Consider the following 126,109-nt stretch of genomic DNA (forward strand, 5'->3'; position numbering starts at 1 on the left):
CCGACAAGACAAGACAAGAAAACACCATATGAACTGTGGTACGGGAAATCGCCAGATGTAGAAAAGTTTAGAGTTTTCGGTACTGAATGCTTTGCACACATACCTGCGGAAAAGAGAAGGAAATTGGACAGAAAGGCTAACAAAGGATATTTGGTAGGCTATCTAGATGACGGACGAGGGTATCGAGTGTACGTGCCGACCGTAAGAAATGTAATATTAAGCCGTGACGTAATATTCAAGCCCGAACGAGAAACTGAAAAATTCGTTAAGTTTACCGAAAATTGTCGAGCGCGAAGATGTGGGTGCACAGAGCGATAGAGTATGTACGTATGAAAGTGCAGAGAGTGAAACTAAAAAACAACCTTTTATAACTAGCGAGAATGTGAGACAATTTAGAGATAGAGATAAGAACAAGCGAACCGATTTTTATAGTAACCCAGTAACGTACGTAGCGAAAAAATTACCAGTGGATTTTAACGAAGCGATGAGATCCGAAAAGAAAGATATTATGTGGCTAAAGAAAATATTTCTCGAATGCAAAATAGAGATATTTAAGTATACGCTATGTGTAGATAATACTAGTGTCGTAAAATTAATTAAGAATCCTGAATTCCATCAAAGAAGTAAGCATATTGATATAAGATACCACTTTTTGCGAGATTTATACAATAGAGGCGAAATTGATGTAACATATGTAACAAGCGAAGAGCAACTGGCAGATATATGTACAAAAGCGTTGCCAAAACCAAGATTTGAATATTTAAGACAAAAGTTAGGTTTGAAAAATAAAAAAGATGTTAAGAGGTAATTGCTTATAGAGATGTAGAGTTTTTAGGGAGGGTGTCGAAGTGACTATCACTTCTAATATAAAAAAAAAAAACTCTACATGATCTGTTTAGTCTTCTCGTAGTTTTTTTAGTAATAAATTAATTTGAATGGTAAAGAGAAAGGCAGTTGGCAAATGTATTTGTGAAGACATTGACAAAATCAAGGTTCAGATATTTACGACGAGAGTTAGAAAATATTCAGATATAATTGTTTATTGGGATGTAGTGTTTTAGGGAGGGTGTTGAAGTGGTCACCACTTCTAGGAAAACTCCACATCTGGTCTTTTTAGCTTTCTCAAGCGCTGAAGCCATCGACAGCATATAGACAAAAGAATAGCAGGGAGGCAGACCATAAACAGTAGACAGGCGACGTTGACTTCGGGGTTTTCAGTTATAAAGTAACACTGCTAGCGTGCGGATCTGGACCAGCTCAAATTGTATTCCTGTATTTCATTATTAAGTCAAATATATACTTTGTATCTTACACTTTATCCACGCGTTTTTCTCTCTTTATATACCGAATAACCTCAACAAGGATAAATAAGCTCTCCATAATATCTTGGTAAATATTTTGTTAAAAAATTGTATCATAACCGATTTCACTTCACAAATCAAATTAGTTGATTCCATATCTATTAGTTATTTATAAGTAATTTTGCTGTCATAATAATATAATACTAATACAGAATATCGTCATTATTTATTAACACATAATTATTAATTGTGATACTCTAATTAAATTACAGGATACTTTTGAGTGCTAGTAGAGATACATTAGAATGGCGTTGATTATATTTCTTGAATATATTATTAGTATGGCAATTATTTGATTAATTATTAATATTAATAATTTCTATGAAGAACTAAAAAATTCGACCTAATGTCCAAATTGGACAAATTGTGAATATTAAGAAATAAATAAAAAAAAAAAAATTTTGTGAGTCAATAAATTCTGGACAAAAGCAGAAAAGAAAAACTGTAGATTATGTAGTCGAGAGAAAGACACGATAGAGCGAACATTAATTTTGTAGACACAGCCACGTGGTAGCGCACTTTCAAGGGTGAAAAATAAAAAAATAAGGTTATCTATTTGTAAAATCTAAAATCTAAAATATAGAGTGGGGCGATAATCGTAGTATAACCGGATAGGGAGTTATTCTATGCTAAAAAATAAGAAAAACTTTGGCATAAATTTTTTTTATTTGAGGCTTTGTTTTCGAAAAAGTCAACTTTGAAGTTTTGATAAGTATAAGGTTTGATAAGTATATTTGGCTAATTTCGGACTGAACAAGAGTATGCAGTCAACAGGTCTTTTAACTCCATTTTGAAAAAAAGTAAAAAAAATGTAGAATAATATGTTTTCATAAGATGCTTTATTTTCGAGAAAAATAAACTTCAAAATGCATTACGCGTTTACTAGATTAGTACATAACTGAATTTTATTTTGTTGAAAACAAATAATAACCATCTATGGATCTTTTACTTATACTTAGTCGATACTCAGCCAAGTTAAAGTATACTTGACAAATTTTCAAACTCGATTTTCTCGAAAATAAAGCATTATATAAAAAAATTTTATTCTAGACATCCACGTAAAATTGTCCCCGATTGTGCTATTAGTATCGCCCCTTTCTATATAGAATACAAAATATAAAATATGAAATATAAAATATGAAATGCAAAAAGTGTAAAGTATAAAATGTAAAATATAAATTATAAATTATAAAACAAAAAATATTGAATTTAAAAAGTTTCCCTAATTAAAAAATATTGTAATACAAAATATTTCATCACTTTAACGTATTTAGATAATCTTCTAAAAGAGCGGAACATCTGCACGGAAGTTCTCGAAGTTTGGATGAGAACAAATCAAAAATCCTGTGTAATTCGAGCTCCTATGCAGGATGTCTAGATCCGTTTACAGGACCAAGTTGGGTTACGCTTCATTGTGGTGTACTCTTACAAAAAACGAACACCACGATGCAGTATAGTAATATACTCATACTCATTGTCAGTACAAAAAAGGAGATTCATCCTACAGCCGCACTCTTGAAATTTTGGGAGGCTTCTTCCGTCCGCACGTGAACTCCTTAGTAAGAAAATGGAAGCCTTTCGTGACGACTAAAGCGTCTTATAAATTATTTTTTATGCGATGCTTCTTGATCCAGAAAAATCGTTATATTTGAAATCGAAATGAAATCAGTATGTCCGTGATTTTCTCTTTCGGATCAAATAATGTAAAGTGAGAATGAAGGAAGTATTATGGATTTTTTTTATTTATTTCTTTTTATTCATGTTGAGGTTATTCGGTATACAAAGAGAGAAAAACGCGTGGATAAAGTGTAAGATACAAAGTATATATTTGACTTAATAATGAAATACAGGAATACAATTTGAGCTAGTCCAGATCCGCACGCTAGCAGTGTTACTTTATGACTGAAAACCCCGAAGCCAACGTCGCCTGTCTACTGTTTATGGTCTGCCTCCCTGTTATTCTTTTGTCTATGTGCTGTCGATGGCTTTAGCGCTTGAGAAAGCTAAAAAGACCAGATGTGGAGCTTTCCTAGAAGTGGTGACCACTTCAACAATCCTCAAACTGTATACATATGTAAATGTAGTCTGTAGTCTGTAGCTGTAGTCGTAAATGAAATAGAAAAGATTTTCCATAAAATATAATTTAATGAATTGAAACTTATAATATAATTTATTCAAGCAATAGTTATTCGATATAATATAAATTATTCAGGCAATAGTTATTTGTCCAATTTGGACATTTAGTAGAATTTTTTAACAGTTACATTTACATGATGGTGGTTACCCCCAGCAGGGTACCACCCTCGCGTTTGCTAGGTTATATCCTTTGTGAGGTCTGCTGGGTGTTTCCTTTTCGGTCTTCTTTCCATATTTGAGGTGCTGATCGTTTCCGCAGCTAGCCGGTTTGGGTGTGTTGCTATTCTTTCCTTGTATCTTTCCGCATAACTGCTAATTGCTTCCTTGACCGTTGGTATTCCCAGATCCCTCTGTATCATTTGTAACGTACCATGGGGCGTTTACTATCGTTCTGTGGCGGCACTCGACAAGCCAAATATCACCACTCGACACTTACTAGTGTCGGACGACGACAGCGCAGTGGTTAGCGCCTGAGCTTTCGACACAGTCTGGATCCCAGGGCTTATTTATAAAATGATTAAAAAGAACTTTCCAGAATACCTAATTAAAATAGTGTGGGACATGATAACAAATAAAACATTCTTAATGACCGACGGTTCACACACATCAAGCAAAGAATTCCCCATAGAAAACGGTCTGCAACAAAGAACAGTAAATTCCCCGCTATTTTTCAGTATCTACAATAGCGACTTACTAAATCTCTTTAATCTCAACACATCCACCCATAAACGCTCCATAGCCTTCGCAGATGATCTAATCATCTACGTAACAGGCCGCAAAACCAAAACGATAAGAACAGAACTGCAAGAACTCTTTAACAAAATTAGCGATTACTATTACATATGGAAACTAAAAATCAATGGAAGTAAATGCGAAACCATACTATTTAGGCCCAAGACAAGTAAAATCGGCTCAATAGAAAGGGAACACTGTAAAAAATTCCAACTAAAAGAAAAAGCAAACGAAGGGGATCTCATACCACACAAAAACTGCGTAAAATATCTAGGAGTAAATATAGATGATAAACTAAACTACAAGCAACACATCGAAATTCAACTCTCCAAAGCCAGCAAAGCATTCTGGAAAACGAAAAGATTGTTCTACTCCAGACATCTCAATACCAAAGTAAAAATCCTGTGCTATCAAACGCTAATTAAACCTATTATAACCTACTGCTGCCCAATCTGGTACAACATACTAGCTTCACTAATGAAAAAAATTCGAATATTCGAAAGAAAATGCATCCGAGCTTCCCTGAGTATTTACAGATCAAAACACAGCGGATACAAAAAATACGTAAAAAGTAAAAAAATATACGACTTAGTCAACATCCACCGCATCGATTGTCACATCTTAAAACTAACAAGAAACCACTTCGCGCAAGCTGCGAAGATAAAAGAAAATAGCTTAATCTTCGGTTACTTATTTCCAAACGATGCATATTATAAAAATACATATAAAAAGAAAGATAGGGATTAAATCAATATTCTGCGAGGAAAACTTAGATGGACGGTGCAGACACTAGGCGGAGATACAACATGTCCCCCCCCCCCCCAAAAGACATAGAAGACAAGCACAGAAAAAACATAAAAAGATATTGGTGGATACCGAAACCATAATAAAACCAACAAGATAAAGAGCCACAGAACGGCGTGTCAAATCTATCACCGTATAAAATTGTAAATATGTAAATACTGTAAATATGTAAATAAATATTGTAATAATTCCACAGGACACCACTGCCTTCCCCTCCCAGTCCACCCTCTCTCATCTCTTCCCAAATAGACTAACGAACTGTAATGTTTTTGCGACCAAGTTTTCAAGACAAGAATTTTTTTTTTTTTTTTTTTTTTTTTTTTTTATTTATTTATTAAAATTCACAATTTGTCCAATTTGGACATTTGGTGGAATTTTTTAACGGTTAAATTAGCATGTTGGTGGCTACCCCCAGCGGGGTACCATCCTCGTGTTTCTTAGGTTGTGTCCTTTATAAGGTCTGCTGGGTGCTTCCTTTTTAGTCTTCTGTCCATATTTGTGATTTTGTATGTTTCCGCAGCTAGCCGGTTTATGTGTGTTGCTATTCTTAATTTGTATTTCTCGGAGTATCTGTTGATTTCTTCCTTGACCGTTGGCATTCCCAGGTCCCTTCGTATATCTTCGTTTCTGACGTACCAAGGTCCGTTTACTATTGTCCTGAGGATTTTAGCCTGTATTACCTCTATTTTGTTTATATGGCTCATTGCTGCCGTCCCCCATAGTGGTATTCCGTACGTCCAGATTGGTTTTATGATCGTTTTATATATTTTTAACTTGTTTTCTGTGCTTAGTTTGGATTTTCGGCTTGTTAGCCAATGCATTTGTCTTCTTGTTTTCTGTATTTTTTCTACTATTGATTTGATGTGTAGTTTCCAGGTGAGTTTTTGATCTAAGTGGAGTCCTAGGTATTTGACATGCTTTGTTTGCGTTATATGCGTGCCGTTCAATAGGATGTTTGGTGGTGTCTTTTTCCGTAGCGTGAATGTAATATGGTTGCATTTATTGGGGTTTGCTTTTATTTGTTTTTCTTGTAGCCAATTTTCTATTTTTACGATGTGTTCTTGTAGTATTTTGACTGCCGTTTCTGGGTTAGTATGCCTGACTAGTATAGCTGTGTCGTCCGCGAATGTCAATACTGTGCTGTTGGTAGTTGTTGGTATGTTCGCCGTGTATAATGTGTATAGTATTGGGCCTAGGACGCTTCCTTGTGGTACCCCGGCCTTGATGTCTTTAACTTGAGAATGTGTGTCCTTGATTTTTATTACGAAGGTTCTGCAGCTTAGGTAGGATTTTATTAAGTGGTGTATTTGCTCCGGGAATTGTTCCCTAATTGTTTGTAGTAGACTTTCATGGTTAATTTTATCGAATGCTTTCTCTATGTCTATGAAGAGGGCTGTGCAGTATTCCTTGTTTTCTAGTGCTACTATTATTTCGTTTATAAGCCTGTGCATTTGCTCTATCGTGGAGTGTTTGTTTCTGAAACCAAATTGGTGATCCGGTATTAGTTTTTTTGTCTCTATTATTGGTTTTATGCGGTCGTATATTATCTTTTCCAGTATTTTGGAAAATACTGGAAGCAGTGATATTGGTCTGTAAGATGCAGTTTGGTGCGGGTCTTTGCCTGGTTTATGTAACATTTTGATCTGTGCTAATTTCCATGGTTTGGGGAAGTATTGAATTCTTAGAATTGCGTTGAATATTACTGTTATTAGTCTTATTGCTTTTGGCGGAAGGTTTTTTAAGATTTTACCATTAATTAGGTCGATTCCTGGCGCTTTGTTGTTTTTTGTTTTATCAATTATGTTTCTAATTTCTTGTGCCGATGTTTTAGGTATGGTGTATTCCTTGTCGGCTGTGGTAGCAGTGGTTTGTGGATCCTCCTCCGTATGACTTTTGAGGTTGCTGTTGTTGGTAATGTGTGGTGTGAATGTGTTGTAGAGGTGGTTGGAGAATTCTTCAGCTTGTTCTTCGTTGCTTCTTGCCCATGTGTTATCTGCTTTTCTGATTGCCGGGACGGGTATTATTGGCTTCCTTATTTTTTTCGTGGCTTTCCATAGTGAATAGTTGGTGTTCTCGTGTGTGGAGAGTGTCCCTATGAACTTTGAGAATTCGTTATCGTTGTGCTCCTTTATTTTGTTTTTTATTTCCTTTGCAAGTTTGTTTAAGTGTTTTTTGTTTTCTCGGGTTCTGTATTTTTGCCATTTTGCTTTTGCTTTTCTTTTTTCTTTGATTTTGTCGAGTATTTCTTGCGGGATTGTTATTGTTTGTCTGCTGGTTGGTTCGGGAGTAGTGGTTGTCCTTGCTGCTTCCTGAATAGTTGCTGTCAATGTTGCTACTGCCTGTTCTATGTGTTCAGGAGTTTTTAACGGGATGTTGCAGTTTATTTTGCTTTCTATTATTTCTTTGAAAGTTTGCCAATTGGTGGTTTTATTGCATAGTGTTTCTGGTTTGCTATAGTGAATTGGTTTGTTTCCGTATTCAATTATTATGGGTGTATGATCGGAGCTGAGCTCGAGGTTGGGTGTTATTTTTAGTTTATTTGTGTTTAGTCCCCTTGTAACTGCAAAGTCCAGAAGATCTGGTTTTTTGTTCAGGTCAGTCGGCCAATGTGTCGGTGTTCCTGTGGATAATATATTGAGGTTATTATTTCTAATGTATTTTTCTAGTGTTCTACCTCGAGGTGTAATGTTTCTTGATCCCCAGAGCGTGTGCTTTGAGTTGTAGTCTCCCGCTGCGATGTACTCAAGACAAGAATGGAAAGAAAAAAAAAACAATATCGTACATAAGCACCGCTCTACAGCGACTTAAATTTAAGTTACAAGTGTAAACCTAAAAAAAAAATGTAATATTGCATGGCTATGTCGTGCCGTCGCGTATCGGTACTTTTGCCTGAACCACCTCACAACCGAATTCATCGTTTATAATGGAAAATACAAATATGTAATACACAAAAACTAATAAATATAAATAAAAAAAAAAGTGGTTAGCGCCCTAGGTTACGAATGTTCGGAACCCGGGTTCGAATCCCGGAGTCCGATTTTTCTTCTACACAACTAAATTAGAAGGAAAATCAGCAGTACTCCAGCAACAACATCTACAGCTCCTAGCGACAATTACTCCGGACGAGGACCAGCGATTACGGACGATCATCACGGACTATACCACCTTAGTTCTAAGAATTTTAGCTTGCATTATCTGTATTTTGTTTATATGGCACATTGCTGCTGTCCCCCATAGTGGTATTCCGTACGTCCAGATTGGTTCTCTGATCGTTTTGTATATTTTTAATTTATTTTCTATGCTTAATTTGAATTTTCGACTTGTTAGCCAATGCATTTGTCTCCTTGCGGTCTGTACTTTGTCTGATGGTATCTGTTTTCGCAGTGCGAATGTAATATGGTTGCATTTATTGGGGTTTGCTTTTATTTGTTTTTCTTGTAGCCACTTTTCTATTTTTGTGATATGTTCTTGTAGTAATTTGACTGCCTTTTCTGGGTTCGTATGCCTGACTAGTATAACTGTATCGTCCGCGAATGTCAGTACTGTGCTATTGGTAGTTGTTGGTATGTTCGCCGTGTATAATGTGTATAGTATTGAGCCTAGGACGCTTCCTTGTTGTACCCCTGCCTTGATGTCTTTAACTTCAGAATATGTGTCCTTGGTTTTTATTACGAAGGTTCTGCTGCTTAGGTAGGATTTTATTAATTAGTGTATTAGCTCCGGGAATTGTTTCCTAATTGTTTGTAGTAGGCATTCATGGTTTATTTTGTCAAATGCTTTCTCTATATCCATAAAGAGGGTTGTGCAGTATTCCTTGTTTTCTAATGCTATTATTATTTCGTTGATAACCCTGTGCATTTGCTCTATCGTGGAGTGTTTGTTTCTAAATCCAAATTGGTGTTCCGGTATTAGTTGTTTTATCTCTATTATTGTTTTCATCCGGTAATATATTATTTTTTCCAATATTTTGGAGAATACTGGAAGCAGTGATATTGGTCTGTAAGATGCAGTTTGGTGCGGGTCTTTGCCTGGTTTATGTAACATTTTGATCTGTGCTAATTTCCATGGTTTGAGGACGTATTGAATTCTTAGAATTGCATTGAATATTATTGTCATTAGTCTTATTACTTTTGGCGGAAGGTTTTTCAAGATTTTACCATTGATTAGGTCGATTCCTGGCGCTTTGTTGTTTTTTGTTTTATCAATTATGTTTCTAATTTCTTGTGCTGATGTTTTAGGTATGGTGTATTCCTTGTCGGTTGTGGTAATAGTGGTTTGTGGATCCTCCTCCGTATGACTTTTGAGGTTGCTGTTGTTGATGATGTGTGGTGTGAATGTGTTGCAGAGGTGGTTGGAGAATTCTTCAGCTTGTTCTTCGTTGCTTCTTGCCCATGTGTTATCTGCTTTTCTGATTGCCGGGACGGGTATTATTGGCTTCCTTATTTTTTTCGTGGCTTTCCATAGTGAATAGTTGGTGTTCTCGTGTGTGGAGAGTGTCCCTATGAACTTTGCGAATTCGTTATCGTTGTGCTCCTTTATTTTGTTTTTTATTTCCTTTGCAAGTTTGTTTAAGTGTTTTTTGTTTTCTCGGGTTCTGTATTTTTGCCATTTTGCTTTTGCTTTTCTTTTTTCTTTGATTTTGTCGAGTATTTCTTGCGGGATTGTTATTGTTTGTCTGCTGGTTGATTCGGGTGTAGTGGTTGTCCTTGCTGCTTCTTGAATAGTTGCTGTCAATGTTGCTACTGCCTGTTCTATGTGTTCAGGAGTTTTTAACGGGATGTTGCAGTTTATTTTGCTTTCTATTATTTCTTTGAAAGTTTGCCATTTGGTGGTTTTATTGCATAGTGTTTCTGGTTTGCTATAGTGTATTGGTTTGTTTCTGTATTCAATTATTATGGGTGTATGATCGGAGCTGAGCTCGAGGTTGGGTGTTATTTTTAGTTTATTTGTGTTTAGTCCCCTTGTAACTGCAAAGCCCAGAAGATCTGGTTTTTTGTTCAGGTCAGTCGGCCAATGTGTCGGTGTTCCTGTGGATAATATATTGAGGTTATTATTTCTAATGTATTTTTCCAGTGTTCTGCCTCGAGGTGTAATGTTTCTTGACCCCCAAAGCGTGTGCTTTGAGTTGTAGTCTCCCGCTGCGATGTACTTGTCCCCTAGGTCCTGGAAGTATTCTTCCCACATTTGTGTTGTTATTTTGTGTCGCGGAGGCACATATACTGTTGACAACTGGAAGTAGTTGCTGCTAGTTTGAACTGTAACAGTGGTTGCTTGTAAATATTCTTTGTTAACTTGGCTGTGTAGATAATGTTTGATATCGTTTCTGACTATCACTGCTGTCCCTCCGTGAGCTTTTCCTGAGGGGTGTTTGGTATCATATATGGTGTAATATGGTATTTTCAAGTAGCTTTTTGTAGTGAAGTGTGTTTCTGAGACGAGTAGTATGTCTATATTGTTATTGTATATGAATGTTTTAATTTCGAGGGCCCGTTGTTGTAGGCCGTTTGAGTTCCAGGCTGCTATTTTTAGAATGTCCGTTTTTATTTTTTGCTTAGCACGTTTGTAATTAGTTGTAGCATGACTGTGATTTGTTGGGTTTGCTGTTTGAGTACTGCGTTTTGTTCGCTTATCATTCTGGTTAGCATTTCGGTGTTCTTTATGGATTGTTTGAGCAGTTCTTTGATTTCTGCAGTGTCATTGTTACTATTGCTGTGGTATTGGTTGTGTGTAGGTGTTGATTGGCTGGTTACTTGAGCATAGCTTAGACCACCAATGGTGTTGGTGCTGATAGGTTTGGTGTTTGTTGCTTTCTCTGTACTTGGAATTATTTCAGGATTTGTGCTGTCCTGTTGGGCTTGTGTGTTAGTGATTGTCCTGCTTCGTAGGGGCGTGAACAGTTTACGTTGTAATTGTTTTCTTACTTCACATCCTTTATAGCTGGCTGGGTGGTTTCCGTTACAGTTACAGCATCTAACTTCTTCTATTTTTCCTGTGCATGGGCAGTGTATTGTTAAATGACTTTTTGCACATTTAACATATGCCGGGCTTCTGTTACAATAATTTTTTGTGTGGTCGTATTGTTGGCACCGCATGCATTGCGGTATATCTTTTTTGTAGCGTGGTGGTTCCACTGTTACTATTGTGTTTAGAATTTTTTGATTTCATAAATTTCCTTGTTATTGGTTCTGAGTTCAAGTTCTATTAAGAATAATGGTAGCGGTTCCTTCGTATCGTATCTTGTTGTATTGTTTATTGCTCTTGTTTGATGGCCAATTGTTGCTAATTCATCACTTAATTTTTTTGTGTTGATTTTTGGAAGCAAACCTCTTGTAACTATTTTGTAGTTCCTTTCCGCTTTGAGCTGATACGTGTGGTATATAGCATTTTTTTCCTTTAATACTTTTATCACTTTCCTATAAATTTCTGGGGCGTTTGTTTGAATTTTTACTTGTTCTAATTTTGTTTGTTTTATTGTGTAATTATCCTTCCCGACTATATTGTTTAGTAGATTAATAAGCGGGTCTATTATTTGGACCTCAACAAATATTGGTGGTGGTTTTGCAATGTGAGTTGAATTAGTTGTGGTTTCACTTGTCGGGTCAGCGTCTATTTCTTCCATTAGTGAGCTGAAGGAGTTTCTTAATGGTAATTCTTGCAGCCATCGCTGCTTTTCTGTATCTAGTTTTCCTGCGGCACTTGTGCCTGGAGTTATTTTACGTTTTTTGTTGGAAGATACCATCTTCCAGCTTTCATCCTGGTGGGTTAGTTCGCTGTTGATTTTATTCTCCTCATTATTTTGTGATGCTTCCATTTCTATTTCATTTATAGCTGAGCACTCCTGATCTTCATTTAGTGGTTGTCTTAGATTTGTTGTATTTGTAGCTCTGTTTATGAAATAATATGTTTCACCTTTGATTGTTATTTTTATTGGTGGAATTTGCTGTTGCATTTTCCACCATTTGACGATGGGCGTTGTCGTTAGTCACTCTATTTTCACCGATTGACGCACTTTCACTGAAGCACTGTTTCACACGTTCGTTTAGTTCGGCTGCTCGGGCAGAACTTCCTCTATTCTAATTTAGTCCTATTTCTTGTAGGGTTCTTTCTATAGTTCATTATATTAGCTTTATTTCCTTTTGAAATAGTGGGCCAATTATACTTGTTTCACAATTCTTTGGCAATCTTTCGTCCGCTCATATTGTATTTATTAAATTTGTGTTCCTTGTCAAAATCTTTCCACGATCATACAACCACACCTCACTTTTCAGCTGATACCATCTAAACTGTTACCCATGTGATTATGTATATGGGTAATATATATATATATGGTAACGGTATATGTATATGGGTAACTGTTACCCATGTAATTATCAATAATTAAAAAAGGAAATCGAAAATGCAATTTTCTTATTCTTGATTTGCATCTTATTTTAGCTTCAAGAATCATTCTTTAAATTTTGTGACGCCTGTAGCCGAACACTTTATATATGAAAATTCTTTAGAACATTCTGCGTCGAAAAGTGTCGAGGTACAATATTAATTCGTGAGACATTTTCAATTTGAATTTTCCTTTTCCTGTACCGTACTTTTATACGTACACCGCTATCAGTAAGATATAAATGCATAATCGGTTCTCTGAAAATTTCATAGCTATACTAAATATTTATTACTGAATAGTACATGATTTTGTAATCTTTTCCTTAATTTTTATTATTTGTTATTATTTCCTTAAATTTTTCTTAATCTTTTGTAATTTTATCAATTTCAATGTAATTATATATGTATGTAAAAAATGATATAATGCTAGTAGGTTTGGTAACGGTATGATTGTTACAATATTGTTTGATGCTCCGTCAATCTATGTTTACGCAGTCACGATTCGTCACTCACTAGTCTCGTTACAATCGTTCTCTTTTAATACGTTGACAACACTCCTTGACAACTTTGACAACACTCCTCGACAACTTTGACAACACACACCTGATATCTCCCAGGGAATCTGTCCACGATACTACACTATACTACATTCCTACATGTATGAGATACATAATTGAGATGATACATATCATTTCCTACCAAATAACTAAATCTCACTGAATTACATCTGTTGTATTCGAAAGACACACAAAAGAACAACGTGAAGTCTTTGTCGGTAAAGCTCGTAGCATGATCGTTAAGACAGTTATTTTTGAGATGGATTTTCAATCCTTTAAGGAAGGGGAAATCATAAATAGCACACTCTAAAATTCTAATCTATTTCGCACGCGATGATCAATTTCCATGATCAAATCAATCTCTATAATCTCGATAAACAATGGCGAGTTACAAACTTAGGATTTCTGGAGAGTAATGGGAAGATACATATAACGGTACAAGTTACTGAAGTCTGGGAATCTGGACGAATATTAGACAGCGTGCTAACCGTACCAGGAGAAAGGGCATCACGTGCTCATGGAAGGGAGGGAGCGATACTCAAATCGAATTGTCATCAGATAGAATTCAGCAAGCATCAATTCATTTAATTACGAATACCCAAATCTATGTAAAATTATTAATTCTTACTTGTGTCAGATACATATTAAACTATTTATTGTTATCACTTTCACATTGTTATCACATTACTCGTCGTTGATTCTGCGTGTGAAACGAGCATCCACAGAAAGTTTCTTTCAATGTTCAAAATTACTTCGTTCACAGTTCAACAACATTGTTAATTTTTGTTGTAAAATGTTGCTGCATTGTACCTGAATATCCATAAGCTCCAAACAATTCTACAAGATGCAAATAAACTGGAATTTGGATTTTCGACACTATAATACAATTTTTGTTGTTACCGTCGATTTTATACATGTAAATAAAGTTGTTAATGTGTGCGGTATGAGACATATAAGATCTATAACGAATCTTCTTACCAGGCGGCCTCTTTTTTATTGAATTTTTCCATTTGCGAAGCTGATATCTCCATTATTTTCTCACATTTCTAAACAAAATAAACACTAATTGAGACTTTGAGGGATGAAGTAACATAATATAGTGAAAAATCCTACAGAGCTTATTCGTTCCATACCGCTAAAAATGGAACAATGCTTGTCTTTGTCAACTCATTGTGAAAAAAATGAAATCTTGCCTATTCTTATTTAAATCACTTTCAATAAACATCGTATACTTCATTATGTTGTAATATAAAGTTATAAATCTATCAAATATTAAAGTGCAATACGAAATGTATGTGTGGAATGAGTATCATAATTCCTTATTACCAAATATGAAAATACAATACGGTCATTCCATCAAATTTGCTATGGAATACTGTTGCTGCGTACCACAAAATAGAAAAGTCTATCATTTATCCCATATCGCTAAATAGGGAAGCTCTTAAAAAAAGCCCTTAATTTTGATTATTCGAAGAAAAACTAAAGAAGCATAGCGTATTATAATCACCTATGATCACAGAATATTACAAACTGTTCGAATTTTTACATACACGGTTATTATGCTGACTGTAACTCAGCGTTGACAGTATCGCACGACGTTCGTCTGTGTATTCTCATATACAACGATGTACCTATTTCTACAACGCCTATTTCTTCTACGCTTGACGCACAGCGTGTGACATCAACCACATCGTTAATCTACACCAGAGATAAGACATCGACCCCCGACCTTCAGACTCTTTTGCATATCATAACCTGCACCAAGCCCTACAACATCCCCAAACCAAAATGCATATAAGCCGAGACTTCAGCCAGCTGGAGCAGTTCTTGTTCCACCTTTCTCTGATGCAGTATCATTCTACCTCTGTAAAATCATTGTAATCACAAAATTTATAGTTTGAGAAAAGGAAAGTTAAGGGTTATTGGGTTACGGTTTAACCTTCTTTCTTTATAATCTAAGTCTCAAGTTTACGTAACAAGCGCATCGTTCCAACGCTCGTATGGTCTCAGTCAAAATCAATTTAAGCTGAGCTACTCAAAACTGCTACAGTTTTTGATACAGATCCTTTATATGTGTTGCAGAAAGCAATGTTTAACACAACAAAGCAGCCATCCGTGCTTCCCAAAGAAGTCTCTTCTCTAAAAATCAATAAATTTAAGCGAATTGAAATCGACCCTACACTCGAAAAGTTAATGAATTCGTCTTCAGAAATACTATCAAATAATTTGAAGAGAATAAATTTCCGTTTAAGAAAAGAAACTTGACATGAATATCTCGGAAAATAATGATATAAAGAAAATTCCTTAGAAAATAATGGGCCATAATAATGGGTAATAATATTAATATAAATAATTAATATTATACTAACGAAGAAATTCTACCATAACATTACGCATATGTTTGGTTGCTAATATTTGACTGAAACCAAAAATTTAATGATTTTATGTATTGTTGCGTGTTGTTGTATGTTCATGTATATATATGTCGGAGATCACAGAACATCGGGGCCTTTCTTTTGGAATTTTTGGGAAGATCCCCAATACTTTAGTCTAGACTATTTATTATAGCTGTACTTAAATGATAAGACTTAGAAATAGTTGTTATGATTCAATGTTTGCCCGAGATTTGTGACGGGCTTGGGGTCGAGGTGACACAACTAGTCGCCGAACGTAGCCACGGTCATGGAATGAACATTTTTACCTAACAGAGAAGTGCCAGTATTGTGGCACACACGTTGTATTAACAATCAAACCTAGGGCAGGAGCAATGTTAGCTGTACGCGGGTCTGCCTAGCAACGGCGGCTGGAATTTTGTTGATATCCCCGGGCAATATGCAACGAATAAACGCTATCGTAAGGAGGGGAAAATTCCCATCAGTCTATTATTCTTGCGATCGTCTTGGAGAATTTTACACGTCGTCTTTACGTCCATTATTATACCGAGCGTCACAGCAAACGTTACCTTGCGCTTCAAAATATATTCTACGTTTAACAAAGAGTTACCCCGTTGACCGTGGATTTGTTATTGAACCTAAGAACATTATCACTAACATCTCGAGTGTTTAATCACCACGGTTATTTGTCAAACTTTGTAAAAATCAATATTTATATGCGTAAATATAATCTCTATTGTACAATAATGATGGCTAGTCCGAATGAAGATTTGTTATACGCCCACGAATCTAACGCTTAACCCGACATCAGAAGTGGGATCAGTGCCGGTTATAACAATGCAAGAGCATATGACTATCATGCGCGAGTTAATTCAGACGCCAGTGCAAAAACCGAGTGCGAAACCTAAAAATTTATCGCTACTGCATTTTAACCCTGAAATCGCGGGCTCCGACTCAGCTGCATGGTGTCAGTTGTCAATCTGATTATAGAGGAAAATCCTTTACAGGACAGCGCCCCGAAGGAAACTATAATTTCAATAACGAGCGTCGAGTCGACTTCTGCGTAGTCGCAGCTTCAACTGGTACATTAAGTCATCTAGTCGAGTGAGTCGTTTCCATTTTACTTCGATTCTGAAGCGGAGTGTTCGTTGATTAAAGAATTTCAGGATTACTATCCAGCTAAACAAATTAAGCTCCACTTAATAGCAACCGGTGCTAGTAGAGCTAATGGGCAGGTAGGACGTATCATGGGTACGCTGAAAAATATGTTTACAACAGTAGAAACGACCGGGCGGTCATGGCAAGACCCACCATCAATCGTGTGACTAAATCGTGTCCGTTAGAATTACTACTTAGTGAAACAGCAAGACCCTACGGTTTATTGCTACCCGACAATATTGAAGAAAGAGAAATAGATATCTCAATCTCTAGATTGATACACTTGCAAAATGTAATTACGTTCTTTCCTTTTCATGTTATTTTTGGATAAATTCAATTTTGGAGTCATTATATAACTAGATGTAAGGTAAAATCAGAAAAACTTAATAGTTTATAAAATTAAATATTTCATTTTTTTAAAACTTGTAATAAATATTTAAATGTTTCACTGTTACATTATGAATATTTGTTATACCATTTTCTACATTTTCCATTACATCGCTTTATTATCCAGCACTTGCATTGAATCAATTATTATTTTTATTTTGGATCATTTTGTCACTGTATTTTCTAACATCGCTCTTAGACTTCATCATAATACTCATGTTGCCTCACATTATTTTACATTTGAACATACATATTATTCAATTTATAACCATACAATGACAACTAAATTATTCAATGGTAAATGTTAAAAACTTGTGTAAAATGCGTAAAATGCACCTCTGCAATGTTTTACTACTCAAACCACAGTAACTATGTCAAACAATGAAATATGTTGTAATATACAATATTGAGCTTTCCATTTATAGCGCTTTTCATAAGAATTAGTATAGATATATTTGTTACTTGAAAAATGATTGAATTTCAATTTGCCGGTGTATCGATTTATGTACATGCCTAGTTAACTAACTTTGCCATGAACTACGTGCAGTTAAAAATAGCAAAAGTCGCAGTTTGTCACAACTTTTGGCCTATAACTGTAATAAATCTAATACCATTTCATATCTTCTGGTGCCTGTTACTTGTTTCTGCAACAAGCGGTTTCGATAAAATTTTTTAGCATGATTGACATAAATCTACATATTTTTCGAATGCAGTATCAAAACATATCTTTTTATTTCTTCGCGATTTCAATCAATTGCAATTTTTTCAAAATTTTCTACGTTATCTAATAAACTAAATCTTACTAACTTCTAAAAAAAAATCAAGTTGCTGAGCCGTATCTGTTTTAAAATGTGTTCGAATATTAAAGTGAGTAACTGTATACAATTGTACAGTCTATCGAATGTTCAAGAAAAAACTCTTTACTTGATCTTTTGAAAAATTTCATAGATGTATAACCTACTTGAGAATGTTTATATTCATGAACTGAACAGGTCGTTCGAAATTAAGAAATTAAATAGACTTGTCACATTCTTCTTGTATCTGTATTCTTCAAATGTAAATCTTCCATTACTTACTTAGGTACGTTATAGCCATTTAGGAAAAATGTCAAAATGATTGAAATCATAAACGTTCATATCAAAATTTCATAGAATATGTTTAACTTTATGTACGTTTGTTAATTGATTGTTTAACTGTTTGCTTCTTCATCTAAATGTGAGATTCGTTACATATATAGCTTTTATATAACGATTCGTATATCACGAACACCTGCAGGTGGCAGGGAAGATTTTAATCAATTAGGAACACGGGTCTGAATCAATTACCCACCTCCTGCTGATCGGGAGTATTGAATGCTTGCTAACTATACTACAGCTCTTGTTATTGCTTTTCCAATGATTGTCTAATGAACTCTTTTATTCTTACTTAACATTATATAATTCTTAATAAATAAAAAGCTTAAAGTATGTCGATATAAAAAATAGATAATCTTCACGTAGCATGAAAATATAAAAGTGTTTATATTAAAATTTTTAATTTTTATTATATTAAGATAAATATGTATATATAATAATCTTTTATTACAACAAAAAATATTTTATTTTATTTATTCCTTTTTTGTTTAAATGAAGGCAAATTAAAGTTTTCTTATTGAGAATTTTCTGTGTGAATTGTTACGAAAACTACTATTAAATTATTTATAGGTTCAATAAAATGCATTCCATAAAAAAATAGTTAATACGAAAAGTCAGAAACACATGCATGAAGTTTTTTTCGTACACAGACTTCGACGTAGATATGTCATCAGGGAAGATCGCGATGATGTTTCAAGAGTTGTAAAACTTCCCACTGGGAATGATTCATTTATATCCTTTAGTAGATCTTATAGATTGTCTGAGGGTAAATGACATTTCAAGAAAATGTTGATAATACTTGTTTTCGTGGTCAGAATATCTTTATTTAATTTTTAATGGATTGAAATAACCAAGCAGTGAAATAATACATAAAAGTTGTGTAAACACAACATGTTCAAAAAATATAAACAATGTAACTTACACATTATTTTGCCAAGATACGGATATGTATACGGATGCAGATTTTCGGTACTTTAGAATCATATTTATAACACGTACATAATAGTATTATGTATACTATTATGTATATATTATGTATATATATAAATATGTAAAATTACATTTACAAAAAGTAAATTTGATCAAAAAAATATTAAATACATAATTCTTTAAAACTGTATACATATAACCATGATATAAAAATACTTTTAATAATCCATATACTAGATACAATAAATTTTTCTTAAAGAGAGATAATTTTGAATACTTTTTGCATCCTTAATGAAAAAGTTTGATTAAATATTGAGTGACGAAGTAAAATTGTCTATTTTATGATGTTCACCTGAAATTTAAAAAAATAGAAAAATATGCATTTATCTAAGATAAATCATTTCATATATCTTAAATAAATTGAGAGTTACATAATAGAAATACCAAATATTAAAGAATACTTGTCAAAAATTTTATTGTCAGCGATAATTTACCTGGTAACGCATTTTTCAGTTTCTGTAGTTTATTTGTATTCTCTTTTGAAATTATGTTGGTTTTCATCAAACAATTTCCTTTAACGAATATGTAAAACACTTATCCCATATTTGTTTATATTTGTGTGCACATATTCGTATTGTATTGCCAATAAATTACGAAAACAATATTTGATTCAGTTCGAATAAAATTGTAACGGTTGTCAGATTCAAAATTTTTATTAATTTAATTCTGCCTAACACTAAGGAAACAATTTTGATACTAGTCTATTATTAAAATAAAATGTGCATGGTAAATTAACTCGAATATCGTACATTTCACAACGATATTATCCACGGAAAGAGTTTGTTTGTAATTTTTATAACAGAAGATCTTTATTCCATACATAAAAAGAAATAAAGGAATTAATTATAAAGAATGGGACAATCCTAAAAGCTGGTATAAAAATGTGATTTAAATAATAATCACAAATATGAAAAAATGTTCCATAATTTGGGATACTAGAATATCAAATTAATAAAGAATTCATGAAACTATATAGTAAAAATAAATTTTATCTTTTTTGTATGTAGAGTATGCCAAGTTAAAAAAGACAAACTTCATCAATATGTTCTATGTTTAGAAATGAGAAGAGACCTTATATAAACTTAGGCCCATAAACACTTCATAAAAAAAACTATAATAAAGATACGAAACCTAAAGTCAATAAACGAATATTATTATGTAAAATAGATTGATCAAAGAACATACATTGTTTGGTTTGCGAAATCGCTATATTTTACACTCCACTTTCATTTGTAGGGAACAGTAAAAATGATTCTATCGTGTTTGTATTATAGCAGAGAAATTTTAAAATTCAGGATACTGTCCAATTCCATATTATTCCATCTTATTTAATCAATTCCATATTATTAAAGCTCACTTTTTATTAATTTGAGATTAAATACATGTTTATTACTCTCTTGAATATTTTAAAGATATTGATTGTCACAATATTAGTTACGATTCTGTTTTTTCAAGATTTCAGAGATGTATTATTTAATTTTAAGATGTTCAGATCTTTCAATCTAGTTCAATCTTAAAGCACTAGGAATTTTCTCTCACAAACCTACAGTAGTCACAAAAAATATTAACATGCCATTGTATTTATTATAACATTTAGATACCATTTAGTTAAATTCAAGTATATTAAATTTCGTATCATTTAATAGCACTTTCATAAACTGCAAAAATTTGATACTATGAAATAAAATATAGAATCTGATAAAGAAAAAGTCGTTTCGTTGAAAAATGAGAGTACGTGACAATATATTTTGCAGTCACTGCATAGAATTTGGTTTTAGAAAACTCAATTTTTCACTGATTCTTTTTATCATCTATGATCTTTCATTCAAATAAAAGAAATTCACGTTCAGACAAGTAAATTCAACCTTAACAGGACTTCATTTGATCGGTCACTAACTAAAATTTCGTTGAAGTAAGTGGAGTTACACTATATGGTGAATGTATATACTGAATTTACAAGGATTGGTATTTTCTAAACTCAGTGAAACAACCGGTATGGAAGTGTACTTGCCTCGATCAATCAAAGCGACATTATCTCAAACATGATGCCATTTATTTGACGAACGTGTGCATGTTGCCATGATCTGTTTACACTTTCAGTAATGTCCGGTGAAATATGCACGATCTATTAACCCTGCATAAACACCGTGGACAACTGTTATGTGTATAGAAAAAAATAAATATGCGGATTGTTGTTACGCTCTAATTCCTCTAGAATTATCTCGTAAATCATGCTTTATGACCAATGAGCGTGTTTCGTTCTTCCCTATTTAGTCTGATCAAATTAGCTTTTTACGCAACATTAAACGGAATCTGAAATTTTCTTGCGTGAACTCATAGAAATCATGTTTTGAAACAAATCCTACATGTTTGCTATTCAAGATTTCCTTCGCGGATTTTGTAAACAATTTCCCAAGTTATTTGAAACAGGTTTTTTCATATAACAACGAACCTAATAATCGAATCGCAAAAAATTTAGAATAAAAATTATAGATGTTAAAAATATTTATCAAATGATGCATCATACAATAAGATTGGTTAATTCACTAGGCTGGAAATGATCAAAAAGCATCTAAAATCACACTATTTTCAATTCTCAATTATTCATGTAAAATTTAGTATATAAAGTTGAAACTTTGTAAAAATGTAGTTTTTGTCATTCTTAAAAAGTGTCGAAAACTTCATCTCCGAATATTTATTAGTTTTTGCAGAAAAAGCTACTTAACAACTAAAAAGACGTTTCCGTAAAACATAATTTCTGCAATTTTCAGTAATCGTATAGCATTGATGTCGGGTATTTCTTCTATTCTTATTATTATTTTATTATTTGCGTAGAACGCAAAACTAATTGATTTTGTAATTGTAGTTTTAAAAAATGACATCAAAAATTATACATGATTTAATCTTTTATAGGTCCACTAATACTGATAAAACATGTTTATAATAGAAAAAATATAAGTAAATAGATAGATAAGATCATGAATAAAATAGATACAAGTGCATAAGAATATAACATTTATCATTAATATATATATTAAAAATGTAAAAATTATTGGGATTGAATAATACAGACAGGAATAAGTGCATAATTACAATAACAATTCTTAAAAGTCTTTAGTTATTTAATAATACTACAACAATTATGTTTTTCATATATGTTCGTTATAATTTTTATTCATAATTTAATAATTTATAATTATAATAATTTATTATTATTAATATATATTAATAATTATAATAATTCATAATTATAATAATTTAATAATAATTATAATTTAATAATTTAATTCATGTTCGTTATAATTTTTATATAGAGGCAATGGTTATGATTAATAATAAATTAATGACGAAAGTAAAATATTGAATGTAAACAAAGGAAAATTTCTTTTCTGGAATTAATTCATTTTTAAATTATGCTAGATTCGAGAGATTCATCAAATGTTTGAGACCCTAGGCTCAAAAGGATGTAGCAGGTAAGATTATTTGTGTCAAGAAGGGAAAACTGACGAAGATTATTTTTCAGTCCAAAAAGCTATTAGATTTATTTTAAGTGGATTGTAATATGTAAACTGAACGTGTTTACTATGAAATGTTTCTGACTTTCTAGTTTGAAAGTGAATTTGAGTAAGTACGTATGTCTGAATAAATAGTAACAAATCGTCCGAGAAAAATATTTGATGACATTTCGGACGAGACATGTTGATGGAAATAAGACGCGCCGGGAAGGTTATCTAAATATTTCCGAATTCGTAAGGGCTATATAATATGAGTAGTAATTCTCCTTCTGCAAGTGATCACTTCCGCATTATAGGCGTGGGGGTGTACAATGCGACCCGTGAGCGGGATGTACGAGAACTTCACGGGTGTTACCCATCGATCGTTGTAAGCAATAAAACATTATGAAGTGTTGTGATTCGACGAATACATACTGGAATAGAAAGCTAAAAACAAGAAAAGTCCTATGTCCTTGACCATTACAGGCAACTGTTAATTTCTTAAGCGATAGAATAAGTGTTCAATGACTTCATAAAATTATTGTTGCTAAGAGAGTCAAAATTTCGTGGACTTCTAGATATAAACGTATAAAAGTATAAAAATATAAATGTATAGTAATAATAATATAAACACGTAAAGATATAAGTGGATAAGGAGATAAAAACATCTAGAACATAAAAAGAATCTAGAACATGAACGTAAGAAAAAATTCTGTCTTAGTGTATAAAATTTCGGTGTATATCGGACAACCTAATACAATATAACGCGAAGAGTATTAGTGCGGTATAATGCATGTGAATTTGTAAATATCTACATGAACTCTCCTATAGCTATATCAAACAACGTCTCATTTCGACTGTTAGTTATTAAAATAATGAACGTCAATCCATTTTGAATGCGCCAGATCAATTCTTAGGGATCCTCGTATGGATTTCTGCGATTGGGTCATATCTCGCGGACATCCCTCGGTTTTATTAATTATTTACTGGCCCATTTTTTAATTAGTATGATTTATGATATAACTTTTTTGTTACCATTTATTTCAACTATATTTCCGTATACCTTTTAGTTCTTAATCTTGAAAATTAAGACTGTAGTGACCTTTCCTAGAAAAAAGTTATCTCGTCTCCCAATTGGTGTGAAAGAAGACAGTTTTTAAAATTCATGGAAAAATATTAGCTTCATTATGATCCATGTGTAAATTCAAAACGATCAAAATTGCAGAAGTTATTCCTTTTATCTATGACAAAAAATGATACATAGTATCTGGCGTCATTTTTGAATAATTAAAAATTACAAAATCGATTAGTTTCGAGTCGTATATGATAGTGCAACTATTCAATAATAGAAAAAACACTCGACAGAGAATATACAACTTTCAAAAATTATAGAAATTAAGTTCTACAGGAACGTCTTTTAGTTGCTAAATAGCTTCTTGTAAAAACTAACAACTATTTGAAGATGAAATTTTGTACACTTTTTCAGAATAACAAAAGCTACATTTTCACAAAGTTTCAATTTTATATAATCAATTTTACGTGCATAATTGACAATTGAAAATAGTATCGATTTTTGATGGCTCCTAATTTATTTACGGCTCAAGAAATTAATTATTCTTAACGTGTGACATCTTATTCAATAGATGTTTCATATCTACTATTTTTATTGGAAATTTTTTGCGATTCGATTATTAAATTCATTATATGCAAAAAATCTGTTTCCGACAAATTTGGAGAGCGTTTGCAAAGCCCGTGCAAGAAATCCTAAGTAACAAAGATATAAGATTTCCGAACACGACTTTTATAAGTTCACGTAAGAACATTTCAAATACCATTTAATGTTGAATTTGACTTTTTCTTGGGCTAATTTGACTAGACTAATTTGGTACAGACTGCAATAGGAACAGTGGGCCCATAATCGTTGATATGATATGTGTATACTTCGGGAATGATTAAAATGATGAATTTTATCTGTTTTATATGCATTATTTCTCCGAATGAAGATCATAAGATAATTCGATAAATTTTCACTTATTACAGAGAAATAGTTTTAAAACACAGTACGTTATCAACTAATCTCATATTACCAAAAATGACTTTATATTTGGTTTTGAAGCTAGGCATGTATCTTTTAATTTTCTTAAAGATTTAAAAAATATTGCTCATTATAACATAGCAATATTGTAAAGAATAAAATATTAGAAATGTTATAGTGTTACTCGTTACCGTCAATTCAAGAGGTCAGCAAAGGTATTTTATAGCGCTACAATTACAATTTATTAGCAGGTGCACAGACGAGCTTGAAAAGAACTCAAGGAGACCTTGGGTTATCATTTTCGAGGAGGCACCTGATGCGCGATCACGGGGCTTCCAAGATGAAGTCACTTGCGGATTCAAAAAAGCCAAATAGTTGGTTTGCTAATCACAGCAACATTTACAACATTACCCCTCGAGTCCCTTGTTCACGTTTCGGCCTATCTGTTAAACCCAGAAGATCTAGCGGCGCTCGTAGTTCGTCCTTCGTAGGATTTGGTCATTACGTCGGATGATATGCCGTTGGACGAGACGTGTTTCAAAACCGCTTGATCTGATCTGATGACTCCACGTACAAGATAGTGATAAATATCGATGTGCTTCGTCCGTGCATGGAACACGAGGTTGCACCCTTGCACGTTGGAGTTATCGTTGCACAGTTTAACAGATTGTCATTCAAGTCACGCCGCAATTCACCTCGGATCAGTCTTACCTCGATCTTCAGGGATGTCGATACCAAATTTCAGTATTGCATTCCAAACTGTTGGAAAACATCCTTAATATATGTTCTCCCATGTCCGTTCATGAAAATTCTCTTATTATTTCTGGTGAAGTTTATTTCGAGACATAGCTTTATCTCCTCAAGGTCACTTATTTTGAAGAAATTTACTAGCCTCTGCCGAGCAGCTGCATTAGATTCGTGCCACATAATCAAGATGTCATTCATATAGATGACGATGACTATTAGCTGCTTCACTTGGCCTTTCTGATAAACGCAGTGTGACGATCCTAGGTTACGACCCTATTTCACCCTATTCAGAACGTAGAAGGCCTTTTTCATGCGGCAGACCATGTTGTGGCTGTAATCTCGTCCAGCATGATCCCTAGCAATAATTGTACTTTGCCCTTCGTTATGTTCGACGATGTATTGGAGGACTTCCTTCATCCGATCTGGTACCTCTATGTAGACCTCCTCATCGAGCTTGCCATTGAAATACTCTGTCGCTTGTTCACATAGCCGGATTCGCAGCGAATGCGATAGTTCATCTTATAGAGTTCAGACGCGCAACCAGAGCGTAAGTCTTGTGGAAGTCCTTTCTGCGCTGAGATTTCTCCAATGCTGCGAATATTCCTTAGCAACGACTTGTGGTACATTTGCTATAGAACACGAAACGACTCCTGATGACTGTCCTCTTTATGGTTCTAGCGACCATGTCCTATGTTTCTTTAATGAGAGTTGTATTTTCGAGCTATCGCGGGGAGACATGGTCGCGAGAATACGCGTCAACGGGAGTCGTAAATTCCCGTTACGATTATTCTCGCGACCGCGTCTCCCCGTGATAGCTCGAAAATACATGGTCCTTCGAGCCGGATTACGTGCCATTAAAAAAGTGCACTGACCAGTGGCTATACAGTGTCACGTGAAATCCACATTCCAACACCTTAGTCAACTGACCAAAGGAACACCTCCTTCGTTCAGCATCTACACGAGCCCACGCCGCACTGTAGCAAGTAACAACCGATTCCCAGATCAACGTCCATTTGATTAAGGTAAGATCGTTCCTACTATTAAAATCAAATATGGCTCACGCTGAATCGATCAGCACATTGCGGCGGAGACGAAACGCCTTAGTCAGCCGATTTGCAAACATGAAGCGTCAACTCAACGAATATGAAGAGTCTGGACGCATAAATAAAAACTTTTTGACATCTTGCCGCAAATCGTTCGACGAGAACTGGGGGAAGATAAGCGCGATTCAAGACGAGTTAGAAGTGTTAGATGAGGGGGAAATTGCTCGTACAGCCTCTTTATCGCAAGAGCATCAGGAGATTGACATACGGCTCCTAGATCTCTTTGACTAAATACCAGCAACAACCCCCTCGACAACAAAAACACGCGATTCATGCGTGAAACCAGAGCCGACACCAATCACTTTACCAGAGATCCGCTTGCCTCAGTTCGACGGTGCCCTCGAGAATTGGACCTATTTCTATGACACGTTCTCATCCACAGTGGACCGCAATGAAAATTTAACAAAGGTCCAAAAATTCCAACACGAGTCGACGCATCAATTCGAAACTGTCCAACTCGAGATAGAATTATTAGACTCGGAAGAACAAACGCGCGATCTCGAAATCAAAGAGCAGTATGAGGATATATACGATCGGCTAAGACGTAACCAACGTATCGCACGACAAGCTCCGTCACCGAGACCGACAAACAGTGAATCAGCCGCCGGTATCAAATCGCCACGAAATGCCTTGAATCAGCCAACCCCTCACGATCCCCTGGACCGGAAGGAACTGAATCCCATCCAGGACAACAAGGATCAAACTCTGCCGACGGAAACCATCGCATCCACTCAAACGGCGATCCCGTCGCATAACACGCGGAGCTCATCGCGTGACACTCATAACGTGTCACCCACACGCGATTTGACGACAACCACGTTCCCATCGTCAGCATTGCAACCATCTGATTAAACTCCACAAAACGTCTCGAATCACTCGAACGCTCCAGATCTGCAAGACCGGAAGGAACTGAATCACGTCCAGGACAAAAACGGTTATACTCCGCCGACGGAGAACACCACTTTACATGTTACATCTGACATGGACATCATATCGGAGAGTCTTTCTCCGGGACTTAACGTGAAGAATTCTCCATCGCCATGGCCGCGAGTAGCCACGCGAGTGACCCAAATCGAGATAATCTCCACGTTATTACCACTATGACTAATCATTTAATTGTCGGTAGTTTCCAGAACGCGCCAGCTGATCTCAACACTTGTCCACTAAGCCCACAGATCATTACGTCGGGCAAATCTCTGATTTTGTCTTTTGCGGATTGTTGAACCACGCCGGTACAACCATCAGGCATCAGCGAGAAGGCGCAATCCAGATGGATCAACAGGGGCAGCCTTCTCCCTCAATCAACCTCCTTCACGCTTCCACAGCCGAAACGAGAACGAGGATGTCCAAATGACATGCAATACTTTCACGGGTCTGATGTTGCGGAAATACCATACAAGGAAGGCGAAACCTTCTCAAAGTCTTACCACTAAACAATCTACAACACGTGGGACAAGATAACTCAATTCGGGCAGATCATCGGGGGAAGCTCAGTCCCCCAATCAAACACAAAACCCTGCGACGTGTTTGAACCTATACCATGCAACACCGGAGTTTCATTCAACGATACCTCTTGGGGCGAACTATTCAAAGGCACCTCGTGCGCCGAGGTGTTCCACGATACTTCATGGGCCAAGCTGTTTCACGACACTTGCTGGATCGTGAACTTCAACGAGCCCTCCACGCACTGGGAACCAGATTCCAGAACAGACAAATACCCTCAGCGCACCCGCCTTTCGGCCGTATCATCGAATCCACCCTAGCGACGACGGCCTCATTAAGACGAACCAGATACCACCCACATACAGAATTTTGATCGGTGCCCTCTCAACGGGGGAGAATGTTACGTCGCATGAAAAGGTCCGCGCGACGTCATTCATTGTCTGACCGTTGAGGCCCAAGCATCATTATAGAAACCCTCAATAAACCTAAGGCCCCACCATAAACCGAGTCTTATTAGTTGGCAGGAAGCTTTAATCCTGCAAGTATTTTTGGTTCATTACTGGTACTTAAAAGGTCCTTCGGTCTATTATACATTCTGCCAAATTACGGAGAAAGGAAGTAGTTACCTAATGGGAAAAATGAAATAATTGCCTAACTGAAAGCTGGTTTTTCCCATAAATAATGTCGCCCATGAATCACGTTGGTAAGAGGCTTCTTCCTCCCATCTTCCTTCCCAACATCGGACATAACCAATCGACATCGCGGATGATTGCCCTCACTTTCCTAACTAAAAAGCAACAAATAAGCGTAATCAACAAATCCGCGTTCTTTGTTCAAAGGGCACATCCATACCGAGCTTTCCTCCGTAATCACAGCAAACCGAGCTTCAGAGTCCCTATAGCTCTCACAGTTCCTACATCTCTCAGAGTTCCTTCGGCTCTCACAATACCTACATGTCCGAGAGTTCCTTCGGCTCTCACGGTGCCTAGAGTTCCTACAGTTCCCTCATCTCTCATACTGTTCCTATTGCTCCGACTGCCTCTACTCCTACTGCTTCTATGCTGTCAGGAGAGTCACTATATTGGTTCTCATAACCAATGAACAGTCAAGGTCAACATATATACGGATTCTCTCATCTAAGAATAATCCTTCTCTTCGTTACCTGTATCTTAATTAATGGCGTTACTACTTTGTGTGATTATATAAAGTGTTGGAAATACGTAATTTATAATTCTGTGAATCCACAGTGTTATACTAACTGAATCATCCCTATTATCCTAACCGAAATCAGGGGATCGAACTATTCGTGGTGTCGATTATTATAATCGAAACGGGAATTTACGACTCCCGTTGACGCGTATTCTCGCGACCGCGTCTCCCCGCGATAGCTCGAAAATACAAGAGTACATCTTTTGAAACTTTACGGCACTCAACGTTTGGCGATTCGCAAAGAATTGTGTTACAGAATAAAGATTATTCTCTCACGTCGCGGTAAGCACAACACTACCATCTCGGTTAATGACCTCAGACCTTTCCCGGGTAGAAGGGCATTGCGTTTTTTGTTGGTAATCCTACTTATCGAAATAAGATTCAGTCGAAAATCGGAAAATATTGATTGTCCGGGAGATGAAACTCTTATCTATTTTCATCAACATTCGTGATGGCCGACACGATGCCTCTTCCCATTATTTTTGCATGGGCACTGTTAAAAAGATTCAATACTCTCAGGATGTAATCCGTGATCAGGCCTTGAAACAATTTGACGTTATTGCACATGTGCAATGTACACCCATTGTCAGAACACCAAACGTTACTTTTCACATTATCATTGTAATACGAAACATTGTTTACCAACACGTCCGAAAATGCAAATAAACTTAAATTATCGGTGTCACTGGCGAACAGTCATTTCTGGTTTCTTACTCCTTGACAATCCTTCACAAGATGTCCGAAAATACCGCAACTGAAACACTTCACATTAAAATCATTTTTCGCGATATCAATTTTTCCAGGTCCGATCCTCTTTTTCCGCGACAATTCTTGCGATGATGTGCTTTTCTACGTTTCTATTTTGCTATCATCATCACATTTTATTCCACGTTTAAGTTCATTTCGCTCTACGTATCGAATTCTTCCACAATTTTAATTTGCAACGTTTCAAGAGATGACAATGCGTCATGGACAGACATGGCACAATGAAAGCTTTCAAAGCTGTAGGATACGCTACGCAACCGCATGATCACCACGATCGTACACACGCGTCTGTTTTTAATGTTGGGAGTTCTACTTTACAAATTAGCCACCATAAAACTTTGTGATTGTGAAGTTAAGATTTCGTATTTAACGTCATCCTTGGGTAAAAGCATTGAAAGAAAAGAATAGAAATTAAACACTGAGCTTACTTAATGACAAAACTACTTTTCATAATTGTTCACTATTTATTTACAGTATATACATATGCAGTATTTTATTTGGTACAGCAAAATGCTGTTTAGATGAATATTAATTTTGGATCATTATTAAACATATATTTCTATTTTCAACAGAAAAGTTTAATGATATTACAATTTCCAAATCAAATATGTACACATGTATTTAATACTTTTATATTTCACGCGTATATTGGAAAGCAACTTTATTTTTAGTTTTTCTATTCATTAGAAAATTGTTTAATTATTAATACTCTCTATGATATATGTAAATAATATCATGTCCAGAATATTATTCACAACTGAAACTTTTCAATATTATTAAATTTTTTATTGAAAAATCAAAGTTATAATATAATTTTAAAGTTTACAAAGGTTTTTAATAAAAATGAAAAAAGTATTTATATTATATGATATTTATTAGACATTAGTTAGGCACAAAATAATAATAATATAATCATAATAATCATATATCTAAGACGAAATATTGTCTCTATTATTATTATTGTGGTACTGTTTTTTGCTTTCATCTCTTTTCCTACTCGGCCCGTGAGTCGAATACGCGACCGCATTAAGGAGAGAGAGAAAAAGACAGAGACAACCGAGTCGGGGCTATTTTTACACGATGACGTCATACAATGAATTCTAACTTTTCGACTAAAGCGGTTTACTGGGGACTAATCGAGCAACAGTGTCCGATCATTAAAAGCCTTACCATCACCGTGGGAATTTCCAGACTTGTATATACGACAATGCCACCAATAGTATCTTGATTGATCTTGATTTTCAGTTGCGCTAACTTATCCATCACGTCGAAGAAACGTCGAAAACGTTCGCCACACACCATAACCATTTTGCATTTTCAACAACTCCAGATGATTCAAAAGCACGACCTTTCACATTGGCCCTTTTTACTGATGGATGTTCTTTAATTTTAATCAAATCTCTCTTACAGTCTCATATCTCTTTATCTGCTTAATTTCCAACGGACTAATAATGAGCACAAAATTCAAATATGCTCTCAAATCGTTCTCGATTTATCTTGCCACACCTTGCACCGATGCTGCACTACCCTGCATAAATTCCCGCTTGGAAATCCTGCCGCTCACGTACCAAGGAGCTGCCGCTCCATTCATCCGTCTTTGTTAAAACCGCACGCATTTAAAATTCCACGTGTTATACTTTTCTTTATCGAGAACTTCGAACCTCATTCCCATTCATTTCTGCGACGCAACGAGGAACTTCCTGATTCAAGGATTGCATTTATAATTAAAAAAAATTGTAACTTGCATTAGATAACACGCGTTTTAGAAATTTTTTATTTTTTGAGATTACCATGTGCCTCGGCCAATAACCTATTCGACACGACGTGCGTGGCCGCAATAAACAGACTGAACAAGCCCATACCTATTAACAAAAAACTAACGGTTTAGTCGCCAATCACAGAGATTTCTAACATTTATTCCTCTAGTAGCCGAATTTATCATTCTTCCTTAGTGTTTATTATTTTTTTTACTAATTCTGTAATTCAGTCTTCTCTATTCTCTAGTCCAGACATTCTATAAAAAGCTCGTTATTTTAATTTGATAACTTAAATTTGTAATATATTGGATTATTATCGTAAATTTTAAATTCATTTTTCTTCGATTTTTTCGAATACACGGGTAATAAATCAGCATAGATTTCTTTTTTGGTTACTTACATACAATATTGTAAAAATATACATATACATAACATATTTGTAATACGGTTGATAGATAACAAAAATAAAAGACCCAGTGATTTGAAATTTATTAAAATACAAAATTTGTTAACTAATTATGTACTGTTACCTGAGCATTATAAGATAAACCGAAGAAGAATATATATTTTCAAGTTGCAAGAATATTGGGACATATCAATTTACATTATCAAACTAAGGTAACGAGTTCTTTTACAGAAGTATGATCATTCCTGGAATGAATTGTATCGTAGAATTAATAAAAAAGTACCTCGCAGTAGCAAAGAAAATATCTCCTGTCTTCCACTGTCAATAATACATTGACGTTTAACCTACACATAACAAATTTTTAACAGTTTTTCCTGTCTTATATATGTAAAACCAAAAAATCGAAACAAACCAAAAATATAAACTTTGTTTCCATAGATTTCAAGTAGATTAAGGGGCACTGTTTAAGAACAAGAAACGTTAAACCGTTCTATCCTTAGAAGGTTTCGGCAGTAAGAACCTTATCACAGTTTTTGCCTCGTTTCTTATGGCCCGATCGTTTCGTTTGTTTTTCTAACATTTGGAAATCGACAGCTTCGTTCAGCAGTTTCCGACATTGTTGACGCCGGTACCGTGGCCCGATTGGCAAACAACGGCCATAGCTCTTCGACAAATCATCACCTTATTATAGCGAACATCGGTGAGCGACCATTGTTTACGGTTCCACGTCTGTCGTTGACTTTTTTTGTATCTTAATCTTTCAAACTGTTTAGACCTGTAGCGGCACATGAGTAGAGGACAATTCAAATCATATTGTTGTGTTGTCTCGGAGTATCAAGATCGTTAGGATACACGTAATGTAATAATAAATAAACTCCGGGCAAAACAATGTCGCCGCTATGTGAAACCGTCAAACAAAGACGAATTTGAATTTTCTGACTCTCCTCCGACCAGTATAAATAAACAAACGCAATAAAAAAGAATTCAGTTATCAAGCAGTTATCAACCAGTTATCTAACAGTTATATAACAGTTATCGAACAGTTATCGACTAGTATCTATCGAATATTTATCAACGATCTTATTTTGCGACTTATACGCTGTACGAACGTCTCTGCGAATGTTGTCTTTATACTAATTGTATTTTCGAGCTATCGCGGGGAGACGCGGTCGCTAGAATACGCGTCAACGGGAGTCGTAAATTTCCGTTACGATTGTAATAATCGGCACCACGAATAGTTCGATCTCCTTATTTCGGTTAGGATAATAGGGGTGGTTGTTGTAGTATAACACTGTGATTCACAGAGTTATAAAAATATATATTTCCAACACTTTATACAATCACACAAAGTAGTAACGCCGTCGATTAAGATACAGGTAGCGAAGAAAAGGATTATTCGTAGATGAGAGAATCCATGTATATGTTAACTTTGACTGTTCGTTGGTTATGAGAACCAATACAGTGACTCTCCTGATGACGTAGAAGCAGTAGAAGTAGGAGCAGTCGGAACAGTAGGAACAGCCGGAAGTGTAGGAACTCTGAGAGTTGTAGGAATTCTAGGTACCGTGAGAGCTGTAGGAGCTGTCGGATTTCTGAGAGCTGTAAGAGCCGAAGGAACTCTCGGAACTGTAGGCACTGTGAGAGTCGAAGGAACTCTGAAGTTCGTTCTGATTTGATTGCGGAAAAAAGCTCGGTATGGGTGTCCCATTTAAACCAAGAACGCCGATTCGTTGCTCACATTTTTAGTTAGGAAAATGAGAGTAATGATGTGCGATGCCGATTGGTTATGAACGCTGTTGGGAATGAAAATGGGAGGAAGAAGCCTCCTACCATTCATTGGCGACATTGTTTATGGGAAAAACCAGCTTTTCCGTTAGGCAACTATTTCGTTTTTCCCATTAGGTAACTACTTCCTTTCTCCGTAATTTGGAAGAATGTACAATAGACCTAAGGACTTTTTAAGTACCAGTTATAAACCGAAAATACTTGCAGAATTAAAGGTTTCTGTAAGCTAATAAACTCGGTTTATAGTGGGGCCTTAGGTTTATTGAGGATTTCTCAAACGGTGTTTGGGCCTTGACGGTCACACAATGCAGGACGTCGCGCGGACCTTTTCACACGACGTAACACTAATTTATTTACTTATTTTAAATATATTCGACGGTTTTAACAACGAGCAATCTCGTTTAATAAACCTCACGATCAAGCATCCTCTACACAAGTCCTTTACAGACCTCTGCGTGTTCTGGAAGATTCAAAGGAACCAATGGAAGAAGGGCACGCAGGCATATAAACTGGAGAGCCACGCTTGGCTCGTGTCAATTAATCACTTAATCATCGAAAGCTTGGAAAATTCAGAAGAATACCAAGTACGTGCGTCGCCTTTGTCTACGCGTTGTCGACTCCAATTTAACAATCGGCACGGTGAGTCGCGCTCGCCTCACCACTGCTTTTCGTATCACATTCCGCACTCGGTTCATGTACGGTCCCCGTCGCGATTTCGCGTCACGGTTTAATCCGTTTCAAGTACGTGCTCGTGCTTGACCTGAACTCATGGCCGCGCCCTGCTTATCGTAATCATAAGTCTAAACCAAGTTTCGTACCGTGTATCATACCTTTGTTAAGTTTTTGTTTAAATAAAATCTAATATTGTTACAGCATGCGTCGCGATTATTCTTCGTTTAGACTAAATTCTTTTCTTAGCATATCGTTGATGCCCCAGTGATATCTAACGAGCAACATAACTAGCGCTAAGAAGGAAGCCTCATAAATAAAGAAAGGAAGACAAGTATCACACTATACCACACCATTTACAGAAAGCTATAAATGTTCGTAGACGCATCAAGCTACATTTATTTAGAATTTAAGTTAAACATATTAATTATTTATTTTGTATGTTTGTATTGCATTGTGAGATATCGTTTATGCCTTGAAAAGCAACTTAATGCAATCAAGTCTCTTTAAAGCTTAAACGTGTTATGTGATTACCGGCGATCAAAATGAAGTTATGTTTGCGTAAACGTGGTTATCGCGAAGAGGTCCTCTTGAATCGTGGGCACAACCATGAGCGTATCATCGAACGATATTCCGAAGTTGCTTTTGGCGGATTAGGTTACTTTGTTTACTTATTTTTCTGGTTGAACTATTTGCTTTATTCATCGCGTGATGCGGAAGATGATACCCTTCGAGCAGTGAATCACAATCATCCTTCGTCATGTGCTCTAGCTGTTCCTTTAATGACAGCCTAATAATGTATCGGGCAGTCCTGGCCTTCCTATGTGTGTTCAAGCGGTAATGTTCTCCGTAAACGCATTCTTCAGTGGAATGTATTGCATGCGAAGTTCTCTCTTCGATATCTCAAAACTTACTTAATTGTAATTGTAAGTCGCCTAGCGTCACGTGACAGAGTGGTTGTAGGAGGAGTTCACGAAAACATTTCTCGGCCCAGAATCTAATCTAACAGCGGTTTGGTGCGCGGGTCTGTTATTTGAATCCAATTCACACATGCCAAATGTCAAAATATTTGTACGTCGAGTATTCCGTCAACTGTTACAAGTTTATGACATTTCGTTTCAACTAATTGCACGTCCCGAAGAATTTTTAAAGCACTGTAATTCATGGATACCATCAGCACACACAATGCGATATCGGAAACTAGTGAGAATGTCACGTATTGTGTGAAATTGGTTATTCGCGATCGTATACGTGTTTAGGTAAAACGATTCCCAATAAAGAACATATTAAATTATGCAAAATAGTATTTAAATAATTTTATGTAAAATAAAAAATTCATTAAAAACCATTAATCGATTTGAAATAGTGGACTAGTGAATTAATTACTCAGTTATGTATTTAGTTATAAATTTAAGTTTAAATTCAAGGCCTTTTATAATACAGGGTGTTTGGTAAATACAAGGTGTAGGTATACAATTTAAGTGGTAATTCTTGAAGCTAAAATGAGATGAAACTTAAGAATAAAAAGGTTCCGTGTTCGGCTTTATCTTTTAGTTATTGACAATTAAAAATTAGCTAAAATATCCCTGTACGCCAATAAACCTCCTTACATGAACGAAAGGAGGCCAGCCTAAACAGCGGAGTGCACAGGGATCCTCAAATCGAACGATACATCGACAGCAGATTACCTCGTATATGTTATGGAGAAGAAGATTATGACATTCGAAAATGTAACTCGTTATGGTGACTCATTAAAATTCATAACAGTATATCGAAAACCGCCTCTATTTTCGAGAGAAATTAATTAAATTTTAGAGAAAATTAACTTATTAGAGAAGTTTCCTCTAATCCTTTGTTTCGATAAATAAGTAATAAATAATAGCACATATAAACAATATTTATATAAATTTCATACACGCACCGCGATCGTCCCGTCTGGGGTTATTCGCAGAAAAATCGCATATCCATCAAGTATTCTTGAGATGCTACTAAATGTGGCCGAGAACTGCCTTGTGTGAACCACATTTAACCAAATTTACTGATCACTGCATATTGCAATGTTCACATACATACACATGAAATGAAAGTGAGAAAAACTAAAAGAAAATTTAAAAAAAGTGTTTAATCGAGGGATTAATAAACGTATCGTTTTATAGAGTAATGTGTAATAATACAAATTAATGTACAACCAAATGAAAAATTATATTTACTGCGTTGAATAGCTCCTTTAAGATTTTGCTTTTATTGCTGAAATGCTACTATCCTTGCAAGGCAGTTCTAAGCATTTTTAAACACATTTGGTGAATAGCCTGTTCGTTTTCACAATAGACATACCCAACTATGCCTTAAAAAGGAACCACTCAGGTATCATGACTGGCTAATTTCGAGAAAATTATACAAAGAAAATGGAAGCGTTAGCAAACATCATCGTAATTTTTTTTCTGTATGAACTTTTCATTACTACCTTGTTACGTAATATGTTTTAGTGATTTTAGAAATTTAATAAGAAGATGAAATAGTTCTGGAAGGACAGAATCATTTCAGCGGCCAAACAGAAACATTGCGAGAATTGTATAAATATAAACTTGGAGTTAATTGTAGATTTAGTAGCTTTAAGTTATTCAGTTGTAGACTTTTTTGGGCTTTTTCTATTTTTAGTTCTTTTAACTTTTTTATTTCCTTCATTTTGTTATTTTTTGTTACTTTTAAATCGTTTTTTATTTAATTTCAACGCGAGAAAATAAAATAATCTTGTTTGCAAGAAAATAAAGGCTATATTGAACATTTATTGTAATATAAAACGATTACTATTTTCGTTACACTTTTTCTAAGAACAGTCTGGACATTCGCGGTGCGTGTGTGATCTTTGTTCTTGTTGTGCGTGTATGAAATTTGTACAAACATTGTTTATATGTACTATTATTTATTACTTATTTATGGAGACAAATGATTAGGGGAAATGTTAATCTTCTCTAAAATTTAATTAATCCTCTCGAAAATAGAAGCGGTTTTCGATATACTGTTATGGATTGTAATGAATAAGCGTAACGAGTTACATTTTCGAACGTCATAATCTTTTTCCCTACGACTTATACAAGGTAAGCTGCTGCCCACGTATCGTTCGATTTGAGGATCCGTGTGCTTAAATTCACCTACTTTCGTTCTTGTAAGGATGTTTGTTCGCGTACAGGGACATTTCCGCCAATTTTTAATTGTAAATAACTGGAAAAAACAAAAACGAAAACGCGATTATTTTATTCTTAATTTTCATCTTAAGTTAGCTTCAAGAATCACCCCTTAAATTTTTTACACCTGTAGCCGAACACCCTATATAATAATGACTTACAGTTAGCAAGAATAATTAACATCTTAAAACTTCTGCACATTGGCAACTTTAAGTTAATTTATACTCTTTTTATCCAAAGTTATAAACTTACCAAATATTGAATATATTTTATAGTGCATCATCTTTACTTTGGTATAACATTTTAAGCATATTACAGACAAGACGATAAAATAAAGTCTACAAGTTCTTTCCTTAAAAATATTTACATCTCTTATATCTTCAATTTGATTTTATTCATATATGCGTAAATATTATGGTTGTTTATTTTTACTATGTGTTCACAAACAATGTACACTAAAGATTCTTTTACCGTTTTGAACTAGAACTACATTAATTTTGTTTCTATGTTTATTAAAAAATTGAAAATAAGATGTACGTGATTCTCAGGATAGTCTTGTAATATACATAAACATCAATTGATTAAGGATATTCCTGATCAGTGTTATATACTTTTATATAATAATATTCAATCGTATAATTTCAAACACTTATTCTTAGATATAACATAAACGAAAAGGTCATAATGGATAAGTTAAGATGGTCAAAATTTCCAGGAAATTTCAATTTTTTGCATTCATAACTACTCATGACTCAACCCAATATAATTGTGTTTTCAACTCATGAATAACGAATCTTGTAACAGCACCTGATTCATCAAATATTTTCAACGTATGAAACAAACTACATGTACAGTAAAATTCTATTTATTTGGATTTATCTATTGCAACGAAATTTTAGTTAGTGCTTAATTATCCAATTTCTTGTCAATTGAATACATATATTTAAATGTGAGTTCCTGTTAGTTGAATAAAATATCGTATACGAAAATTAGGGAGATACAAATTAGAGAATTAGAAGAATTATACAAATTAAAGATTAGAAAAATAGAAGAATATTAAATTAATATACATTTCAGTTATATGATGAATTTGAGTATTTTGATGTTGATGTACCTGTTGGATTTCGGTGTGGAAATCATGTTCCTATCATGTTTCATTCTTATACTAAATTTTTAGTTAAGACATTTATCACATTATTTAAAAAATGGATCATTGGCCTTTGCAAACAATTCAACAATATTATACAAATACTTCCGTTCATGTAGTCGCCAAAACTAAACAGAATGGTTTTCATGTAATAAAGCTTCTAAAAAAATGTCTCTGTATATAAGACACATTACGAACAAAGAAATACATACAAGTGCTGCTCTATTTTCTATAATTGGAACCATTTACAGTAGCTTATGAAAAGATTTGAATACCTATGAATTAATTGCCTGAAATTAATGCAAAAATGTACATAGCAAGTACAAGATATTTATTGCAAACAAATGCTCCGTAGAAATGACAAATGTATTTAATGGTTAATCATCCAGTAGTGTAATAAGCCTTAATATTTTATTTTAATAATTCATGGGATCATCTTTAGTAGAGAAAGTACAATATATTTAGAATATAACTTTGTTTAAGACGAATAAAAAACTATAGCAGAAGATGGTAACAAATAAAATTGCGTAATTTTAATAAACTTTAAAAACCTATAAAAACTAATAAACTTTTATATTTCAAATTCTTAGTAATAGTGAAAAACAAAAAGTATTTGAAGCTTTGGTCTAATTGAAAAATGACATAAAGTAATGATCTTGTTACGACATAAATAATTTGGACTAGAGGTATTCCAATTTACTTTCACTGCATAAAATTTAAGAACAAGTAAATAAATAAAATTATTTTCTTTTACGATCTAATCACATACAATAATCATAGCATAAAAACTATCATTTTATTATAAATATCAATTGCATGTCTTAAAACTTACTAGCAGTAGTTACAGTGTAATATAATTCCACAGTCGTAACAAACATATTCACAATCTATCCACATTTCTCATATGCTTTTTTTATTTTATCAATTTTTTATTAAATTGATAAAATAAATTACATCAATTTACTTTAAAGAAAACCAAAGAAGCTTTTATATAACACACGTGATATTTTTGTAAATTTTTCGTCTAATAAGAGTTTAAATATCTTTGTGCATACCTACTATATCCGAACAAGAACTCCTGTTATTATATATTTGTACATAAAGAATAAATATATATATTTATTCACATATAATAGTATATTTATACATATTTATACATATTTTAATACATATTTGTATGTATCATGCCACTATATATTTCTATAAATTTTATGTGATAAATATTTAAATCTCTTCGTAAGTCATTATATTTGAACGCAAACTATTCCATGGTATTATTATGGTATTATTTGACTGTAGATAATTTCAAAGAATCAGCGAATTCTCGGTATACGAACTGTTCATTCCCGATCAGTTCAGATAAATAGAATATTATTGTTTCGTAGATGAATCATAAGATGCACGACATCTCGTTCATGTATCCGATGGACAACGACTGTACGGTTTCGTGTGATCCGAAGGACCGTATGCAGGTGGAAGGATGTGAGGTTAAGGTGATTCAGCGATCGACGAGTAATCGATCGGGCCGAGCAGGAAGCGTGGATGGCAAGGAGAGAGGACCGAGGAAGTTACGAAGCTGGAATGCGCACCAGTCCGCGACAGTCTCGCGCAAACCATCGAGTTGAGCGGCAGGTTCTCGACGCGTCGTCGGTTTCTCCTGGTCTACCTTTATGATCGTCATTAATTGGCATACCTCGTCGGAAACTAATGTTCAAAGTTTTGTCGCGCTGAACGCTGTTTCGTGTGATATTAGGTCGTGTGTATTCGTTTCTCTCGTGTATCCATTTTAACTTTCAATTAGTTTCGATCACTGCGGAGTAATTTCACGTGATTTACAGGCTCTTCAGTAATCTAGGCATCATTCTGTTTACTGTTCATGGTAAGTAAATTTTTAAATGAAATACTGTGTGTCAGTTATTGTAAATCTATAATCTAGAATGTAAGATAACCGTGATTTGTGGATTTAATATAAGGTAGATAAATAATAGTATATAAAAATAATATATGGTATATTTTTAGTTGTGTGAAGCTTTTGTCGTGCAAATATTTTTATGGATATTGTGAACTATCTGGTTTAGTTTAAATAGAAAATTCTTCTTGTTACTGAAGCGAGTTAAAGTAAATTAAGTTGTAAAAGTTAAGAATCCTTTCACGAACAAACATTATTTGAGGAATTTGTCCTCATGACAAATCATTATATCATGAGACAAAATTTTTTTGTTTGAATTATATCGATTTATTTGTTGGAATTAAGTGAAAATTATGTGAATCGTTTTGTGTTTAGGTGATAGTACTTGAATGTAATTTTATTTGGGAAAAAGTGTTCTTTAAGACCTTTCCTAAATGAAATTCTACATTACAATTTAAAATATAATTTGAAATAGAAATGTTGTGTACAAGCATTATAGACAAAAATAGAAAAAATATAATTTTGAAATGTAATTTAAAATTTTAATCATCTTTTCTACTCGATAGTCCCCCAATCTATATGGATAAATGTTTGACCATTATTTAATAATTATTTAGGACATTTCTAAACAGCATAAAATGTCATACTAATAACATTACAAGTGAACATTTTGAATTAATCGTATAATCGTTATTGCGACATTTGAAACGGTATAGAATTCTTGTTAAGATTTCGTACATAGTAATTGACATATAGGCATTTGCTGGTGTGTTTGGTATGAAAAAGCATTATGGCAGCCTATGTTTGTATCTGCGTGAATAAGCCCAATTGTTACTATCATAGTTGTGATATAACTTATCAATATTGTAAGAAAAATGAAAGCAACGAAATAATTGCATTATTAAAATTGGGCTCTTTTTACTATATACGGTGTATTATGTGTATTTGTATATTCACTACACATATAAACGTGGTGTTTTGTGTACCTTTGATTCCTTAATATCTCAGTTACTTTTGCTGATAGCACACCCTAAAAATTTAATGTTCTTACTGTCTGTGCAGAATAAATATATTTATTTTCGATATTCAAAGATTTGTATTATATGCTGCAATTTATTACTATAAAAAGTAGGAATGTAGAAGAGATCCTGTAACTTAAATATATTTCAAAAAGACTGAAACTCAATGCAACAAAATGCATGCTTTGCAAATTTCTTTCTGCTAAATTAAATTATCAATGTGCTTAAGTCAACCATTATTGTACATCCTGAATTTGTTATTCCCATTTATCGTGTTATTTTATCAAGTTCTCAGTACGGGTTGTGGGGAACCCTTAATCATGGGTGAAATAGGAAGAATTCTAACATTAAAGAAATAAGATATTCTGCTTTAAACATAATGATAAATAATTGACAAATAATTCAAAATTCACTCCAATACTCAGAAGGAAGTAATAAAAAAAAAAGTATAAATTAACTAGGAGCAATAAACCGGCATTATAAACGTGCCAATTTAAGAAAAGCATCAAATTCTGTTTCAACAATAAGGTAAACTGTCATACACGTGATTATATATATATATTATTATTATATATTTTTTTATTTATTTATAATATATATATATTTACTATATATATTATATATACTATATATATTATAAATGTTATATATATATATATATAGTAGCGTAACGTGTTGTACATTATATACATGCATATATATACATGTATGTGCTACTATAAATGTATGTATATAATATGCAACACGTTACGTAACAATTCCTACTTTCGAATCAAGAGAAGTGTAAAAGGAAACCACCCTCAATCATCACACACAAACAAACTCATTTTTAATTGTATACACTTTGCACCAGAACACATTGATGGAAAACAGGATAGAATAATTTTTTAAATATTTTAATATATGCCTATATTTTTTAAATATATTTTTTTACTTTTGTAATACACTGTATTATACATCGAAAATTATTGAGCATCAAAATTGGATGCATTTATTACGTAAACTTGTGCTACTTTTTTGTCGCGGAGTGTACAAAAGACAAATCAGGACAAAGCTGTTTGGTTTAAAATGATGAACATCGAGATTCGTGAATTTTCCCACAAAATCATTATTTTTAAAGTTTTCAACGGTTTTCTTTTAAACAGAAATACATATTTTTTTATACACCAATCGATCCGCTTTTTTAGTTTCAAAAGTATTACGGTACTTTTTTGCATCCTAAAATACATAGTTTAGAAGATATTTTAACTTTAATCTTTACTGTTCTGATGTATAAAAAAAGGACAATATAAATGAAGAATATTGTCTTGCGCCTTCCCTTATCTTTCATACGATAAGTTTTACAAAATTAAAGTTGAAATACCTTTAAACTACTCGTTTTCAGGTACAGGTATCTCAATACTAATGAACTTCATCCTGACATAATCTTTTGATCAATAAAAATAACTAATATTTTTGTAATATCTTCGAAAAAAGTTCCTGAAAATTTTATTTATTCTGTTATTTTTTCGGAATTTTTCATATATTTAGTTATAATAAAAGCAAAATATACTTTTCGTCTATACTGCATAATTTATTAAGTAAAAGTAATACCTACAAAGTTTTTCTTTAATTTTTATTAAATATATTTAAAGAGAAAATAATGCAGTTTGTTAGACTGATTCTGTTCTTTTTTATTTAAAAAAATACAATAATTTTATACAATATTCATTATGCTTTTATAATCATTATATTAAATATTTTCGCGTATAGTTTAAAAGTATGGTTTTTGTAATTTATCTTAATAAATATTCAATATTAATAACATTAAATTTTACTTTAACGATATCATAATAATGAAATAATATTATTCAACAAGTACTTTTACTAAATTGCTTAATTTCTCTTTGTATTGAAATATGTATATCATTTGAAGGTTACCCCATTAATACCACATACATAACAAAGGAAACCCAAAGTATAGTATGTTTATCATTATATTATTTAATGACACTGTAATCAATGTTAGATGTTAAGAAAATCTAAAAATATTAACAAGAAACTGTAAACATTGGAAACAGTAAACCAAAATTGGGATAGAATTTTTGCCCTTATTATTAATTTTAAACATTTCAGAAAAGTACATGTAATAATATACATATAATAAAATATAATTCATGAAAAACATTTTGATAACTAATTTCCTCGTATATACTATCATTCAATTTTTTGTTAATTTATTTCGTTGCCTTATATTGCTTGATGCCCATGTATTGAAATTCATGTATTATAATATGCTATACTTAACTGCACTATAATATATATTTAATAATTAAATGAAACAATTAAGTGAAACATTTATGAACAATTTTTGTATATCATATCTTTCTTTTAGTTGTCAAAGCATTTAACCGTACTGCCTGTAGTCAATTTATTATTAGTCAAAATTAATTTTAATCGAATATTACTTATTGTAATTAACAATTTATTAACCTCATTCTTTATTTTGATTGTTCATTATGATGTTATATTTCTCCATTGTTTTCTACTAATATACTACAATAAGATAATTTTTAAGTCTTTTAATTCTATAATATTTACATTCATTATATATATTATATATAGTTACCACCATTAATATTCGCACACACTTTAAAACAGAATAACTTTTTTGTGATAGATCCAAGCGACTTAACCTTTTTTTAGAAGCCAGATTGATCAATTTATTCCATGACGTATAAAAAAAGTTTGAAACAATTGCAATTGATCGAAATCGCGAAAAAGAAAGTAGAGGGCGCTTTTTACAACTTTTTGTCTAGGCCTGTAATAAAAAGTTAAGCAACACATTTTGAAGATTTGTGTCAGTTATATACATATATGCTGAAAATTGTATCAAAATTGTTTGATGTGGAAACAAGCGATATGCATTCAAAATTATAGAAATCTTTACAGTTTATATCTTTACATTCTTTATTTTATTACAGTTATAGCCTGATAGTCGTGAAAAAATGCAGTTTTCACTATTCTGAATCGTTTATAATCTGTAACAGCTATACATTAACTGATTTCGATAAAATTTTCATCAATCTCTACAATATGTTGTTTAAGCTTTTGTTATAAACTGAAATAAAAGAGTTGTAGAAAATGACTTTTTCTTTTTTTTGTTCACAATTTCAACCAGTTACATTTGTTTCAACATTTTTCTAACCTAATTAATCCTTTTAACTTCTCAAAAGGAAAAAGAATAGAGAGAAATTAAGTCGCCTGATGCAATTTTAAAAAGATTATTTTGTTTTAAAAGATTTCCGAATATTAATAGGAGTAACTATACATATATTATGATATTTCTTTTACGATTAATGTTAGTTTATCGGTATCACATCGCGTGAAAGTTACAATTTGTCGCAAAAATGTTCAGAAACCTATATAATTTTAGCTATTTTAAATAAATATACATATAAATGAAGAGAAGAGAGATATATTATGTTATGCAGGAATATATTTACAACGAAGATAACAAGAATGCAAAAATTCTTTATTTATTACATATAGTTGTTTAAATAATATTAGAGTAATGGAAGAATAACTCTTTATTATGTCACCAAAATATTTTGATGAAAATATTTGAACATAATAATAATATATGTCGGGTTTTCGTTAGAAATTTTAGGCGTGTAATAATTAATAAGTATAACGAAAGCTATTGACAATGTTCTTGGGTTCAATAACGAATCCACGGTTAACGGGAAAACTCTTTGTACAAAAGAATACATTTTGTAGCACGCAGACACGTTAACTCAGACGTTGGGTTACTTTCAGACTGACTGCCTAGACGATATCAGTAAACTCTCCAAGGTGATTGCCAAAATAAAAGACAGATACGGTCACATTTGTCAATTACATATTGATCGAGAATATCAACAAAATTCCAAGCACCGTTACTAGGCAATCCTGCGTGAAACCGACATTGCTCCTGGTCGGGGCTTGATTGTTAATACAGCGTGTCCCTCAATATCGATACTTCTGTTAGATAAAACGTTCATCCCGTGACCGTGGCTACGTTCGGCGACCAGTTATGTCACTTCGAGCCCAAATATTGAGGATCTTTCCAAAGAAAAGCCCGATGTCCCTACATCTCCGACATATATTGATATACGTATGTATACATCATGCAATCACTATACCATAAAATATTATTCCATAATTCCATACATTACATGTATTGTATATTCCATACGTTACATGTATTGTAACTGAAGTCCAAGGATTTACGCTTTTAAAGTAGCAATATTATAACGCAAGTATCTATATATATTTTTAAATGATACGATTGAATAATGCAACCTCGATCAACAAAATCCAAATAGCAGACTGTTCAGTAATAATGGTAGAATAAATAGTTCACACAACAGAGTTTTATCATAACAGTGATTGTATGAAGTCGTAATTGCTTACATTGACCGAATCAATCGATATTCCCATAAATTGATCTCACAGAAGTTGCAGTTGCTATTAACTGATCCGTTAGCAATAAGAGGCGACGGTGACGGCCAATTAGAAAGACTTTTCCGTCCGTTTAAAGGCAACTCGCGTTTCCTTGACGTGTTTATTCTGAACGTGAAATTACTTTTAATGATCGCTTGCCTTCACCCTGTTTACGCCGGAGAGGAAGTTTCTCCGGGACAATGCTCCAATGACAGCCTTCGTGTATTTCGTCACAGATGCTAATTACAGTGTGTACATATAGGTAGGTCTGAAGGATGGAACGCCGCGCCGCGCCGGTGAGGATGACAAAACGTGTGACTGAATTCTTGAATAAATAGGTTGAAATCAATATTATTCACGAACAAATGACACGTTTCTTCGATGACAAACAACGAATGTTTCAACGTCCTGAATTTTTAAAAATTTAGTACAAAAGTTTATATACAATACTATGCAGAAGTTTTAGCCATTTATTAACTGGTAGTGTATCTGTGGTTTGTTTCTATTAATATTAAGTATTACTTTATGTTACTTTATATCGGATGTTCCTAAAAAGTATTTAATTAAGAAATTACTAGTAATTTACTTAATAAGTATTAATTACCTAGGAATAATTAATATTACATATCAAAAGTTTTAGGTCATGTATCAGACGGAAATGTTCTGTTTTTATAACTGAATATTAAGATAAATGATGGTTATTTATATTTGTTGTTGCTTTTTAAATACTTAATTCAAACATTATTGATAGTTTGCTAAGAAAATTATTATTATAAAAAGTTGGTTTAAGTAAAACAGTTATGATACCGGTTTCGGTTCTTGACAAAGTTAAAAGAACCGAAAACGTGTTATAACTGTTCTGAATGTAACGGTTCTCGCGCATATCAATTTCAGTTCTTGAAGATCGATATTATATCGGTTCCATATCGACTCTATAACTATTATTTTTCGGCTCTGTATTGGTTACGGTGCAGTATTGTATAATCTATAATACGTACATACATGATATGTGTATTCTTACATGTATCAATTTGATTTCGATTCTTACTAATCTTCACTCTTATTCGTTTTGGGAAAATGTTAATACATATGTATTAAATATTAGAAGTATTAGTACTTTCAAAATTAAATTGTAATATAATGATAACCATCTACTATTTATTATTTTAGAATTAGTGATAGGATAGTATTAAAATTCTAAATTCCTGCTATGTTTTCTATGAAGAGTCAAATAAAACGGATGTTGGTAATTATTTAGTAGTTATGTTGAAGAAAGCAACATTTTGAACAACTACTTCCTCACTAGAAGAGGAATATACTATTTCCCCAGGTTTTTGCCTTACGGCGGTCGGACAAATAACATGTAACCTCTTTTCTCTCTAAGCCTTTTTTCAATTTACAACTAATCGCACGCGACTTACAGTCGTGTGATTAGAAAATCCATTATCGTATATAGCACAATTCCCATTCGCACTACCGCGATGACAAAGTCAAGGCGCGACTCACCGCGACAGTGGTCGCGCGCAACTACAAAGTATATGGAGTATATCGTGCTGTACTCGCGTGCAGAACAGTCGCGCGCGGCTGAATGTCGTTTTGCTGCTAGAATGTGAGGAGTCCTCATTGAGGACATTTTAATATGAAGCTAATAAGAAAATGAAGCTGACCTTTGTTCGGCGTCGCGCGCGACACCAAAGTTTCTGACATGCGTCGTAAATCTCGTGTCACTTGAATCTCTGTGAATGTGTTGTGAGAATTGTTCAGAAATTGTACAAAGGTCAACCTTATTCTTTTTAATAGAACCGCATATTTTTTAAGACGTCAGTCAATCTGTCATGGAATTCCTTACAAAAGATTAGTATCCTATTTATGTCAAAAAACTATTAATATTGAAAAAAATGTTTGATATTAAAATATTCGGATGGAATTTGTGGGACTAGTCGCAAGGGACCTGAACCCAACTCTTTGTATTCATATGAATGAAGATTGAGCGAAGCGGCTACGCTTGTCGTTGTATCAAAAATAGATATAGATAGATATGAGCAGGATTAACTGTAGTAATACCGACGATTATTTGCGGATATCTCGGAAACTAAGAGAATCTCGGAGTAACATGTATAGGAAGAAAATCTTCAAAATGTTGATTTCTGCAACATATTTGAAAAGCATCGAAATCGAGAACGCGATGGCTTTAAATTCCGATATCTCTAAGCTCTATTACAGTGACAAAGCTATACCGAAATAGATGAGTACCGAAACCGAAATCGATATATATACAGGATATAAAAGATAAAGATTCAGAAAAAAGCTAGTGAAGAGATGATCTTAACATTGAAATTCAGGATTCTACGCAACGTATTCTACGCATCACAAGAAACAAAATTCTGAAAGAAACCATGAGGCGTAATGACACTTCCTCTAAAAAAAAAAGTAAATGTTAAAGTTTCAGCTGATTTAAATTCTTTACATTGGCTTTATTGACAGTGTTTACATTTTGCAGTGACGTGCAAAAAAAGTAGCATCTATTGATACAGGTTAAAACCCCAAATCTATCATTATGTATTGCACATATTCATTTTTTGTCTTTTTCTTTTTCTTTTTCTCGCTCAAGGTTATCCCCCAAATTATGTGTAATTCTTCACTTTCAATAATAAAAACGACGTTTAATTCGATGTATTCCACTCCGGTTTCTTTTCCGCCAATGATGACTCCGATAGGTATTCGGAATCGTAGTTAAGTAAAACACAATAACATATCAAAAATCTGTTTGATTTTACAAATATTTATTTTCTATCGTAGGCAATAGAAAGTATACTCAACTTGGCATTACTATCGAACAAATCGAACTGAACTATGAAGAATGTATCTTATTCCACAAAGAGGGAAGTTCAGTGATCTAAAGATTGATGTGACCCATGAGTAGCGAATCTGTATTCACATTATTTCACTTATTAGGAACAAATGTAAATATAGGCACAAATATATATATATTTGTTCAAATTATATATATATCATATATATATAATTGTATATATAATTATATATATACAAATATATATATATACAAATATATATATATACAAATATATATATATATACAAATATATATAAGTTTATTTGAGAATCATTAAAATTTTACCATGTTTTTCTGAGAGAAGGGGTAATCTCCGATATTCTAGATTTCTATTCCTCGTAATGAGTAGAATGCGTTGCAATAATCAAGGTCAATGTTGTTTCCACAGCAACTTTTTTTTCAAATTTCCACCAATCCGAAAGTGTACAATGTAGAATAACGCTACGATCCTTTTTATACTTACTTTCTTTATACTTCGTACATAGTACCGAAAGCCGAAATAAATTTTTGGGATGGAAATTTATTTTATTTGCATATCGTTCAAAAATAATTGCGAAAATAATTAATGATATATTAATTACAAGACTCCACTACAATGAAATTACAAATAATTAAAATTTCTAATTTATAGAAGTAAATTTTTTAATTTCAATCTTAAGATACTTAATACCATACTTGTAATATGTATTTAATACATATCAATATTTTCGCAAAATCAATAAATGAATCAATAAGAACCGAAATCGAACCGGTATTAGAATGCTGATATGTACTGTATGACCTTATAAAACTGAGCCGTAAATGATGCAGAACCGAAAAATGACAGTTACATAACCGATATGAAATTTACGTAATATTGGTACCAAAGAATCGAAAACAAAACCGATATGAGCGAGAACCCTTATATCCATAAAAGTTATAATATTTGTTCGGTTCTCATAATTATTTCAATCAGAACCGATATATCTACATATGTATAATGGTTTGAGACAGTCATTTTTGTAACCGTTGAAATGATTAATATTTTGTATAATCTGCTTTTATTCAGTTGACATCAAAAGCCTTCTGAAGGATCCTATTAAATAATGTTTCAATAAACTTATTATATATGTGTTATCCCTTTATTAGTGATTCAAGTAATTTATTCATAATGTGAATTTCCTTTCTTCTCATTTCACGTTCTATAATAAATCATAAATAAATATGTTTAATTAGGAGTTTATTTATTGTCTAACAAAATTTTGAACCAAATAAAACTACAAACACATAACACCATAAAGGGAATGTTTAAATATTCATATCTAGTGTATAGATGTATAACATCACATGAAAATATTCTCTAGAAATATAGATTAGTTGCCATTATGAGGTCATTATTGTAAATGCCTTAAGACTTTTGGATAATACTGTCAAATAGTTTTTAAATATTTTAAAGGAAGAAAAATTAATTATATCATAAAATATTGAACTACTAATAATACTCGAGAATATTCCGATTGTTGGCATAACTCTGTGTTCTATATCTAAAATAAATACAGATAAAACAACAAAGATGCAGTATATTGAAATATAGTATATAGATGTCAGAAAACAAAAAGCTTTTGCCTTAAAATAAATCGTTATTCAAATATTAAAAGAAATGTTGAAAGAGGATGCGAATTTTCGTATTTCGAAAATATTAGAGCATTTTATAAATTAATGTTAAAAAACTAAACTGGCAATTTTTTTATAAAGGTTTAATATTTTATTCGATACCCCTTGTGTTTACCCTCAAAAAGAGATGTTTTAAGTAGTTTAATATGTAGAAAATTATTTTTTGTTAGTAATCAATGCTGTATGTTATTCTTCTGTTAAACGAATTTGTCATTCTCCTTTAGTGTTTATTATTGTTTCTTACTAATCCTGTAGTCCTGTTCATTCCGTAGAGGTGGTCATGTTGTAAAAACTCCTTGTGTTAATTTAATATCTTTGATTTGTAATGTATTGTGGTATTCTCGCAAATTTAAAATTCATTTATTTCCATTTACGTTTTAGTAGTTCGACAATAAATCAGCATAGTTTTCCTTTTTTGACTACTGACATAAAATATTCTAAAAAATTATAACATAACACATTACAATACCATCTACAGATGTCAGAAATAAAAAAGTCGTCAATTTAAAATGTGTCAAACATAAAAAATCTGTTAATTAATTATGTAATATTACCCGAGTATTACAAGATAAACCGAAGAAGAATATGCATTTTCAAGTTGCAAGGATATTGGGACATATTAGAAAATTTAACTTATCAAATCAAGATAACAAGTTTCTTTACATAAGTATGATCATTCCTATGGAATGAACTGCATTGGGGAATTAGTAAAAAACAATAATAAACAGTAAAGGAAAATGATAAACTCGAGTAATACAAAAATAAAATATAGCATCGATTACTAACAAAAAATAATCTTCAACATATTAAACTGCTTAAAAGATGTTATTGAACAAAAGGAGTATCAGGTAAAATTTTTAGCAAAAACTGTTATTTTAGTATTTTTAACGTCAATTTGTAAAGTGTCTGAACATTTTTGGGATATGAAAATTCACTTTATTTCAATATTTTTAAAAATATTTAATTAGTGGTTTATTTTAAATTAAAAGCTTTTTGCTTTCTGACATCCATGTAATATAATTCAATGTGCTGTTAAATATTTCTGTTATCTTATCTGTATTTGTTTCAGATATACAACATAGAAGTTAAAATTATACTAGAGTATGAATATTTTCGAGACCACCGAATATTCATCGTATAATATAATACATATTTTGAAAATCTTTCTTAATATTCTTTATACATGTATTCAAAATATTCTTTACAGAATACAGCCTGTATGAACGAATGTAGAATTTAACTTCAATATTGACTTATAGGAGACCAAGGAATACTAATCAATAATACATTAATTATATATAAATTAATATGGTTTGATACAGTTTAAAATTATCAAGTGTTGTGTACATTACTAATTGACGATTCTGTTTTCTTAGCTTGTAATCACCTGTCGTAATGTACATATGTCGAAAGAGTTGCTGTTCAGCATGTTGACCTTGATAGCATATTTCAAAATCATGAAATCGTTGAGGTCGCCCTTATTTCCAATAATAAATATAATTACTGTAAATTTCTATTCTAAAGCAATAAAGTAAATCAATCTTTAATTCATTATTTATCTGATATATTATACGTATACAAAATAAAAAACATTTTTATGTCTATGTCAATTGTTAGTTACAAAAACCAATTGTTACAAAAGAAAATTGAAAGTTTATATATAGTAGCCTAATCCCAATCAAGAATGACAAATTTGAAATTTTAAATATATCTTTTATGATTGTCAATAAATTAATTCACAATAATAACTTCTTTAACACAAAGTTAAAGATACTGCTTTTAAATTATTATTCAATATTTTCTAAATATTTCTAAATATCCATATTGATTTATTACTAATTATTTATTAATAGTTATTGAATAATCTTTCACCTTCAAATTTTATTTTAATTCTAAATTTCCTCTCCAACATTAACCTTAATTTTGCCAAAAATAGTACTACTGTACGCGACAGTATTATCGGATACTTATCAAGACCAAAATTCTCACTTTCTTTTCGTCATTTCAGATTTACACGATATGATATGACCCAGTCCCGCGAGGTTTTGGCGATGATGGACGCACACACAACAACGTTCGGACGTAAAAGAGGCTGCACAGTCACTCCTTGTGGCGCTTTCCTTTTTGGTGCTGCCTTCCTTATATCTTTGGTCGCGACAGGGCTTCTGGTCTATCATCTTGCGCCATGCCTCGAGGAAGAGCTCGTTAAACCATGCGGTGATTTCAGTAATTCAGTATTCGGGGGTCGTGATCTGTCTAATAAGGACACACATAACAAAAAAAAATTGGACGTCCGATTACCAAGATCTGTGGTGCCAGATTCATACGAGTTGAAGCTAATACCGTTCATACAAGTGGGAAATTTTACTTTCCATGGCGAGGTACGAATCGTTTTCTTCTTTCTTTCTTTTCTAGTCTCCAACGGTATCCTTGAATGCGAACTTTCTATTAACATGTCTCGATTAACATATACATACGTATTACCGATTGGACGAAGATTGATTGTTCGTCTGAATTGATTTCGTTGCAGTATAGAAATTATAATGTTTATTGACTTTTCTTCGAAATACGTTGTTTTTAGAAAGATTTGATTGATTACCTCTTAAATGAAGGAAAAATGTTTATAGAACGTTCAAGGAAAGTTGAATCGTTTAAAGCAACGTTTCTCAATTTTTTTTAGATCATGACATCCATTTATTAAGTTTATATTCTTTTCTTACATTATATGAAGAATTGCATTATCCAGAATAATTAAACGATCGTTTTTCATGTTTGATTTTTATAACCAATCCATGCATGTATACAGTTGTTTTTTAATAATCGTTTTAAGGTCGATCTTTATCTCCAGTAGATGTTTATACATTTATGGAAAATTTGAAAGTGCAGAAATATATATAATGCATATAATATACAAAAGTATATAAAGTTATATCCGAGGTAATTTATTCGTTAGATTATTTAGTGAGCGAAAGAGATCTCTACTTAGGTTCCACAGCTTAATTGCACCCACAAAAATATAAATTTTCATGTACTGTATTTTGGAACTATCGCTGGGAGACGCGGTCGCTAGAATATGCGTCAACGGGAGTCGTAAATTCCTGTTACGATTGTAATAATCGACACCACGAATAGTTCGATCCCCTTATTTCGGTTAGGATAATAGGGGTAGTTGTTGTAGTATAACACTGTGATTCACAGAATTATAAAAATATATATTTCCAACAATTTGTACAATCACACAAATTAGTAACGCCGCTGATTAAGATACAGGTAACGAAGAAAAGGATTATTCGTAGATGAGAGAATCCGTGTATATGTTAACTTTGACTGTTCGTTGGTTATGAGAACCAATATAGTGACCCTCCTGATGGCGTAGAAGCAGTAGAAGTAGGAGCAGTAGGAACAGCCGGTAATGTAGGAACTCTGAGAGATGTAGGAACTCTGAGAGCTATGGGGACTCTAGGAACTCTAGGCATAGTGAGAGCTGAAGGAACTGTCGGAACTCTGAGAGCTGTGAGAGCCGAAGGAACTCTGAGAACTCGTTCTGATGTGATTACGGAGGAAAGCTCAGTATGGGTGTGCTTTTTGAACGAAGGAAGCTGATTCGTTGTTCAGACTTTTCGTTATGAAAGTGAGGACAAGGATCCATGCTATCCATTGGCTAAGACGTCGATGATTGAAAATGGGAGGTGTAAGCACCCTACCAACATGACTCATGGGAAAATCCAGACATTTCTATTATATTAGATCATCCCGTATGTTCGTGCCGACTTTTGTGTATACATTTCATGTGTCGATTTATAAACATACGGCAATAAGGGACCAATGCACTTGAAAAATGGGAAGAAGTTGTACAACGAGAGGGGGATTACATTTTTTCATGAAATTGAAAGGTATGTAAATAATTTTAACATATACAACCGCTCGAAATACGGAACGAACTTACGGGATGACCTAATATAAATGTCTGGTTTTCCCTATTATATAATTACCGGTTTTTCCCGTGATAACTACCAGCTTTCTCCGTAATCTGTAAGAACGTACAATAGACCTAAGAACCTTTTAAGTATCAGTTATAAACCGAAAATACTTGCAGAATTAAAGTTTCCTGCAAGCTAATAAGACTCGGTTTATGGTTTATGGTGCTTAGGCCTTGACGGTCAGGCAATGAAAATGTCCGCGCGACGCGGACATTTTCATGCGTCGTAACATGTACGCTTATAGTTTATAATCACACTGCCACTATCATACGATTTAATATATTAATCTGTCAAGGTTCTAGGATTTTTTTACTTTAGTAACATAAATTTTGTTTTTTTGACTTGTCAATACAAGTATCCTTCATAGTGGTAATTCTCTAATAATTTTGAGCAATGTACACATATTATTCGTTCGCATACACGATTTATATACATAAAATTTAACATTCATCCATTTTCTTTGCGTGCTGTGTATTTTTTATTTTTATTTTTTAGTTCAAAACGCTATGAAATTTCTTTAGTATTTTCTTTGTAATGGTGATGAATACTCACAAATTTGAGTAACTTTTTTTTATTTAAATTGAGTTCTTCTGCGGTTAAATCGAATATTATAATGTTAATATTGCCTTTGAAAAGGGTCGTTGATGGACGTAGTGCATATATTATGTGTCGTTGGTTTTCTAAATTTTCTTGCTATGATATGTGATACAGATACTAGTTCTGAAAATAAAGAATGGACAAAAAACAATTTTTATCCCACTATGCTAGGAGGAGGGTATTGTGTCTAGCCTGAATGTTTTTGTTCATTAGATATGTTTATAACATGTATAATTTTACCGACTTTTATTTAGGTTTCAATCGATTCGTGTACGTTGCGAGAATGCTGTAAGCTCTGCAGTATATCGGATTTTATTTAACAGGAAATCCAGGTCATCTTCATTTTTTTTAAATGGCATTATATATTATGAACTTGATAGAGTTATAGCTACGTTGTAGTTAACGAATTTAGCGATTACCTACTATGCTATGGCCTTGAGATGACCTTGAATTTAGAAACTTAAGTGCAGTAACGAGAAACAACATGGAAAATTACTTTACTTCGGTCAAATTACATTCAGAATTCAGAAAATATATAATTTAATTAAGACTGTCAAACTAATAAGTTTATTTCCAAAATCCAGCAATAACAATAATACTCTTTTGCAGTATACGTTACAATGAACTACCTCGTTCAAAGTCATCATAATAATAATAAGTTCACAGTATATTAAGTCGTTGATTTCATCTTGACGGTAGCTACTCTGTAAAATCCAAAATAAATGGTATAATTTAAAAAAATTACGATGACTGATTTTTTATCGAAAACGAATTTTGAAAGTGTTTAATATCAAAATATCTGCCAGGCTGAAAACTAACTAACTTTTGTTCGAAACATTTGTAACTTTCGTTTGAAACAATGGTAGTTGATCTTAGAGGATACATCCTGTTATTTATCACTTGCTATTTACTGCAGATGTTTCATATATATGTCGGGTTATCATTGGAGTTACGGGCGTATAACGTATCTTCACGTGAATTAGCCATCGTTGTTATGTATTATAGATGATATCTTACTGATACAAATGTAATTACTACAGAGTTTAACAAGTAACAGAGGTGATGAGATGATCGAGATGTTGATGACAATGAATTTAGGTTCGATAACGAATCCACGGTCAACAGAATGACGAATGCGATTTGATCTACGATTCTGGTGTGACTCAACGTACTTGTCCATTGTACAAGTAGAACTTAGCGGACCGAACCTCAGTCCAAGGGAACTGCCCTTATATACTCCTCTCCGTACCTCTCTGTACTTCTCGGGTTAATCTTTGTTTTTAAGGAGAGCTATATAATTATTCCGTCCCTCTGTTAGGTACACGTCCCTCCCGTGACCGTGGCTACGTTCAGCGACCCGTTATGTCACATCGAGTCAAAGCCCACTGTTATAAATCTCGGGCACCCATACTCGGATTAGAACATAAACAACTATTTCTCAGTTTTAGTATTTAAGTGTAGCTATAATAAAAAGTCTGGACTAAAGTATTGGGAACCTTCTTAAACATTCCAAAAGAAAGGTCCCGATGTCCTTTTATCTCCGACATATATATTTAATAAATAATGCTATTTTGAGTACAAAAACAACAAATAGAACTATACTTAACCCAAAATGACATTAGAAACAACTATTATTCGTTATCATATTTCAAATCATTTATTTATAGACATTTATAGGAAAGTTATATCATAAATAGATAATACATGTGCAGATAGATAAATTGAAAATGAATAATTTATAATTATAAAACAGTTAAAAAAGGATTAAGCTAAGATAAAGTAAATATTTTTAAAAATGATATCCGACTACCTAAAACTAAAAAAATGAAAAAGACAAGATGGTATGTGTTTTACTCAGAAATATGAGATGCTCGTTCAGATATTTCTAAATAATTAAATGTAGAATGATAATATTAAATTACCGAATTTACAGATAGGTGATGGAGTTTAAAACTGCCGTAGTCGGACACTCGCACTGATTAAATATTTATAACTAATAGTTCTGTTTGAAAATATGATGTTATTGCACTCGGCGTAACATTAACTGCTATATTTTCACGTATCGTGAAAGTATCTCAAACACTCATTCCAACTGTATGATTACAATTTCGCTTAAACTCTGTAAATACTGTGCGTACTCGATTGCGGCATTTTTAACTTATCTGTAAATTCTTAAAAATATTTGAATGTGTACCTTACATTTCTCAGTAAAACGCAATTGTACACCTTGTTTTCTTAATTTTTTCCATTTTGTGTAGTAAGATATCATTTTTTAAAATATTTATTTTATTATATATTTTGTAAAGGTTTAATATAATTTAAGACAACATTGCTTTCAAAAATAATATTAAATATAATTTTTACAATGAGATCCTACATGATAGCGACAATGCATTTCTTTAACAATATTATGGCAGATAGCCCACCGCTACTTAGCCATACCGAAATTTATGAGTGAGTGGTCAGGCTCAGTAAAAATTTGGCTTGAGCGAACGTATGTAAAGTAGGTAGCCGGCGACTCGAAGTGATTGAGCTATGAGATGTCGATAATAAGACTATTTACGATATCCCATCTCTTATTTCGTATAATGTGCTCGTTTGACATCAAAGAAACCGCACGATGCTAAAAAGGTGCATATCCATTTGTTGCATATCATCGTTACGTATGATCGTTACATATGATCGTTGCGTATTACCGTTGCGTATCACCGTTGCGTATTAACGTTGCGTATCACCATTGCGTATCACCATTGCGTATCACCGTTGCGTATCACCGTTGCGTATCACCGTTGCGTGTCACCGTTGCGTATCACCGTTGCGTATCACCGTTACGTATTACCGTTGCATACGTATCCATACTTTATTTTATCATGTAAAAAACAAGGAAAGACATGAAGCGGTATTTTTGCCTTTGTCTTTCATACGTTACAATGTATTTATTAATCAACCATTTGGAAAATAGTTTGTAATCCCTTAATCACCGAACACTCTAATTTTTAAAAGGACAAGTTTAATAAATACACGCATAATGAATAATAGATAACAAATTTTAATCGTAAATAACGAATAATTTACATATAATTATGACCCATGATCTACCAATCCAAATCTCTTTGTTTTTTTCACTATAATGTGCAATGTTCGGCACATCTCATGACCCAGATGCGCCGAGCGCTTCATAAATTTGCAGCAACCCTACAAGGAGCTTTCCTGAACCGCATGTGCACTGCTGTACATTGTAAAACCGGAGGCGAACCTTGTGATACAGATATGTACAAAGGGTCTGTGTCAAGAACCATGGCAATTTAGCATGGCGCAGCTTGGACGGGCTGCGCTTGGATTGGCTTAAATTAACCTCAGTGGATCTTCAGCTTAATTTAGTATACTTCATTGAGACATTTATTAATTCAGAAACATAATTTAAAAATAAATTGATTTCAGAATACATAAATTTTTAGTTGTTTACGCTTAATTTTTTACTACCATCATTAATTTATTGTTGGTTATAATCATTAGCATTGCCTCTATATACTTTTATAACGAACATTAAGAAAAATGAAATTGTTACTACATTAACCACAAATGTCATCCTCTAAATAAATCCTCTGTGTTGTCTTAACGTGTTCTATCAATGTTAATAGACTTGTAAAAAAAGTAAAATGATGTACAATTTTTGGTGCCATTTTTAAATAGTTTACAATTAAAAAATCGATTAGTTTCTAATTGTACATGATATCACAGTTTTTCGATAATAAACGATTCGTACCTTTGCCAGTTACTGTACGAATTCCGAACATTGTATTTTTGGTTGTTAAATAGCTTTTTGCAAAATATTAAATATTTGAAGATGAAACTTTGCACACTTTTTAAGAATAACGAAAACTACATTTTCACCAAGTTTCAATTTCGCATTCTCAGTTTTACATGAATAATCGTCAATTGAAACTAGTGCAATTTTAAGCGGTTTTTATTTATTTACGACTAAACGAATTAACCAATCTTAAAATATAACATCTCATATGATAGATATTTTCAATAGCTACAATTTTCATTAGAAACTTTTATGAACCAACTATAACAATCACTGTTATATGTAAAAAAAGAGCTGTTTTCGATAACTCTGGAGATTGTTCACAAATTTTATGCAAGAAATCTTGAGTTTCCTAACCCCATAATCTTGAGTGCTAAACACATAGGATTTGTCCCTGAACATGATTTCTATAAGATCGCATAAGAAAATTTAATATTGAATTTGGCCTTCTTTGAGGCTGATTTGAGTGGACTATATCGCATCATCCTTTCCTTTGGCCGCGGATATAGGGAAGGACAATTCACTTGTTTTGTCTATCAGTCGTAACTGCTTTACCACATTACTTTTCTGTATGTCCACGGACTTTGATATAAAGACAAAACCCGGCAAATAACCGATTGATCCATTCTGTCTTTGGATCACATTTCGATACAGAATAATACAATATTTGCCCATCCACATTAATATGCAACAGTGATAAGCAACAAATGGATATGCAGCCTAAGAATTCAATCATGAGTCTAGAATTCTAATGAATAAAAAGCGCGACGTATTCATTTAAAGTGTTGATGAGAACGATATTTGTCCCTCGGGAGATAATTTTGGACGGCGCTGGTTTAGAAGATGCATTAGATGGGTTGGGATTTAATCGCATTGCCAAAAAATAGACACTTTCTCTAGGGAATTTGACCATGGAGTGAGAAAGGCATTGACCCAGTCTTAGTAAGCGAACTGTGTGGAGCCGTATAGCACTTACCTCAGAATCTCGAAACAGTAAACTCTCTTGATAGAGAGATTTAACATACATTCCAACAAACTTAATGTTAGAAAAACCAATTTTTCTATATAATACTTTTTAATACTTCTATTATTAAATGCGTTATAATACAAAACAAAAATTATTCTTATTCTAAGCGAAGACAGACAACAAATATTTCATACATTACGCCCTGGTATAATAAAGACTAAGTAATCTGCATCTTGTCTGTTATGTTTACATAAAAAAACACTTTCAATAGCGTAAAGAAAATATGTTAAAAATACATTCCTTAGAATATAATTCTAATCCAATATTCACATTTTCCATAAAAGTAATTACAATTGTATATAACTACGAGGAGATTTCGAGGGAAGTAGGTGTTTTAGTAAACAGATATAGCCGATTAGTTTTTTAGTTTGTAAAAAAAAAAATCAAATCCATCGATGTCTTATTTGATAAAAGAGATGGTAGGAAATTTTCATTTTAAATTTAATTCTTTCAATTTAGGATAAGGAATTATCATAATCCTAGTAACACGTTGAAGCCTTTGTGTCATTTTATAATTGTAATGCGGTTTATGACAGGAAGTTGTGTGGTTTGGAACGTACTACGTGCTACGAACATACATTTGTGAGTTTATTTCTGTGTTTTTAAATGAAGCAGTTGCACTTTTTATGAATCTAAATACTTATCCTGCGATATTCTCACAAACAAACAATGAACTCGTTAACGAATCGGAAAACAAGCAAGAATTGCATTCAGTGAAAGTTATTTTTTGTACAAAAGCTTAATTCTCAAGGATGCCTCTGTATATTAATTTTTTGAAATATTAGTGAAATAATCATGAAACTATCAAACGGGAATTGTTTCTTCTTTGCCTAACAGATCAAAAGAGCGACGAATTCTGGTGCCCTGAAAGTATTTTAATTCAGAAGATGTAGAACAAGTGATGGACGATATGTCGATGTTTAATCTTTTCCTTTACGCATCCATATAAACGGTATTAAAAACTAGGATGATGATTACAAGTTCACGTAGGAGTGAAATAGCCTGTAAAAACAGAAAGTTTGGGATTTTTTCTCGCCATATTTTTCCTTCTTCAATATAATCATTCTTACCAGACGTCAGAGATATCACATAATAGTAATTTCAATAATTTTATACAAATAAAAAGGATTAAACGTATGAATATAAAGAGGAAAATAGATATAAATAATTATATATTTTATAAATACTAATAAAGAGGAGCCCATGCAAGTTCGTAAACAAAACTATTATGTGTGTAGTGCATAAAATTGTACAAGTTTTCACTGTAGTTTTGTAAACTACACTCATAGTAGATGGCGCTCCAAACTTTCTAGTTACAGTGGCTCTTTCACCACTTGGTGAACTGGTGTTGTTTCTTTATAATAATTACACAAAAATAAAAATTAACGAATGAATTTTACAAGATATATGTGTAATGCATAAATATTGGGAACTTTTGGAAATAATTTCTTAATTTCATCATCTTAAGAATAAATGAAAAAGATAGGAAACAGTCTGCTATCTTTATATCATTAGATCATTATTAATGATTATATACATAAATACAATATTAATGGATCCACATTAACAATGAAATTAGATGTATATATGTGCGTGTGCTCTATTGTCAATTAATGGAGGTCTTATACCATATAATTGAACCATTGAGGTGGTATGTCGTGATAGGTGCGGAAGGAATACTCCGATGTTCAACAAAAAGTTTATTACTATTAACAATCAACGTGTCAACAATTCATACGATTCACACTTATGATTAACTATCGAGAGTTTACAATTGCGTATCTCGGCTTGTGTTTGGTTCGCTATGATACTGAACCTTTCGCACTTCGCGGCTTGGGGCAGAATGACTCTTTGTTTGAAACCAAATGGATTCTTTTCTTAGTTGCCCTTCGATATCCCTACTACACACGCGTTTATTAGATGTACCGCGGCGGCTGCCGCGCGTGCATTCTCCCAAACATTCGGCGGAAGAACCATAGGAATATTGATGGCACATTAGGCGCGTCGCTTTGAAGATATAGCGCTTTGTGTCGCGAAGTCGTTGGAAAGTTCCGTGCTCATGTGCCGCCACACCATTATGTAACATATAATTAATACTACAGATGATTTCACTAAATATTTTGGCTTATAATTATATTAATGACTATGTCTATGACTAATGAATAATTTAATGACTTGGACGATTTTTGTAAAGTGTATGATTACAATAAATGTCTTGTAACTTGTATATATATTTTCAGATTCGTTTCAAATTTTATGAGTATGTTAATCACGATAGTCGCATCTCGATACAATGCTAATGAAATTTCAAAATGTTCTTTATAAATAATACATTCACGAAGACTTTCTATAGATGTTGAAACACTTTCATGATTCTGTGTTACTTTTAGGAAAACATGTCACACTGCAGAAATTAAAATAATTTTTATATTTTCAGGTAAAAATTCTAGTGAACGTTACGGAAGACACGGAAAATGTGACGCTCCACGCGGTGGATATGCATATCAATGAAAGTTTCACGAATATTAAGGAGTATTCGGAAATCGAGAAAGTGGAGAAGATAATCAGAATCGTGGAGCAGAGAAACGACACTGAACGGCAGTTTTACGTGATTAGAACGTCGGACACGTTGAAGAGTGGCAAGCAATACGTGGTGCATCTAAAGTTTGTTGGTTATCTGAATGACCACTTGCAAGGCTTCTATAGAAGCTCGTATACTGTTGGCAGTCAGACGAGGTAAACGCTTCGGCAATTTAATTCTGTTCTGTAGAGTGTAGGTGACAGCTATTTGTAGCCAGTAAATTTAAACTGCTTTATCAAGCAATATCTGTAGTTGCCAGTTGACTAATCTATTTGGAACGGTTCATTGAAACGTCAGTTATTTCAAAAACGTATGCAATCAAACCATGACAGTTTAATTTGCGTTAAATGTGATCGTGTAATTAATATTCGATAATTAATTTTAATTAAATTATAGGAAATTTTTAAATAATTTAAAAATAATTCGTACTTTAAAAATATTTTAAAAACAATTTATGGATCATTTAGATATAATTTGAAACTTGGTCCCGTAATTATTATTCAAAAGGTAATCTCGATTAAATTATCGAAAATTTTTTAACAATTTAGTCTATATATATATATATATATATATGTCGGGTTTGTGTTAAGGTTAGAGTTAGGGTTAAGGGCGTGAAACGAATCCCTATTGCCACTAGACGTGATCATTATGCAATAGAGGAGATATTTACTAGGGCAAATATGACTATGATGGAATTGGACAAGTAATCGCGATAATTAGATACTCGAGAAGCTAATGACAATGATCCTAGGCTCAATAACGAATCCACGGTCAACGGGATGACGAACTCTACTCTTCTTTAGCGTCTAAGTTGTACTCAATGTTAATGCATGGGGCAATCACTGCGTATCTGAGAGTTACTTGAATCGTCGTCGAGATCGTACCGGAGAGTAACTCTCCGTCTCGACGATGCCGTCGAGGAAAACTATAATGGGTGGGTCTAAGGATATGAGATCCTCGGATTCGTCAAAGAAAGCTTTCGTTTCAAAGGTGAGGGAAATTAGCGCTGTTGCTAATTGGTCGATCTCCATATCGGCGTTTTGAAAGAGATGCTGATCGCCCTTGAGGGGAGGTTGTTGACGAGGGGCATCGTTCGTGGAAGATAGGTTTCTCCTATCTTCCCGTAGTTGCAACAAAGGCTGCTTGTCTATATGAAGGACTTTGCTTGACTAAATTTTAAGATTTATTGCGGGTCCTCACGTTAGCTAAACATATACTGCGGAGATATGTTGACATCTGGAGATCATCTTACCCGGAGGATAGAATCTGCGTGTGGCGAGCCACGGGACAGAAACCATTGAAATATTTACTGCCCCGTGCCGCTACGACTATTTCTTTTAAGGAGAGGTATAGAGTTACTCTGTGCCTTTGTTAGACAAAACGTTCATCCCTTTGACCGCGGCTACGTTCGGCGATTGATTGTCGCCTCGAGCCCAAGCTCATAATCATAAATCTCGAACAATCGGAGCGACATTTGTTTAATCTAAGTTAGAAAGTTACGGTATTCCCGCGAATCCAAGGAGGGGTTCCGGTGTTCTTTCATCTCCGACATATATATAGAATAATGTTTATACATACATACATATATACTTATATATATATATATATATTATAATCATTTGAACTTCGAAAATATTTCAAAATTGATAAGTAAAAAACTGGAATATGATTTAAAGGGAACAAAATTATCTTTTGCAATTTGTACACTTTTTTTGGAATAGTAGAATATTTACCTATAATTTGAATTTTCCATTTAAATAAGCAAATAATTAATATACGTTATTTTTAATCATAATAAAAGTTACATATAAGGTCAAATAGTGTTATTTATTCATTGTTTAATTTTATTAATGATAATTTTTTATATTTTTCTTTAAAATGTTTTTGAAGGTTTGCAGAATTGAAAAATTGAACTTAATCAATTATGTGCAATTTGAGAAACTACATCTTTTATTTCTGCTGTTCATTCTTATCAAGTATTAATTTTTATAATATACTAAACCGTTTTCCTTATGCACATGAATAAAATAAATCTACAATTACAGTACATTACATTATATTTTAAATCTTCCTACTCGCCACCTGTCATGTTTTTAGACAGCATTTAAAAATGTATTTACGTTTATATAACATTGCCATCTTTTCTCATTTATATATAAATATACATATATTAATTAATAATTAAATATAGTAATTTTTCAATTCGGATTAAGATATATGTATTAATAAATGTTTGGTCACTTAAATTAAAAAATACATTGACTAAATAATCATTCTAGTCTTTATAAAAATATGGGAAAGTACTTTTAGATTGAAATTTTGTAAAAATTCAGAGGAATACGTATGAACCTTCTGAAAAAATATTTAGAAATTAGTTTGGTGAATTAAAGAACTCGGGTGTTACAATAGACTTTTATGATAAATTATTTTAAATGTAAATGTATGCTCTCAGACACTATTTTAAGCAAAGTATAATTATTTTGGAGTCTGAGTAAATAAATAATAAAATTCATTTGAAATTACAAAAAGAATTAGTAAGTAATAATAATTTTCATGAATACGTTGATTGTCATATAGTTGAGATATAAATATACTTGTAGAATGTTAAGTATCATAAATGCATATGTAGATTCGAAACTATAACTTGTATTCGAATTTAATATTACAATATTATGAATGAAATTAATATTGTTACTTTTGAAAGCAAAAAAGTAATGCAATATTAAATTCTCGTTTTATGAAGTACAATGTTATTAAATATTTTCTTATATCTTGTAGTAACAAAATAGGAAGAAATAATATAGAACAATAAAAAATTAAGCTCCTACCTTCTGAAAAAAACATTGCTTCGTTATGTGATGTATGTATATTGTATATATTTACAAAGAATGCAGATCATTTCATTTTGTACAATAAATAATGCAATAAGTTGTGGCTGCTAAATTATACTTTAATATTAAACAATAGTCTAAAAAATTTTAATAAGGTATTATAACTACTTAAATTTTCAAGACAAATCAATTCTTTTCAAAAATTATAAAATTCAATCTGCAATTACAATTGTATCGCCAATAATAACCTACTTTAGTAGTTGGTGTAACGATAAACAATGAATGAAGAGAAATATAACAGAATTGTCAGTTGAAATATTAAGCTGCTTTATGAACTATCATTTTAAATAAAGGAACAGTACACAATATCTTTGTAACATACTATTTATACGGTACTCTAAAATATTTGTGAACAAGTGACTTAAAATACGATATTCTTTCCATATCTTTTTTAAATATGTTGAATCTTATTTCAGATTAACTTCGCCTTTTTATTTTACAAAAATCAAACGATCGACGGACGAAGAATGATCTATGCGAGATACACAGTTTCATAGTAGTATTACAAACAAAAAAGAATAAAAAAGGCGAAAAAGGAATGGAAAAAGAAATGAAAAAAAAAGCTGAATTTTTACCGCAATTACGTCCATGGAACGTTTCGTTCACTTCGTACTTTCTGCTTATCTCGAGAGTTTTCCCAGAACTGAAATATCAGCCTTTTAGCAATTAGCGAAAGTTTTTTTTCCCTTAATGACGATGTTTCTCTCTAGTGCGCCAAACGTCTGTGAATTTACACAGCTCCACGTCATTTTCCTAAGTATCTGTCACTAAATCGCTGAAAGCTGAATAGCGAAGGGAGTCTCGCGAATCTTCGAGCCGATTATTTTGCCGACGATGAAGCAGTCGCGGAAATTATAAGTACTAATTATATAATATAAATTAGTACTAAGAAATTATAAAGACTTTGGTCTTGGTTTATTCTAATCTTTAAATTCAAGTTTTCACTAATGGAGTGAACATAAAATGTATGTGCATACATTCATATATTTTATCTTACCAACGAGAAATGTGTTCAATCCAATGTTGAAATTGAAGATTTAAAAGATATGGAAAAATGAAATTATAATTTAACAATATTGAGGATTAGATTAATTGATATATTTCTCAGACTTTTTTACATGAAAATTAAACATTCTTAAATCTTATCTATAGAACTTGATAGTGTGTTGCGAGAGATAATATTTAATACACACATATAGGATTATGCACTTAACCCAGAACCTGCGGTAGCAATAATGCATGAGAATAATTATGGTGTTGTTAAACATGTACGCTTACTACTACAATAAGATATTTGTCATCTAAGAGTTGTTGATAGAAGAATAATTATGTGAGACTACATAGAGGGTCTCGCCAGACTTTAAATTTTATGTAACAATAAGGAGAAGAAAATCGCTGAGAAATACCTGATGATTTTATGTTCCTAATTTATTTTTTATTTAATGTTGCATTCAGCTGGCAAAGTTATTAGCGAACTACAATGAAATTGTTCATATTCTTATGAACATTGAGGTCTTTTTCTATTTTGTTTGGTAATTTTTATTTTTAACGTATCAGACATTTTCTTCTACGTCGTATTTCAAAACTCAAAATTTATTAACGATCATTTTCTACAAATTGGATGCTATGACTTAATTTTTGATCACTCTGCTATGAATACGCCGAATGTAAGAATAAAAAATAAGGAAACTGATTAAAATACATCAAGATGCCTCGTAGAATTCATATTAGGCAGGCCAGTTTGAAAAATAGAAGTAAATTTAAATATGAATATGATAGAAATGAATTTATAATGCCTGGGTCCGTTCGGATTAGTCGGAAAAGGACGGAAGTTGTTTATGTTAGAGATGAAACTGATCGTTCGAAGCAGTTCCCTCGGTATTCCCTGTAATATATTCCGACGATTATGCAATTACTTCTAAATCGACGAAGTAAGAAAAATTTTTATATTTTTTGTATCATTGTTATAAGACTGTTTTGGTGTATTGTTAAGATTTTCACAATTAAAATAAAACCAAACATGGCCATACCCGCGAAAAGCAAGACTCGTTTTCTCAGCAAGCGCCTTCTTATTGTGACGTTATATTTAAAGTCCTTCGGCAGCAAGCAAACCGCTCTGTGTTTACACCTAATTATATTTCTAGCAACAACTTATACATGGCGAACGACATCCGACTATAATAGTAAGTGTACAGGTTCCGAGTTAAGTGGATAACTCTGTATATATATACTGAATTATTTGTGAGATATAATATTTTTATATTATATATGTTGGAGATGAAAGGACACTGGGGTCTTCCCTTTGGAATTCTTAGGAAAATCCCCAATACTTTAGTCTTTATGATTTAACCCGATTATAATTATTCGGGATTTGTGAGCTTGGACTCGAAGTGACACAACCAGTCGCTAAACGTAGTCGCGATCACGGGATGAATGTTTTATCTAACAAAGGAATGGAGTAATCGTATAGCTTTCCTTAAAAAGAAATAGTTGCAGCGGCACTCGATAGTAAACATTCCAACGGTTTCTGTCTCGTGGCTCGCCACACACAGACCCTATTCTTCGGGCAAGATGATTACGAGATGTCGATGCATCTCCACAGTACATGTTTAGTTAGCCTAAATCTTAGGATTTAGTTAACTCAGGTCCTTCAAATGGACAAACAGTCTTTATCTTAACAGTCCCTAAATCTACCACCCACTACGGGAAGATACGGGAAATCTGCTTTTCCCACGAACGACGCTTTCCGTTAACAATTTTCTCTCAAGGGCGGTTAGCATGCTTCTTCAAATACTAACATAGAAATTAACCAATTGACCGGAACGTCCATTTCTCTCACTTTCCAAAGTTTCTTTCGGAGGCTTTTCTTGACGAATCAGGTAATCTCGTGTCCTTAGACACACCCCATCATAGTTTTCCTCTGCAGCATCATCGTGACAGAAAGTCATTCTCTCGTGAGATCGCAATAGCGAGTTACTTAGCGTCTTTACGCTCGATGTACAAGCATCTCGAGTATCTAATTACCACGGTTACCAGTCAAATTCCGTAATACTCATATTTGTACTAGTAAATATCTTCTCTATTGCATAACAACAATATTTAATCCAAATGGAGATTCGTTTTATGCCCCTAACCCTAATCATAATGTGAACCCGACATACATATATATGTCGGGTTGACATTAAGATTAGAGTTAGGGGCGTGAAACGAATCCCCATTTGCATTAGACGTTATCGTTATGCAATAGAGGGGATATTTACTAGTGCAAATATGATTATGATAGAATTTGACAAGTAATCACGATAATTAGATACTCGAGAAGCTAATGACAATGATCCTAGGCTCAATAATGAATCCGCGGTCGACGGGATGATAGATGTACGTTCTCACAAAGTCCAAGTCTGACTCTTTGTTAACAAACGTGAAATATTCACTGATCGTAAAGACGTTACTCTTTTCGTCGATGAGATCGCACGAGAGAATGACTCTCCGTCCCGATGATGCCACCGAGGAAAAACTATATGGGGTGTGTCTAAGGGCACGAGATCCTCGGATTCGTCGAGAAAAGTCTTCGTTCGGAAGGTGAGGGAAATTGGCGTTGCTGCTAATTGGTCAATCTTCATATCGGTGGTTAGAAAAAGATGCTAACCGCCCTTTAGGGGAAGTTGCTAGCGGGAAGCGTCGTTCGTGGAAGGATAGATTTCTCTTATCTTCCAGTAGTTGGGACAAAGACTATTTGTCTATTTGAAGTACTTTATATAACTGAAACTTAAGATTTATAACGGGTCCTCGGCCAGCTAAATATATACTGTGAAGATGCGTTGACATCTGGCAATCATCTTACCTGAAGGACAAAGTCTGCGTGTGGCGAGCCACCGGACAGAAATCGTTGAAATGTTTACTGTCGTGAACCGTCCCCAGCATTTCTTTTAAGGAGAGCTATAGAGTTACTTCATGCCTTTGTTAGACAAAACGTTCATCCCTTGACCGCGGCTACGTTCGGCGACTGGTTGTCGCCTCGAGCCCGAGCTCACTATCATAAATCTCAAATAAATACAGTCAGATTGAATGACAGCAATTTCTTAATACGGTTATGGTGGAATCTAGATTACAGTACTAAGGGGTCTTCCCAAAGTTTCAAAGGGAAGGTTCCGGTTTTCTTTCATCTCCGACACGGCCATTCTGACTATCACACGTCCTCGGGTGTAACTAAAAGATTGAGTTTTTCTAACATTAGACTCGATACAATTAACATTATTTACAATTTGACTAAATGTTCAAATAAGCCAAGGGTCCAGTGTAACAACAAAATTCTCTTCGGAGGCTTGACAACAAGGAAATAAAGAGAATAAAAATTAGTAACGTTATGATTAGTATTCAAGGTGATAGTTGCATCCTGTGGGTTATCAGTCGGATCGTAACGGCATGATGGACCATTCTCGATTTCGTATGCAAATGAATCTCGGTTTTCTAGATCGTATGAGCACATAGAGCTTCGTTCCACGGTCTCACTGAGCTTTACCATATTGTCGCCCCAAGAAGCGTGCAAACTACATCACATGTTCCCAATGAGCTTTATTACATTATCGCTCCGAGACGCAAGTGAAATGCCTCACAGGGTCTCACTGAGCTATATCACATTACCGCTCCGAGACGCAAGTGAAATGCCTCACGGGGTCTCACTGAGCTACATCACATTACCGCTCTGAGACGCAAGCGAACTCGCTCTGCCGGGTGTTATTGGCATAGTGCTGCTGATCTTCCGAGATCGAAGTACTCATATCGTCGTGGTCACTGTTATTGCCATCACTACAGACATCCAACTCAGCAGGGATACGACTATTTGGCGCTTTCCTCAATCTGTCGTGACTGTACTTATATGATCGCTTACCGTCTAATATCTTTAAGATATACCTGTCTCCTTCCAAAACTTCTGCTATTACAAGTGGACTTCTAATTTTTGGATCTAATTTGGTTCGGTTTCTTTCCTCATTTTTGCATAATACGAAATCACCAAAATTAAACCTAACCGCTTTAGCTTTAGTTTTGTCGAATCTATCCTTATCATACCTAGCATTAGTTTCCATCCCCTTTATTGCCTGTCGTCTTATATTGGAGACATCGATATTTTTTGATGTTATCGAGTAGCAACAAGTCGTATGGTCTTGCTGTTCTAATGATTAATAGTTCTAATGGGCTCAAATTAGTCACGCGGTTGGTGGTGCAATTCAAAGCCAAATGTATTTCCCCGATCGCGTCTTGCCATGGCCGCCCGGTCGTCTCTACTATTGTAAACATGTTTTTTTAATGTACCCATAACACGCTCTACCTATCCATTGGCTCTACTAGCACCGGTCGCTATCAAGTGAACTTTAATTGGTTTGCTTTCACAGAACTTTGAAATTCTTTACGTGTAAAACATCTTCCTTGATCCGCTATTATCCGACAGGGACTGCCGAATAATAATATAGCGGACTTAAGTGCTTTGATGGTGTTAAGGGAATCTATTTTACGGATATGATGCAGGTATACGAATTTCGTGAAAGCATCTACCAAAACAATGACGTATTCTTTGGAGTCATTTTTGCCGCTTAGCTTGCCCGTTATGTCCACGTGCACTGTATGCCACGGTATGCTGGTCTTGGGTATAGGGTGTAGTTCAGCTTGTATCTTACACGAACTTGCCTTCGAAACTCGACAAGCAACTCGACAGTTCTCTACGAATTTGCGAACATACTTCGCCATTCCTTCGAACCAGTAATACTTTGGGATAAGCGTCTTATCCCAACCCAAGTGCATAATTGACTGATGTACATGGTTAATAACAGACCATCTGAAGCCTCTCGGGACAATGGGCAAGCAGAGGGTTCTGCCCCTCCACTGCACTTTGCGGTAAAGGATACCTGAAAGCAACTCATAAGTATTCGCGATATCTTCCGCGAGCTCGTCGTTTCGTAGTTTGCGGGTGATTTCTATAATTTGAAGATCGCGACGTTGTTCGGCTAGTAACCAGTGTTCTGATATTTCGGCCAGATTGATTTCTTTCTCCGCGATTTTATCAATCTTACGGTGATTCGTGATTCGATAAGTCTACGGGGTTTCATGAAAAGAAATCTATGTGGGCCATTAGTTTACTTTCCCGATACATAATGTCAAAATAAAAGTCTGCAAGTAAGCCCACCACCTGTGGTCCCTGTCATTTAAATGTACTTTATTACTCGACGCTTTCAACGAATTGCAATCCGTGACGACAAGAAATTCCCGTCTATGTAGATAGTGATGGAAATGCTTGACAACGTTTACTACTGATAACGTCTCTAGTCCGTAGGAATGATACCTAGATTCCGCGGGGGTAGTTCTTTTACTGTAATACTCTATTACTTTATTCTTACCTTCAACTTGATGCATCAAAATCGCCCCGTAACTCTCCGAGCTAGCGCCAGTATATAGTTCTATCGGGTAATTGGGGTCGAATATCATTAGCACCGGCGCGTTGGTCAGGGCGGAAACTACCTGTTGTCTTATTTTCTCGTGCCTATCTGTCCAAGTTATATTTCCGTTACCTGAGGTGAGCGCATACAGAGGTTTCATCATCTGTGAGAATTTAGGGACGAACCTTCGGAAGTACGGAGCTAACCCTATGAACTGCCTGAACTGTGTGACAGTCGTTGGCGCAGGTAAAAAAAGCTTAAGGTGTGTATTTTACCCGGATTGGGACAAACCTCTCCGTTATGAATTACATATCTCAAATAGAGCACCGATGTCTTTAGAAAAGAACATTTTGCAAAGTTAAAAGAGAATCCAGCTTTTACGAGGGTATCTAATACGGTGCTCAATCTTTCCAAAGCTTGATCTATCGTGTCGGCAATAATTAGGACGTCATCGAAATAAATAACAACGTACGAATGAGCGAGGTCGCCTAAGGCCTTGTGAATGGCCCTCCGAAAGACGGACGGTGCATTTTTTTCAGTCCAAACGGCATCGTTATGTACTCATATTGTCCGTTGGGGTAACGAACGCTGTATACTCCGTTGAATTAGGATAAATAGGAATTTGGTGAAACACGCTGACCATGTCCAGGCTAATAAAGTATCTCGCCTCTTGCAATTTCGCGATTTGATCCGCAATAAGGAGTAAAGGGTACCGGTCTGCGACCGTATTTTGATTTAGCTCTCGGGGATCTACTCATAATCTATCTGAGCCGTTTTTCTTCTTCACAAGTTACGTAGGACTCGCGAATGGCGAATTACTGGGCCTTATGATCTTTGCTTTAATTAAAACGCTTACTTTCTTACGTACCGCTCTTCGCTCCTCCTCGCTAAGTCTATAAGGATTTCCTCGTACGGTGATGTTAGGATTAATTAATCGTATTTCTAACCTGCCTGTATTTACGCGAATGCGTAGGAAACCCGTAACGAATGAATCTTTGAATTTGTCGAGAAGAGAAATTGATCGACTATTATTATTAGCATGTACATCAGTGTCAACTTCACTAACGTCGATCTCGTTTGCAGCGGTTTCATTACAGACATTAATTATTTTTGTTTTACACATAGCGAGGCTATTTTGTGTAGTGTTACGTCAAAACCCTGACTTAGAGTTCCACAACTAATCGTGATATCATATTTTAAATAACTATCAGCAAGAACATGAGAAATTGTCTTCAATGTAAAAATCATTAATACACACAATGAACAAATGGAAGGTGTATGTTTAATACAGTATGTTTAATATTTCCTACTCCTCGCATTACTAATATGTCAGTCATTCTTTTGCCAGAAAATCTCGAGGCTACGGACTCTTTAATTAGTGAACACTCGGCTCCAGAATCGGAGTAAAATGGAAACGACTCAGCCAGATGACTTGATCTACCCGTTGACGCTTCCAGTACGTAGAAGTCGACTCGCCACTCGTTATTGAAATTATAATTTCCTTCCATAATTAGGTTGACAGCTGCGCCCCATGCAGCGGGGAAGGAGCACGCGATTTAAGGGTTAAAACGTGGTAGCGAAAAATTGTTAGGTTTCACACTCGATTTTTGCACTAGCAACTGAATTAACTCGCGCACGATGGTCGTAAGTTCTAGCACTGTTATAATCGGCACTGATCCCACTTCTGATGTCGGGTACACGTTAGGATTAGAGGTAGGGGTGTTCGATGAATCTTCATTGGAATTAGCCATCGGTGCGGTGTAACAAGGATACAGTTTATTAACACAAGTTAGAGGTATTGCAGCATCGGTAGTATCACAATGTTTTGATACTCGCGACACTAATGATAATGGTGTCAGGTTCGATAACGAATCCAGGGTCAACGGGATGCCGAACTTTATCCTTCGTGAGTGTCTAATTTGTACTCGAGGTTAATGCACAGAGCAATCACTACGTATCTGAGAGTTACTTGAATCGTCGTTGAGATCATACAGGAGAGTGACTCTCCGTCACGGTGACGCTGTCGAGGAAAAATATATGGGGTGTGTCTAAGGGCACGAGCTCATCGGATTCGTGGAGAAAAGTCTTCGTTCGAAAAGTGAGGGAAATTGACGTTACTGTTAATTGGTCAATTTCCACGTTGGTGGTTAGGGAAGGGTACTAGCCGCCCTTAAGAGAAAGTTCGAGAAGAGGAAGCGTCGTTCGTGAGAAAATAGATTTCTCCTATTTTCTCGTAGTTGGGACGAGGACTGTTTGTCGGTTTGAAGGACTTTAGTTAAACAGATCTTAAGATTTATAGCAGGTCCTCGGGCTTGCTGAACATGTACTGTGGAGACGCGTCGACATCTGGTAATCATCTTACTCAAAGAATAGAGTCTGCGTGTGGCGAGCCACGGGACAGAAACCGTTGGGATGTTTACTGTCGAGTGTCGCTATAACTATTTCTTTTTCTTAAGAAGAGCTATACTATTACCCCGTACGCCTTGAACAAAGCGTTCATCCCTTGACCGCGGCTACGTTCGGCGACTGGTTGTCGCCTCGAGCACGAGCTCACTATCATAAGTCTCAAATAAATACAGTCAGATCGAATAACAAAAATTTCTTAATATGGCTATGGTGAAATCTAGATTACAGTACTAAGGGGTCTTCCCAAAGTTCCAAAGGGAAGGTTCCGGTGTTCTTTCATCTCCGATATATATATATATATATATATATATATGATATACAACTCATCCCTGGGTTCAGATACCTAGATCGGACTTATAGGAACATTAACATATGAAAGGTTTATCAAGATGTTAAATCATAGGTGTGTGGCTTAACAAATTAGGATAGTGGGTATTATCGAAAAGTTTTTCACTTTATAAAATGTCAACGTAACATTTTTTTAGACGAATCCATATAGATTCATTTAGCCATTATTTGAATCGGCATCAGGACAATATACAATTATTTTTCTACAATAACTTATTAGGGAATTCAATCTGAAATATGATAATTTTTTTCGTTAGCACTTAAGGTAAACATCAATGAAATCCATTGAAATAATTTTAATGCTTATTCAAAACTTACTAACTTTTGTTAGGAATACCTTTTTGTAGACTATCGGAAGTGCTTGAAAAATCGTGCGTAGCATTATTGGACAATTATATATGCATATGTATATATGTAAAATGTATATACTAACTAGTTTTAAACTCATTCGAAACCCAAATATTTAGGTTTCTTCCATTATTTAAGCATTTCAAATATGTATATATGTTTAGTTATTTAGTTATACAAATATATACATAAATGAAAACAAAAATATAAAATAAGAAAATTAACAAATATTTGTACATTATCTTTTTTAATTGTAGAAAGAAAGTTTATTATATGAAAAGACATTTTATATACGCAATCTATATTGTTAAAATAGAAAAAAAGAAAAACACAGAGATATGCTTTAATGTTTGACTTTGCAATGAACATACGTATATATCTATATTAGCAATAATTAGAGTTATTTTCTGAATCATACTTATTAATATTAATCTTTGTAATATACTACTCACATTACCATAATTATTTATATTTTCCTTTTCGAAGTTGTGTTTTCATTTACTATTCTTGCCTGTTTAAATCATGATATTCTCTTATCAATTAATTTTTAATTGTAAAGGGAACTTTATATGTATTGATACAACGAACATTTATCATTTTATTGTGAACATTTTCTGTATCTTGCGTTACAGATGGATTGCCACGTCACAATTCCAGCCAACAGATGCGCGACGTGCTTTTCCGTGCTTCGATGAACCAGCGTTGAAAGCCACGTTCAAGATCAGCATTGCACGACCGAAGAACATGACATCCATCTCGAACATGCCTAGAATGGGGGAACCTATGCCAGTGTAAGTGACTAAACTACTTAACACGTCTATAAAGGAAACGGTTTCGCAAGACACGCGATGCATTTGGACCGTTTAGTTGATTGACTTTACCTCGATTACTTGGAGATTATGAGATATTTTCGCAATCGAATCAAATGTATAGGATTATTCGAGAAGTTCATAATTTTGTCAAGTTATTTGCATGCAAACTGTCCAAATCCGTAGACGAGATGTGTCGTAATTAGAATTTCAAAAATCAATCATTAGTTCTTGTTACCCCCATTTATATTATTCTATTTTATCAACTAAATAATTATTTTATTTAAGTAATGTTGTGTTTCAAGGTCTAATCTTTGATATATAAATTATTATTATATAACATATAGTTTTATGTGTAGGCACGTGCATGTGTATGCGCGCGCGCGATTATGGTATGTATATAAATTGGATCAAAAAGATTATGATTTAGGTGTCTCAATAGATTATAATAATCTTTTTTCATTGGGTACTAGGTTGAATCGGTTTTTATAATTTAATTACCTAAATTTCAAATAAAAATTTTTTGAGCTTCAATTATATGAATCTTCTGATAGTGACAGATAGAACACACAAAGCATGCGCATGACTGGTAATTTAACATGACACGGATGTAACATTCTTACTACTTGCGGCATTTCAACGTAGACATAATTTGTAGAACCAATAAAGGCTCTGTCTATTAACTGTGTAATCAATTTGCTTGCGCAAAGCGTGTTGTCTAAGTTAATTGTTCTGTACTGTTCTTTGTTCATTAGATTCCATAATGCAATTGACAATGAAAAAATTCCTTTACGATCAAGAAGTAAGGGAATAACAGAATAATTTAACATTTCAATACAGCAGAAACTTTATAATAAAATTTGTATTGATGGGAAATAAGTTTTTGCCAATCTTATGATCGTTACTTACGTATTATTTTATTTCATATATCAAATATATTTTTCATGAATCTTTTTTATAAGATTCTAATATTCTTGATTTGAAAAATTTTGAAAGCTTCGATTATTATGAATTTGGTAGCAATTACGAATTTTCTGTCTTATTAAATTATTTAAATATTAAAAATGAAATGAATATTGAAAAAATGTGATACTACTCGTTTTTTCTAAAACATTCTGATGTGCTTGATTTTATTGCGAGCTGAATTCGAACAACGCTAAAGACCGACGGGGGTATTTTAGGGAATACGATTACAATATTAGTATAGGCCTTGTAATTTTGATTAATGTAGTCGACACGAATCAAACGATAAAGTCATATCTAATGGATTTGTCCAACTATATTGTAAAGGATTGCTGGGTAGAATGTTAGATTTTAAATAATCATATTCGAATCTACGCGACAACACAGTTATCTATATATGTATCTGTGTTGAAATCAGAAAGGTTGTTACAAGTGTGTATATGTCGTGGATAAAGGAGTATAATTGCGCGTTACATGACTGTTTAGATGGTATTTTACGCATTGACAATGCGAGAACCAAGAACAATTTCAAAATAATGTCGAACAGAATTTATACTGACATGCGTATTCTGTATAATTAACGATTGATCAAGAAAACAGAACTTTAGTCTGATCTCATTGCACTGACTCTTAACAGTCTTAGGCGGCCCTCGGGCGTTTAATATATATTGTCGATACTTCAAGGTTCCTAATTAAAAGAACCAATATCTATTGTGAATATTTATTGATAAACCACATTTTCGTAGAGAATCTTGAAATATTGATAATATTGTTGATCGTCTGAGGGCACCCTTAACAAATGCGACGCAATGTCACACAGTTGATGTTCAGCCCGTTCTGTCTGAGAATCGTGACTTTTTGGCTCCTTATACATGTATTATGAGAATCTTAAATTCACAATAGGGATGGATCGAGAATTTATCGTATGCACATGGAAAAGGTCATTCTGCAAGATTTTCGAGAATGGAACTCTCCGAATATATATCATGAATAGTCGCGACTGTGCCATTTTATTGCTTATAATTAGATAAATGTTTAGGATACAAGCGTTTCTATTTCCTGCGTCCTTTTTAAGAAACGTACAGAGTGTAGATGAAGGATCTTCTCCATCCCCAACAATTTAATAAATTTTACAAAATTTTAGACTATTACGAGTCCTGTAGTAAGGTTTTTCTGTGTCAAAAATTGTTTTCTTAAAAAATGTAATAATTCATAGATACAAACTCACAACAATATGTGATAGAAGAGTATCTGCATTATCACTACTTTAATAGAAGTATCTTCTGTGTAATAATAATAATAACTATATATCTATACGATAATTTCTTTCTCCAATAAGATATAATTTTTCTCTAATATTATTGTGACATAATTGATATTTATTATCACAATTACTTAGTAAATTTCAATGTATTTGAAGTAGTCACTTATTTCCCAACAATCTAAAAACGTTGTGAGATGCTTGCTTAGAATCAAGTTATATAATTGTTTAATTATAACAAGCAAAATAAAAAATGTTACATTAAAATAGTACTAAATTTCAAATATTATCTGTTTTGCGGAATGACAAATTTAACATTACAACTGCTAAACTTTTTAAAACAGGACTCAGTGATATAATTGTAATAAAGATAATATGGTATAAATATAAAATCACACGACTAAACTGATATAAATATAGAATACATGGGGAAGTTAAATATAGATATAGTTTAATTCATATATGTATCTATATTTTATAATAAATTTAAATTGATCTTATATGAAACAAATACAAAAAATATATAAAATATAATATTAACTATATAATAAAATATTAATTATGTAATCCAAATTTTCGTGTATGATGTTAATTGGAAAATGTTCGTTGCTAAATTTTAGATGAAAGAAGCAAAAAGTATTTAACTGACAGAAGGGCTAGAAAAAGATGTTGAATATTATAAATCTATAACGAAATGAATAATTATTTACTTATATATTTTTTTACCTGTACCCTTCTTTCATGCGGGTTACTATTGATTTTATAAAATTCTCGCATCCATTTGTGAAATTTCTCCCCATGACAATCTTATTGTGGCTCGCAATTCATTTCTATTGTCTCGCATGTTTATTTTTAATTTTTTCATATTTTCCATAAATTTTGTATCGTATAGTACATCTTTCTTCTTTAATTGTAATCAGGCCTGGCTTACCAACATACGTGTGGGACCATTATGAACGCTCGGTGCCGATGTCCACTTACCTGGTTGCTTTCATTGTTTCGGATTTCGAAGTGCTGAAATCCGAATCTGAACATTTTAGAGTTTGGGCACGGATCGACGCTATCGAGCAAGCACGCTACACTTTAGACATTGGCCCGAGAATACTCAAATATTACGAAGACTATTTCAAGATTAAGTTTCCCTTGCCCAAGATGGATACTATTGCTCTACCTGATTTTTCAGCAGGAGCTATGGAAAACTGGGGTTTGATCACTTGCAGGTGAGTTTGATCAACAATTATTTTTATCATTAAATTGTGTATTTTTATAGGGTATTTTAAAGCATATCGATTTTAATTCTATATACTCTGAATGACAGTTGGAGTTCATAACAAAAGAGACCTTCATTCATGTTTATCTTTTTTTAGAAATACGAAACAATACTCTGTCTACTTAAAACGTCTACTAACTATCTACTTCATCTTAATTTTCAATATATTCCGATTTTTTTATAAGAGAATATTCATCATATTACACAATTACTGCATGGATATAGTTATTTCTAGTGATGTCGAAGAATTGTATTTAAAATCAATTAATTGATATTCGGTAATATTTTTAAATTCTTCCCAAGTATTTTTGATTAAAGTCTTGAAAAATTGATTCGTTATCTCTTATAGAAATTAATTTTCTGTATACACCAAAACAATTTCTTTACATTTTACATGTAACATGTTATGGAATGAAATTCGTTACGATATTTGGTAAGTGATATGATTGAATTTTTAGAGAAACTGCTATGCTATATCAAGAAGGCGTCTCGACCAGCCATAATCAGCAACGTGTAGCAACTGTAATATCTCACGAACTTGCTCATCAATGGTTTGGTAACTTGGTCACTCCAAGTTGGTGGTCGGATCTTTGGTTGAATGAAGGCTTTGCCAGTTATGTAGAATATATCGGTGTGAATGCAGTAAGTTGATAAATCCGGAAAAAAATATATAATACCATAAGATTATTTCGAATAAAAAATACAATACTTTGTCGTCTTCGACAGCTAATCGCATAACGGCAACTAATCTCTAATTTCAGGAAATATTTTCATATAATGTTTTCTAGGTATAAATCTTTATTGTTAGATATTCTTTCCGGGGTGCTGCTTGTTTGCAGATTTTCTTAATTTACAATTTTGTTTCAAAACATTTCAATAAATAAAGTACCATATTAAATATAAAACACATATAGAACTATTTCTAAAAGGAAATCAGAAACATAAATAAATTATTGCATATAATAATAGTATGAAATACATTTATTGAAAAATTATTTGTTAAGATTGTTGAAAAACTTATATAGAAAACAAGAAAAGGTCACACGTAATAGTCATTATAAAAATAATTTCAAATTAATTAATATTTTTTATATTAATAATTTTTAAATTAAATACTTTTTAGATAATAACAATGGATTTCAAATAATATGAAGTTTCTCTATTTTGATAAAAGTAAAATATTTCCATTTAATAGATAGTAATAGACAGTACTATATAAAGTATACGTATTTTCAACTTTCTTCTTATTTCCTTTTGGATTAAATCATTCGGATTCTTCATAGATTTTATCGGTTTAATTTTCTAGGTGGAACCAACTTGGAAGGTTTTGGAACAATTCGTTGTACATGAACTGCAAGATGTTTTTAGTTTAGACGCGTTAGAATCTTCACATCAGATATCGGTCGAAGTCGAACATCCCGATGAGATTAGTGAAATTTTCGACAGAATTTCTTACGAAAAAGGTATAAATAAAAGACGTTTTCTTTGTAATATGATATTATACAATATGATGATATAATTATAATAATATTTGAACAGGCGCTTCTATAATAAGAATGATGGATCATTTTCTTACTAACGAAGTGTTCAAGCAAGGTCTAACGAATTATTTGAATGAAAAGTAAGTATAAGGATAATAATTTAATTTTCGCATTTATTATTCAGATTTCGGACCAAATTAGAATACGTTTGGAAAGACAATGACTCTTGTACAAAAGATTAGTTAACGTACTTTAGATTAGAAGGTATTTTTAGTATAACCACTTTCTTTTTGATTAAGATTTATTTTATGTGTCATTAATCTAGATTTTGTGTTAGCTTATAATGTTTTCGATAATGTTTTTCTTGATTTCCTCAACATTTCTAAATTCAAGGTCATGTCAAGGTCATAGTATAGAAGATTGTTGAATTTGTCCTGACATCAGCTATATTACTTTGAAGTCAAAAATACATAGTATTATCTAAAACGATGAAAGTATCCTTGGCTTTTTGTCGAGAAAATATGTTTTGGAAATTTGCCCATTACAATGTGTTGCCGACTTAAAACTGTGTAATTTTTGTTTCCAATAGTTTTTTGACAGATTATTGGAAGTGCCTGAACATGGGCGCACGTTACATGGCATATCTTATATATATATAATCAATTATATATTATTAATGCCTTTTTAAATATCTCAAATTATTTCTACTCCATATTATATATCTTAAAGTTAAAATATAATAGTTGTATAAAAAACGATTTCAATTTATTAAATTTGAAGTGAAAAAATAGGATCTATAGGCGTCTGAAAGTGAATAGGGCAGAAATAGTTAATTAACCCAGCGATAAAATGATCTGACAAATGGATAATGACAAAACAAAACAAAACAAAGTGTTTAACCCTTTCGCTTCGAGCGCCGCTTATAGGCGGCACCCGCGAAATGACATGTGGATACGAGCGCCTCTTATAGGCGGCATCCACGAGATGACCTGTGGGTACGAGCGCCGCATATAGGCGGCGACCACGCGATGACTCCTGGGTCCGGCACCCCATATATCCGGCATCCAAATGATGCATATACAAGTGCTATCTGTAGTCAATAATATATTTTTTCGTTATCGGCAGAACATCTGTTGATTTTATTGACATATTGGATTAATCACTTCTTAAAGTTACTCATTGTTAAAACAACATCAGAACGTTTCACGTAATATATTTCAAACATTCAAACGATCGTATACTGTTTCATGCTAAGAAATTTAATAAATCATCTGACAGTGAAACGATATTTCATACACGGTTCTTACAGGAATTATTGTTATTTAAGACTTAGGGAAACATATATACAGCAAACACGCACACTGTGTGTTTCTGGCACGCGTTTCCGTTCAGTGACAGTACTTTGGCGGACTGGATTGCTGAGGCGAAACGGTTAAACAATTCACTTCGAAACTGAGATTTCGTGTCTTATACACAATGCGTTACTGCAGTCGCGTCTTCCTTAAAATTGACCACCGGTCATAATTTTGAGGTATATGGGATGAGCGTAATGTGTGTGTATGTGTGTATGCGTGTATGTTTAAAATGTCTTGGTCTCGCTATTTAAATCTGAAACAGAATACATAATATAACAGTTAATGATGATAATATCTATTTAAATTTAGATATACTTTATACTTGTAAAATTTTGTTGTGGAGCGAAGGATTAATATATAAAACTAAAATCATGATTCGTACTTTTGTAACAGAGCGTACCGAAGTGCCGAGCAAAATGATTTATGGGATGCTTTGACAAAACAGGCGCACAAAGACAACGTTCTCGATCCAACGATAACGATAAAGCAAATTATGGATACCTGGACTCTCCAGACTGGTTTTCCAGTGGTGACAGTTATTCGAGATTATAACACTAGTTCAGCGACATTAACGCAGGTTTGTTACAAATAAAAAGATTGGAAACCACACAGGAAAGAAAGAAGTCCATTTTTGTTAATTTTAACTTAATTAGTATTACTCTAATGTTTAGTCATAGCTAATATTTTTGATATTTCTTTAAGTATTCGGTTGAGTAACAAAACATATACATAATTCCAAAATTAAATGAGGAGATAGTTTAGTGGAAAATTGATGACAATATGTTAAATGAAAAAATTCATCTTCTTCATTTTCTACACTTTATGTCACATAGATTACGAGATCATTAGCGACGATATTGCATCTGGATGGGTAATATTTTGGAGTATATATTTGTTTCTTTAAGGTAGTGTACTGTATTCTTTATGTAATGTTATGATGTTAGAGCTGCGTCTGGTTTTATATTGTAAGTTTATCTTTATGCCGTGATCCTATTCTTCTGCGCTCATATAATACGTGGTCGGTTGTTAATGTTTGGTTTTGGGGTATATTGTACCGAGCAGACGCGGATCTTTTGACTAGGCATTCATGCGTTAATTTAGTATGTCCAGTCCTGAGCCAGGAAATTACAGTTCTTTCTTTTCTGTTCTCACTCTTACATGGTACTTGTTGACCAAAATGCTGAATTACATTATGAACTCTTGTTCCTTTGGTTTTATACCATCCTTCTTTTATGCTTATTTTTATATTGTTTATTTGATCTTGACGTGGAATTAGATCGTTGGTTCAGTTTGTGAGAGGGTTATAATATTTTTAGCTGCATCATCGGCTTTTCTGTTGCCGAAGATTTTGATCACACTTGTGGACTCCGGTTAGATGGCAAAGTTTTGTAGGTTATTGATAAGTGCAAATTTCCGAGCTTTCACTATGGCAACATATGGCAATTTATTTTTCGTCGACGAAGGTCGATGTCAATTTCGGAAGGTTTTGTTTTAGTATTTTATCGCCTGTGATAACGGTATATCCCACTCCTGATTCTGATCTCGATGCGTCGATTAGCATTTAATTCTAGGAATGTGATATTGTATTCTGTTCTGCCTGTTTGATTTTTCGGGAGATCAATAAGGTTGATCTTTGTCAGTGTAATTTTAATAATCCAGGCGGCTATTTTTGTTTGTTTTCTTTCAATGGTAGAAAACATTTCGATTATGGGTGATTATAGAATTTTATTAAGTCTAGTATAGGATAGGGTTGGTGATTTAGGTTTATTGTTGTGCAGTTCTCTGTCTCTATTGGAGAAGGTGTATGATATTCAAAGCGCATTTTGGGCTTAGTAACTTTCTCCTTAATGTTGATATATAACTGATGTCTAAAACTTAATACGTGTTACGACAAACCAATATCAACCAGGCCAACAAGAAAGAAGCTTATTATTACTATAAGATTTTATACAATTTGTTATTGTTGAGGTTATTAGGTATATAAAGAGAGAAAAACGCGTGGATAAAGTGTAAGATACAAAATATATATTTAATTTAATAGTGAAATACGGGAATACAATTTGAGCTGGTCCAGATCCGCACGCTAGCAGTGTTACTTTATAACTGAAAACCCCGAAGTCAACGTCGCCTGTCTACTGTTTATGGTCTGCCTCCCTGCTATTCTTTTGTCTATATGCTGTCGATGGCTTCAGCGCTTGAGAAAGCTAAAAAGATCAGATGTGGAGTTTTCCTAGAAGTGGTGACCATTTCAACAGTTATGTTTGTTTGAAGTCGTCAAATCTTGCGAGCGATTTTTGACACCCTTTTACTTAACCAATTTTCTTCAAACCTTGCGCCCAGATTCATCTTACATGACGTTTCGACCGTTCGCGGGGAGACGCGATCTCGAAGAAGCGCGCCAACGGGAGTCATAAATTCCCGTTACGATTTGAATAATCGACGCCACTTATTCCCTATTTCGATTAAGATAATAGGGGTGGTTGAATGAATATAACGCTGATATTAACAGATTATAATATATATATATTTTCAACAATCCAATATCTTCAACATTTGATTCAATGGTGCGTATGTTAAATGCCAAACTACGAGTGAGTACGACCTGAAACTCTTTTTGTATTGACGACTGTGATGATGTGACTTCTGTCGATTGACTGTCTTCGACTTGACGACTGTGATGATTGATTGTTACTTTTAAGCTTTAACTGTTACTGTTACTCGAACTGTTTGTAGAACACGTTTAGAAATGTGGTGACTGTTCTGTAGTATAGCTCAAGTTCAGAGAACAAGTCTAGAGATCAAATGAAGTTCGTTCTCGTATTATCACGGAGGAAAGTTCGGCGCGGGTGTGCCTTTTGAACTAAGCACGCGAATTCGTTGTTCAAACTTTTCGTTAGGAAAGTGAGAGTAACATCTGCAATGCCCATTGGTTATAGCCAACGTTAATGAATGAAGATAGGAGCTACTAACGTAGCTCATGGGTGACATTGATCATGGGAAAAACCAGTTTTTCCCGTTAAGTAAATACCCGCTTTAACACTAAACCTACCGGCGCGGTCAAATTGACCGTTCTCGCGACTGCTACATAAATTGAACCATATTTAAACTTTATCATATCGCTTCATAATTTCTGACTTTTTCTAAAACATGCATACAATATATTTTTCTGTATTTAATTTTAGTTTGCTCTTTTATTTTCTGAGAACAATTTATATTCTGCCTTGCCTACCGTGAGCGGTCATTTTGACCGCCCGACAAAATATGTTAAAATAAATGCAATCAGTACAAAGAAAAGGCTACCTCAAGGTCAAATGACAAGCAAAATTAGTATAACAAATAATAACAGTTGTTACACCCGTAATCTTGTCATAAAACAATCCATCCCTCGATCAAGATAGCCACCAACTGTCAAGACATATCAACTCAGACCAATTATAATCTTAAGATCACTTAATCCTAATCCTAATCGCCACAAAATTTAGCACTTTTTACAGTCCATTGTTACAAACATTTTAAAAGTCGAGAAGTTTCTTAGAGTTATTGCTCATTGCTATAAAACACGGGAAAAGCTTAGCCAACTCCACCCTCGAGTAACCGTTGGTGGAGAATGGTCATCTCCAATGGTCAAAGATCATATTTTTACTTGTTACTGTCTTTTCGACTAGAATACATCTCGGTTTGTTAGTCAATTACTCGACATTTAAATTTTTTATCTCTAAAACTCAGCCAGAAAGCATCTCAGAGCGTTTTGTGTAAAGTTGTTATAAAAGGAAAAGTAAAGCATATCAAATTTGACAATAATTTTGTATTCCGTACATGGTATTATTTTGTGATAAATATTTATCCTAAAAATATCAAGATTTTTTAAAAAAAATTATTAAAAAAAAAATAATGGAAATAGAAGAAGACTGTTCAGTATGCGATGAACTTTAGCAACTGAAAACGGCATGGAAACACATGAAAAGCTATTTACAACCGAATCAGAGTTGAATATTATAAGTAAGTGTTTACGTAAGGGCAAAAAGGAAAGAAATTATCACTGTCGGCAGAGAATGAAACTGGGCCCGATAGAACAGTTTAGAAAGAAATAGATGCAAGTCTCAAACCTGGCAGGAAATCAGTTCATAATATTTTTAGGGATATGCTAAACGACATATAATGAAAGAACAAGTAGAGACGGCATCTTATCTTATCATTGATCACTGTATAAGGAACCATATAATAAAATGTACCGAAGATGAAGCATTTAGAATATTGGGGATTACGAGGGAGCTAGATACAACAAAATTAGATGCATTTATTGCTCTGTTATATGTATATCAGGCAAAAAATTTAGATGTCTAATATTTGTGGAATAAAATTTAGAGACCTGCATTTGTTTCAAAAACAATGAGGAGGAATAACTTTGCTGAAATTATGAGGTTTATACGATTTGATAAGATGTGTGAAAGAAGCCAACGTTTACAAACCAATAAATTTGCAATGGTATCTACAGTATGGGGCCAATTTACAGAGAATTCACAAAATTGTTATGAACCTAGTGCATACATTATATGAAGAATCGTGGGGAAAGAACCATGCAATAAAACTATCAACAAGTACTACAAAAAACTTGTCAAGTAAAAGTTACAAAATTACGAAAATTTGTTTAAGATGGGGGAAATATTTATGCAGCAAATGTACATTTGATAATAAGATAACTTGTAAAAATTGCAGCAAATTTGAATAAGATGTATCTCTATATAAATAAAAGTGTGATTCTATTTAAGTCTATAATTGAAATTAAACGAAAGTAAATTTGGACGAAATTTTATAAAAGTTCATCATTTTATATACATTTAGTTATAAATTAACCATTATCTAAGTTAAATCATAAAAACTATTACTTCTTTAATCACCGATCATTTTGACCGCACACGGTAGGAATAGGTATACACGAAGTCTCGGCAGGTTTAGTGTTAATTAATTGAAGGGCGTGCTTCTGTATGTGATTTTGCTTGTGGTTTTCCGCTAATCCGCCCGTAATATTTCTGTTGGATAGGAATATGGATATAATGTTGGTATAGTTACAGCTTTGCGATTTTTGTTCGTAGTCTTTATTCGTTTACCCATTTTCTTCTATGATTGGGGTTAGATCTTTTTGGAGAAATATATCGGAGATAACTGCAGAGTATAAAGTACGATTTTTTGAATTGGAAAGTCATTGTTGAATGATTTTGAAGTTGTTCTGCTCTTTTATTGGTTGAACCAATGTAATCACTATCGCTCTCTCACTCATTAGAAATCACTAGTAAATCGGTTGTCACACTTCATTTCTCACTCGAACTATCGCAGTATATTAATAACGTAACCAATTATACCAAAGACTGGGAATTTAAAAATTTTAAAAAAGGCAGGTAATGTAACTTATCATATAATATTTTTCATCCGTGGTTTTCAATACAATATTACAATGAATCGATGCGATATATCGTTCACGAATAACGTTTGTTATGTTTTCGTTCGCTTCTTTCATTTTAGGACCGTTTTATGCTTCGTAATGGTACTATTGTGACCACATCTAGTAGTGAACCACTATGGTGGATACCAATCACATATACGACTGAAAGTCAATTAAATTTCAATACAACTCAACCTTCTCAATGGATGAAAGCAGAAAAATCGATTACGCTATCGAATTTGAACTGGAACATCTCAGAGTGGGTGATCTTGAATATTCAAGAAACTGGTAAGGAACATGTTCTGAAATAATTTTGAAACAAATATCAGTATACGTATATAAAAACGTATATTAACTTTCTCTCTCTCTCTCTCCCTCAAGTATATTGTTTGTTTATAGCATAGTTAACATAAAATTAAATATCGATTTATGCTTTCTTGGTTCTTGCATCTTTTGTTTCAAATGGAGATGGATATTCTTGTGATTCTGTTTGCAACATTATCAAGTACGAATTATTTTCTCTTACATTAAAAATGTGTAAATTCTAATGACATAGTATATAGAATAATACATATATTATTTGATAAAAACAAACCAAAAATGACGTAATACCTCACGATTTAATAAAATTAGAATTAAATATACTAAAAATAATTTTGAAACGTGAAGATCATATAAGGCAGCACAGAATAAAGTATTTAATAGCACGACACGAAATAACAAAAAACTATCACATGTTCTTTTATCGCTACTATTCAGTATCTAATTTTGTTATACAATATACATTTTCAATGCAATATGAGGTGTTTAGAATATTCATCAACTTCATAAATTAAAAAGCAGAGAAAAATAATAAATCTTCAAAAACAGAATTTTTTAAAATTCATATTAGAATTTTCAATTACTTATACAATCGTCTTGCAATAAATAAGCATGTAGAAATAAATCATTTGCATAATTATAACCATGTATTGTGCGGAGCTAGAAAGAATACTAGCATATGCAATCCGACTGTGATTAGTTATTCGTATATCAAATGAAACAATATAGCAACGCCTGAGAGTGAACGATAAAGAGCAGTACCTCCCTTCACCCAGTGTCGCCTTGTTGTTCATCTTCCAACTCTATGCAATAAAATTGAGAAAAGGTAGAGTCGATCAATTTGTCTTTTGAGAGACTCAAATATTCTATGAAAGAACCCTCCATCTTTTAGTTCCTTTTGCTCAATCCAAGCAAACTGCGCAAACATTTTCAGGACACATTCTACGCCTATCCCAAAACATGGGTTATCACATATTCTTCTGATAGCCTAATCTTAAGTACACACACAGACACACGCACAACCCTTCCATTCATCTCTGACACTCGAAATTCATTGTCTCTCACAGTAAAGATTCACATTAAGTTTGTTTTTTATATATTATACTGGTCTAAATTTAATATATAATTAATATATGACAACATATAATATGTATAATAATATATTTAGCACATTACACATATCTAATATATTATATAAATTATTGAGCACATACATTGATTAATCCTTTGTTCCGAAATTTTTTTCTATTTAGGATACTACAGAGTGAATTACGACAGGAAAAATTGGCAATTGATAATCAAACACCTGAACAAGGATTCCTTTAGAAATATTTCAACGGTCAATCGTGCTCAGTTAATAGATGATGCGCTTAATTTGGCCAGAGCCGGAAGATTAGATTACGCCATTGCGTTGAATGTTACATCGTATTTAGCTCACGAAACTGAGTACTTACCTTGGAAGGCTGCTTTCAATGCCATGGATTATTTGGATATCATGCTAATCAGAACTTCGAGTTACGACAAATTTCGGGTAAATAAAAAAATTTATTAATTTTTCTATACCAATTTCCCAAAACAACATTATATGCCATGTTTGCTATTTGCTATATTTTTTTTTTTTTTTTTGGCTATTCACAGCAAAATCCTTCATATTTAAACACAAACATAATTTAAGTAAATTAGAAAATGATATACGATGGTATTTAAATATTATTATTTATATCGATATTGATACTATTTATATTGATTATTATTTTGTCATATATCCTATTGTAAATATTATAATAAATTAATTTTTACAATTTTATAAACGGGAATTTGATGTGTATCTTACTATGACTGAATTTTAAATGTCACAAACACATGGGATGACCGATTATTTGAAAGTAAACTGCAGGAAAAATGCATGATTACAGAAAGTTTTAGACACATATAACTAAATGTGCCTCGGGAAAATGTCTGAAATAGAATGAAAGTCTAAACACAAGAATATGAAAAGATATTAGAAAAAGAATTTTTAATCCCAGTAGGACCATATTTATGATTATGTTTTAACATACATTAACTCATTTATAATAAAATCGGAGACAGTTAAATAAAATTTCTACACGATCTTCTCCTTATATATAATTCATAATCCGAAAGGATAAATTTTCATTATTTCAAAGGGATGTAAGAGTTGTTTATTTATACCTGTAACATACAGAAACTAGTACACTGAATGTTGTGTGACTCTAAATTCTTGGATAATAAAGTAGTTAAATGGAATGTTCTATTCGTGCTAAAACAAATACATATATTTCTTTGTTACATTAAATAATGTTTTAGGTATACATTTTGAAGCTACTCGACAACGTGTACAAACAAGTTGGTTTTAAGGATAGTTCTGGGGATTCTCAGTTGACAGTTTTCACCCGGATGGAAGTGTTAACATGGGCATGTACTTTCGGCCATGATGATTGTGTGCAAAATGCAGTCAGACAGTTCTATAATTGGCGTAATACGCCTAACCCGGATAAAAATAATCCGTAAGTACCTTTTATATTATGTATTAAGCAATTTATCAAATTATGAAAGCTAGTACTGTAACAAATTCTCTATACCTTTATAAAACAAATATAAACTTATTTACACAAAAGAATGCGTTTTTCTCCAAAACTACATTTTAACTATGAATTAATTTCTTTTAAAAATAGAAATAATGCATTATATTACTTCATTTAAAAGATAACTCCATCCGAAATGACATTTCAAAGAAGAATTATCTATTTGTCCAATCCAATATAATAATACATATTGCAAAAATTGATAATATTAGAGAAGTAATATCTCTTAATGAAACTTTTAAATATTATTAGGATCTCTCCAAATCTGAAATTGGTCGTCTACTGTACGGCTATTCGATTTGGTGGACAAATTGAATGGGACTTTGCTTGGCAAAGATACTTAGAAACCAACGTCGGTTCTGAGAAGGATTTACTTCTGCATTCTCTTGGTTGTACCAGAGAAACTTGGCTTTTAAATCGTTATTTGGATTGGATAATTACGGAAAATTCGGGTATCAGGAAGCAAGATGCAGCACGTGTTATAAATTCTATTGCTAGCAATTCTATTGGACAGCCGCTAGCATTTAATTACCTCAGAAATAAATGGCATCGTCTTCGAGAATAGTAAGTCTTTTATTGTATTTTATTCCATCATTTAAGTCACTGTTATCTACAGTAGTTCATGAGAATGTTTGAACATTTATCACAGATTATTAATATCGCATATTACCTATATATCTCACATGTACATATCACATATGTTATATAAATCATTTTGAATTTTATTAGCAATGGAACATTATACTATTATAATGATATTGGTAAAAGTTGAAGACCAGTCGAATTAGTCTTTCAGACAGCCAAAATCGTGAAAAATTGTAAACAGTAATTTTCTTGCACAAAATAATTTGTAAAATCATTAGAAATGAAATGTATGTGTTTGAAACTCGTTTTGTGTTGAAACTCAGAACAGTTAGGCGTCATTGTTAAAAACACGCAAGAAATATAATAATCTTGCAGGAAGAAGTTTAAATTGAAAAATGTAGATATTGAAAATATCTTTCCTTTGAAAATATCTAGCCTTTTTTTCAGTCGTTTGTTATTGATAGCGATAAGTACGTACGTAAATTCAAATTTTGGTAAAATATGGTGTCTGTCATAATAAAAAAACTGTATTAAATATTAATCCGAAATTTTTATTCGTTTTCGCAAGTAGTTATTCCAAAGGCGTCTCCGTATAAATTAATTTTTATAACTTTGGCAAGTTTCATAGGAACCTGCGAGAGTGCTTTTTATTTTTTAAGAGTTGTATTATCATGTAATTTTCAGAATAAAATAATTTTTTAAAATTAAATCGTCCAGAACGAACTTCGAAAAGTAAATATGTCTTTTTCTTTTAAACAAGAGGTTTAATCCTTTAAATTTTTATCGTAGCAAATCGGCATAAAGACCAATCAATAACTGCTATTCTTATATCAGTTTACGAAAAAAAATTGTTTGTTCTAGATTAATTTAGAGTTGAAATAATTTTTAAAAATTCACTGTAAAGTTATACTTGAAAAAATTTTTAAATTCCGCATTTTTCAACACTTTTCAATAATAAGGCGTTTCAAAAAAGTGTTTTATTCAAATAAATCTGGCAAGTTATAAAGTATAAAGAGAGTAAGTGCAAAAAAGATTTAAGCGTAATTCTATACTTTTGGATTAATGGAGATTTGTAAAATAGTTTGCGTAATAACGACCTAAATCTTAAAATTCAGGATCAAATTATGCTATTGCGACGTATTCTATCCATCACGAGAAACAAGTCTCAAAGAAACCATGGGTGGTTTTCCCGGAAAAGAATTCTACAGACACCTTTTTAGTTGTTAAATAGCTTTTTGCAGAGATTAATAAACATTTGAAGAAGAAATCTTGCACAATTTTTAAAAATAACAAAAGCTACATTTTCATCAAGTTTCAACTTCGCATTCTCAATTTTACAGAATGATTGACAATTGAAGCTAGTGCGATTTTTATTTATTTACGGCTCAACGAATTAATCAATCTTATCTTGTGACGTCTTATCTGATATATATTTTTAAAAGTTACAATTTTTATTCGAAATTTTTTGCGACTCAATTATTAGGTTTATTGTTATAGGCAAGAAACCTGTTTTCGTGAACTTTGATGATTCTTTACAAAGTTCGTGCGCAAGAAATCTCGAATGGCATATAGGATTTTTTCCTGAACATGACTTCTGTAAGTTCGCGTAGGAAAATTTCAGATATCATTTAATGTTGAATTTGACCTTTGCTGAGGCTAATTTAAGTGGATTAATAGTATATGTACATATTTGGTATGTGAAATAGATAGAAGTGAATATTTTATCTCAGATTCAAAATTTCGTGAATATGGGAAGTAGTAGTCATTGTCTCTCTGAAAGAAAATCTTTTTTGTTAATGAATATAGGATAATCCTCTCTGATTTTCTTCAGTATCCAATTAAGAACAATAATTTTCGTACACCTCATTATTTAAAAAAAATTTGTAATAAAAACGATACGAACAACCGAATGAATGTTTGCACAACCCAATATACAGGATAAGACTAGAGACTTGACTGGATTATAAGTCTGTCTCTTTTGCAAATAGGAAAAGATTGTAAAGATATCATATCTATCATCATGTAGTGCAATCTTCGCAGAAGTGCATCGATGCAATTGCAAACTACAATTGTACCTTTTCTAAAATTTAAACTTATAATCTTTTGTATTAATTGATTGCTCATGCCATTCAGAATAAAAAAGACCAAAACTGTAGAGAAACTACGTCTTTTCCGATTTCGATGATTTTTAAATATGTTGAATATGTATGAGAAGCTCAACATTTTGAACAATTTTTTCCTGTACATGTAACTGACAGTTAAGTTTCCGAGATATTCATAATAATCCATCGATACCATTACAGTATCCTATAATTGTGGGTCCCTGGCAGCGTGCGCGTTAGTATTGATTGCCAAAAGTCTGGCAGCGTGCGACGGGCGGGTATAACGGCCAAGCGATACCTAACTCTAACTCTTATCTTCTGTTTATACATATTATGTATAAACGAGACAAGCTTGGATAAAGAAATATTTGCTACAATCAAATTAAAAATAAATATCATCAATGTATTGAGTTTGGATTTAGGTTAGCTACCTTAATTCGGCCGTTAGGGACGCTCAATTATAGACAGAATTCACTATAATGGTGCCGATAGCTTTTGTGCATATCTCGGAAATTATGGCCGACCGAAAGTTACATGTACATAAAAACATGTATAGAACATGTAAACATGTACAGAAAAAAGTTGTTCGAAATATTGATTTCTACGGCATATCCAAAAATCATTGAAATTGGAAAGAACTGTAGCTTTTCTACAGTTTCAACCAGGAAAGTACAGAGTGAAGTCATGAAGTACTCAATGCTTGTCGAAATATATAACATTTCTTGAATGGCTACAACAAGTATTCAATCTCTCGATGATCGGATTCTAAACATTTTGCGCTCCTTTGCTTACATTTTCCATTACAATGTTCATTTGTCCAGCACTTATACTTAAAGAATTCTCTTTAATTTGTTCTTTTATGTCATCTATTGAAATAAAAGATTCTGTATATACAACATATACCCTGCTTAAAAAAAAAAACTCTACAAGAAAAAATCCTATCTATAATGGGGACAGGAGTATAGTCCGGCCTAGATACTGGATATATTCTAAATAGCTATCTTAAACGTGTAATAAGTAAAACGTATAATAAAGTCTGTGATAGATATTAAAGATAGTCCCACTGAACATTGAGCTTCATTAACATAATGAACAATTACTTTGCTTAAATATTTATATAACCTCTATGAAATATATATTGTACTTTAATTAAATATCTTGTAGTTCCTATATGTAGACTTTTAATTATGTTTCAAACTTTTTTAACTATGCCTAATATTATATACATCTTTTTATATGTAATAGGTAATTTATAAATAATTTACATTGTTCGAGTTCGATGAATCAACCTTTAAAGCAAAATTAATAATGACCATCCATTTCATTTCTTCCTGAATCGTACGAAACTTCTTAATTACAATATATATTTTAAATACATATTTCATCAGTTTCTTTTGATATCTGTTAACCGTTACTCTACAAGTAATTTATTTTATTAAGTAATTTTACAAATATAATTGCAATAAAATCTTTATTCTTTGTTTTAGCTTCGGAACATCATTAATGATGGTGAACAATATAGTAAAATCAGCAACCAGAGGTATTAACACCTTTTATGGCCTTAAAGATGTAAGTCCAAAAATATAACAAAATATAATAAAAATAGAATAATGTAAATAAGTATAAAAAATGCAATAAGACTAGAGACCTTTTTCTGCCTGCAATGTGACATTTCAGAGATCTGAACGAATTTCAATTTTGTTAATGATCCAGATTTATAAAAATTTATTGCAAATCTGTAATGATTTGTTAATATGATCCTAAAGAGTAACTTTCTTCATTTATTTCATTTCTTTTGGCAGATGTATTAAATCGAAATCTTCTCGTGAAATTTTTGTGTATATATCGTTATTTGTTATCATTTCGACACTACTTTAATTATTGGAACAACGAGTAGCTTATGCCACAAGGATTATAATGGTAGTGATCCGACATGTAGGCAACTCATAATTTTTGAGATATGTATTAAGAAAAATATATTAGTGCATACTACTACGTTACTACTATTATTCTGCCTATACATATATATATACATATATGACTGCATACAAAACAGCGAAGCGACTATTGCGTCACTTTACAGTTATGTATGTATATGTATGTATAGGAAGAGTGCAATGTAATAATACTAATATATTTTTTGTTATAATATGTACATATTTCGAAAACTATGAGTTTACTATACTTCCGTCCACATTCATCATAATTCTTGACATTGAAGCCTTCGATTAAGGTATCATAGGACATACTACTCGTTGTCCCAATAATTAAAGCGGAACCTGGAAGTAGAATCATACACAACTATATGCAATTTTATTATCTTCTACTTTAAAGATAGAAGTATAAGTAACGTAATAAACAAAAAATGGTAATAATTTAGAAGTTTGCTCTCATTATCGACTTCGATAATTTTTTAATATGTTGTCGAATATATGATTCTGGCTAACTTTTTACTATGCATGTAACCGCCACTTAGCTCTAGTTTCCGAGATATTCGCGAAAAACTGTCGTTACTAGTCCATTCAATCCTCTATTGTGTATATCTATCTGTGTATCTGCGACACAAAACAAGTTTAGCCTGCATGTTTGCCGCTTTATAATCTCTCTGCATTCATCTTTTTACCTTTATATTATACTTTACGAATGAAAACAAACAGCTTCTACCAAAATTTCGTTTACAACTGCATATGCGCGACTTTATGAAATGTCGCCGAAAATTTTATTTTAGTACAGATCTCCGTTGTTATTTTTTATTTAATGCGCTATTATTTTCGTAATCAACATATTGTTTTACGCAAGCGTTGCCCTTCTCTTCGCGGCGGCTGGATTAAAAAATGTTACTCAAACCCAACACAAGTTGATCATAGTTTAATTATAGAAGAAATTGTAGAACGGGTACGTTTCTTCTAATTTCAATGATTTTCGAATATGTTGCAAAGATTAACATTTTATTTACATATAACTGCCAATCTACTATTGTTTCTAAATTATTTGCAAAAATCTATCGATGCCACTACGGTGAGGTCTGCCTACAATTGTGCATTCATGACATTTGTATTAGTTGCCAGTGACTAAGTAGAATGATCCAGTCGAAACCTAACACATAACTTCAGTTTGGTACATGTAGACAAACGAGAGTGAGACGAACTGGGATAAAGCTGCATAACTGCATGTGCGAGATTGTAAAAAATGTTAGTTATGTCGATTAATGTCAATGTTAATGTCAAAAAATGTCGGTTAATGTTCAAATGTCGGTTCATTTAAAAATGAATAATCATCAATGTATTGGGTTTGAGTTTAGGATAAATTTTTCAGTCGGGCCGTCATGTGACAGTCGACAATATTTAAAATGCATAAAATAATAGAAATTAATTGTAGAAATAATAGGTGAATGAATAATTTTTCTTTATTATTTAATTTATACTTTACAATTTGTCCAGCTGGACATTTGATAAATTTCTCTAACTTAATTACTAAATAACTACCCCCAGTGGGATACCTATCTTCGAGTTTGACTATTTTATTCCTTTAATGAGATCAGTGGGGTGTTTTCTTCTTAGTCTTCTTTTTATGTAGGTTTTGTTCATTTCAGCAGCCAGCAGGTTTGGATGTGCTGCCGTTCTTTCCATGTATTTTTCTGCGTACCTGCCGATTTCTTTTTTGATCGCTGGTGTTTCTAAATCTTTACGTATATCCTCGTTTCTGACATACCATGGGGTGTTGACTATTGTTCTCAGTATCTTCAATTGTAGCGACTCTAGTTTATTAATGTGGCTCATTGCTGCTGTCCCTCATAGTAGTATTCCGTACGTCCAAATTGATTTTATTATCGTTTTGTAAATTTTTAATTCATTTTCTATGTTGAGTTTAGAATTTTGGCTGGTTAACTGGTGCATATGTCTTCTTTTTATTCATATTTTGTCTATAATTGATTTAATATGTTGTTTCCACGTAAGTTGTGTGTCTAAGTGGAGTCCTAGATATTTAATTTGCTTTGTTTGTATTACGTGCGTGCCATTCAATTGAATATTTAGTGGTTTCCATTTTTGTAGTTTAAATGTAATATGGTTGCTTTTACTGGGGTTTGCTTTTATTTGTTTATCTTGCAGCCATTTTTCTATTTTTGTGATATGCTCTTGTAATAATATGACTGCTGTTTCTGAATTAATGTGCCTGACTAGTGTAGTCATATCGTCCGCGAATGTCAGTGTTTTGCTGTTGGTATATTGGTTGGTTGATATATTGGCTGTGTATAGTATGTATAATATTGGCCCTAAGACACTTCCTTCCGGTACCCCTGCATTGATGTCTTTAACTTCAGAATATGTCTCCTTTATTTTTACTACAAAGGTTTTGTACTATTGCTGAGGTATGATTTGAGTAAGTGGTAGATTTGTTTCAGGAAATGTTTTTTGATTGTTTGTAAGTAGCTTTCATGGTTCATTTTATCAAATGCTTTCTCAATGTCCATGAAGAGGGCTGTACAGTATTGTTTCTTTTTTATTGCTAGTAAAATTTCGTTGACGAGTCTGTATATTTGCTCTATCGTGGAGTGTTTGTTTAAGTGAATAATTGATATTTTATGAAACAGAATAATTGTTACTATTGTATGTAAACGTTGCCGGTCACCTCGCAGTGGCCGGATTAAAAAAGTTTTCCCAAACCCCTACCCAATGCATTGATAACATTCAATCCAATTCTCGCTGTCACTAACCAATACTAAATAACATGTACGCTGTTACGGACGCACAATCGTAAGAAGAATACACTGTGGTAGTACCAGCAGTCTTCTACATATATCTTGGAAACTAAGGCCCAACAACGCAGGTGTAATAAATATAGTTATCATGTATATATATATATAAAGTTATATATAAAGCAAAAGTACCGATACGCGACGGTACGACATAGCCATGCAATATTACATTTTTTTTAAAGATTACTTTTAGAGCTTAAATTTAAGCCGCTGTTGCGCTGTGCTTATGTACGATATTTCCATTTCTGTCCTGAAAGCCTGGTCGCAAAAACAGGACAGTGATTATACAAAGAATATACTAGGCATCGCAGTCACAAAATGTTTTTACGACCCACCAGCGCATGACGCCGCATGAGGTAGGGCCGAATTTATAAGTGTTGACGCTTTCTGTTTCCACAGCTGAACGTGACTAAGGCCAAGCGGCCCTTCAAGGCGTTCGAACTTTACATTTTCTTACACAATAGTTTTGTCTCGTTAGTTTGCTGGAATGTTACATTGCATTGTGTATTGCAAAAAGATTTAATAATGAAGTATTCTTATGTTCATTAATTTAATTTCTTAAAAATAAGCATATTCTAACAAATATATTTCTTGATATTTAGCTGCTGCAATTTACTAATGAACACATGGGACAGTTTGGAAGTGCAACGAGGTCAGTGCAACAATCGATAGAACAAGCTGAAGCGAACATACGATGGGTGGAAGCTAATCACATTACAATTCAAGATTGGCTAAGCAGGAATACCGCGTAACAATAAAACGAAGCGGATTAGTGTTACATAAATAATTGTAATATCCGTGCGTTATTGAATGGAGCAATTTAAATTGTCGAAGCGAGGAATGCGTGGAAATATTTCAAAACATTGTTCGACTATTTAAAAGCATTTTACTCATACGAAAAAGATGGCTTTGTCGCTATGGTTAAATGTAGACCACGAAAAACGACCTATATCTGAAATTTATGAAACAAGTATTAAGTGTTTTTGCGTGATTTTGTAAATACGTGTTAAGTATTAATGTATGTATGTATAATAGAACATTTAGGTATTTGGATAGAAGAGATTGAATTCTGTTGATGTTTTAGTATTTTACGCAAATTCGTGTATATTAATAATATAGATATTCTCTTCAGATTATTTAACGGATAAGTTGAATTATTTTCCCTTATAAGACTTCAATGTACCTTTAGTAATAGTTCGTTTTATTAAATTAGTCTGAACCTTCCCATGTAATTTAAAAGTAACATCATTTATGCATACATACATATCTACAGTATTCGACGATATTAGCATCGGGGAAGTATTTAAACATTTAAAAAATTTTTATAAATGTACTGTGTATTTTATACGATACTTTTCGAAATTTCATTATATTACGATAAGATACGATTATTGTAATGATATTGGTAAGATGTGAAACCAATCTGAAAATGTATATAGAGATTGCAACACTTTTATCGCAAACAAACACTTAATAAAAAAGTAGCATAAAGCAATAATGACCTTAAACATATAATTAATGTTCATGATGATTTTATTAATTTCACTCATTATAACTTACAAGTAACGTAATGAATTATTCATTGTTCAAATACTTTTATGATTTTTGCGATATGTATGCTTGTATAAATATTTTGTAACTTCTGTATACACATGGTTTCAGATACCATCTGCATTTTATCAATATAATTATGATTGTGCAGTGTCTTATTACATTGTTAATAAAACTTAACGTTAAATTGTTTTGTATTACACACATAATAGAAGCTTTCTATGATAAATATATGATATTCTATGCTAAATACTTTTGTGAACTGTATGTTTGTTAAACCTAACTGCATATTAAATATTAGTATCGGAAGCCTACAATAACGTATTAAATCATATTTTTTTGTTCTCATAAGCTATCATAATTCTGGTTATACAGTGTTAAAATACAATGTTAGCGCAACTTAAATTTCTTCACAAAGGTTTAACGAAGATTCCTGCAATTAATTTTGTACCGTAAATATGCTTCTTGTTATTATTCATCTATCCAAAATGATAGCTGTTATGATCCTTACATGTTATTATAAGTAGACTGTAACATTTCTTTTCGAATTAAAAAAATTAATAAAGGTAAGCGAGAAGAATTAAATGTTTTAGTGAAGAATCGAAAAATTATTGCTTGCAGTAGTTATGAATGATAACATTGTGATGGTATTATTACAGGATGATAATATTAAAGCAAAAGTTATATGGAATGAAATTTCAATCGTGGTAGCTTCAAAGCATTACTGTTTCTTAACAATTATGATTATTGACAATTATAATTTCTGTATGATTGACCTTAACGCAACAATTTCCAGGAAAATAACTATTCTTTATACTTAATTTGATAATATCAATGAATTATTTGTTGCAAGCAAGAGTCATTTGAGATTTTGAAATTTTAAAATCACAACTGAAATTATTATCGCTAAAGTATCGCTAAAGACTAAATAATTATCGCCAAAGTTGTGGTATGTAACGCAAAATTATAGAGACAAATTATGCACAAAATATTTGTTACACATTTTCTATTTCAACGTTTGTTTTTTATTATGCACAATATGTATTTTCAAGCTATCACGGGGAGACGCGGTCGCGAGAATACGCGTCAACGGGAGTCGTAAATTCCCGTTACGATTATAATAATCGACACCACGAATAGTTTGATCCCCTTATTTCGGTTAGGATAATAGGGGTGGTTGTTGTGGTATAACATTGGGATTCACAGAGTTATAAAAATATATATTTCCAACACTTTATACAATTACACAAAGTATTAACGCCGTTGATTAAGATACAGGTAACAAAGAGAAGGATTATTCTTAGATGAGAGAATCCGTATATATGTTGACCTTGACTGTTCATTGGTTATGAGAACCAATATAGTGACTCTCCTGATGGCGTAGAAGCAGTAGAAGTAGGAGCAATCGGAGCAGTAGGAACAGTCTCAGAGATGAAGGAACTGTAGGTACTCTAGGCACCGTGAGAGGTATAGGGACTCTCGGAACTGTAGGCACAGTGAGAGCCAAAGGAACTGGAACATGTAGGTATTGTGAGAGCTGTAGGAACTCTCGGAATTGTAGTCACTTTGAGAGCCGAAGGAACTCTGCAGTTTGTTCTGCTGTGATTACAGAGGAAAGCTCGGTATGTGCCCTTTGAATGAAGAAAGCGGATTCGTTGCTTACATTTTTAGTTAAGAAAGTGAGGGCAATGATCCGCGATGCCGATTGGTTATGACCAATGTTGGAAAGGAAGAAGCCTCCTACCGACGTGGGTCCTAGGCGATATTGTTTATGGGAAAACTCGGATTTTCCTTTAGATAGATCTCCGCTTTTTGCGTTAGGCCACTATCCGCTTTCTCCGTAATTCTTAAGAGCGCGTAATAAACCCAAGGACCTTTCTAAAAACCGGCCGAAAACACTTCTAGAATTAGAAAGTCTTTTCGGGCAAACAAATTGACTTAAACCATATGTGCGAACGATGCAGTTAGGGTTTCAAATTTATGGTGGGCCCTTGGGCCTATGGAGGGTTCAAAGGACGGCACGTAGACCGTTGGCTGTCAAGCCGCGCGGGATGGAGTGTAGATATATTGCGCGGCGGAACACAATACTTTTTTTTTTTTTTTCTTTTATTTATTAGAATATTTACAATCAATTCTCGTTGAGAATTTTCAGTAACTTAATTTGGCGTGATACAATGACATGGATTATAATAGCTTTATATTGTTGATTCTAGTAGGACTAAGGATTTAATCTAGTAGGTATTTTCTTTTTAGTCTGCGGATCTGGTCCGTCGTGTCTAGTAGTTGGGTGACTAGTGGGTTGTGGTGGTTGTTGACTCTTGTGTTATATCTGCTTCTGGACTTGTGTATTTCATCTTTGACTGTAGGTATCTTGAGGTCTCGGTGGATTGTTTCGTTGGTAACATACCAGGGTGCATTTAATAGGGATCTTAGCGTTTTCGATTGGAAGCGTTGGAGTATTTCAATGTTGGAGTTACTTGCTGTTCCCCATAGTTGGATTCCGTAGGTCCAGACAGGTTTTATTACGGCCTTGTAGAGGGTTATTTTGTTCTGTATGTTTAGTTTGGAGCGTCGGCCCGTGAGCCAATAGAATTTTCTTAGTTTTTCCTTTAGTTGCTTTGTTTTTTCCGAGATATGTTTTTTCCAGGTTAGCCTCCTGTCCAGGGTCATGCCCAGGTATCTTACGGAGTCCTTGCTTGGGATTATTGTGTTGTTAATGGTGACTTGGGGGCAGGTTTGTTTTCGGAGCGTGAAGATTACATGGGAGGATTTTTTTTCGTTTATTTTAAAACCCCATTTTTGGAACCACTTTTCCATGGAGTCGAGACTTCGCTGGAGAGTGGATGAGGCAATTGCCGGGTCTGCGTGGGTAGCTAATAGTGCTGTGTCGTCGGCAAATGTTGCTATTGTTACCTCGTTTGGTACGGGTAAGTCGGCAGTGTAGATGGAGAATAGTAGGGGTCCGAGGACACTACCTTGCGGTATGCCGGATTCTATTGGGAATGTTGCGGAAGTGGCGCCTAGACATTTAACTATGAATTGTCTGTTGGTTAGGTAGGATTTTAAGATGGAGTAGTATGGGTGGGGTAGGATTTTTTTAGGCTTGTAGAGAAGCCCTTCATGCCATACTTTATCGAATGCCTGTTGGATGTCTAGGAATACGGCTGAGCAGTATCTTTTCTTTTCAAGGGTTTGGCTGATCATGTGGGTTATGCGGTGGATTTGCTCTACTATTGAGTGTTGTTTTCGGAAGCCGAATTGGTGATCTGGGAGAGTTTTCAATTCTTCTAGGAGTGGAAGGAGACGATTCGTGAGCAGCCTCTCGAATAGTTTAGACAGGGTAGGTAAGAGACTGATTGGGCGATAGGAGCTGGCTTCATATATTGGTTTACCGGGTTTGGGGATGAGGGTGATTAGTGAGATTTTCCACGCCTTAGCAAAGGGTTCAAGGCGGAGGATGGCGTTGAAGATTGATGCGATGAGTGCAATCCCTTTTATGGGGAGTTCCTTGATTGCTTTATTTCCTATTAGGTCGTGACCTGCTGCTTTCTTGGAGTTTAGGCGACTGATTGCTTCTATGATCTCTGCAGAAGTGAAGGGTTGGATAGGAGGGGACATTTGGAAGGGAGTGTGCAGGTATTCGGTGACGTCCGCTGCAGCTATGGAGGAATGGGGTTGGAATACTTCAGTCAAGTGTTTGGCAAATAGGTTGGCTTTTTCTATAGGGCTACGCGCCCATCCACCCTGCGGGCGGCGGATTGGAGGTATTATTTATGGGGGGCGCGTGAGTTTCCTGGAGGCTTTCCATAGTGAGTAGTTTGAGTCGGCTGTGGGGGACAGGCTGGCGAGATATTTGTGAAAACGGTCATTATTGTAGTTCTTTATGGTTTTGGATAGTTTTCTAGTTGCGTTGTTTAGTTTGCGTTTGTCCTCAGGTGTTCTATGAGTCTGCCATATCCTTCTTAGTCTACGTTTTTCTGCTATTTTTTTAATATGTACTGGGGGTATTCGTGGTTGCTGATGGACGTTTTTGCCGGTGTGGAGACGCGGATAGCGTTTATTATGCTCGCATTTAGGTATTCCGTGGCTGCTTCGATTTCGTCATTGGTTTTTAGTGAGGTTGAGGCTGAAGTTGTGTGGGTAAAGACCTCTCTAAAGAGCTGCCAGTTGGTGTGTTGGTTATGAATGGAGCCATTAGGTGTATTCTCGATGATAGTTGAACTGACTGTTACTATCACGGGGGAATGATCAGAGGAGAGATCAGCCGAGGAATTGATTTGGACGTGTCTTGGCGAGATATTTTTAGTTATGAAGAAATCAAGGAGATCGGGTATTTTGTTTGTGTCGGTGGGCCAGTGTGTGGGTTCGTATGTGGTAAGGTAGTTGAGGTTGTTGGATATTATGCTGTTGAGGAGGTTTTTGCCTCTTACTGTAACCAGTCTGCTACCCCATTGGGTGTGTTTAGCGTTGTAGTCTCCTCCGGCTATGCATCTGTTGCCCAGGGTGTCCAGGAAGTGGTCGAAGTCTTCTTTGGCGATGGAGTGTCTGGGAGGGCAGTATACAGCTGAGGTGGTGATTGTACCATGACAGTCTTCTATTGCTACGTTTGTTGCTTGGAGGTAGTCTTTCTGGAATGGTGGAAGTTCGTAGTGCTTGATGTTTGACTTGATTATGATTCCGGTGCCGCCGTGAGCCTTTCCGCTGGGGTGTTGGGTGTGGTAGAAGTTGTAGCCGTGTATTTTGAGGTAGTTTTTGTCGGTGAAGTGGGTTTCGGATATGAGCATCACATCGATTTGCTGTTGTTTTAAGATTAGTTCTAGCTCAGATTTGTGCTGAGCTAGACCGTTGGCGTTCCACAGAGCTATTCGCATTGGTTTTATTTTGCTTCTGTACTTATGAATTTGTCCATGAAGAGTGTGAGTAGTGACAGCAAGTTGTTAATTTGCTCAGTTTGCTTCTCGATAAGTTTTTCGAGTCTGGTAAAGTTGTCTGTGCTTTGTGGGGTGGGAATTCTATTTTCTGTGTGTACACTGTGTGTTTTCGAGTTGTATACGTTTCCTTGCGTTGCCTGCGCATAGGATACTGTTGGTGAGGTGAGTTTTTGGGGTTTAGGTTCTTGTATGTTTATGTCCTTGCGTCTCAGTTTTGGATACCTTATATTATGTAGCGATTTGTAGGTTGAGCATCCTTTGTAGTTCGCAGGATGCTCTCCTTGACAGTGGATACACTTGGCGGGGGTTTCCGGGGGTTTAGTGCATTGGTCAGTGGGGTGATTACCTGCACATTTTACGCACCGGAAGTTGTGATTGCAGTATTTCTGCGTGTGGCCGTACCTTTGGCACCTTTTGCATTGTATTATTTCTTTCTTTACAAGAGGTGGCTCGAACTTAACTATGGAGTTCATCAGCCGATTGATATTGTAGATTTCTTTGTTGTTTGTTTTTTGTTTTAAGTCTATAAAGAATAAGGATAATGGGTTTTTTGTGATTCTGTGCTTAATGTTGCTGATATTAGTTACTTCGTGGCCGTGGTTTGACAGTTCGCACTTTAGTTCGTCTAGATCGACTGAGTGATGGATGTTGCGTAGCACCACTCGAAATGGTCTTTCTTGTTTGAGCTGGTATGTGTGGAATTTAGCGTTTAATGTTTTTAATAGCGTGGTTAACTTTCTATAGGCGTCTGGGTGGGTCGGCAGTATTTTCACGTGGTTGTTGTTAATCTTTAACTTGTAGTCCTCTTTGCTGATTTCTTTTTCGATAGTCTTAATCATTGACTGAATGTCGATCACGTCGTTTATGAATATCGGTGGGGGAGGGGGAATTCTTTGAGTATGGAGATTGTTTACCTTTTCGGTTGTAATCATGGAGTCTTCCGTGGACTCCAGTATTGAGAATCTATTGTAGGTGGTCACTTGACTGGCTGATGGTTTGGTTTGATTCTTGTTTACGTTTGTCTTGGTCGGTTCGAGCTTCCGTTTTTTCGTGTGCTGGTCGTTTACCAGGATGGATGTGTTGCCCTCTTGCCACGGGGGAGGGAAAATGGCTGTGTGATAATTTAGCTCCGGGGAGCCTGTTGGAAATGATAGAGCCATCATCGAGCTAGTTAATTCAGTGTGAAAGAACTAGTCGAGAGGCTGTTAACCCCTGGCTAGGTTAGTTGGATTCGCTTTCGACAGATGGGCGTCACGTGGAGTTTTGTGAACTTCACAGGGCACTGGACACACGTCTGCACGTCTCGGCACTCAGCAGCAACTGGATGGTCACTGCTGCTTTGTGGACTTTGCCGGGCACTGGACACACGTCTGCACGCCTCGGCACTCACGAACGAACTGGAACACAATACTTGAAAAAACTTCCTTTTCCTGTGTCTATAAAACACCGTGTACATTCCATCGACAATGTAAGTTTTGGAAGATTCGACATGAAATCCAAATTGATGGCTCTTTTTGCAATCTCTTTTTGTTTGTAAAACAAGACCTCCGCTATGTGAATATTACACATTGAAAAATTGCTTCTTAAACATTATACAATAACACTGTATTTTGGTTTCAATATAATAAAGTTATATCGGTTTCTATTCTTGAGTGTGTTATGTATCGTAGATATAATATAGACAATTTTATACAATGTCGTCGTTTTTAATTTCTTTGATAATGATCCATATCTTGGTGCGGGATTGGTTTCTTAGTTTCGTTTGTTTAATCAGTTATTGCTTTCTGGGCCACAGTGTCGGTTTTTTTATTTCCAGGTATGTCTTAATATGAAGGATCCAGGTAAGTATCCTTGTGCAGTGTGTTGGTTTTTTGAATGATTTGTACAACTTCGTGTTTCTTTATGTTTTATTTTATTTTTACTACAGACTAGCGATAGAAACGATGTTTAGAGTTAGACAAGTTGCTAGGGGTAGACACTCGAATTTCCTAATTTGGCATTTTCTTGAGATGGAGCAGGTGGAAAGAAGAAGTAATTGGTGTGTACATGTTTCGAAGAAGAAGAATGTCCAACCCCTACATAACCCTTACATAACCATGTACGACGTTGGAATATCTGACTAACGGTACACAGACAATAAAATAATAAAGCGCGTAGAGCTTTAGGAAAGGAAAAGAGTATACTAGTTCCAAAAAATTGCATGCCGCTCGATTGTCCTTGGTAATAAATAGCCGTCGTCTCCTTAAATTACTTTTAAAGACTCGAAAGCACCTTAACCGTATTGTTGCGCTACAACATCATTAATGGATTGAGTTTGAGTTTAGGATAGTGCATTTAATCAACGCGTGACGAACGTCAAATGCCCTTGCACCGCGTTGATAGAATGTAGTGGTGCCTTGCATTTCCTGGCTCATCCATTTGCAGAGATTTTTTCTTCTTGAATTTTCTTGCATACATTTCGCAGGTTTTAACGAGGCTGTATCTCACAATCGCTGGTCTCTTTTGAAAAATATCTTTACGATGGGTATAGTCCTATTGGGGTATTTTTCGGCGTATGAACTTCGCGCTTATACGCTATTGCTGACAGCCGTACCGTGGCAAAAGTGCATGTCCGAAAGTTTTGCAAATTTTAGAATAGATGTGACTAATAAAAACGCGTACAATACACGCACTATGCGCATTGCACAGACAAGATATACTCAAGATATACCCAAGTAATACTTTAACTTAATATTTTCAGTTCTCTGAAAGTTTCTCTTCGATTGTCAGAATGAGTCTGTCTTCAAAAATTGTGCTAGCCTCCTGCTTCAAAAGCATTCAGAAAGTTCATTCAGAAAGAAAAATTTACGATACTCATTGCCAATGCTTTCATCTTCTTTGCATAACTCGAAGTTATCCAACAATAGACATAATATTTGAGAAGTTCTTCTTGAAAACAAGCGTATGGTGTTGTAGCATCGTAGAAAAATAGTCTAAGAAAGATCCAACGAAATATAAACAATGTTGCGAGGAAGCCTAGGTGCCGAAAGGGTCGGGAAACTTCAATGGATCAAGCAGTCCATCAATATATCCTCGGTCCTTCAGTCGAATAATTACGCGAAATAGTGTATGAGAAGTCGACAAAGGGATGCTTAAGGGAGAAAGACGATTAATCGTCAGTCGTTAATTGAGAGTCTAGTTGCGAATCATGAATGGAGTCGAGAGAAATTTATGAGTTGTGAATTATCAATTTAGTTGTCTTAGTTATACCACATTACATTCAATAACCATTGTTTCCTGTTTAATCCACTGCAAATAAATCCATCTATTAATAAATTTATCATATAGAACAGAAATCACTGAAAATCTTAATTTCTAGTAATTCTAATAATGATTCTGTAGTATTGAGCAAGCGAATAGGCAAGCAACCAGATGTATTTAAAAGAGCGTAAACCTATTTTGTATAATCAAATTCTCCATAACTAAAAATTTATTCATGTTTCATATTTATCAGATGGAAAAGTGGACTTTCTCTTTACCAAATGCGTTTCGAAAATATATCATTTCTTCAAGCCTTAAATAATAATCAATAAAGCAATAAAAATATTGAGATATTGGAAAATTGTCTTCAGTTTTGTTGATCAGACATAAGAACGTCAGACGCAACATTTGAGACTGATTTGTCGGAAAATGGAATTATCGCTGTACAATGATATCAGCACAGTCGTTTATAGTATCGTTCATCAGCATAGATTGTCTTAATGAATAGTATCAGTAGTGTGATGTCGGCCTACTGGCATTTTCCTGTTTCACCGATATGATTATTCTATTCTATATTCTATATCTTTTTTCTTTTTTTTTTTTTTTTACGTGAAGGAAATTCGGACACCAAGCCACTTCTGGGGGGGGGGGGGGGGAGTGGCGTGGTAGTGCCGGACTCCAACCGACTAAAACCTCCACGATGACCGACTCGGCTGCGATCGAAAGAGACCCGGGAACCGGTGCGAGCGACACACCGGGATCCTCTCGCGCACAAAATGCATCGTCTCCGGAGCAGCCGTACAAGGCAGTCTGGTTCCCCTACCGGACTGCCTGGCGGTCCCGAGGCGCTGATCTATCGGCACCTAACTTTGACCCCCATCGGGGGGAACGGCGGCCCTGGAGCGCCTTGTCCAAGCGTGCCCGCGGCGTCTGCCGCGCCCCCGCCGGTCGATCCTCTCGGGGTGGGAGCTCCGCACCCTCACCCTTTCCGCTGCCTCCTTCCGAAGCATAACCTGCTCACAGAAGGAGGTCACGGCCCTTCTCCCTCTCTCGCTCACCAACAGTGCCGCGAGAATCGCCTGTGGCGAGAGATCCCACCCGATTTCCGTGATGAGATCGCGGCGCAGCCGCGCCCACGCCGGACAGAACTGTAACGTGTGCTGCGCCGAATCCACGCTCGCATCGCAGTGGTGGCAACGGGCGGTCGCTTCCTTCCTGATTTGGTGCAAGTATTCGCCAAAGCATCCGTGCCTGGTGAGCACCTGCGTCACCCTGCCTCAGACCAGCACCAACGTGTCTTCGGCGTAGCACGCCAGTACCGAGTTCGGAGGCATCGGCGCCCGAAGCGCCGCGTCGTACGCGATGTTCTACAGCAACGGACCCAAGACCGAATCCTGCCGGACCCCGCGGTTCATTGCGCTCCCAGTCATCCCTCCACCACGGACGGTGTAGACATACTCTAGTCCCGGAGGAACGCCCGGACCACACCCGGCAGGTACACGATGAAACTCGAGAGCCCGGCATATCTTGCCCCAGGGGATGCTGTTAAAGGCGTTGACCATGTCTAGCGGCATGGCCAATGCCAGGTAACCACACTGCTCGAACCCCTCGACCAGGGGGCGGATACGGGCGACAGCGTCGGCCGTAGACCGTCCCTCCGGAAGCCCAACTGGCCCTCGTGCAGTCCGGGAACATTCCGGGACAAATGCGATTCGAGGCGGGCAGCCACCACTTCAGCAGCTTGCCAGCCTCGTCCAAAAGGCACACCGATTGAAAGACGGAAAGCGAGTCCGGGGAGCGTCCCGGCTGCGACAGCAGGACTATTCGTCCCTCCTTCCACGAGACGGGGAATTCGCTCCGAGACAGGCATCCGTCGAACAGACTCATTAGTCTCGGAGCCAAGACCCCGGCGACGTCCTTCCACAGGTGGGCCGGAATTCCGTCATGAACCGGAGCATTCCGCGTTCCGATCCTCTCGACAGCCTCGGCCAATTCTTTCTCGGTGACCCTCGATTCCGGGCTCCAACTTCCCGCTGTGCCACGTGGGTCTTTCTCCGGCGGTTGAGGCTCCTGCACCTCCTCTTTGGTAAACCTACCATCTTCCTCGTTCATCGCCCCCGGCAACAGGGTGCCGACAACTTCCTCCAGGAGCCGGGGGTCCATCCTCTCGTCGCGGGAGGCGCCTATGGACGGAGTTTGTTCAATACACGAATCGCAGATCGCGCGCATGTCGCGCCTTTGCTGGATCGCGCCCGCCTCCGTGTCTTCATCGGTCGGAGATTCTTCCGACCAGGCGACGGCTATTGCGGCCGCCGCCATGAAGTTCTTGTCGCGGTGGATCGCCGCCCACCGCGGGAATCTTCTTCTCGGTGGGCCGATGGGCCAGCGCCCATCAAACGATCGGTCGCCCATCGTGTCACCAATCTCCACCTCCATCAAGATATAGAGGCGATCCGACATGGTTTTGAAAAGATATAGAATGGATTCGGAAATACAAATAATTCCCTTTATTTAGCACACAACTGTTATACATATATCTTATACTCTAAAGACCTCAAAATCCTACTCGCACGCACGCTTGTTGTCAACCGACTCTTCCAGATACTTCTAACGACTGGCTCTTTTCTTTTGTCTCAACCAAGGCCTGGACGTCCTCTGACGCTTACACACAAATTCACATGTACAGTGTAAATGTATCATGTTCCCAACAGGTCTCCTCCGGGGACACGCCCCAAACGGAAAGACGGCGGGATGCAGCAGGGTTTGCCCACGTGTAGTCCACTATGGACTCGCCCCGCCACGCCGCCCATGTGCTGGACAGTTCATAACCCGAAGGTCGAGTGCGGTCGCCCAGTCCTGCACGCCGCGCTTCCTTACGTTGGTCCTGCGTGAGCCCTACGCCGTTGAGTGAGCGTTGAATTCCCCGTGGACCAGTGAAGGACAGGCGCCCAAACGCCTCCCGCAAACCGTGAGTCCGTCCAAGAAAGAGGCGTATTCCATCCGGCTGATGTTGGGCGACACGTAAACGGCCACCACGGTCACGTCGCCCCATTTCACGACCACGATGCCCTGTCCCCGCTCGATCGAGTAGGAGGGGCTTCCCGCGATCCTGGTCCGGAATATGGCGACCGAACTGATCAGACCCTCAGCGTCCCGTGAATGCTGTATGGTTCGACCACCGCTGCCAGACCTATCCGCCGCTCCACCAGGCTCTGTAACATTAAGTCCTGAGCCCGGTGGGAGCGGTTAAGATTCTGCTAGAGGAGCAGTTGTCCTCCTCTTCTTCTTCCGCTCACGTCGGGGAAGGCTCCGTCTCCATATCCTGGAACAAATCTACCACTTACTCAAATTATACCTAAGCAATAGAACCTTTGTAGTAAAAATAAAGGATATGTGGCGGCTCTCGACCACGGAACTTAACAATGGCTTCGCGACACAAAGCGTTATACCTTCAAAACGTAAGGCCGACATGCCTAATGTACCATTGATATCCCTACGGTTCTTTCGCCGAATAATCGGAAGGACACATGCGCGGCAACCGCCGCGAACATCTAATAAACTCGTGCGTAGTGGGGATATCGAGGGGCAACAAAGAAAAGAATCCGTTTGGTTTCGAACCAAAGATTCATTCTGCCCCGAGCTGCGAAGTGTAAAAAGTTAGCGTCATAGCGGAGCAAACGCAATTAGAGATACGTGATTATTGACTCTTGATTAATCGTTAATCGTTAATTGTTGATGCTAAATTGTTGACTGTTGGTTGTTAATAATTGAATAAACTTTTTTGTTGAATATCAAGAGTATTTCTCATGAGCACCTTCTTCGACTTTCACCTCAGATGCATATTCTAAAGTTAAAGACGCCAAGGCAGGAGTACCACAAGGAAGTGTCTTAGGGAAAATATTATACACGTTATACACGGCCATCATACCAACAACTACTAACAGCAAAATACTGATATTCGCGGACGATACGACCACACTAGTCAAGGACATTAATCCAGAAACAGCAGTCACATTACTACAAGAGTGTATCACAAAAATAGAAAAATTGCTGCAAGATAAACTGTTGAAGTGGTCACCACTTCTAAGAAAACTCTACATCTAGTCTTCTTAGTTTTCTCAAGCACTGAAGCCATCGACATCGTATAGACAATAGACTATAGACGAAGGCAGATCATAGACAGTAGACAGGCTACGATGGTTTCGGGGCTTTCAATTATAGGGTAACGCTGCTAGCGTGCGGATCTGGACCAGCTCAAATTATATTCCTACTCGTACTTACACTTCTGTATTAAAATATATTTTCCACTTTACAATTTATCCACGCGTTCCTCTGTTCACACATCTAATAACCTCAACAATAATGATCGTAGATGAGTAAAAACCTAGTAGTCAGTTAGCGACCAAGTACGTTTATATTCTCGGTGATCTATTTTCTTATCAGTTATAGGTTTCTATAAATCCTGCGTCTGCCATAAGGGATAGTTTGAGTGTGTTCTGTAAGTATATGTAGGTACATATAGCTCTGTAACCAAATGTAGTTGTTGGTACAAAAAACCAACACGTTCATCAGTTGCATGATCGTGCATTACATAACGGCAATCGGTTCCTCCAAGGAAATTAATAGATGTAAACGCTTATCCGCTCGAAATACACGTTCACGAGAACAGACGAGAATGGCAACAGTGTGATGTGTACGTTTACTATCAACGTACATAATCAATTATCGCTCGCCATCTATGATCTATTGCTAAAAGTATAATTAGACCACAGAGCGTTTGATTGTCGCTGGAAGACTTTAAATTTGACTTTACAATTGTTATGTCGCGTGAAAAGGACCGCGCGACGTCCTTCATTGTCTGACCGTCAAGGCCCAAGCCCCGTTAGAGAAACTCTCAATAAATCTGAGACCCCACTATAAACCGAGTCTTATTAGCTTGCAGAAACCTTTAATCCGGCAAGTATTTTCAGTTTATAGTTGGTACATAAAACAGTCCTTAAGTCTATTGTACATTCTTACAAATTACTGAGAAAGCAGGTGGTTACCTAATGGGAAAAACCAAATAGTTGTCTAACGGAAAAGCTGGTTTTTCCCATAAACAATGTCGCCCATGAACCAGGTTGGTAGGAAGCTTCTTCCTCCTATCTCCATTCCCAACATTGGTCATAACCAATCGGCATCGCGGATCATTGCCCTCACTTTCCTAACTAAAAATGTGAGCAACGAATCCGCGTTCTTCGTTCAAAGGGCACACCCATACTGAGCTTTCCTCCGTAATCACATCAGATCGGACTTCACTGTTCTTACTGTTCCCACGGTTCCTATTGCTTCTACTTCTACTATTGCTTCTACGCCATCAGGGGGGGGGGGGTCAACTCTACTGGTTCTCATAACCAACGAACAGTCACATTCAAGGAGTTCTAGCATTCACATTAAAGAATTCACATTTAAGGAGTGCTAACATTCACATTTAAGGAGTTCTAGCATTCACATTTAAGGAGTTCTAGCACTCACATCAAAGGGTTTAATTCAGGAGTTCAATTCAAAAGGTCACATTCTAACAGTCACATTCATGAAGTGCTCACACTCACATTCAAGGAGTTCTAGCACTCACATTCAAAGACTTCTAGCACTCAAATCCAAGGAATTCTAGCACTCACATCAAAGGAGTTCAAATCAAGGGAGTTCTAACACTCACAACCAAGGCGAGTTAAAATTTGATCAATATCAAGGCAGTCCTAACCAAGGCAGTTCCAATCAAGGCAGTTCTCATACTCACAATCAGCAACGTTACTAAATTGTGTGATTCTACTAAGTTGTTGGAAAATACATAATTTTTAACACTGTTAATCACAGAGTTATATCATTTCAACCACCCCTATTATCACAGAAATCAGGGGATCGATCTGCTCGCGGTGTCGATTCGTAGAATCGTAACGGGGATTTACGACTCCCGTTGACGCGCTTCCTCGCGAACGCATCTCCCCACGAATTGGTGGAATTTACAACAATAAGAAGAAGAGGATCATTGAAAAAGTAAATCTCACGTTTTCAGCCAGCAATTTCATATCTCTACAAGCCCCTTAAGCGTCGAAGCAAACAAACGCACCCGGTTCTGTCCTTGCATGTAGGTATTTTTTTTTAATAACTAACATTTTGGATTATGATTACGTGAGTTACGTAAGTACAATATAATTTGCTTTTTGTTTAAAATTGCATTCAGTTACCAGAGATGTTAGCGAATTATCATGAAATTGTTCACATTCTTACGAATATCGAGGCCTCTTTCTAGTTTGTTTAGTAATTTTTGTTTTTAACATATTAAACAAATTAGTCTACGCCTGTTCCAAAACTGAAAATTTATTAACGATTACTTTCTACAAATTACCTAATCTTTGATCGCTTTTCTGTGAATGCGCACCGAATGTATAATAAAAATGAGAAATAAGGAAACCAATTGGGATACAAGAAGACACTTCACAGAATTCATATTTAAGTAGAGCAGTTTAATAAATTATAAATTAGCTTAACCCTCGTATCGTAGTGCCATATACGTCTAACCTGACTATGAGTCCCTCTCCTCGAATTTGCTATCTGCAGAAACGCAATTATCATTTCTAATCCAAGGAAACTATCGATACTGTAAGTAATAGGTTCTTATCTGTACGGTGACGTGGTGATTGTGGCGCGATGGAAGTTTCAGTCGATTGGCCGATTCAGATAACCGAGTCCGTCCGTGACCTGTCGTACCGCTGCCATGGTTCCATCGCGAACGACTCTTGATGGCTCATTTGGTACCCCTCTTCTTATAGATGTATCTCATGATCATAATCCACCTTTCTCCCGGCTATATTCCGAGATCGGCTACGACCGTCTTTCGTTCTGAACTAATACCCAGGGTCAGCCGACTTCATCATCGGTGTTCCAAGACGGGCCGCGTCCACCTGGTACACCCGAGGTCTTGCCTGATTGCGTTTCCAGGACTGGTCGCGTCCATTCTAACAACCAGTTATCAATTCCCATGACGGACAGATCATTCCAGACCCATCGTGGTCGACGACCTGTATCGTGATCCACGTGTTCATCCGATCACTATCCGAAACCATTTAACCCCTTCCCACATATCCTCTACGTCATAGAGATCATTCGGAAAAACGGCACGAATCCGAAACGGTCCCTTGAATTTTTAATGTAGCTTATTATCTGCGCCTGCGGCAGATTCACTGATCCGCAGTACCAATATCAGTTCTCCTGATATTCCTATATTCCTATAGATATAATTCCTATATGAATTACTGCAGATATAGCAATAATCAACTTTATATCAAATTGAAACAAACACATTATTCTTAAAATCAATATTCCAAATAAATTAATTATTATTAAATAATAAGATAAATTAATAAATTTATTCTTATAAATTAAAATTAAACGTAATATTCCATATCTTTCTAATTTTAATATAACTGAAACTAAAATTATTGATCTCAAAAATGAAGCTTCTACATGTGCTTTAATTAATCACCCATGAAATATATATATTGGAATTTTAACTAAAAAAGATATTAATAAATAAATAAAATAAAATAATAATCAAATTTAAATTCTTTAATTTCTAATAAAAAAAATTATTCTACCTCTTCTTTCCAATATTTTAAAAATTGAATATAACATTGGTAAAGAAAATACTAAAGTATAAAATATCAAATAAAATGCAGCTAAAATTCGATCTTCTCTATATCCTCATTCCATTACTATATAAAAAATTAATAATAATCTAGCCTCATATATAAAATAAAATACTAATAAATCTATAACCATAAAATTTAATAATATCAAAAATAATAATATTAAATTTAAAACTAAACAACTTTTTCTTAATTCATTTAAATTTAAAAAGATCATTCCAAATACTCAAAATATTATTAAAATCAAATAATTTGAACAATAATTATTTCTTAAACCCCCAACAATATTAATTCATTTAATTCAACTAATATTTATTAAAAAATAAAATCTTATTAGAAATATTAAATTTCTTAAAATATAAAAATTAATATAATTTATAAAAAATATTACAACTAATAAAATTAAAATTTCATTCATTATATTAAATTTACAAAATTAATTTTTTGATGTCCATATTCATAATTTATCCTTACTAATAATGATAATCCTAAAATTCTTTCACACACTGAATAAATTAAATAAATTAAATAAAGAAATCCACTATAATTCATTAACATTAAATAAAATAAAATTCTTACGATTAAATGTTCAATACTAATTAAAAACTTTAAAAAATAAATTCTATAATTTAATATAATTATCAATATTAAAAATACTTCATTAAAAATTAAATAATCTATAATAAACTTAATATTATTATATTATTTATATTACTAATATATATGTCGGGTTGGCGTTAAGATTTGAGTTAGGGTTGAGGGCGTGAAACGAATCCCTATTGGCGCTAGACGTGATCATTATGCAATAGAGGAGATATTTACTAGTGCAGATATGACTATGATGGAATTGGACAAGTAATCGCGATAATTAGATACTCGAGAAGCTAATGACAATGATCCTAGGCTCACTAACGAATCCGCGGTCAACGGATACTGGACTTTACCCTTCGTTTGCGTCTAAGTTACACTATATGTTAGAGCACGGGGGCAATTATTTCGTATACGAAAGACAGGTCGATTACTGATGAGATCGTACTAGAGAGTGACTCTCCGTCGCGGTGACGCTGTTGAAGAAAACTATGATGGGTGTGCCTAAGGGCACGAGATCATCGGATTCGCGGAGAAAAGTCTTCGCTCAAAGGGTGAGGGAAATTGACGTTGCAGTTAATTGGTCAATTTCCATGTTGGTGGTTAGAGAAAGATATTAGCTGTCCTTGGGGAAAGTTGCTAGCGAGAAGCGTCGTTCGTGGAAGGATAGATTTCTCTTATCTTCCCGTAGTTGGGGCACAGGCCATTTGTCTATTTGAGAGACTTTGTGTAATTGAAATTTAATATTCGTAGCGGGTCCTCGCCCAGCTAAACATATACTGTGAAGATGCGTTGGCATCTGGCAATCGTCTTACCCGAAGGACAAAGTCTGCGTGTGGCGAGCCACGGGACAGAAATCGTTGAAATGTTTACCGTCGTGCCCCGTCCCAAGTATTTCTTTTGAGGAAAGCTATAGAGTTACTTCATGCCTCTGTTAGATAAAACGTTCATCCCTTTGACCGCGGCTACGTTCGGCGACTGATTGTCGCCTCGAGCCCAAACTCATGATCATAAATCTCGAACAATCGGAACGACATTTGTTTAATCTAGGTTACAAAGTTACGGTATTCCCGCGGATCCAAGGAGGGATTCGGGTGTTCTTTCATCTCCGACATATATATATGTCGGAGATGAAAGAATACTGGAACCTTCCCTTCGGAACTTTGGGAAGACCCCTAGTGTTGTAATTTAGATTTCACCATAGCCGAATTAAGAAACTGTTGTCATTCGATTCGACTGTACTTATTTGAGATTTATGATAGTGAGCTCGGGCTCGAGGCGACAACCAGTCGCCGAACGTAGTCGCGGTCAAGGGATGAACGTTTTGTCTAACAAAGGCATGAAGTAACTCTATAGCTCTCCTTAAAAGAAATACTTAGGACGGGGCACGACGGTAAGCATTTCAACGATTTCTGTCCGGTGGCTCGCCACACGCAGACTCTATTCTTTGAGTAAGATGATTACCAGATGTCGACGCGTCTCCACAGTACATGTTCAGCTAGCCCGAGGACCTGCTATAAATCTTAAGATCTGTTTAACTAAAGTCCTTCAAACCGACAAACAGTCCTCGTCCCAACTACGAGAAAATAGGAGAAATCTATTTTCTCACGAACGACGCTTCCTCTTCTCGAACTTTCTCTTAAGGGCGGCTAGCACCCTTCCCTAACCACCAACATGGAAATTGACCAATTAACAGTAACGCCAATTTCCCTCACTTTCCGAATGAAGGCTTTTCTCCACGAATCCGATGATTTCGTGCCCTTAGGCACACCCGTCATAGTTTTCCTCGACAGCGTTACCGTGATGGAGAACCACTCTCCGGTATGATCTAAAAGACGATTCAAGTAACTCGCAGATACGTAGTGATTGCCTCGTGCATTAACATTGAGTACAACTTAGACGCTGAAGAAAAGTAGAGTTCGTCATCCCCTTGACCGCGGATTCGTTAGTGAGCCTAGGATCATTGTCATTAGCTTCTCGAGTATCTAATTAACGTGATTACTTGTCCAATTCCATCATAGTCATATTTGCACTAGTAAATATCTCCTCTATTGCATAATGATCATGTCTAGCGCAAATAGGGATTCGTTTCACGCCCTCAATCCTAACTCAAATCTTAACGCCAACCCGACATATATATAATCTAAAAACTTAATTTATAAATTTTTATATAACATTAAATTTCAAAAAAATTTTTTTTTTAAATATCAATAATTCCCAAAATTATTATTTTAATTAAACTATTTCTTGCTTATAAATATAATGTTATATAGTTTTATTAAAACATTAATTTTGTAAATTAAAAATTTAATTATAATATTAATATAACAAATTCTAATTCAAAATAAAAATGAAAACTTTATTAATCCTTAATTTTATTTTATTCATAAATTTAAATATTAATTTAATACTAATTATAAATTATTTTTATATAAATATCTTCTATTCTCCTTTTAAACAATTAATTTACTTAATTTCATATATTATTTTCATAACAATTAACACTTTAATTTTAAAACAAAATTTTTCAATAAATTTATTTATTCTAATAATTATTTTCATTAGAGGAATTTTAATTATATTTTCTTACTTTATTAGTTTAATTAATAAAATCTAAAAAAAAAAATTTTATAAAAATTTTAATTTTAAATTCATTCATTTTATTAATTATAATTTTACAAATTAATCAAACTAAAATTATACTTAAAAATTTAAATTTTAATTATTTTAAAAATAATAAATATACATCCAGGTGCCTTTTCAACTATAGTCTTACCTTTCCTTCTGCGCTTTCTGGCCCTCCGTAATATGCCACGCAATATCTTTTCGCAGCTGGGTCAAATGTAAGCGGCCTACTTCATCTTAGATCACATTTCAAGATCTAATTTCCTGCAACAGTCCGCTCATCGAAGCCCATCAGGACTCTCATCGACGTTGTATTAATGCCCTTGTTGTGCATTGTATTCAAGACATTTTGCACCTATTTATTCTCAAGGTCCCAATGCTGCGGGTCTTTAGTTAGGACGGTGGTGACGAGCGAGTCAACGATCGTCTTGTTATACTGTCCGTATTGTTCGTTAGATCTCGACGTCGCGACGTCAGTTACAATTTAATTATTGCGTTTATTATATAACGGCGTTTAATACCGTACGTGTCCCGGTATATTTTGAAACCGCAAGACGTGAAACTCGGCCTCGTATCGCTGATTATCCTTGTGGGTGCCCCAAAAACGTACATCAAGTTCAAAAGGACTTTTATCGTATCTCGCGTCTTCAAATTCTTTATTAGTTCAATGACCGTATACGTTGTGAAAGCGTCGACCATTATCAGCAGGTTCTTGGTGTGTTTTCTGCACGTTTTGAATGACCCCATGTAGTTCGTATGAATGGTGTAGAAGGGGATCGGTACTTTCTTGATCGTGCTTAACTTGCATTGTTTTTCCCCTCCGATGTGTTTATAAACTAATACGCACGGTTATTACACGCTTTCACGTACTTAACGACGTATTTCCGTATTCTGGTGAACCAGTATTGTAAAGAATTGTCTACTTTTTTTTAGTAGCCCTAAATTAAAACAAAATTATGTTTCTAGATACTATAGTTGCCGGGACAGCGTGTTTTTTCCATGAGTTATAGCTTTTGCGCAGTAAAGTCATAAATCGTGGAATCCTCGCGCGTTGCGCTGCAGCCCTCTGATCGCTTATTGCAAAAATGGATCAACTTTGTATGTTTTCCAACTTTTATGGACATCAATATGAAACATCAATACAAAAAGAATCCGCGTACAATACAAATAATAAACTGTAAAACGACGTCTGTTGCATCTTTTAGTGTTTAATAGTTTGGCGTTGACGACTTTTAAAAGAAAACCTATCTTGGATGCAATTGGTCCTAGAGGAAAGTCTTTTTTTTTTATTGAAACGTATTTCACTGTAGTAGAATGAAAAGTGCGACGGTTATCGCATTTTACAGTGATGTAGAAATGATTATCGCTGTGGTTTAGTTAAGCGATTTTTTTTTTTTTTTTTATTTATTAGAATATTTACAATCAATTCTCGTTGAGAATTTTCAGTAACTTAATTTGGCGTGATACAATGACATGTCTTATAATAGTTTTATATTGTTGATTCTAGTAGGACTAAGGATTTAATCTAGTAGGTATTTTCTTTTTAGTCTGCGGATCTGGTCCGTCGTGTCCAGTAGTTGGGTGACTAGTGGGTTGTGGTGGTTGTTGACTCTTGTGTTATATCTGCTTCTGGACTTGTGTATTTCATCTTTGACTGTAGGTATCTTGAGGTCTCGGTGGATTGTTTCGTTGGTAACATACCAGGGTGCATTTAATGGGGATCTTAGCGTTTTCGATTGGAAGCGTTGGAGTATTTCAATGTTGGAATTACTTGCTGTTCCCCATAGTTGGATTCCGTAGGTCCAGACAGGTTTTATTACGGCCTTGTAGAGGGTTATTTTGTTCTGTATGTTTAGTTTGGAGCGTCGGCCCGTGAGCCACTAGAGTTTTCTTAGCTTTTCCTTTAATTGCTTTGATTTCTCTGAGATATGTTTTTTCCAAGTTAGCCTCCTGTCCAGGGTCATGCCCAGGTATTTTACGGAGTCCTTGCTTGGGATTATTGTGTTGTTAATGGTGACCTGGGGGCAGGTTTGTTTTCGAAGCGTGAAGGTTACATGAGAGGATTTTTTTTCGTTTATTTTGAAGCCCCATTTTTGGAACCACTTTTCCATGGAGTCGAGACTTCGCTGGAGAGTGGATAAGGCAATTTCCGGGTCTGCGTGGGTAGCTAATAGTGCTGTGTCGTCGGCAAATGTTGCTATTGTTACCTCGTTTGATGTAGGTAAGTCGGCAGTGTAGATGGAGAACAGTAGGGGTCCGAGGACACTACCTTGGGGTATGCCGGATTCTATTGGGAATGTTGCGGAAGAGGCGCCTAGGCATTTAACTATGAATTGTCTGTTGGTTAGGTAGGATTTTAAGATGGAGTAGTATGGATGGGGTAGGATCTTTTTGATCTTGTAGAGTAGCCCTTCATGCCATACTTTGTCGAATGCCTGTTGGATGTCTAAGAATACCGCTGAACAGTATTTTTTCTTTTCAAGGGTTTGGCTGATCATGTGGGTTATGCGGTGGATTTGCTCTACTGTTGAGTGTTGTTTTCGGAAGCCGAATTGGTGGTCAGGGAGTGTTTTCAATTCTTCTAGGAGTGGAAGGAGACGATTCGTGAGCATCCTCTCGAATAGTTTAGACAGGGTAGGTAAAAGACTGATTGGGCGATAGGAGGTGGTTTCATATATTGGTTTACCGGGTTTAGGGATGAGGGTGATCAGTGAGATTTTCCACACCATAGGAAAGTGTTCAAGGTGGAGGATAGCGGTAAAGATTGATGCGATGAGTGCAATCCCTTTTATGGAAAGTTCCTTGATTGCTTTATTTCCTATTAGGTCGTGACCTGCTGCTTTCTTGGGGTTTAGGCGACTGATTGCTTCTATGATCTCTGCGGAAGAGAAGGGTTCAATAGGAGGGGACATTTGGAAGGGAGTGTGCAGGTATTCGGTAACGTCCGCTGCAGCTATGGAGGAATGGGGTTTGAATACTTTAGTCAAGTGTTTGGCAAATAGGTTGGCTTCTTCTATAGGGCTACGCGCCCATCCACCCTGCGGACGGCGGATTGGAGGTATTATTTGTGGGGAGCGCGTGAGTTTCCTGGAGGCCTTCCATAGTGAGTAGTTGGAGTCGGCTGTGGGGGACAAGCTGGCGAGATATTTGTGAAAACGGTCATTATTGTAGTTTTTTATGGTTTTGGATAGTTTTCTAGTTGCGTTGTTTAGTTTGCGTTTGTCCTCCGGTGTTCTATGGGTCTGCCATACTCTTCTTAGTCTACGTTTTTCTGCTATTTTTTTTAATATGTACTGGGGATATTCGTGTTTGCTGATGGACGTTATTGCCGGTGTGGAGAAGCGGATAGCGTTTATTATGCTCGTGTTTAAGTATTCCGTGGCTGCTTCGATTTCTTCATTGGTTTTTAGTGAAGTTGAGGCTGAAGTTGTGTGTGTGAAGATTTCTCTAAAGAGCTGCCAGTTGGTGTGTTGGTTATGAGATTGAATGAACAAATTTCTGTTTCATTTGAATATCAAAATATAGGTCTTTCTGAAAGCGTACGAGCTGTAAGGATAAACCTGGATCATACATTTTCATTGCAAATTAAAAATTTCCCGTTTCGTTAGTTGACAAGTCGATTGTTTTAAAACTAACAAACCGATCGATTCAAAATATGTTCCACTATTTTGGTATGACTATTTATATATCACAGAGCTTCGATATTCCACGACTATTTTAATGAATGTTATAAGCGATTTAAGAAAACGGACTTCTTCGCACTTTTTATTAATTTGCGGCCTAACAATAGGCTTATCGTAATATAATAGGACTTATTTTAAAGATAATTTTATTAGATACAACTGTCTACTGAAACTCTTATTCACGACAAATAATTTCTAACGTATACAGCGAAATGTAACAAAAGTCATATTTTTTATGTTTAACCGATATTTGTTTAAGAAGTACCGGTTTTTTTTTTTTTTATTTATTTATTAAAATTCACAATTTGTCCAATTTGGACATTTGGTGGAATTTTTTAACGGTTAAAATTAGCATGTTGGTGGCTACCCCCAGCGGGGTACCATCCTCGTGTTTCTTAGGTTGTGTCCTTTATAAGGTCTGCTGGGTGCTTCCTTTTTAGTCTTCTGTCCATATTTGTGATTTTGTATGTTTCCGCAGCTAGCCGGTTTATGTGTGTTGCTATTCTTAATTTGTATTTCTCGGAGTATCTGTTGATTTCTTCCTTGACCGTTGGCATTCCCAGGTCCCTTCGTATATCTTCGTTTCTGACGTACCAAGGTCCGTTTACTATTGTCCTGAGGATTTTAGCCTGTATTACCTCTATTTTGTTTATATGGCTCATTGCTGCCGTCCCCCATAGTGGTATTCCGTACGTCCAGATTGGTTTTATGATCGTTTTATATATTTTTAACTTGTTTTCTGTGCTTAGTTTGGATTTTCGGCTTATTAGCCAATGCATTTGTCTTCTTGTTTTCTGTATTTTTTCTACTATTGATTTGATGTGTAGTTTCCAGGTGAGTTTTTGATCTAAGTGGAGTCCTAGGTATTTGACATGCTTTGTTTGCGTTATATGCGAGCCGTTCAATAGGATGTTTGGTGGTGTCTTTTTCGGTAGCGTGAATGTAATATGGTTGCATTTATTGGGGTTTGCTTTTATTTGTTTTTCTCGTAGCCAATTTTCTATTTTTACGATGTGTTCTTGTAGTATTTTGACTGCCGTTTCTGGGTTAGTATGCCTGACTAGTATAGCTGTGTCGTCCGCGAATGTCAATACTGTGCTGTTGGTAGTTGTTGGTATGTTCGCCGTGTATAATGTGTATAGTATTGGGCCTAGGACGCTTCCTTGTGGTACCCCGGCCTTGATGTCTTTAACTTGAGAATGTGTGTCCTTGATTTTTATTACGAAGGTTCTGCAGCTTAGGTAGGATTTTATTAAGTGGTGTATTTGCTCCGGGAATTGTTTCCTAATTGTTTGTAGTAGACTTTCATGGTTAATTTTATCGAATGCTTTTTCTATGTCTATGAAGAGGGCTGTGCAGTATTCCTTGTTTTCTAGTGCTACTATTATTTCGTTTATAAGCCTGTGCATTTGCTCTATCGTGGAGTGTTTGTTTCTGAAACCAAATTGGTGATCCGGTATTAGTTTTTTTGCCTCTATTATTGGTTTTATGCGGTCGTATATTATCTTTTCCAGTATTTTGGAAAATACTGGAAGCAGTGATATTGGTCTGTAAGATGCAGTTTGGTGCGGGTCTTTGCCTGGTTTATGTAACATTTTGATCTGTGCTAATTTCCATGGTTTGGGGAAGTATTGAATTCTTAGAATTGCGTTGAATATTACTGTTATTAGTCTTATTGCTTTTGGCGGAAGGTTTTTTAAGATTTTACCATTAATTAGGTCGATTCCTGGCGCTTTGTTGTTTTTTGTTTTATCAATTATGTTTCTAATTTCTTGTGCCGATGTTTTAGGTATGGTGTATTCCTTGTCGGCTGCGGTAGTAGTGGTTTGTGGATCCTCCTCCGTATGGCTTTTGAGGTTGCTGTTGTTGGTAATGTGTGGTGTGAATGTGTTGTAGAGGTGGTTGGAGAATTCTTCAGCTTGTTCTTCGTTGCTTCTTGCCCATGTGTTATCTGCTATTCTGATTGCCGGGACGGGTATTATTGGCTTCCTTATTTTTTTCGTGGCTTTCCATAGTGAATAGTTGGTGTTCTCGTGTGTGGAGAGTGTCCCTATGAACTTTGAGAATTCGTTATCGTTGTGCTCCTTTATTTTGTTTTTTATTTCCTTTGCAAGTTTGTTTAAGTGTTTTTTGTTTTCTCGGGTTCTGTATTTTTGCCATTTTGCTTTTGCTTTTCTTTTTTCTTTGATTTTGTCAAGTATTTCTTGCGGTATTGTTATTGTTTGTCTGCTGGTTGGTTCGGGAGTAGTGGTTGTCCTTGCTGCTTCCTGAATAGTTGCTGTCAATGTTGCTACTGCCTGTTCTATGTGTTCAGGAGTTTTTAACGGGATGTTGCAGTTTATTTTGCTTTCTATTATTTCTTTGAAAGTTTGCCAATTGGTGGTTTTATTGCATAGTGTTTCTGGTTTGCTATAGTGAATTGGTTTGTTTCTGTATTCAATTATTATGGGTGTATGATCGGAGCTGAGCTCGAGGTTGGGTGTTATTTTTAGTTTATTTGTGTTTAGTCCCCTTGTAACTGCAAAGTCCAGAAGATCTGGTTTTTTGTTCAGGTCAGTCGGCCAATGTGTCGGTGTTCCTGTGGATAATATATTGAGGTTATTATTTCTAATGTATTTTTCCAGTGTTCTACCTCGAGGTGTAATGTTTCTTGATCCCCAGAGCGTGTGCTTTGAGTTGTAGTCTCCCGCTGCGATGTACTTGTCCCCTAGGTCCTGGAAGTATTCTTCCCACATTTGTGTTGTTATTTTGTGTCGCGGAGGCACGTATACTGCTGACAACTGGAAGTGGTTGCTGCTAGTTTGAACTGTAACAGTGGTTGCTTGTAAATATTCTTTGTTAACTTGGCTGTGAAGATAATGTTTGATGTCGTTTCTGACTATCACTGCTGTCCCTCCGTGAGCTTTTCCTGAGGGGTGTTTGGTATCATATATGGTGTAGTATGGTATTTTCAAATAGCTTTTTGTAGTGAAGTGTGTTTCTGAGACAAGTAATATGTCTATATTATTATTGTATATGAATGTTTTAGTTTCGAGGGCCCGTTGTTGTAGGCCGTTTGAGTTCCAGGCTGCTATTTTTAGAGTGTCCGTTTTTATTTTTTGCTTAGCACGTTTGTAATTAGTTGTAGCATGACTGTGATTTGTTGGGTTTGCTGTTTGAGTACTGCATTTTGTTCGCTTATCATTCTGGTTAGCATTTCGGTGTTCTTTATGGATTGTTTGAGCAGTTCTTTGATTTCTGCAGTGTCGTTGTTACTATTGCTGTGGTATTGGTTATGTGTGTGTGTTGGTTGGCTGGTTACTTGAGCATAGCTTAGACCACCAATGGTGTTGGTGCTGATAGGTTTGGTGTTTATTGCTTGCTCTGTATTTGGTAATGTTTCAGGTTTTGTGCTGTCATGATGGGCTTGTGTGTTAGTGCTTGTCCTGCTTCGTAGGGGCGGGAACAGTTTTCGTTGTAGTTGTTTTCTTACTTCACAGCCTTTATAGCTGGCTGGGTGGTTACCGTTACAGTTGAAGCATTTAACTTTTTCTATTTTTCCTGAATATGGGCAGTGTGCAGTTAAGTGATTTTTTGCGCACTTGACGCAGGCTGGGCTTCTGTTGCAGTAGTTTTTAGTGTGTCCGTATTGTTGACACCGAATGCATTGAGGTATATCTTTTTTGTGTCGTGGTGGTTCGACTGTTACTATTGTGTTTATTATTTGTTTGATATCATATATTTCCTTGTTATTGATTCTGGGTTCAAGTTCTATTAAGAATA

The 126,109-nt window shown here is 34.6% G+C and overlaps 1 protein-coding gene and 2 long non-coding RNA genes across 4 annotated transcripts; 1 reads left to right on the forward strand and 2 right to left on the reverse strand.

Moving 5' to 3' along the window:
- Positions 1–3,423: 3,423 nt before the first annotated feature.
- LOC125385394 lies at positions 3,424–14,543 on the reverse strand. The gene is made up of 3 exons (XR_007224592.1): positions 14,475–14,543; positions 13,946–14,013; positions 3,424–3,998 (listed from the first exon to the last, which is right to left on the reverse strand). It is a non-coding gene; the product is annotated as an uncharacterized LOC125385394 (long non-coding RNA).
- Positions 14,544–30,679: 16,136 nt separating this feature from the next.
- On the reverse strand, positions 30,680–32,688 carry LOC125385511. The gene is made up of 3 exons (XR_007224899.1): positions 32,271–32,688; positions 31,615–31,686; positions 30,680–31,524 (listed from the first exon to the last, which is right to left on the reverse strand). It is a non-coding gene; the product is annotated as an uncharacterized LOC125385511 (long non-coding RNA).
- A 7,678-nt stretch (positions 32,689–40,366) lies between these two features.
- On the forward strand, positions 40,367–99,844 carry LOC100642906 (aminopeptidase N). 2 transcript variants are annotated; one of them, XM_048406993.1, is made up of 15 exons: positions 40,367–40,652; positions 52,681–53,053; positions 62,525–62,823; positions 75,725–75,883; positions 79,046–79,345; positions 79,854–80,037; positions 80,702–80,858; positions 80,935–81,016; positions 82,625–82,808; positions 87,752–87,959; positions 89,246–89,523; positions 90,321–90,520; positions 90,851–91,162; positions 94,773–94,854; positions 98,644–99,844. In XM_048406993.1, the coding sequence occupies exons 2-15, from the start codon at positions 52,697–52,699 to the stop codon at positions 98,791–98,793; spliced, it is 2,952 nt and encodes a 983-aa protein (XP_048262950.1). In that variant the 5' UTR covers positions 40,367–40,652; positions 52,681–52,696; the 3' UTR covers positions 98,794–99,844. The 2 variants fall into 2 exon arrangements, with proteins under 2 accessions (XP_048262950.1, XP_048262949.1); XM_048406992.1 differs by lacking the exon at positions 40,367–40,652 and adding an exon at positions 47,893–47,942.
- The last annotated feature ends 26,265 nt before the right edge of the window (positions 99,845–126,109 follow it).

The sequence above is a fragment of the Bombus terrestris genome, chromosome 7 (genome assembly GCF_910591885.1).
Source record: "Bombus terrestris chromosome 7, iyBomTerr1.2, whole genome shotgun sequence".
Lineage (NCBI taxonomy): Eukaryota > Metazoa > Arthropoda > Insecta > Hymenoptera > Apidae > Bombus > Bombus terrestris.

Coding starts and splice junctions, on each gene's coding strand:
- LOC100642906 (XM_048406992.1), top strand. CDS start 47,908: ATGTGTTGTGAGAATTGTTCAGAAATTGTACAAAG. Junction 79,346..79,853: donor TGGGGTTTGATCACTTGCAG/GTGAGTTTGATC, acceptor TTGAATTTTTAG/AGAAACTGCTATGCTATATC. Junction 87,960..89,245: donor CTTGAATATTCAAGAAACTG/GTAAGGAACATG, acceptor TTTTCTATTTAG/GATACTACAGAGTGAATTAC.